The 144,179-nt window shown below is 34.9% G+C and overlaps 4 protein-coding genes across 4 annotated transcripts; all 4 read right to left on the minus strand.

The window, feature by feature from the left end:
* Positions 1-44,838: 44,838 nt before the first annotated feature.
* Positions 44,839-47,392, minus strand: LOC133802444 (small ribosomal subunit protein uS11x). The gene is made up of 6 exons (XM_062240752.1): positions 47,237-47,392; positions 46,318-46,440; positions 46,191-46,236; positions 45,576-45,661; positions 45,320-45,449; positions 44,839-45,197 (listed from the first exon to the last, which is right to left on the minus strand). The coding sequence occupies exons 1-6, from the start codon at positions 47,237-47,239 to the stop codon at positions 45,130-45,132; spliced, it is 456 nt and encodes a 151-aa protein (XP_062096736.1). The 5' UTR covers positions 47,240-47,392; the 3' UTR covers positions 44,839-45,129.
* A 21,703-nt stretch (positions 47,393-69,095) lies between these two features.
* Positions 69,096-73,018, minus strand: LOC133800462 (phospho-N-acetylmuramoyl-pentapeptide-transferase homolog). Its single transcript, XM_062238427.1, has 8 exons — positions 72,728-73,018; positions 72,397-72,471; positions 72,022-72,239; positions 71,096-71,552; positions 70,931-70,995; positions 70,367-70,560; positions 69,613-69,821; positions 69,096-69,494 (listed from the first exon to the last, which is right to left on the minus strand). The coding sequence occupies exons 1-8, from the start codon at positions 72,887-72,889 to the stop codon at positions 69,312-69,314; spliced, it is 1,563 nt and encodes a 520-aa protein (XP_062094411.1). The 5' UTR covers positions 72,890-73,018; the 3' UTR covers positions 69,096-69,311.
* Positions 73,019-74,354: 1,336 nt separating this feature from the next.
* Positions 74,355-79,299, minus strand: LOC133802087 (la-related protein 6A). The gene is made up of 11 exons (XM_062240334.1): positions 78,880-79,299; positions 78,328-78,409; positions 76,491-76,585; positions 76,329-76,400; positions 76,169-76,248; positions 75,986-76,070; positions 75,410-75,457; positions 75,245-75,310; positions 75,022-75,165; positions 74,861-74,954; positions 74,355-74,757 (listed from the first exon to the last, which is right to left on the minus strand). Exons 1-11 carry the CDS (start codon positions 79,138-79,140, stop codon positions 74,627-74,629), a joined length of 1,158 nt encoding a protein of 385 aa, XP_062096318.1. The 5' UTR covers positions 79,141-79,299; the 3' UTR covers positions 74,355-74,626.
* A 29,453-nt stretch (positions 79,300-108,752) lies between these two features.
* On the minus strand, positions 108,753-110,492 carry LOC133799402 (uncharacterized). Its single transcript, XM_062237422.1, has 3 exons — positions 109,751-110,492; positions 109,167-109,549; positions 108,753-109,070 (listed from the first exon to the last, which is right to left on the minus strand). The coding sequence occupies exons 1-3, from the start codon at positions 110,490-110,492 to the stop codon at positions 108,753-108,755; spliced, it is 1,443 nt and encodes a 480-aa protein (XP_062093406.1).
* Positions 110,493-144,179: the final 33,687 nt, after the last annotated feature.

Here is a 144,179-nt window from a genome sequence, read left to right on the forward strand (position 1 = left end):
TCTAGCAAGCCCAACCTTCCCAAACAGGCCCAGCGGCCCAATGCAACCCAGCAGACCCAACCTCCCAATCAGGCCCTTCTCCCACTACAACAATTTTCACTTTTAATGACTCTCTATAATGACTTACACCAATAGTGTAAGTCATTAAAAATATTCAGGAATATTTAAAGTCTTATGGTGTAAGTCATTAAAAGTTCTTGTTGATGACTACCAAGATAAGTCATTAAAAGTGGTGGGAGACGTTAATTTAAAAATATAAATATAAAATTATTTATTTATAAAATATCATACATATAAAAGCATCTGACATCTCCCTTGGGAAGACGTGCCATACATCTAACGTCTCCCCTGGGGAGACGTTAGATGTTTGACACGTCTTTCTAGGGGAGACGTTAAATGTTTGGCCTAATATATATATTCAGCATTTCTTTCTTCTTCCCCGAGCGCACGAACCAGAGGCGGAGAAGGGCAATTTTCTAGGCGATTTCAGGGCCATTTTTTGACGATTTTGGCCGATTTTAGGCTATAAAATCTCATTTAAGGTAAGTTTTTATTATTTATAAGTGTTGTATAATAGTTAGGATAATTTTCATGTTTATTGTCTCTAGTAATTAAGGAATTGATATTGAGATTTTAGAGTTTATGAGTTGCAGTTTTTGGTGATTTTTGGCTCAACAAAGTGGATTTAAAGCATAATTGAGGTAGGATTTCAAGATTAAACAATGTATTATAGTTAGAATGGTAGACAAAATTATTTTTGTGCATTTTTTTTATATGATTTGTGGGTTTTATTAGAAATATTAATTTAAAGTATGAAAATAATTTTTATGTATATTTGAGATACTATATTGTTTAATTTTAAGATGATACCACATTATTTACTATTTTAAAATTTTTATTACTATTTAATCCAAAAATTATACATTTTTAATTAATTTTTAATATTTGTTAAGTATATATATGTAAATATGTTTTGCTAAAATGTATTTAATAATTGTCTAAAATAAGAAAAATAATTTAATTTTAATTTTACATAAAAAATAGTAATTCGAGTTTATAATGTTTATAATTTTTTTAAATTTATATTATTATTTAATTAGAAAATTATATATATATTTGTAATTTTTATTAAAATTTAAGTAGGTTATTTATATATAGTTATGTTATTTTATTGATTTAGTAATCTTTTATTAATTAATTAATTTAAATTTTTAAGTTGTTGATGGACCCAAAACGGGTATGTTTTAAATATTTATACTCGCAAGCGCACGAATCGTATTTATAGAATAGTTTTCGTGTAAGCACAAGGTCGAACCCAAATGAGTTGTCTAAAATAAAAAAGAAAACTATTTTAAATCAAAAGTAATAAATTCTAACCTAGCTCCAAAGATTGATGAGTTTTAATATTATGAACATAAAATAAAAGATTGAAAAATAAAACTATTTAAGAGAATAAAAATAAAGCAATGATTATTTGAAAATAAGTGTTAAAAGAAAAGATTATTAAGATACTAGAATCCACAAAATGTAAGTTTAATAATATTTATTAGTATATTGATTCCCAAGTTTTAATGATAGTTAAAATAATTTAAACTATCATTTTCCAAATAGATTTATAATTTTAAGCACAAATTACTTCTAAAAAGATAGGATTTTTCTTCACTTTTCAAAGTTATAATTTCAAAGCATTTAGTGTAAATCAATCTAATGAAATAACAAATAAATCAATGAACATTATTTATAAGGCAAAACATAATATTTTTGTTCTAAGCATGGATGTGTACAATTTAATGACACATCTTACACAAAGAATATTATGTATTTGCACTAATGAAGAACAAAGTTTAAATATGTGCTAACAATCTAAAATACATGATATTTAAGATGAAAGAAGATATTTGAAGAAGATAATTCCATAAACTTTGTTGCACAAAATGGGAAATCAACATATAAAATAAATACTATCTAGTTACATATTGTTTCATCATCACCTTAATAATCTTACAAAGATTAGAAACACATAACTAGAATAGCAAATACAAACTAAAAATTACAAACATAAATAGGAAAATTTGGAGGATGAACCCCCAAATTATTCCTCTAAAAACACATAGAAAAATAACAAAAAAGAAGAAGAAGATGAAGAGAATAGAGATGTTTGAAAGTGTAGGAACTTTGCTATGGTATCCTCTCTAAAAAATGGACACCCCAAATCCCTTATTTATAGCTAAAAATGATAATTAAAATAATCAATTTAAATTAATTAAATTGATTAAATTAATTTAATTAATTATAATATGGTAAATATGGGTAAAATATAGGGTGTAATAATGATGTTTTGGGATAAAATGTATAAAAAGTGGGGTAAAAAATGGTATTTTTAAATAAAGAGACAAGAGTACAAAAGCAAGCTTTTGTTGGGCTCAAGACAAATAAAGGGGCTGGTTGGGCTACTTTGGACCGAATGGATGGGCTGCTGAAGGAGTGTGATGATGGCCGGGGATATTTGATAGCCGAATGGTGAAGAGCTGAGTGGCAGCTGGCATTGGCGCATAGGAGGATTGCTAAACATGGCTGGGCAGCTTCGGGAAGTGGATGCTCATGGTCACGTGGAAAGGAGTTGGGGGAGTCTCATATGTATTTGCTGAAGGAGTTGGAGCATCAGGGAGGAGGTGTGTTGAACGTGAGGTTGCTTGCTGGGAAGGAGAAATTGGGCTTGGGTCCATGGCTTGATCATGACATTTTTAAAAATGCCATTTTCCTTCTTTCTTTTCCTTAAAAATGTCAATTTTCCTTTATTTTTCTTGCTTTTTCAAGAGCAAAAATTGCAACAAATTCTCTACAAAAATCAACATAAATTAAATTAAAACTAAATATTTTCAATAATAAAATATACAATAAAAGTTCCATGAAAATATTAATTAAAATTTAATTTACTTAAACACTTAAGCTCAAAATTGCATCTTTTTACTCATAATTTAACAATATTAATTTTAAATAATTAATTACAACATTTTACAACAAAATAACTATAAAAACACACAAAAATATATAAAATCAAAATAAGACTAATAAATTCAAAATTACTTAAAAACTTAATAAATCAATTAAAAACTCAAGAATTAAGCAACAATTAGCACATAAAAAGTTGTAAAATAACTCTATTTTATAGAGTTATCAGTTGTGGTTTTAACTGAGATTTTTGCCTCAAATTTTCGATTTCAAGCACACATTTGAGGTTTTTAAGTTTCTAAAATTTCAATAATAAATTATTGTTAATCTAATTATTTAATGAAGTTTGTTTATTAATATTTTATTTATTAATTAATTTAGTTTTGTAGGTTGTGAATTTAATAGCAAAGTGCGCTCTTTGCAAAGTGAAGTAAATTTGTTAGCAAGGACTATTAATTGCAAGTGGTTCATACATTATCTTCTTTCTTGTTTTAGTATTATTAAACTTTTGTTAGAGGGGTTTAAATATTCATCCATAGTGAAGTAGGTTCTGAGATTAAAATTGTGTGTTTCGGTGATAACAGAAGGTTGAGAACTGTGTGTTTTAGTGAAGTAGGTCCTGGAAAATTTGTTTGTGTGCTGCAGAGCTTTAAGGAAGAAACTTATTGTGTGTTACTTGAATTTTTTAACTTGTTGTTCACAGATGGTTAGATCACTATTATAGGGGAAATGCTGCTCGATTTTGTCTAGAATTATGTATTTTATTATTCTATTATTCTATTTCTATTGTGTTGTGCTTATTCGATTGGATTTGATTAGATTGACAGATGGTTAGGTTACTAATATAGGGGAAATGCTGCCCAATTTTTCGTATGCTTATTTAGTATTTTTTTTTTAGTTTAATTTTTCATAGACATAGGAGATGAAATGGATAGAAAATGGATGTTAACGAATAGGTTATCCGTGGAATATAAAAACGGGGTCAATCTTTTTCTGACCAGTCTACCAAAACATCTCGAGATTCCAAATAGTATATAAATTGTGCAACCTAAAGTAACTAACTACAATTTCAATTATTTTGACAATCTATAGTTGAATTTTACTAATATTCTTTATATTAAGTATTTTTATTTAAATATTAGTGTCCACACAAACCAGACAAGTGACATTTGGATATTATGTGATGAGGATGTTGAAGGATTACATTGAACATTCACGACCTGGATATTACTTAAAGAAAGAGGTATGTATATATAAATTTATGCAAAGTTAACAATTTATTTATTATTAAAGTATATACAATTAAATAATAATTAACTAATATAATTTACCTTGTATTTTTTTGTAGCTAAACACTACGCCGTATACACCAGCACATATTAATGAACTGCGACAACACTGGGCGAACTATATGCTACCGATAATTCAAAGTCATCGTCCCATATATTAGGTTTTTTTTTACATTTTATTTCTTACCATATGTCTAGCTAGCTAGAGTAATATTTGTTAATTTTGTATGTTTAACAACAAATATTACAATTTTGTATATTTAGCTAGCAAAAACATATTATATACACATTTCGGTTTTATTAATGAAAATTCACAATTTAAATTTGCATATAATTTAGATTTTTTAATTAATATATTTAATTCTATTTCAAAAAAAAAATTAATATATTTAATTCTATTAATTAATATACTGAAAATAATTATTTAATCATTTAAAAAAAAATTACAAAAACCAATGACGTCTCCCAGGGAGAGACGTTGGAAGTCTACAAAGTCTCCCCATGGGAGACGTTGTAGGTACCAATGACGTCTCCCATGGGGAGACTTTGTAGACTTCCACCGTCGGTTGTACACGTACACCCTATGACGTCTCCCAGGGGGAGACGTTGGAAGTCTACAAAGTCTCCCCATGGGAGACGTCATAGGGCCACTTTAGATGATTCCTGCAATAACGTCTCCCCTAGGGGGAGACATTAAATGTCTACAATGTCTCCCCCATATAGCCATTAAATGCCTATTTTGTTGTAGTGTCATATCTCAGCTAGCGCCTACGTGGCGCCTCCCCATTGGCTGGGAATGGATCAAAACTCACTTCTGCCACCAGCCACATTCAACCCATATTTTGTGGGTATTGGGCCTTGCAAATTGCTATTTTGAGCTTTAAAGCTCATACTTTGTGGTATTTTAGAAAAAGAGCATATTGACCATACACCAAAATAATTAAGTTAATATTTATAATAAGATTTGATTTTTCAAAATCATATTTTATTATTAATACTTCAGATTTATTTTGTAAACCCCATTTTGTTGTTTAATTTATTTTTAGTCATTTTCTCTCTATATAAATAGGAAATCTCATTTCACATTTTCTATGTAATTTTTTTAGGTAGCAAAACTCTACCAAATTTTAGTCTCATTTCTCATATTTTCTCTCTAGAATTTCATGAGAATGTCTAGCATAATAGGCTAACATTCTTAGGAAGGTTAGGATGATCCTATTTTTGATTCACCATGTGCTTAAAATATATATATAATTGAGTGATTTATTTTATTTCATCTCTACTTCTTCATCTTATTATCTATATTTATGTTTACTAATAGTAAATAGATTTTGTCAAGCACTTTCTATGTATTATCAAATTAGTGAAAATAATATAGATTATATCTTTATCATTTTCTCCATCTCATTCATATATATTTACTTTTGCTAAAATCTATATAGAATTAGTGATGTTCTTTCTATGTATTTTATAAATAGTAAAAGTAATATTTGTGTTAGGTTTTATGTCCAATCTTTTATTGCATTATTGCCGATGGTATAATGTCATTTTTAGATTTCTCATAAGATTGATCTCATCTTTCCATGGTAAAGAATAATAATCACTTGAATACATTTTTGTAAAACATATTTGTGCTTCAATGTTAAATCTTCCAAATGAATAGTTGGGATGTGAACTTCTCATTTGTATAATTTTTGTGAATCAAAGATCCAAATAAATAAGTATGCATATTGGTGACTCTTGATCCTTCCTACTTATTACTTATTGTTACATCACACTTTACTCTATCTTTATTTCTAATCTATAAATCTCAGAAACAATAAAAATATCACTTGTTCTATTTTCCTCATATTATTTATCTCTTAACTTTATTTCTTTGTCTCCTTGTGGAATCGACCGCCTGATCTATACTACAACCACCGCTTAGTGGATGCACGTTTTGGGCGTTAAACAAAACTACCGTTAAATATAAAAAAATTCCGTTGAAGTTAACATTAAAAAAATAAAAAACCATTAAAACTAAGAATTTCCATTATCTACACACTTATCATATAGAAAAGATATATATGTATGTGGATTATGTTGATTGATATCATTCTTATTAAACCTAGATGTTTATTATTTCTTTCCAAAATAGAGAATATGATAGATGGAGAGAGAATTGGTTCTCAATAATGTTATTTGGTTTAAGGATCATAAATGGCCCTAAGTTGTATGAGACACAATACAAAATATGCTATTTTAAAAAATTTCATATATAAAATGATAATTTTTTAATTTTTAGGATTTTTTTTGTAGGTAGAAAAATTACATTTTTCTTAAATTTTGGGCCCTTTTGTATAAAGGTCCTAGGCACAGGCCTAATAAAAAGTGAAATTGATATTAGGAAAAGTTGAGAACTACCCACTTTTAGGAGTAGTTAACTAAAATTAGACACTAAATATATTTAGTTGAACTTTACCCATTATTATCATGAGACTTTCCAAATTACCCTTATTTGAGTACATGGTTCTAAGTATTGTTGTAATGTGTATTATATGTGTCATATTATAGTTAAATTGAAAATGCATTTTAATTGTAGCGTGTTTAAGGAGAAAAAAAAACATGTGATTGAATGGGTATATTAATTGAAAATTTGGGTACTAAAATAAAAGTTAAAAATAATGGGTAAAAATTAAAGTTGATCATTTAAAATGGATATCAAATCTAATTTTCACATTGATATTTGATATATTATAATTTTTTTTTTCTAGAATTTTTCAAACAAGTTTGACAAGAAGAGGAGAGGAGAGAAGAAGATAGAATTTCACAAGATCATCTCCTCTCTTTCTCTCTCTCACCCAACCCAACCCAACCCAACCCAACATATCGACAACGATGGTGGGTGTGGCGCAATGGGAGGCTTTGCGTGACGGTGGTATGGCGCGACAATGGGTGGAGTGAAAGGGCATGGCAGTCGATTCTCCTTCAAGAATATGTTAATTTTTGGCCTTTTCTTTTTACTCAAACTATTTTTCCTTTAATTTTCTGTATTTAGTGATGAGATTTGATTCTATAGAAAAGATAGAGAAGAAATATAGCAACGAAAAGTGTAATCAAATACAACTAGGTAAAATAATGTGGTGCAAATTTAGGGTAGGAAAAGAAGATAGAAAGCTTCATTCATCTATACATGGCAAGATTTTTGCTTTCTACTTGACATTTGTTAGTGAACATATATGTACTTATTTACACAATAATTAATTATGTAATAAGAAAACTTTTTCTCCAGTTAATATACTTTTCATTATAATTTATATGAGGTCTTGTTTAGTGATACATTGAAATCGTGTTTTCTTTTAAGATTAAATAAGCCCAGGCCCAACTCTGGATATTGGCAGGCTAGGTTTGTTTTAAGGATTTCCACTTAAAAAGCTTGAACTTTAATGAAAATGTCTATTTTTTTCCTAGAGGAAATTACATTTTATATGGAATTTTTAATAGAGTGTGCAAAAATATAGAATTTTTTTTCAAAAAAAAGAAAGTTAATCTATGACTTTTTTTTTTTTTAAGAATTTTCACTTTTATGAATTTATTTTCCCATATTTTTGTATAGAAGTTGGTTTATGTCGTAGTTTTACTCATAATCTAGTTTTATTAATTTGGAAGGGTATGTTTGTAATTTTATTATAATTTTTTTAGCTTATTTTTTATATTATTTTTATAGAACTAATTTTATATTAAATTTTTCTTTGGTTATTTTGCAATTTTTTTTTTTTGTAATATGAATTGTGTTTATTATTATTTTTTATTTATTATAAACATTTTCCCTTTTTTTAGATTGTACGTTTCTTTTTACAAATTTTGGGTAAAGTAACCAGTTACTAGATTTATCTTGGACAGTTATGTAAAAATATATATATATATCTTGGAGCTAGGTTAAATAACATGTACCAGGAGGGGTAACCAGTTACCCTGAGAGGAGTAACATTCTGTCATAAGAGGGGTAACCAGTTACCATAAGAGGGATGACAAGTTGCTCATATTAAATATGAAAAGAAACATCAAATTTGAAGGAAAAAGAGGAAGAAAACTTCATTAAAAAATGAAGAAGAATTAACTATGATTTTAGTAACATAGGTAACCAGTTACCATAAAAAACCCATAAATATACACACACATCAGAACGTGAAGGTAACCAGTTACCCCCAGAAATGTATACACAAAGAACAAGATGGTAACTAGTTACCACATACCTGAAGATAGAAAGAAAAAAATAGATCCACCCCCTTTCTCTCTCTCCCATCTTCTTCTCTTCCCTCCACAAGAACCCTAGCCGCTGCTTGCCTCTCATTGTCGATCCTCCACTTCGACCACCTCCTTACATCACATCGAAAATAGAAAAAATATTCAGATATGAAAATAGCCGACAATCGAGGCTGAGACTCGCCTGGGTGCGACGAGGCTAGGGTGGAGCTTTTGGGTTCTTGGTTCTTGGCTTGGAGTGTTGGGTTCGGGGTCGGGTTGTAGAAGGGTGGCGATGAATCTCGGGATCGACGGCGAAGATGGAGATGGAGATGATGAGGGTGATTTGCGTCTAGGTGAAGGTTGCCATGGGGATGGGTCCGAAGTTACACCGCGGAGGATGTGCAAATTCGCACCTGGGTTCGGATGGTGGGGCTCGGCCGGAGCTGGGGTCTCGAATAATTGGGGCTCTCGAACGGAGGGTCGCCGGTGCTGGATGGGGTCACATGTAATATCCAAGTAGCTCAATTACTTAATTGTTTGCTATTTAGTTATGACATGTTCATTAATAGTGTTAATTTAAAATAATACTTTCAGTTGTGGTATTATTTTAATTAATTTTAGAAAAGTGAAATGATTGCATAGATTACCATAGAACTAGGTTATCTGAAAAATTGGTATTTGTCTGAAGTTTAGAAAATACTCTATTTAATTATTTAAGTTCCTTGAGTTTAAAGATAGTTGTTAATATCTATTATAGATAAATTAAGGATAATTAACTTAAAATCTAGTTAATGGACTATAACATATATGTCGACTAAAATGGGAATAAGTTGATTGTTTTTCTTATGTTATTGGAATATCTACAATATTCAAAGAAGTTGATAGTATTTAAATATTTCTTGAACATTACTGATATTACTTAATTAGTTAGTTATAATTAATAGTGGAATATATATATATATTTATATGTATATTTTCTTTGATATTCAGAATTCAATTTGAATTGAGTTATTTGGAACTAATCTAAATAGTTAGATGGTTGAGAGATTCAAGGTAGATTTTTTAAGATATTTAGAATTTTGAAATATGAATCAATGGTTTATATTATTTTGGTGAGAATATGTTATAGGGAATCACGTGCATGTTAGTAATAATAATAATAAGATAATTGTAAAAGAAGTTGTTAGCATAGATAATTATTGGTATCGAAAAAATATATATTATTTTACTATTATGAAAAGGAGATTTCGGTTGAGCTTTATTGAAGTAAAACAAAACAGTTAATAGATATTCTTGTGGTTTCAAAATTGAATAAAAGTGGTTAGTGTTTAGGTCTATATATAGGCTTTATTATAAGCGAGTCAAATATTAAGAAAGAGAAGCTGGAATATTAAATAAGGAGAAGATAAAAGGGGGATAGTTAGTCGTAGACCTTTCCAATTTTTCTTTAGAATCTCAAAGTTAAGGTAAGGTTGTGTTATATTTTGATTGGTCGTTTAAATAATTTTCTTAGGAAGGTATTGGTGAGATTTATTTTTTTAGGGCCCTAGCTTTGCGATCTCTCACGTACATTCGTAATCTTTGAGGTAAGGAAAATATGATAGTTTTAATTGCTTATATCTTATGTTGATATGTTATGATAAGTTATGATATAGTATGTTATGTTATGTTTTTTTATGTGTCATGGTTATGATTTACCCTACCTCAGATATTAGACAGGGGACGTAGATGAGTTATCATAAACCTACTGTGACGCCGTAAAGTAGGGTACGCCCGCCACATACTCGTAATTCTAAGGTTTACGAGTATGTTAGGCACTTGACCAAATTAATTAAATAAAAAGATACTAAGAAATACAGAAAAATTTAAAACTTTTTATATAAACTTATTAATAGAAATTATTACACGTATGAATATTATAAATTTAATGTATCCATATGAAAAACTCTAAACCACTATTGCATTGCTACTGAGTCCGTGCTCCACAAGTTGCTCAACATCTAAAGCCACACCTGGAAAAATGTTGGAAAATAACATAATGAGCTAACGCTCAGTAAGCAAATCTCATGCATACACATACACATGAATGTCGTGAGTTTGTAGTGCACATATACTAATATGCTGACTTATATACTTATGCATTTCATTTATTGCTCATGCACTTTTAAACTTTACTTTTATGCTCTTTCTTTTACTTTCACATTTTTATGGGCCCGATTTCACTTATGCACACTGTTTGATTCGGCAAATGCCTGCAGGGCTTATGACACATATCATATAGAATCTCATGGGTTCTCCTCCGGCTAGCCATCATCGCAGCTAGGCTCATCGTAACACTCATTTCATCGTTGCCATAGCTGCCATACTTATTACACATATGGAGGAGAAAGACGGAAACATGGCAAGAAAATCTGAATGGTCAACTCTGACCTAGCCCACACTAGTGGGCAGCCACTATAAGTCTTATAGACTTCCGTCTTCTTCATTGCACTTACTTAATTGCTTCATCGAAACAATGGCACTCTTTTTAAACATCTTATTATCACTTTGCTTAAGCCTTGTGTCATTAAAATGTTTAATCTTTACATAAGACTTTTCAAGGCATTTCATAACTTTCTCATATTCTTATGCATGGTCTTATTGTTGGGGTTTTATGCCCTAATTAAAACCCAAATTCTTTGTAATCTCATTTTATTGTCAATAAAAGAATAGAAATCATTTTTTGACTTGGTCAATCACTTTGCTCACATGTTTTATTTTCATGATTATTTGTTTAATATAAACTTCTATTAAATCCCGAGCATATAGCTAATCTTATTTATAGTGACGTAATCACAGTGGAATATAAATATGATTATATGTTCAAAAATAAGTTAGTCCTAAGATTAGTCAGTGCATCGGATTTACACTGACTTGCCAATCTACGATATGATCTACTTACACATTACAGTGTTATGTTCTTTCCAGAACATTGGCAAAGTAGATAAGATCGGATGTATTTGTTACATCGGACATGACCGATATTGACAGTTGATAAGATAAGTAAACATACCGTTATTATCTATTCTAGTCATATCATATAGTTGACCATAGGTCAATTCAATCTCAATTCTGAGTGGTTAGTATTCTAACTAATTGTATTATTTGAGTTCTTTGACTTGTTCGTTACCAGCTTACCCTACGGACTAGCCCATACTTACATCTTGGGAACTCGGTAGTATAATTGAGTGGGAGTGTTAATCATAGATATGAACATCTATAGCTTCTGATGAAGAAGTGAAACGATGGTTTCCTTTTAGTTTGGTTCAAGGTAATAAATGATAGAGATCTCATTTCAGTAATTAAATTAGTTTACTGAAATATCATTTACAAGGAACTAAGTGTTTTAAGGATAAAATACAATGAGGGGTAAAACGATATTTTAGTCCTATCTCATTGTAGACCGTCTATAGAGGATTGAGTGACAATTATGGTTGTAACAATGGATAATTAATAGCGTATCTATATTTGTTATAGAGCGTTCTATGAACTCAAGAGTGCAATTCCGAGTCTATAGTGGAGTCACGAGGAATTAATAAGTTAGTAAATTTATTTGTTAGATTTATGATAACTTATTGGAGCTTGATTTCATAGGCCCATGGTCCCCATTGTACCTTGGATAAAATCATCTAGATAGTCTCAATTAATTGATTTAATCATCAATTAGAATTATCAAAGTTGACCAGGTCAATTTTGGATAGTTTCACAGAGTTGTGTAATTTTGAGAAGAAAAGAGAAATTATGGCTGATTTATTAATTAAGATAAATTAGTATCTAAATTAATAAATAAATTTAAATCAAGATTCAAATTATAAATAATTAATTTGATAAAAGATTTAAATAATTATTTAATTAATTAAATCAATAGAAAATAATACATGCCTTGATTTTAAGTCCAATGGGCTTATAATCAAATGGGAAATTTCACGGGCCTATAGCCCATGATAATTTCGACCTAGGGCTTCAAAATGGCTGTTATTTTATTGATTTTTTAATTAAATTAAATGGCCTAATTGAGTCTATAAAATGAGTGCTTAGAGAGAAGATTTTAGAGACGACAGATAAGTCACAAGTCAGATTTTCTGATAGTTTTAGATTCTCTCTAAACACAAGTCCTTTTCTAAGCCACTTTGTTATTTTCTTTTCTTCTCTCTATATCTATCTCATGTGTTGAGAATTGCCCACACTAGTCTAGGTGGTTCTAAGGATACATTGGAAGATTGTGAAGAAAATAGAAGATCGGTTCATTTTCTTAATAATACTCTGTGACAGAGAGGATATAAGAGTTAGAGAAACTGAAGGAAGGACTCTTAATTCCGCTGCGTATACTGTAAGTATTCTATTCTTTGTTTCTCTTGAATTCAATTTTAGAAACATGTTTTAGGCTATCTCGTATTAATTTGTTTAATATTAGATATACATGAAAATAAATAAAGATCCTGTATAAGCCTAATCTAACACTTATATCACATAATAATGTATCACATAACTGTATATGCCATGCATACATGTAGATGCTGAAATGCCAATGTACATGTTCATGATTCATGTTCGATGGTATTCAATCAAGGCATTGTATCACATCTCATATAACTCAAAACATCTTTAGTTATAATACATGAAGCTTTGGGTTGGTGGCGTTGTTATACCTTAACGTAGAGCTATAGCTCAGGTCTAAGGTTTCCAGCCTAAAAACTTAAACGCTTCATATATCATAATATATAACAAAATCATGAACATAAAAGTAATCCACATATTCATCAACATAAGAACACATACTTGCACATAATTCATATCAATCTTAACCAAGTAGGACAGCTTTCACATATCACAAAATTCCTCAATTACATATCACACAACACCATTATGATATTCATACAATCATTCTTCACATACTTATCATATGCATTGTCATCAGTCCATACTTAACTCATCAGATATACACAATCAATGCAGTCATGTATCTTACACTTAAGCACAAAAATGTGAGATTTACTTACCTTAGGTCCTTAGCTTATTTTAAAACTGCTCACCAAGAGTCAATCAATCAAATCCATACAAATCCTATTCAAGGTACATCATTTATTAAATTCTATCAAAATCGTAAATATACACTATTGATAGTGTATATTAACAATACCAGAAACCATATAAATGATAATAATAATTATTATCATCATAATGCAAATAACTCTTCATATAAAACCATGTTTTAAACCTTGCTCATAAGATAATATACTCTTATGATAACAACAACAACAACAACAACAACAACAACAACAACAACAACAACAACAACAACAACAACAACAACAATAATAATAATAATAATAATAATCACAACAACAATAATAATTATCGTCTATAAATAAACTTATTTCAATATTAATAACAAAATACTTCAATAGCAATACGTATATGAATGTATATATTCAAATAGTCATTTTATAAAAGAAATTATATTTTTAACATAAAATTGTAATAATCGATATTGTGATAATAATATAATTATAAATATTTATATTATTATTAATTAGTCATAATATCAATTCCAGTGATATAATAAATATACATTCTCCAAAATTTACTGGTCTTACAAATATCAATAACTGTAAGAAACTAATATTTGATATTATTTTAAAATTCAAATATTAACAAAATTATTAATATATAATAATAATTTTTAAATAATAGATTTACTATAAATCACACATTTCATATATATATATATATATATGAAACTATATTTTGATTTACTTAACAAAATAATTAAAATTAATTAATCATAATAATTTCCATATTAATGGAAAATCAATTAAATATGTATTTTTATAATTTATTTAATATTTAATATTTTCTAGAAAATTGGACAGCACAACGGCTATAAAATGGACAATCCGAAAATCAAAACCTGTATCAGAAATACATATAATCCCAAACAGCCAGTATAATTACAGAAAAATATTCAATATATCAAGAATATATAATTATATACTATAAATACACATAATAACAATTACTTTAATCAATCACAAGTAAATCACAATATATAGGTCAAAGAAATTATACCACAATGATCGGGTTCCACAACAAGTCAAGCGATGATTTTCTGAGACTCAAAACGTACTTCGGAACCTCGAACACTAAGTTTCGACCGTCGGTCTACGGTGGATCGCGGTGGCTCGTGATGGGCCCACCACCCAACTATGGTGGATGTAGGAACAAGTTATTGAGTTTTGAAGCCCACAACACGAGGAACACGATGGTGGTGACGGATCGGCAAACGGATGCCCGAGGTGGCCGAATCGCAACTTTGAAGTCGCGGGGTGGCCGAACTTAAATCGACCAGTTGAGGTGTTTAATCGGCGAGTGAGCTCTAGATTCCCGCGTGGTTGATAGTTCGGAGACCTCTGAATCCAACGGTCCGGCGCGTGGCTAAAAGTGGTGACCACCGGTGGATGTTCGGTGGTCGGGCAGACGCACGCACGCGAGAGAGAGAGAGAAGAAATTTTTTTTTTTCTGAGGAGAGAGAGAGAGAGGCTCGGTTAAAAGGTTGCAGCCTTTTCTTTTCTTTTTTATTTATTATTATTTTTTAATTACACTTGGACCCAAAATACAAAAAATTCTTTTCAAATAAGCCCTTTAGCAAAACTTTCTTAATTTTATAAAAATCCCCAATTAAAATTATATGACATTTGGGTCCAATACTTGACTACTCAAGTTTCTCTCTCTTTAATCTCATTAAAAACATAAAATGATATTTTAAACACTATTTTTCCATCACTATTTCTTAAATTTGTAAACTTGTACATTTTATGTATTGAAACTCTGATTTATAATAAAAATGTATTATGAAAATGTTGGATATTACACCTACCATGTGATCTAACCTACCTCAGATATTAGAAATGAGACGTAGATGGTTTATCACATGTTTTAATGGCCATTAATAGTATAGTCTTATATGATATACGTCTTTATAGATATATGTTATATGTTTATAACTTATAGTTATGTGTATGATTATGTTTCATGCTTGTAGTATATTTTCCTTGTTGGGTATTAGGATCATTCCTTTATGTTTTATATGTGCAGGAAAATAGTTATGGCGGCGGAAAGATTCTTGGCAGCTTGGGGATGTGTATTGAGGCAATATGGAATCGATGGATTGAGCGTTCGATTAGAGGATGGAGTTTTTTTTTAGTCTTTTAGTTATGATTTCTATGTATTATTTTTCCGCACTTAATTTTGTAACCAATTTATTTAAGTTATGTTTTGTTTTATTTTCAAAACAATGGGATCCCATATCTTAAATGAATTTTTATGTATTTAACATTTACTTTACAGTTTTTAATTAAAATTATGGCTATTTCATATGTACGTTTTCTTAAGATTAATATAGTAGTTATTAATGGTCCAAAGTCTAGAATAGTTGGGTCGTTACATCACAGTTGGGGTCGCCGGAGCTGGAGGGGATGGTGCTGATGGGTTTTGGAAAGAGAATGAGTTTGTGTGGCTGGGTTTGAAGAGAAAAAGAGTTTGTGTGGTTGAGGTTTGAGAGAGAGAATAGTGGAATGCTAATTTTACAATAATACTCCTGTTTGGTTGATGTGTCTTGGTTTTAAATTTAGCTTCCATATTTAGTTAGCTAATAATTGTGTTTCCCATATTTTATTTTTTTTCTTAAAATAAAATTTTCCATACTGTTTAACAACCATATTTTTGCACAGTAATGATATAAAAACTATATTTTTTCTAATACAAAAGAATTAAAAAATTTAAAAACACCATTTTAATGTATGTTTTTCTTTTCTATAAAAATATCATATTCAACCCTCCAGGTTACAATGGTTCACTGAATAAAATAATAAACCAAGTTTTGTCTAATTGAATAGTATATTATTTACAAAAAAATATAACTTGTCAACCCCTAGCTGAGAATTAATTAATTACCATATTATTAATTTTTAAGTCATTGAACTTCAGTGGCAAACCATATTTCATTTAATTTGCTAAAAACTATTATTATTTAACTCATACTTTTATATATCTATTAAGTTTACACGTAACTCTATTATATACTATTGGCTGCCTAATATCGTAACAGTAACAACCACTTGTAATAGATACAAATAACATGCAATACACATACATGTTGTTTAGTTTTATTTATAAAATTTATTAATTATATTTATTAAATTTATATAATTTTCATATAAATTTTAAATAAATAAACAATATTATATATAAAAGAATGACACAAACATATTAAATGAAAAATTAAACCAAAATATTGTTTATGATTTTTTTTTATATATATAATAAGATAAATTTTTAATTTTTTTAATAAAAATGAAAATTATGTATTATATATTATTATAATATTATTTTATAATATTTAAATTTATATTAATATAAATATTAAAAATAGTCTTGTATACTAATAACATTTTATAATATTTGAATTCATATTAATATAATTATTAAAAAAATTAGGATTATATATTACTATCATAATAATATTTTATAACATTTAAATTTATATTAATATTAATATAAATATTAAATATCTAGCCTTGTATTATATATTATTATACTAATAATATTTTATAATATTTAAATTCATATTAATATAATTAGTAAAAAATTAGGATAATATATTATTATTGTAATAATATTTTATAATATTTAAATTTATATTAATATAATTATTAAATATGTATTATATATTATTATAATAATAATATATTTTATAACATTTGAATTTGAAATTATATTAATATAATTATTATGTATACAGTCTTATATTAAATATTAATATTATAATGATATTTATAATATTTGAATTTATATTAATATAATTAACAAATATCTATTTTTAGTTAGCTTTAAAAGCATCTCGCGTTAAATATTTAAAATATTCTAGTTAAAGTTAACAAAACAAAACTGTTGAAACTAAGAATTTATTTTATCTACAAAATTTTTATATAGAAGAGATTTTCGCTATGTATCAGTAACAATACTATTTGCTATATATTACATATATTTATTCTTATCAACATTATGGAAGGAAAATGTGGATAAAGTTGGAGTTCTTTCAAGAGGTGTTTTCATCATTCGATTCCATAATTTGGACTTCCGTGATAGAGTTATTCATGGTGGATATTTTTTCTTGGCAAGAAGCCACTGGTTATGAAACCATAGAACTAGGCTGATGATTTTACAAAGGAGGATATTACTGTAGTTCTTACTTGGATTCAACTGGGAGGATTGAATATTAAGTATTGGGGTGAGAAATCTTTTTTCAAGATTGTGGGGCAAATAGGGCGGCCAATACAAGTAGATAATATCACCAAACACATGGATAGACTCTATTATCCTCGAATTCTTATTGAGATTCGTTTGGATTAGGAATTTCCATCAACAATTGGGTTCTTGAATGAATTTGATCAGGAAATTGAATTGCAAGTAGGGTATGAATGGATTCTAATTGTCTGTCAATACTGTTCTAGGATTGGGCATGAGACTCAGGTATGTCGGAGGAAAAATCAAGGTAAGCAAGTATGGGTTCCCAAACAATTGAAGTCTGGTCCGAATTTGGTGCAACCAGTAGTAGATGAGGATGGTTTTCAACGAGCACATAAGGGAGCAAAGGTGCCAACTATTTCTGCACAAGCAACGGTAGTGACGAACCAGTATGCTATACTGACAGAGGAGCAAGAGGAAGAAGGATTCAACAAGTCGAATACTGGAGAGGGGGGGAGATCCCTCTGCAGGACATGGATAAGATTTTGTGTTGGAATGTAAGAGGGATTAACAACCAACTTAAGCATCGAGAGATTAAGCACTTAATCATTTCAAAGAAAGTTGGGTTAGTTAGTCTTCTCGAAACAAAGGTTAAGAATAAAAATATGGGTACTCTGTATTATAGTTTATTTTCTAGTTGGTGTTTTACTACTAACAATCCTTGGCTAGATAAAGGGAGAATAATTGTAGCTTGGAGCCCAACTATGTACATTTTTGATATTAGAGTTTGAACTAGTCAGCTTATTCATTGTTTTGCTCGAGCCACACACACAGCGGGAAGTTTTTTTTATCACATTTCTATATGGTTTTAATGATGTGAAACTGAGGGATCAACTGTGGCTGGATATTCAAGGGTTGGCATCGACTATTAATGAGGCTTGGATGATTTTGGGGGACTTCAATGAGATCTTACATCAGAATGAAAGAGTTGGTAGGAAGACTACTATGAAACCTTCTTTGAGCCTTTGAAATTGCATAGTTAATTGCCAAATGGAAGATCTGAAGTTTTTAGGGTGTTTCTATACATGGACGAACAAACAACAGGTTGAGGATCAAATTTATTCTAAAATAGATAGGGCTATGGTTAACTTGAAATGGACAAATCAATACTTGAACTCTGAGGCAGTGTTTCTACCTCAAGGCATGTTTGATCATAGTCCCATATTTGTTTCTTTTTATTTAGCTGTGAATCTTGGTAAACAACCTTTCAGATACTTCAGAATGTGGAAGGAAGCTTCATCATATGCAGATAAAGTTAGCACTAGTTGGAATATCTTAGTTTCGGGTTCTGAGATGTTCAAATTAGTCACGAAATTAAAGAGACTCAAACAGATTTTCAGGGACATCAATAGGGAAGGATATCATGATATTCTAAAGGCAGAAGCTAAGAATTTCTTGATGGAGATTCAAGAAAGATTGCATCAAGATCCTCTCAATGAGTCTCTCATGCGACAGGAACAATTGATTAGAGCAGAATTCATTCGATTAAATAGAGCATATATTTTGTTTCTAGCACAGAAAGCAAAAGCCAACTGGGTTATGAATGGAGATGGAAATACTTCTATTTTTCATGCATCATTGAAAGCTAGAAGGATCCAGAATCAAATTTTATCTATACAAACTAAAGATGGTACCTGGGTGGATACAGAGGAAGGAGTTCAAAGAGCTTTTTTAGAGTATTATCAAAACTTATTGGGGACACAAATGCAAAGCAGGAGGAAGGTTTCACAGGCTATTGTCAATTTAGGTTCGGTCATCTCTGTGGCACATTCTAGGCTGCTTTTAAAAAAATTTACATCTCAGGAAGTTAAAGATGCTCTCTTCTCCATTCCATGTCTGAAGGCCCCTGGCCCAGATGGTTATAGTAGTTTTTTCCACCAGGATAATTGGACTTTGGTAGGTTCTGAGGTCAGTTCTGCTGTCTTAGATTTCCTAACCACAAGGAAGCTTCTTAAATAAATTAACACTACAACCATCACCCTCATTCCAAAGACTAAATGCCTGGCTAAAGTAAGTGATTTCCGTCCCATTTCCTGTTGTAATGTTCTATATAAAATCGCATCCAAAATGATATGTGTACGACTGAGAAGAGTTCTTCCTGATTTGATTGCGGAGATTCAGGGGGAATTTGTACATGGGAGGTATATTGCACACAACATCATGATTTGTGAAGACTTAGTTCATCATTACGGAAGGAAACGATGCAAGTCGAGTTGTATGATTAAGGTGGATCTACAGAAAGCATATAACTTGTGTTAGATCACCATGATTCTCCTTGCTGCTTAATGGATCTATGCATGGATTCTTTGCAGCTAAAAGGGGTCTAAGATATGGGGATCCACTGTCTCCACTACTGTTTGTGTTAGGTTTGGAATACATGTCAAGAATTATGGTTAAAGTGGGCTCCTTATCTGATTACAAGTATCATGATAAATGTATTTCACTGAGACTAAACCACTTGTGATTTGCAGATGATTTATTGCTATTTTGTCATGGAGACTTTATATCCATTATATGGATGCTTAGGGGACTTAAGCTGTTTTCGAGGACATCTGGTTTATTACCAAATCAGAACAAATCTGCTCTATTCTGTAGTGGTATGGTGGAGGCTGAGGTAAATAGAGTGCTAGAAGCTTCAGGATTTACTAGAAGCTATTTACCTTTTCGATATCTTGGTATTCCAATATGTTCAAAGAAAATTTCTTTGGTGGAATGTGGGATTATTTTAGAGAAAATGGTGCACAAAATTAGACAATGGAGCTCCCGGAACTTATCTTATATGGGAAGAGTTACATTAATTAATGCAGTATTGCTTTCCATTCATTCTTATTGGGCACAAATCATGATATTGCCGAAGAAACTACTGAAGGAAATTGATGCCATATGTAGAGCCTTTCTTTGGAAAGGAATGAGTGATTACTCAGGAGCTGGTCTTGTTGCTTGGCATATTATTTGTATTTCTAAGGCAGCTGGAGGATTGGGTTTCAAGAGGGTTATGGATTGGAATGTTGCAGCTTTAGGGAAGTATGTATGGGCTTTTGCTTAAAAAAAAGATAATTTGTGGGTTAAAGGGATTCACAGTATATATTTGAGGCAACTGGATTGGTGGGAATACAAAGCTCCTTCGGATTGCAGCTGGTACTGGAGGAAAGTGGTGACTGTTAAGGATCTCTTTAAAGCTGGTTTGCATCTTTTTCAGCACTGAACTTTAGTATTAGAACATGTCGTGAATTGTTGTTTGCTTCTCCTACCAAAGTGCATTGGGCAAATTTTGTTTGGGAGAGATTTACTATACCAAAACACTGGTTTATATTATGGTTAGTTATGCTTCAGCAACTGCAAACCAAGGTATACATCGACAATTACAACTCATCTATGGATCAATCATGTCTACTATGTGGAAATCATAATGAAGACATTCATCATCTCTTTTTTCAGTGTACATATAGTAAGACTTGTCTCTTGCAAGTGAAGAAGTGACTGGGTTGGAGAGTACAAACAGAGGAGTATGATAAGTTGCTTCAGTGGATTTTCAAAACAAGGAGATGGAGTAGATTTCGAAAAAGCATTTTGACAGCTGCTGTTGCTTCCTTGGTTTATCATATTTGGAGAGTGAGGAATGATATGCTTTGGTCCCAAAAGGCTTGGTCGACAACTCATACGGTCCAAGCAATCCAAAGAGATGTTAGCCTGAGGATCTACACTATAATGCCAAACAAAACAAGCAATATAGATAGAAATTGGTTTCATTCTATTTGTAAATATATCTAAATTGATGTATAGAGGATAGGTGTTATGGGAATTACAGAGTTAGAGTCATATATTGTAAATTGTACATGAATTGGTTTTGAGCAATACAATGATCTTATTCACCAAAAAAACAACTTTACCTGTATACCTAAAATCTTATATAGGGAATCGGTAGTGTAAGTTTATGATTCGATGATTATTATTATTAGAAATTAGGTTATATTTGATTGAGGAATTTTAAAAATAAAAATTATCTACATTTTTTATTCTCTTGTTAAGTTAATTAATTGACATTGCCATTGTTATATAAGACATTTTATGAGTGGCTATTTTCTCGAGAATAAAAGAAAAGATTATTTCATTTATTTGAGAGATAATGCAATTTTTAGTTATATTATATATATATTTTTAAAAGTGTAACATTTTGAAGACATTGAGTACATTTACCGAAAAAAAATTAAGTATAAAAGTGAAATATTTTAAAAATATTAAGTATAATATATATATATTTATACAAATATATATATTTCTAAAAAGATCACATTTTGTATTCTACCTACAAATTCAAGGCCTGTCCTTCACCCAACTACTTAATCATCATGAACAAAAAGACTAATTAACCTAAGAGCATTCACATTGGATGCTTTATATCTATTTTTTTCTCTAAAATGAAGATGCTGAAAGCAAAATAACCCCAACTAATCAAATATGCTATTCATTCTCTAAACAATGTATTAATAATAATGATGTTAAGAAAAAGAATAAATAAGTTAATGTATGATATAATGTAAAAGTTAGAGATAAAATAGAAAAATAAGTATTCTGGAGTAGAGCACTCATTGAGAGTGCAAATCATTACACATATTGTGTGTATAATCATATTAAGGGAATTTCATTCAATTCTTTATATGGATCTATTTCATTATCTTTCCTATGCACATTCTCATACTGATTTTAAGAGTTTCTTTTATTAATTTTAACGAAATATACATTTAAAACAAATTAAAATAGATGTTTATCGATTATATTAATATAAATTTAAATATTATAAAATATCATTATTATAATAATATTTAATATAAGACTACATATTTAATAATTATATTAATATAAATTTAAATGTTATAAAATATTATTATTATAATATAATACAAAACTAGATATTTAATAATTATATTAATATAAATTTAAATGTTATAAAATATTATTATGATTATAATATATATAATCTTAATTTTTTACTAATTATATTTGTACGCCCTGATTTTCCTACGGGCTATTAGCGAGCTTAGATACGGCCTAAATTATAGTCAGCCACGTGGATTCTCCATGACCAGAGCTGTTGTCGTCAGATCCTACCTCGTTAGCTCGGGGTATCCAAAGGTTCGCCAAGATTACTTAATGACTGAGTCTGGACTCTGAAGGTCGCAGGTCGAGGGAAGCGTCCAGCTCGTGGTACGAGCTAAAGTTGGAGGCTGTGACATTTTATAAAGTTAACCACGCAAGGTAAACGTGCATATATCAGACATCACGTGTCTGATATATCCCTGACTTTTCGGACACGCCGCATGAACGTGCGTATTCAGACACCCACGACTGGGTTGGGCCGTGCGGCCCATTATCCCCCTTACCTATTGATTAGACCACACTTCATGTGTTAGGTTTTAGGAATTAATCATGAATGTCACGGAGTTGACATGATAGGTAAGAAGGTCATGAGATGACCTTCTTACCAACTCCCAGATGCCCTCTCCTATAAATATGGAGACCCTGGAAGTTGCAAGGGGTTGGATTCTATTGTGTAAGAAAATACCCTGTAAAAGAATACCAAACATATAGCAATAATATTGATTGGTGGAGTAGAATGATTTTAATATTTGAACCACCTTAAAAACCTGATTGTGTCACCAGTCCATTTACAAAGATCATTCATCTATTTCGGTTCAATATAAGCACTAATCCCTTCCTCTTATCTTCTTAATTACCTGTTGGCGAAGAACCGCGTAAACAATATTAATATGAATTCAAATATTATTATTATAATAATATTTAATACAAGACTAAATATTTAATACATATATTAATATAAATTTAAACATTATAACAATAATATATAATACATAATCTTATTTTTTATTAAAAAAATTAATATTTATATTTAAAAAGATTATTGTATTATATATATATGAAAAATTATAAATTATGTTTTGATTTAATTTTTCTTTTAATATATTTATATTATTTTTATATAATTAATAAATTATATAAATAAAATTATGCAAACGTGTACTTTGTATACTAGATACAAACAACGTACACAAAATGCATAAATAATTTTATCAAATACTTATATTGTGTACATATATGTATAATATATAGACAATACGAGTATAAATCAAATATCATAAATACTTTATCGAATTAATATACTATAAGCCTTGACCAAACACATTAATGCCAACTCACGATCATGTAACGTTTCTTAATAAGTGGTCCCAATCCTCAATCATGGACTCATATGCATTCTCAATCATAGGGCCCTTTGGACCACACCATGGGTTATTTTAGTCCCACGTGATATGAGTTTTTTTAACTAGTATTTTTTAATATATATATTATATTTTATTTAAAAATAATAAATGATAATATTTTTAATTTTACAAATAATAAATTTTGTCTACCATTAAATTTTATTGAAATATTTTTTTTTCTTTATCTAATTGTTTTTTTTATAATATTTAAATTTCGATAAGTAAATAATATATATCATTAACTTTTTCTCTTAAATATTATTTAATTTTGAATTATTATTTTTATTAAAAATTATTCAATTTATTTATTTTAAAATGTTTATTTTTATTAAATATTTTATACTATCTCTTTTAATAAAATCATAAATTTATTAAAAAAAATTATTTTATATTTCATTTAGTCATCTATTGCGAGTATATTACTAAGATATTTTAGTCCACTCCAGCACAATCGAGTCCTAACTAAAAGTACAATCCAGTACATTCCAGTCCTGCATTCCAAACAAGCCGTTAAGGTTGGTCTTAGGGCCACCATACTACTTCTAGGTAAGAGTAATTTAAAGTCACTAAATGCCCTCTTAGAATTCAAATTGATAGATCTTTCTCCACCTCCACGGAAACCTACATTGTTAAGAGAAAATATAATAGGAGAATAATACAACACAAGATAATATTACAACTCAATGCTCAAAATACAATAGGACAATAGTGTTATAAAAGATGATAGAAAGCTACAACTCTCTTAACAAAAAGATACAAGTAAACAGTTGAAAAAGATGAAGAAGAGAATATGCATAAACTACAAGTGAAATACAATAGAAATATGAAATGAAAGAAGAAAGAAACTTTAACTCACACAGCCAAAAAGTGAAGAGTAGATGAGGATCACTAGACTTGAACAAGTTTCAAGAACTCTATCCAAAAAAATTATTTCTCTTTTTCTCAAGTACTATGTATGGAAACTCTCTCTGATTTATGAAATAACTCTCGGAATTTATCAAGCCATTAGATTCTCACTCCAGTGCTATAGGATAAGAATGCATTGCTCCTAAACCTCTATTTGTAGAGTTCTCACTCTCATTAGAATTTGAATTTGAATGAGTACAACCAACTCCCTTGAGTGTTACCAATCATCAATTGGGCATTTATGAACTTAAAAGAGATATTTGAGAGTTACTTGAGCTATTAGAATCGATTAAAATAATTCAAAACAACTCAAATTTTTGAGTTGTTATGTCTCGTGTGATATGTTGCCTGGTACATTTTACTATGCCACAATCATAAAGCTCGAATTTCTTATTTCTAAGACTAAAAGTGTTAAAATGCCTCAATAACTCCCATACTTAATTTGTATCATTTATGCACTTCATAACTAATAAATATCAAGTCTCTACTACCAATTTATTTAATTGCCCATGAAATTCAAAATCAAATTAGATGGTAAACTCCTATTACCATTTAAGGGTGAATATTGTGAGATTTCCAAATCTTGTATCAATCAGTTGCCAGATTTTGTAACCTCCACTTATATATGCTACATCACTTTTTGTAAAATATATTTTATTTAATCAATAATATTATGCATCACCATAGTTAAATGGGGAATAATGTTTAAATCCATCCTTCTTTACTCAACATTAATTCTTGTTCCATCACAAGTTTTCTTTTCTTTTATACCATCAAAGTTAGTTATTATATTTGTGGTGGTATCATTAGTTTTAGGTCAGTTGATAGTATTTCAAAAAGGAGACTAAATTTATAAATCACAACTAATTCATTCAAGGAACAATAATACTAAAATTCTAATAAAAAAACCATGTGCCCAAATGGCAGGTACAAGTCTAAATTTCTTTGTACAAGAATAATTATTATTAATATTTAAAATAAATTTGAAATTTTATAAAATTTATAAAAAAAAATTAAAAAACCATATTTAAAATTTATCATCATCATCATCTTCTTCTTTATAAGAATTTTTATAAAATATATTATTAGTTAATTGGTTAGTAATCCCACATTGATTGAGAAAGAAAATTTAGACGGTTAAGGTGTTATATAAGGAAACTAACTCTATTCTTTAATGTATAATTACACAGAAATAAAATTATAAAAGTAGTAAGGATATTCTAAGTTATTAATAATTGTTAGAGCTCAATAATTCTTTCCACTACTTACATATCTTAGAATGAAAATCACATCATTAAAAAAATCCTTATTCATCATACATATAACAATTTAAATTTAATCAGTAGTCAAAACGTGAAAGCAAGTAATTTATTATTATTCATCATACATATAACAATTTAAATTGTACCTTTCCCGGTAGGCGGATTCCAGATTTTCATCGGCCAGATCATCATCACAATCGCCATAGCTATGAAGTTCGGAGTGAGTGAGAATCCAGAGGTTCTTCCCAACTGGTACGCGTACGGATTGGTGTCCTTAATCTGTGTTTACATAGCAGAGCTTGCATGGTCTTGGGGGCTGTTGGGGTTGTTGGTGTTGAGCGTGATCTTCTCTCTCAATGTTCGGTTGGCAACTCAGAGTGTTAATGTCTTAAATAATTAAATAAATGGTAACTCGTCAGTTTTTATTTTAAATAAAATAAAGATTAATTAAATTAGTTAATTATTTTTATAAACCTGAAAGAAACGATACTTTCTGTAAACAGTAAAGGAGAAGACAAGACAAGACAAGAATGCTCTAATAGATCAATAGACCCGAGCCTCTGTAGCTTTATTTATATGCCAATTAGTGAATACAAGAAGGGGCTTGAGTAACTAAAACCAAGGTTACAGCTAATCTAACAATACAGTTAAGATAACAGAACAAGAAATTAACAACCTAAATAACTAACATAACAAAGTTAAGTAGGTTCTCTAACAGCCCCCCTCAAAGTGAGCGGTATTGGGAGAACGGACAGTTTGCTACACATAGAAGAGAAGGAGGCTATCAACAGATGCTTTTTGAAAATGTCTGCTACTTGATCTGTGGAGGAAATGTATTGAACTGTGAGTTGTTTTCGGGTGTCCATATCTCTAATAAAGTGAAAGTCGATCTCAATGCGTTTGGTGTGAGCATGAAATATCGGATTGGAGGCCAAATGTATAGCAGAAATGTTGTCACACCATAGCACTAGTGTGGAGGGAATATGCAACTGTAAGTCAGAGAAGAGATATTTGAACCAAACTAATTCAGCAGTTGCATTAGCTAAGGCACGGTATTTGGACTCAGTGCTGCTGCAAGAGACTACCTTTTGCTTGGAGGATGACCAGGAAACAATGTTATCACCAAGGAACACACAGTATCCACTCGTGCTTCTGCGATCATCAGGATTAGATGCCCAGTCGGAATCAGTGAACGCAGCAAGATGTAGAGAATGAGCAGCAATGAGAGTGATGCCATGAGATCTTGTGCCATTGAGGTACCTAAGAATGCACTTAACAGCCAAAAAATGAGAGTCAGTGGGATGTTCCATGAACTGACAAGCCCTATTTACAGCGAAGGAGATGTATGGACAAGTCATTGTAACATATTGAAGAGATCCCACAATGCGACGATATTCAGTAGGATCCTCTAACAACTTGCCATCATTTTTGGACAGTGGTTTGCCTACGATGCCAGGTGTGGGGGCAGGTTTGGAATCTAACATCTCAGACATAGAAAGAATATCATGGATATATTTCTATTGGCACAAGTGAAGTTGTCCTGGAGAGTGAGTTACCTCGATACCAAGGAAATAGTGCAATGTACCAAGATCGCGGACAGCAAACTTATGATGCAGCAGCTGAATAATTTGAGTAACATGTTGAGTAGAGCTACCTGTTATGATAATATCGTCTACATAGACAATGAGAAACACTTGGATAGCTTGTTGATGAAGTATAAACAGAGATGAATCAAACTTGGAGCAGATGAATCCCCATGAAAATAGAGTTGTACTGAGCTTGGAGAACCATGCGCGAGGTGCTTGTTTAAGGCCATAGAGAGCTTTGGACAACTTACAAACATGAGAAGGATGAGTTTCATTGATAAAGCTCGGTGGTTGAGTCATATAAACATCTTCAGTCAAGTCCCCATTTAGAAAGGCATTATGAATGTCCAATTTCCTTAATGACCAACCCTTTCATAAAGCAATAGTAAGTAAGACCCGAATGGTGGCTGGTTTGACAAGAAGGTGTCAAAATAGTCTACCCCTTGTGTTTGAGTGAACCCACGAGCTACTAGCTTGGCCTTGTGCCTATCAATTGTGCCATCGAGCTTGTATTTGAGCTTGAAGAGCCATTTACAGTCAATCACATTGGCAGATTGTGGTTTTAGAACTAAAACCCATGTAGAATTTTGACTTAGGGCAGAATGTTCTTGTTCCATTGCAGGAGGTGATTGAAAAGCTTGCTTGGAAGTTTTCGGTGGAAAAGTAGATGAAGGAGTACTGGTGACAATGAGAGCTTTAGGCTTGTGAATGCCACTTTTGGCTCTTGTTATCATAAGGTGAGTATTAGCACTCGGTGGTACCTGCACAACACTATCAAAAATGACATTAGACTGCTCAATTGGAGGAGGTGGAGGGGTGAGGGCATGTAGAGATGATGTGGGAGAAAGTGAAGAGTTTGTGGCTGTAGGGAAATGAGAGTTTGAAAGATGAGTAGAGGAGGAGGATGGAGGGGTATAGATGGGTGGAATGGACAGTGATAAAGTGGTAATTGGAATGGGAAGAATGGTGGAGTATGAGAATGCGGGGTGGGTTAGGAGGGAGTAGTAATGGGTGATAAATGAGAGGAAAAATCATTTCCATCAAAGACAACATGCCTAGTGGTGTAAATGCGATGAGATTGAGGTTCCAAGCACAAATAGCTTTTATGACTAGTGCTATACCCAAGGAAAATGCAAGCTACAGAACGATATTGCATTTTGTGAGCATTATAAGGACGCAAACAAGGGAAACAGAGGCAACCAAAAGACCTCATAAGAGAGTAATTTGGGGATTTTCGATATAAAGTTTGAAATGATGATTTATATTGTAAGATTTTAGTGGGTACCCGATTTATAATATATATGGCAGCTTTAAAAGCATAGAGCCAATACTGTAAAGGAAGAGAGGCATGAGCTAATAGGGCTAGGTCTGTCTCAACAACATGTCGGTGTTTCCTCTCGACACAACAAACAGTAAAGACAAGACAAGAATACCATGTAAACAGTAAACAACAAAGGAGAAGAGAAGACAAGAATGCTCTAATAGATCAATAGACCCAAGCCTCTGTAGCTTTATTTATATGCCAGCAAGTGAATACAAGAAAGGGCTTGAGTAACTAAAACTAAGGTTACAGCTAATCTAACAATACAGTTAAGATAATAGAACAAGAAATTAAAAATCTAAATAACTAACATAACAAAGTTAAGTTGGTTCTCTAACACTTGCAAAAGACGTTTAATAAGTTGTTTTTTACTATCAGACTCTGAAAGAAACGATAAATTCATAAACCTGAAATTCTAGAAATTTCTATAGTCGCTCTCTTCTCAATCCTCTCTAGATCTCATGTGTTGAGTACATCTAGAGAGTCTAAATCTTCATTTGAATCCTACATGCCCACACACGTTCTTGTGTGTTTGAGGATTGACTTAGAAGGCTAAGGATGAGCTTTCAGAAAAATAGGATGATCGTTGATTTATAAGAAAAGAATCAATGATACTCAATAAGCTACGAGAGGTAATATCTATTTTTCTTTATGTGTTATTTAATTTTTATATATGTATGATTCTAGCCTATATTAAATATTTTTAAAAAAAATCACATTCCGCACCATATATGGAGGATCTTTGATTGGAAATTGATATCTCATATATTTTAGTCCTATAATTTGTAAGTTCTTATTTTATATGGTATGTGCATTAGTCTAGGCTGTAGTTAGGGTAAAAGGTGATAAATGTTAGGTACGCTTTCATGTTATGATTACTTATTAAATCTAACTATAAAATTGTTATATTTATGTTGAATAATAATAGATTGCTTTTTATTTGTTAGGCTTATAGAAATTAGGATCTTTGTTCATTTGATTTTCTTCTATTATGTGATTTTCATTGTAAGATATTGTTTTATATATTATAAATTTATATATGTAAGTAGTGGAAAGAATTATTGAGCTCCAACAATTACTAATAACTTAGAACATCGTTACTATTTTTATAATTTTATTTGTGTAATTATATATTAAAGAATAGAGTTAGTTTTCCTTATATAACACCTTCACCATCTAAATTTTCTTTCATAATCAATGTCGGATTACTAACCAATTACATAATAATATATATTATAAAAATTCTTATGACGAGGAAATAAGAAAAAGACAAATACGATAATGATTATACATGTATAAAGAAACTTAAATTTTAAAATATGGTTTTTTTAATTTTTTTTTTATAAATTTTATAAAATTTCAAATTTATTTTTAATATTAATAATAATTATTCTTGAACAAGAAAATTTAGACTTGTATCTGCCATTTGGGCACATGGTTTTTTTAATTAGAATTTTAGTATTATTGTTCCTTGAATGAATAAGTTGTGATTCGTCAATTTAGTCTTCTTTTTGAAATACTATCAACTGACCCAAAACCAATGATAATTACTCTTTAATGACAAGCAAGCTCCAAATGACTTAACTAGCTTCCGTGAAGACTTAATTACTTTTTAATACATGTCATGTGTCACTTAGTGAAAACACGAACAACATCTCCAAATTGACAAACAATTATCATCGCTACATTATACTATTCAAAACAAGTCCAACAAAAGGTAACATGATACTCTCTAAAATCTATCAAAATTTTCACCTCATCCAAACATGGTAGTGGTCTTTAGCAGCTGATGGTGGTGGTTCGACAACTGCAACGAATCTAGGTCTTCTTTATGCCAACATATTCACCTGAACAAGTAGATCATGTATATGTATCACCCTTAAGTCCAAATGACATTTTGTGTCTCCACAGTGTGCTTGGAAAGTATCGAGGTCGAATGACATGCTAAGCAGACAAGCTAAAGCCACCAAATAAAGGTAGAATGCAACAATGTCAAACACTTGTTGTGAAAAATATAATAATACACAATTGTACGTAGTTAACAAGTAATATAATGATAAAAATGAGTATCGTTTAGTAGCCGCTAGCCATTTCCTTCTGACATTAAGCAATTCGATTCAACTATCAACTTTGTGCATCCCAACCTACGCACCACTTTCATGTGCCAAACAACAAAGTTTTCAATTCTACAGTCTTAGGCTCGAATGTCGCTGCCATAGGACAATAGAGGAGGCAATGACTATTCCTCTATTGTCTCGTAGAACCATTCCAAGCCCCACATGTCCATTGCTTCTATCAGTTGTTGCATCAGTATTTAGTTTTATATAATCATTCAATTTGCAAGCTAGCCCAACCCTGCTTTCCTAGAAGCAAGCTAATATCCACTCTTCATTGTGTCGCAACCGAAACTATTATGATGCCATACCAATCTATCTGTCGAAGCACGGTCAAATAGAGGTGTGGATAAAATAGCGTCGGCTTCTTCATAGGAGAAGGATTGACGAATTAGAGCAACATTTTGATTACTATTGGCAGAGCAAAGAGAACCAACAAAAGAGTGGAGAGGTAGAACTCTAGTAGAAGAAGCAAGCAAACCATCCCCACGCGGGATCCATTTATCACAATAAACCAAAATTGATTCTTCGTTTCCTATTTTCCATCGAGCACCCTCAAGCATAAGTTCTCTTCCCCATAACAAACTATGTTATAAGAAGGATTGTTAAGTACTGGTCAAATGCTCAAGGTCAACTCGGCTATTATTGGACATCATAACTGAATTTGAAATTCAGTTATGACAGGTGGTACTCGGGTCTTAGAGGTTAAGTCTGTTGCTTACCTCTCAAGTGTACATATAAGGCTCCTAATCTATCACTTTTATTCATTCTATTCTTTTATGTACTGAGATATACAGAGTAAGAAATAAGTGAGCTTTGAGAGAACTTGTATCACTGTAAAGAGAGATTATTGGAGCAAGACTCCATTGAGGTACAGAATTGAGAACTCAAGTTAATAAAGAGATTACATAGCCCTTGTGGCTGGTTTGGCCGTGGATTAGATTGGTGTCTAGCCAACATTCACTTGAACCATGTATGTGCATTGTGTTCTTTATGTTTTCATTCTGTTTTTGGTATTAATTCCTTGATTAAAACCAGTTTGTGTTTTATGCTTGATAATTGATATTTGATCAATTGTTTTCTGGTTTTGTTTTGTGTTTTTGTTCTTGTTTTGAGGTTGTGGTTACAACAAGGATGGAAGAGAATTTACCTTGGCCTGTAGAAAGGATGACCCCGCAAAGTAAATACCACCAAGGACACTAGTCACCAACGATTTAGGGTTACTATAAATTAACCATGCTTGTTTTGCCAACGTTGACTGCTTAAACAAGGACAAATTTTTTAACCCCAGTCTACCATCTTTTTTGTGCCATAAGAGTTTCTTCCATGAGCATCAATGAATCTTCTTTTTTTCCATCATCCCCTCCCCACCATAACCAAGCACATAGCTTATGAATCTAAGAAATTAAAGCAACACTTCCCTGCCTCCCATGGAGAAAAATTATCTTCCAGCTAAACGGTTTTTTCTACACACAATCCCATATTCTTTGAAATAGAATCTTACGATCCCTTCCTGCAAAATTGGGTAAACCCAAGTATTTCTCACGACAAGGCACTATACTCACCCAATGAAGAAGCCATACTCTTCTTCATAGAAGCACCAATATTTGGGCTAAAGCAAACAACAACTTTCGAAAAATTCACTTTCTGTTCTGAAGTCTTTTCATACTAATTCAAGACCTCCATGAAGCAATTAACAGCCACATGTGTAGCATCCAAGAAGAATGTGGAGTTAGTTTCTCCAACTCCTAACTAACATCTGTTATCTGTTATGACAGATTAATCCAACTTAGCAACCAATGTCTATTCATCTTAAGTTCTATAAATAGTCAGACTTGGTTCTCACTTGAAACACAAAAAAGAAGCTCAAGAAATCTGAGAGTGTTGGGTGTACAACCAAAGTCCCACATTGGCTAGAAATTGGAAGGATCTTGGGTATATAAGGATGGACATTATCTCCATTGGTTTGAGGCCTTTTGGGAAGGTGCCCAAAAACAAATCTGTGAGGGCTTAGGCCCAAAGCGGACAATATCATACCAATGGGGAAATAGATGGTGTTCGACGGTCTTTTCAAATGGTATCAGAGCCAAGTTGGGTTCTTGGGCTTGGGATCAAGGCAGGCAGCGTGTAACAACGTGAAGAATAACCTGGGAGAAGGATGGGGAATGCTAAGTTCGACTTGGAGAAGTTTACAGGCAAGAATGACTTTGGGCTTTGGAAGATAAAGATGAGAGCTTTGCTGGTTCAACAAGGTATTCAGGATGCTTTGCTTGATAAGGATAATATCAAGGACAAGACCGAAAAGGAGAAAACTGAGATGATTGATGTAATGCCCCAAATTTCCTGATAAGGTTTAGGACCTTGATTAGGAGGCCGGGAGGGCCATAATTGATTTATTATAGTATTTAATGATTATATGCATGTTTACGTGAATTATATTATTATATGATGGTGAATGCATGCATATGGGCTCATATGTTAATTATGAGGGTATTTAGATAATTTGGGCCACTGTGGGCGTAATTGTATATTTTGGGTGCATGATTGTGATGAATTAATATAGCCACATTATAAGGTGGATTGGTTCGAGCTAGTCGACATGGGACGATCATGAGATGCGAGTGTTCGGTCTAGTCATAACGGGTTTAAGTTCGGGGCTCGGGGTGAGTCTCGGGGTGAATTTAATGATTAGAGCATTACCAGGAATTAAAGGGTAATGGGATATGGATTATTGGTGTTTGAGGTTATTGAGAATAGCGGGAATTGGAGGGTGTTAATTGTGATTAATGAAATAGGTGCGAAAGGACGGTTTTGCCCTTGGTGGCTGTTAAGGTTTTATTTTAGACCTAAGGGTATTTAGGTCTTTTTACCCTAAGAGATATATATCAGCCATTGAGGCTGTAGAAGAGTAACAAAAACAGAGCCTCTCCTCCTTCTCTCCCGATAGATTTTCTTCCTCTTTTCTCTTTGGAATTTCGAGCTCAATTTGAGGAATCGAGCCAAGGAACCAAGCTTAGCCAAGCCAGGGTTGTGCTCCACCATTGAAGAGGGTGTGTTGCTGAGATTAAGGTGAGTTTTTAGCCACTAGAACTCTTGGGTTTGCTCATTTTTCTAAGTTAAGTTTCAGCTAGTTTTTGGGTTGGAAACTTGGGAATTGGTTGGAGTTTTGGCTAGGGTTCATGGGGTTGTGGTCCCTAGGACATGTGGAGATGGTATTTGGGTTCATTTGGGAGTTAATTTGATGTTTGGAAGCTTTTGGATTGGGTTAGAAATGGTAGAGTCAAAAGAAGGAAAATCTGGGAATTGGCTGGCTGAAGGTAGCGCTACAGCGCCCAGTGTAGGGCGCTACAGCGCTACCTGTAGGGAGGCTGGGCGGTTTGTGGTTCTTCCTTGAGCGCTGGGGCGCTAGAAGGGCAGCGCTGTAGCGCTACCCTGTTCCTTCAGAACCCTGTTTTGGGTGTTTTTAAGGGCTTTTGGCTTGGGGTTTCAATCCTTAGGGCCCGGGATCGAATCTACTCACTATGTGGGCATGTTTCGAGGTCCCGAGAGTGGGGTTTAAGTTAAGACCCTATCTTTGGTAATTTTTATTAATTGTAGATTATTTTGGTTATGACTAGGTGACCATTAAAGGATTAAGGATCGATCGTTCTCAGGGGTCGTTCTTGTTCTAACTCTCACTCGAACCGGAGGTAAGAAAACTGCACCCTGTGTATATGTGACATGCATGGTTATTATTGATGCATGTCGATTGATTATCATGTATGACATGCATGGTTATTATGATGTATGCTGGTTGATTAATGAGTATGACATGCGTGGTTATTATTGATGCATGTCGGTTGATTATTATGTATGACATGCATGACTATTCTTGATGCATGTTGGTTGACTATTAAACGTGACGTGCATGGCTGTTATTGGTGCGTGTTAGATTGTTGGATTATCGCATATGATACATGAGAAACATGTGATTGGGATATGCTTTATATACTGAGTATGATGTTGATCAGAGCTTGAGCCTCTGTGGTTGTGCATGATCCTAATTGTACTGGTATCTGTTTAGTAAGCATGCTAAATACCTTGTTTATGGATATTGAACATGTGGTATACGATTGGTGGCATGTCTTGCTTGTGGTTGACACTGACTAGTCAGGGACCGACTCTAAAGTCGAGAATCATGCATTGAATGGCTCCATGGCATTAATGTTGGACCGACTCTAAAGTCGAGAATCGTGCATTGAGTGGCTCTAAGGCACTAATGCCAGTCCGACCCTAAGGTCGATGATCACGCATTGAATAGCTTCATGGCATTAATGTGGGACCGACCCTAAGATCGAAGAACTTATAAGCGCTTGCCTGGTCTACGACCAGATGACTATAGCCAAGGTATATGACCCCGGTGACCGTTTGTCGCATGGCTAAGGGACGTTGTCCATAGTTTCGACTCCAGAGTCGTGGGGAAGGTTATGTTAGTGACTAATCACCTTGCACCTGTCCTAATCAAACTTATGAAAGTATCACTTATCAGTTAAGCCCTGGTGACCCTATCGTCACATGGCTAGAGGGAGCGATACTCATTATTGTGACTTTTGGCTATTGTCACCTATTTGTTTGGACTGATAGTCCTGAATGGTTATTATGATCGTTGTTGATGTTATATCATACTTTATTGTGTTTTCTTGCTGGGCTTTGGCTCACGGGTGCTACGTGGTGCAGGTAAAGGAAAGAGGGAGCTGGACCATCCTTGAGTTGGAGAGCTTAGGTGATGACGTGTACATATGCAGCTGCTCGTCCGCCACGGCCGAGGTTTAAAGTGGAACTAGGGTTGAACCCTGTTTTGCCGCTTAGAACGGCCTGTTGTAAATATTTTCTGTAATAAACTCTGAAACTTTATTTTCGGGATCCCAATGTATATATTAAACGTTCTAGTGAAACGTTACATCCTAACCAAAGTTTTTAATCCCTAAATCGCTAATCATACCTAGATCACGATTTCGGCCAAATGACTCGATTAGTGAGTTTAGCACTGTTTATAAGGCACACCATAACGGTCTCTGGAGGTTGGGGCGTTACAATTGAGAAGGCACACAGTGCAATAATTCTGAGTCTCGGGGACAAGGTTTTGAGGGAAGTATCGAAAGAAAATACTGTTGCTGGATTATGGAAGAAGCTGGAAACTCTCTACATGACAAAGTCATTGGCTAACCGGTTGTTCTTGAAGCAAAAGTTGTATTCGTTCAAGATGGCACCAGGGAAAAGTGTTGAAGATCATCTGGATGATTTCAACAAGATCATTCTTGATCTTGAAAATATTGAAATCAAGATTGGAGATGAAGATCAGGCAATAATAGTTTTAAACTCTCTTCCCTCGGATAAGTATGAACATTTTGTTGATACTATGATGTACGGGAAGGATTCTTTGACATTAGAAGAGGTTCAAAGTGCTTTAATGTCCAAAGAATTGAAGAAGAAATCCGAGCAGCATGAAGACAATTCAGGAGAAGGCCTACTGGTTCGAGGAAGAAATGACAAGAAGGATAACATAAGCTATGGTAATCAGAACAGAGGAAAATCAAATTCAAGAATCAAACGAAAATGCTTCATATGCCATAAAACGTCACACCTCAAGAGAGATTGTCCAGAATTGAAAAGAAATGGAGACAATAAGAGGTATGGAAATGTAGACATGGTTTCTAAAAACAATGAGAGTGACAGTGATGGCTATGAGAGTGCAGATGTGATGGTTGTGACAAATGGTTATGCTGGACTAGATTGGGTCATTGACTCAGGATGCTCTTTCCATTTATGCCCGGATAAAACTCAGTTTTATGAGTACAAGAAGATAGATGGAGGTACAGTAAGACTGGGAGATAATCGAGCATGTTCTATCATTGGCATTGGATCAATCAAAATCCAACTCAATGATGGATCTATCAATAATTTGCATCAGGTGCGACATGTTCCAGAAATCAAAAGGAATCTTATCTCAGTAGCAATGCTAGATAAGGATGGTTATTCTGTCAAAGTTGAAAGTGGAGCTCTTAAGGTAATGAAGGGATCCATGGTGCTTATGAAAGGTTCAATGATGAATGGGGTCTATGTTTTACAAGGCAACACAGTCAAGAACATTGCAGCAGTAGCTTCAAAAGATGTAGGAAATTCCTCAACTTTGTGGCATAGAAGATTGGGGCATGTGAGTCTCAAAGGTATTGAAATCCTAAACAAGAAAGGGCTGCTAGGGAAAGATGTAATTCAAGACTTGAAATTCTGTGAGCAGTGCATCCTAGGAAAGTCAACAAGAGTAAAGTTTGGTGTTGGAACCCATGTAGCCAGAGGCATTCTTGATTATGTGCACTCTGACTTGTGGGGACCTTCAAGGACTATATCTCGAGGTGGAGCTCGATATTTTCTGACACTCATTGATGACCATACCAGATTTTTTTGGGTACACATTCTGAAGCACAAAGATGAGGTGTTTGGGAAATTTAAAGAATGGAAGACACTACTAGAGACACAAACTAGTAGAAAGCTGAAGAAGCTAAGAACTGATAATGGCTTGGAGTATTGCTCTGATTTATTTAACTCATTTTGCAAGAGAAATGGAATTCCTAGGCATCTTACAGTTCCAAGGACACCCCAACAAAATGGACTTGCAGAGCGAATGAACAGAACCATAATGGAGAGGGTCAGGTGTATGTTGATACATTCAGGATTACCTAAAAGCTTTTGGGCCGAGGCTGTGGTCACTGCATGTTATTTAATAAATAGATGTCCTTCATCAGCTATAGAGTTTAAAACTCCAATCGAGAAATGGACAGGACAACCAGCCAAGTATGAAATGTTAAGAACTTTTGGGTGTGTGGCATATGCTCACATCAAGCAAGATAAGCTTGAACCAAGGGCCAGGAAGTGCATCTTTATAGGCTATCCAGAAGGGGTCAAGGGCTACAAGATGTGGAGCATTGAACCAGGGAATCACCAAAAGTACTTCATAAGCAGGGATGTCATTTTTGAAGAAGACAAAGTGTACAAAGAAACTCTGAATCCAAAGCTCAGAGATGATAACAATAGTAGTGTTCAGTTCGAGGTGGATACAGGAAACAAAGCTGAAACCAACAACCAACTCAATGCAGATGAAAGAATTTTTACTGAAGATGATGATCAACAAGAAGAAATGAATGAAGTTGAAGAACTGGGAACTGAGATTCAGGATTATCAATTGACTAGAGATCATCGTGAAAAAAAGGCAACCAAAGCTCCTGACAGGTTCGGTTTTGCTGATATTGTTCATTTTGCTTTAAATATTGAGCAACTTAATAATGAACCCAGGAACTATGATGAAGCAATAAGGTCAGTTGATAAGAAGGAATGGGAGGCTGCCATGAGGGAAGAAATAATGTCCCTAAACAAAAACAATACCTGGATACTAGTAGAAAGACCAGCTGGAAAGAAAGTTGTGAGTTGTAAGTGGATTTTCAAGCTCAAAGAAGCAATTCCAGGGGTTGAAAAGGCTCGGTACAAGGCTAGATTGGTAGCAAGAGGGTTCACACAGAGAGAAGGAATTGACTACACTGAAATCTTCTCACCTGTGGTCAAGCATACCTTTATTAGAATGCTACTGGCTTTGCCAGCAATTTTTGATCTAGAGCTTGAACAAATGGATGTTAAAACAGCCTTTTTACATGGAGAATTGGATGAGCAGATTTTGATGAAGCAACCAGAGGGTTTTATAGTTAAAGGAAAGGAGAATCATGTTTGCTTGCTTAAAAGGTCACTCTATGGTCTTAAACAATCACCAAGGCAGCGGTACAAAAGGTTTGATGATTTTGTCACCAATTCTGGTTTTAAGAAGAATGCCTATGACAGCTGTGTTTATGTTAAGTCCTCAAACACTAAATCAGCTGTATACTTACTTCTCTATGTCGATGACATGTGTTGATCCCAAAAGAGGGTGTTTTAATATTTAAGCTCGCAAGTGCACGAATCGTTTCGGAATATAATGTTCATGTAAGTACGAGGTCGAACCCATGGGAGTTGACTAACATCAAAAGAAACTATTTCAAACAAAGCAAGAATATTCTAACCTAGTTCCAAATATTTGATGAGATTTTGTTTTAGAAAAATAAAACACAAGTAATAAAAAAGATTTAAGATTAAATAGAAAAATTGTTTTCAAATGAGATATATAAAATAAGATTATTAAGATTTTAGAATCCACAAAATGCAAGTTCAATAGTATTTATAAGTATATTGATTCCCAAGTTTTAATATAGTTGAAATAAATCACACTATATATTTTTTCAAAATATATTTTCTATTCAAGCACAAGTTACTCTTTCAAAAAGGTAGGATTTTTCTTCACTTTTATAAGATATAATTTCTAAGCATTAGTTGTGTTACAACCTAATGAAACTACAAAAAATCAAAGAGATTATGTTTAGGCAAAATATGATACTTATGCTCTAAGAATTAGATGTGAACAATTTAATGAAAAACATTTAATCAAAGAATATCATATTTTTGCATAATGAAGAACTAAGTGTAATATGCTTTAACACTCAATAATAGATGAAAAATGCATATCATTGATAGAAAAAATCCATAAACAATGTTACACAAGTGGGAAATCAACATACAATAAAAAATACTATCTAGTTACATTTTGCTTCATCATCATCTTAATAACCTTTGAAAAAGATTAGAAGCTCATAACTAGATAAAAATTACAAAATAACATACTTGACATGCTCTTCAAAAGATGAAAATGGTAGAGAGAAACTAGTGAAAAGAAGAGAGAAAAAAGTGTAGAAGATGTTGAAAAATATGAAGAAGAAGAGCCCCCCAAATGGTCTTACAAGACTCTATTTATAGGCAAAATATGGAGATTAAATTAATCAAATTAAAATAAATAAATTGATTAATTTAATTATGTTGGGAAGTGGTAGGATAAATAGAGTAAGTGTAAGAGTATTGGAAAGATGAAATGTTTGGTTGGGTAAAATGTTAGTGAAAAGCTAGGGTAAAAAAAATGTATTAGGAATGTTTATTTAGGTAAAAAAAATAAGGAAGAGTGAATTGATATTTGAGTGAAAGATATTGGGAATGAAAATGTGATTTTTTTTTTTTGGGTCTTTTTGGTGGTTGTTTGGTGTGTTGATGGCATGAGCTTGGGTGACTTTTGGGCCCAAATGAGGTGAAGGGCTGGCTGGTGATTGCTTTGGAAAGCAATAGGCGTGGGCCATTTGATGGCTGAAACAAGCATTGTTGCTTAGCAGGCGAGCTGGGAGATTGAAGGCTGCTGCTGGGTTGGGCTCTGGAGGCTGGCGGGCCGGGCCTGGTGCAGAGGCAGAAGGTGCATATGTGATGGCTTGGAGTGTAAGTGCTGCCAGGTGTTGGAATCGGGCCCAGGCTTGGGCCTGGGAGAGAAGTTGGCCGTGGGCTGATGATCCATGCAGCTGGAGGACATTGATATATGCTGAGGGAGGCTTCGGTGTGGTGCTGGCGTGAAGGCTGGAGGAACCGTACGGCTGGGAAGCTGATTTATGAAGAGCCAGGCGGGCTGGAGGAGTGACACGGGCCAGGTGGGCAGGCGGACTGGGCTCGGGCCGTGGGCCTGGCAGGTGGCCAGCCGAATTGGGCCTTGGGCAGAGTTGACAAATGCCACTTTTCATGCTATTTTCTTTCAAACTTGCCACTCTCTTTTTCCCTTCTTTTCTTTTCAAAGCCAAAAAAAATACAACTTACTCCCTACAAAATAAGTAAATAATAAATTAGAATCAAATATTTTCAATTATAAAATAACTCAAATTAAGTCCATGAAAATACTAATTGAAATTTAATTTACTTTAGGAATTAAGTTCAATAAAATCACATTTTTTTCAACTTATAATCTATCAACACAAATTTCAAATAATTAAACTACAACATATTATAATAAAATATCTATAAAACATATAAAAATCTAGAAAACAACAATAAGACTAATAAATTAAAAATTACATAAAAACTTAATAAGTTAATTAAAAACTCAAGAATTAAGCAACAATTAACACATTTTAGTGGTAAAATAACTCTATTTTGTAGAGTTATCAACATGTTAATAGCAAGCAAACAAGCAAGTGAAATTAATCAAGTGAAGAAGATGTTGAATGCTGAGTTTGAAATGAAGGATCTCGGGCAAGTAAGGAAGATACTTGGGATTGAGATCCAGAGAGATAGAAAGTCAAGAAAACTGAGTCTATCTTAAGGAAGTTATATATCAAAGGTGCTGAAACAGTTTGGTTTTTCTGATGCAAAACCAGTCATCACTCCTTTAGCCCAACACTTCAAACTTTCTCACTTACAAGCTCCAGCTACTGATGAAGATAAGAGGTACATGGAAAAGGTACTTTACACTAATCTGGTAGGCAGTATCATGTACATAATGGTTTGTACACGGCCAGATTTATGCCAAGCCATAAGTGTAGTCAGCAGGTACATGGGGAACCCAGGTATTGAACATTGGAAGGCTGATAAATGGATGATGAGGTACTTAAAAGGAACATCAAATGTTGGTCTGGAATATGGTTCTAGTTCTCAAGAAACTGAAGTTATGGGGTTTGTGGATTCAGATTATGCAGGAGATGCTGATACTAAAAGGCCTCAAACCAATGGAGATAGTGTCCATCCTTATATACCCAAGATCCTTTCCATTTCTAGCCAATGTGGGACTTTGGTTGTACACCCAACAATCCTCCCCTCAAACAAAGGACCACCTTGCCTCCCCTCAGACGATTACAGATCTAAACCTGAATCCCTCAGGTCCAACACTCAAGATCCCCTTGAGCAAGCTAGATGAATCCCTTCACCAGCTAGATTCGAAATCCCTTCGAATCAAATCTGAACCTTTGATGGCTCTAGCAGCAAGCTTCACCTCCTTTGTTTGGCAATCCGAGGATACATGCTCTCCAAGAACTAGAATAACTCTCTGTAATCTTTATTGAATGAATATATGAAAACGTTACATTTGAATGAGTAAAGGAACTCTTATATATGAGTTCTGAGTACAGAGTTACAACTGAAAAATTAACTAACTATTTAACAGTCTAAAAAGTAATATAAGACTAACAGAATTAACGGCCACAACTAACAAAGAGTCAGAGAAAGAAAGGAAGAGAGTACGAGAGAGAGGAAAGCTGGGGTTCTGGGATATCGTATCTGAGTTTTTCACCACTGTTTTGAACGTGAAAACTCAGGGGAGTGTGAGAGAGAAATACACTCGTTTGTGAGAGATATCTCATCAAGATTCAGCTTTGTGGATGTACTCTATTGTTTCAGATTTGATCTAATAAAGGAGAGAGAGAAGTGTTCCTAAAACTGGATTAGGAACAAGATCATTACTGACCTTGTTCTGAACCAGTATAACTCACTGTGTTGTTTCTTCTTTATTTAGTTTTCTGTTCTTGCATTAGTTTGATTTGTTTCTGTAATTACCACTCTGTTCTTATGTTTAGTTCATGTTCTAACAAGAGTTGTGCTTGTTAAGTTTCAGTTCAATAAATTGGACTAACTTGCTGTTATGTTATTGGGATCTTGAAGTTGAACTTATACAGACTTTCTACAAAGAACAAATTATCAACTGCAAAAAATAGATGAGATATAACCCAGCCAAAACACCCACAAGCAAGACCCTTTAAAAGTCCTCCGAAACTTTCTAAGTTACTAATTAATAACCAGACAATATTTTACCGAAGAAATACAACTGTTACATTTCAAACTCAATCATCATGAAAGCCTAACTCCATCATAATTCGAAACAAAAAGGACCACTCCAACCATCATATGCTTTGCCAATGTCAAGTTTATTGAAAAACTATATTCATACTCTATTATATTTTTATTATATTATATATAAAAAAAAAAAGAATAATTATTCATTTGTTGCCCTGCGTTTTGGCCGAGTACAACTTTAGTAACCTCTATTACGAATAAGAATGATTGAGTACTCTGTAATTGTAAAATTAGTCAAAAATGGTACCCTCTATTTGAATTTGGACATCAATTTTTTCAGAATATCTTAACTACCATTAACTATAAATCCTTAACTAATTAAAATATAGGGAATATGTGCACTTGCTACCCTATATTTTTACTGAGTACAACTTTGATACCTTCTATTACGAATAAATATCTAGTAACATGTAATTGTAAAATCAGTAAAAAATAGTATTTTAGACACAAATTTAGTCAACATTGTTTTTATAATATCCAAATTACTCTCAATTATAAATAATTAAATCCTTAAAATAGTTTTAAAATATTTTAATAAAAATAAAAACATAACTTGATAATTAAATAAAAATAAAACAACTTAAAACTTAATTAAATGATTGGATTCATAATTAAAACAACAATCATTCTATTTCAATCCATTGTTCTTCAAAGCCTCAAACCAAGAAAAAATGAGCAAATTTTTTTGTGAAATCTTATCAAAAGTTTGAATTTGTTATTCCTCTTTCTGGCTTTTCTTCACAGTCCAAACCAAATGAAAAAATTTCAAACTAATAAAGAAAAATAAATCAAAATCTACATCAAAATTAGATCACGTTCTCTTCCGTGTTTCCTTCTCTCCTTGAATTTCTTTAAGTTGAACAAGTATAAATATTTTTCTTGTTCATATTCTCAAACAATGAATGAAAATTATATACAGAATTCAAATCAACAAATCAAAATGCATAATATCCATATTCAAATTTTAAATACAAAATCGTAGTTAACTCGAAATATCAAACCTGAAAGTATCTGAAATATTCATGGATAAACTTGTATCGAGCTTGACATTGTGGACTCGTGAGTTTTAAAAAGTGTTCTTGATTTTTCGTATCGCTTGAAGCAATATTTCTTATTTTGACCATTTTCTATTCTATTTTTTTTAACTGGTTTTGCAATTATAAGGTATCAAAAAATAATTATTCATTTTGTCAAAAAAAAAAAATAATAATAAGATACTAAAGTTGTACCAGGTCAAAACATATGGTACCAAATACTCATATTCCATTTTAAAAAAATAAATTAATTCAAGAGTTAAGCTAAGGCAAATTTGTCGTTTAAAAAAAATTACTGTCCAAATTTGGGTTCGTAATAGAGGATAATTATTCATAATAAAATGTACCAAAATTATACTCAACAATTATTCATAATAAAATATACCAAAGCTGTACTCCGCCAGAAAAACAGAGAGTAACAAATGCACGTATTCCCAAAAAAAATTGCTTATTAAAATATTTATTACTGAAATGAGTGAAAAGCATTTGGTGAGACTAGTGATTATAATGCATTATTATTTCTGAAAGTAGATCACTTATCTTTGTTTCATTCGTATTGAAAAGTCGTGCAAGTTTATTTGGTTGAAAGACAGTCTCAGAAATTTCAATGAACACACAAGGAGGGACCAACCAACACCGCAATGTCGGAAAGAGAAACTGGCCTAATACCTTCTTTTTCTATAGTTGAAATTGGTTTAGAATTGGGCATGTAAAACAAATCCAAAAAAAGAAACATGACTAAGAAGCCCGAGTGACAACAAGTACCTTCAAAACTCATAGTGCAAGTACCATAAACACCTGAATTCGACTTAACAAGTAGAAGAAGAATCTGAATATTTCATGATATCACACTCTCTTTCTACAAACTTGAAATTAAAATGTTTGCGAAGTCTCAACTGAGAAAACTACATATTGGCTCAAAACTGGAAAAGTCCAATCAACCTTACTTAACTCAAGGCCTCTCTCTCCCTCCTTAGTCCCATTGGAGAATCACAACAATTGCCATTTCGTAAATGGGACTTGCACCACCAAATATAGAAAGCTTACAGCCTTCTACCTCTTCTACCACCCTTTCTACGGGTGCTGTCAGTTGGAATGGGAGTGACATCCTCTGAAACACAAACACACCACCATGTTAATAACTTTTATAATGAATTTGAAACCAATTCAGTCACCAAGAAAAAATTGACTTCTTATGTTTAAGGGAAGAATTGCCCAAAAGAAGATCCTTACCGATACGACCAATTCTCATTCCAGAACGAGCAAGAGCACGAAGAGCAGACTGGGCACCTGGACCAGGTGTCTTGGTTTTGTTTCCACCAGTAGCACGAAGCTTAATATGAAGGGCAGTAACACCCAACTCCTACATTATTAAGACCATAAATTAGTAACTAAGAAAGTAAGACTCAATTTAATTGCGATGAACTATGTCAACAAAACGACACAAAAGACGTGTATTTTGATATCACTATGATGAATGAATCCAAACCTTGCATCTCTGTGCAACATCCTGAGCAGCAAGCATAGCAGCATAAGGAGAAGATTCATCTCTGTCAGCTTTCACCTTCATTCCACCTGTAATGCACATTATAAATATTTTAGTATGGAAACATTACCAAACTCAAACAGTAATTGCAAACGAAGGTACAACTATAAAAAATACTTTGAAATCCAAAAGCCAAGGTTTGAACAATAGGTTTCATATATAATGTGAATCACATTGAAAGCTACAAACATGTCATAACTGAATGGAGGTCAAATATAACCAAACATTTTAATACAAAAGCATATATATATAACAAATTGTATAGATCTTTCATCATTCCCTGAATAAAGAAAACAAATTCAAATCATAGCAAATGACGATATAGGACATCCTAAGCAGTGATAACATACTTCCTATTATCTATTATCAAACTTAATTTGAAATCACAAGGCCACAAGGTTTAAATAAAAAAAATTGTGTAGAGATATACCACATCAAAACAGCAAACGAACACAACCACATGCCTCGTGAAGAGAAAATTAAACATGGGCTAACACATACACGATAAACATATTAACAGGTACAAAATACAAGTCTCTACAAGAAAAAATTTCCTACCAGTGATACGAACAAGGGTTTCTCTCCCAGAAAGATCAGTCACATGCTGCAAACGAACAAGAAATGAGAATTACTACCAAATATCATTAACAACAATTACATCCAAAGAAGAATAAGCTAGACTTACAATGAATGTGTCGTTGAATGAAGCAAAAATGTGGGCCACACCAAAAACATGCTCTCCTTCTCTGACAGCTGGGCCAAGGGTGACATTTTCCTCCTTTGGCTCCCTGTTCTTCCTCTTAGATGCCTGTAAAAAACATATCACACCAACAAAATTAACAAACAAAAACCACAAGCTAAAATATTAAAAAAAAACTTAATCTATGGGAAAGTCATTTATACCTGTGAACACAATCAATAAATATGGACCGATTGCAAGATTTTTTTTATATCAGTTAAAAAAAAATAGCATGCACTCGATAACCCTCACAATGATACAGCAAGATTTTCATTTTTAAACAGTTTCTTAAGACAATAAAGAATAGTTATCATTTACCAATGCTACTCTAGAGAAAGAAAAAAAAAGAAAGATAATTTTGCTTTGAGATATGCATTATGTTAATTTGAGTCATTCCCAAATATTTGTAAAAGAAAATCAATCCAGAACATATTACTTCATTAAAATAACCAGATTATCATGCTTTAAAACGAACCACATTAATGGGGAATTCTTTCTCATCTTAAATGAAAATGTTTCTGTACCCCAATACAAATTTATTTACAAAGGGTATAATACTATTCAACAAATTAACCCATTACTCAAAACCCTCAAATCTAGATCAACATTTACAGACACTATCAACATACACAGATAAAAAAAATTATCCGTAGTATAAATTCAAACACCTAAAATTCCAAATCAAAAACATATTTTTCAGAACGCTATTGTTCTGGATCTGCAATAAAACTAAACTAAAATTGGTACAAACACAAACATCAATTTCGAGCTGAACATGGATGAGTATGAAAGATCCGCGTGTGAGAGCAACAAGTAAAAACGAATGAAAATACATGAAGAGAACATCGGATTCGTATGCGCTTACCATGTTTTCGAAGCTAGAAGACAGATACTGAGAGAGAGCGCTAGGGTTTCAAGGGACTCTTTTGAAGCTCTAGTAGCGGTCGCCTGAAGAAAACCCTACACAAGAAGAAGAGGATGTTGACATGTATGACTTAAAAACTAGGGTTTTGTGAAGATATCATTTTTACGAATTTAAGAATATGACCCTAATTTTGTGCTATATTATGATTATTCACCTAACTTTTTATATTATTTTATTTTTACCCCATAAGCCCTCCAAAATATAATTTACACATCTTTGTTTTAACAAATGCCTACAAGACAACAAGCAATAGATAGACATTTTACCACATGATTTGTGGTGTAGTGGTAGGGATGTCTTAACTCTGGCATCCTTACTTGCTTTAGTCAAGGGTTTGAATCCCGTCACATTCCATCTTGAGAGGAATATGTATCTAGCTCCTTGAAGCCAAACTACGTTGTGGCAGTGTCATCCTTAATGGGAATGGATTGTTAAGGCATGCTTGTCGATGACTCAATCAAGGGAGGATGAGTTATGAGTCCCCTATAATTGGTATATGGTCATCGAGATTGCTAAAAGTCGAACGAATTGAGACCTTGGGCTAAGGCCCAATGGCCCCCTTAGCCAAAGGGCCTATTTTTAAAAAATTTCTTTTGAAAAGTACTATGGTTTTTAAGAAACTTTCTACAAAAGGGCACCAATATCTATTTGTTCCTAAGACCCAATATCATTTAAGGCCGACCCTGGATCTCCACCAAAGTGATCCCTTTTTATTCTTAGCAAAAAAAATAGATAAAGATTTTACTCGATAGAACAAAAAAGATAGACATTTTAAAACATCTTATATTAATATATTTTTTTAAAAAAACTAATGCTCTCATCAAACTCGACATGGGTAAATATCAATTAATTTTTTTTTTAGAATATTGGCAGTATAAATACATAAATTTATGCAATTACTACACTTAAATGTTTAATTTTTAGTTTTGGACATACACATCTTCCGTCCACTTTTAGTTGCACCTACATACATGTTGTTGTCATTAGATGATATATGGCTGTGTGGGATTGATCCAAATTTAAATTTAAATTAAAAAATCATTTAAAATAAGGATATTTGTAGTAAAAATACTCAACAAAATGTTATACTTAAGTGCCTAAATTATTTTTTTAATAGTAAAAGTACTCAAGTTCAACATTTACTTGTATTGTTGGTGTTATCCAAAAAATTACCATTGATGACGTGGCAAGTGATCCCTGGACATGTGGCTGACACCTGGAAGAGCTCTGCTAGGGTATCGACCAAAGGATGCACTAGAAGCAGTAAGCCGCCCGGTCTTACCTGCGACCAGCCTGGTCGATGGTTCCACATACAAAGTAACATTACTGTGAAGATCTTTGTAAATCCCGAATTTAACTCACACAATCTCCGGAATATCCGATTATTCAGGGGAGAGTATATGTAACAATCTTTTGTAATCCCCCTTGAGCCTATAAATAGCAAAAGATAGCTCAAGGAAGGGACCTTTGGCTTTTGAATTATTTGAGATTAGAGTAATTCTCCTTGGAATATTGTATTGTTCTTCAGAGGTTAGTGAAACTCATTGAGCCATTGTTCTTTTATCACTCCTTTGATTCCTATATCAATAACAGTCTAAGTGGACGTAGGTTATTACCAGATCCTGGGGCCGAACCACTATAAAAATATCGTGTTCTTATTACTTTTTCGTCATTACGTTCTTATCAACACATTCATTCGTATCAAGCATATTCTGACTCCGTGTCAGTTGACCAAATTCTGGGTCAACATTCTGGTGCTTTCATTGAGAGCTTGATTTATCATTGCTGAGAAAACTAATGGCGAAAACTGGAAGGAAAGCTGGACAGGCGGCCGCTGCTGCGCCATCAAATCCACCTCCTCCTCCCCCTGCAAGCGTGGCGGAGGATGAGCCACATCTAGACTTTGAGGAGGAAGAAATGGATGATGCAACGCTGAAGAGTACCCTGGGGGCGTTGCAGGAGGAGCTGGCTAGTCTGAAAGCCAGTCAAGAGACTGCTGCCGAAGTTGTGGCGCGGCAGCAGCAAGAGCTTGAACGGCAGCGCGCGGAATTACGTGAAAGGCAGGCGGAGATGGACCGCCGCTAGAGCGAAGCCATGGCAGCCCTCGAGGCGGCCTTGCAGCTGGCAAGGAATCAGGCCGCACCTGTTTCACAGCCTAACCAACCTGTCAATGGGCCACCCCAGAGGGGTCCTAATCCAAGCCCACCGATCCAGCCTTCGAGTCCACAAAGGCCCGAGCAGCCTCAAGCGCCCCATGACGATGTCCCGCTGGACCCTGAGGCGCATCCACCATCCCAAGCTGGTCGCGGCAATCCCCCGCAACAGAGGCAGAATAGGGCCGAGCATCAGCCTCGTAGTCCTAGACGCCGTAGGGGCGATGAGCCAAACCTATCGAACAGAGGTCAGTACCCCCTGGTAACAGGAGGGACTCAGAGTTAGGCTCTGCGGTCCGGGGTCCCCCGCGGCATGATAATGCACGAGGACACCACGACTAGCGCAGGCCACCCTCTAACGTTCGGAACGTTTCAGCCAGGGACGGAAATCGGGGGAACAGTCAGTCCCACCATAGCCAATCAAGGTTTAGAGATGGTCATGGGTATAATCAGACCGACTCAGGTAAGGCAAACGCTGGCCGAAGGACTGAAGAAAGAGGTAAAGGCAGGAGCCAGGTACCTCAAGATGACTAACTCGATAGACGGGATGCTGGGGGGCAGCCCAGGAAAAATAATGTCTTCAACCGGCTCGGGGGTAGCGAGCAGCGGAGAAGAGACGAAGATTTGCGTGACGTACTCAACGATCGCCGCGAGCGGCATGGCGAGAACGTCCCCCCAACAACAGAGGCCACAACGATTCATGCCGCTGTACAGGCCTAGATAGACGCCCTCAACCAAGTAGTGCAACAGCTGGTCGGGGGAAGGACATCTTATATCGACCACGATAGGAGGAAAGGCACTCCTTTCGTACAGAGGATAGCTAATGCCGAAACTCCAAGCAAGTTCAAAATGCCTACGCTTCCAAACTTTGACGGGTATGGAGACTGTAATGGCCCGGATTCCCTAATGTGGTTTAATGGCTGGATTAGCAGGCCGGGAGGGCCATAATTGTTTAATTATGCCATTAAATGTGTTTATGCATGTTTATGAGAATTATATTATAATATAATGTTAATTGTATGCATGTCGATGATATGTGTTGAGACCACATTATGATGTGGGTTTGTTCGAGCTAGTCGACATGAGACGATCGTAGAATATTGATTAGCGGTTTAGTCACAACAGGTTTAAGTGTCGGGACTTGGGTTGAGTCTCGAGGTGATTTTGATGATTAGAGCGTTACCGGGAGATAAAGGGTAATGGGATGTGAATTATTGGTATTTGAGAACATTGAGAATAGCGGGAATTGGAGAGCGTTAATTATGATTAACGAGGTAGGAGGGAAGTACCAAATATGCCCTTGGGAGCCTTTAGAAAGTATTAATTGACCTAGGGGTAAAATGGACATTTCACCCCTAGGATGGATATAACCTTTGACAGCTGAAGAAGAGAGTGGAAAAACAGAGTATGCAAAAGAGTTCTCCCGTACCTTCTTCTCTTCACCTTTCTTTGTGGTTTTTGAACCAATTTTGAGGATTCAAGCTTGGGAAGCAAGACTTGGGAGTTTGGGAGTGTGTTCCACCATTGAAGACCATCATAAGCCGAGCTTTGGGTAAGTTTCTAACCATGGTTTTCTCTGGTTTGCCCTGTTCTGGTTTTAATTTGCAGCTGAGATTTCTAGGGGGAATTCATGGTTTTGTGGGGATTTTTGGCTAGGGTTCCCATGCTTGTGATGTTTGGGGTGTGTTAGAATGGTTTTTCGGTTCATTTGGCATCAAGAATAGAATTTGGAAGCTTGGGAATCGAGTTAGAATCGAAGGAGTTGAAGAAGGTCGGTTCAGGGGAGATTGGGTCTGAAGGTAGCGCTATAGCGCCCACCTTAGGGCGCTACAGCGCTCCTCAGGAGGCTTTCTGGCACTTGGGTGGTTCTGAGTGTAGCGCTGGGGCGCTAGGGGTTGAGCGCTGTAGCGCTACCCTGTTCCTTCTAAGTCCCGTTTTGAGTGTTTTTAAGGGTTTTTGACTTGGGGTTTCAATCCTTAAGGCCCGGGATCGAATCTACTCACCGTGTGGGCATGTTTCGAGGTCCCGAGAGTGGTGCTTAGGTTAAGACCCTATTTACGTGGATTCTCATTAATGGAGGTTATAATTGGTTGTGATTAGGTAATCGCTAAGGAACTAAAAGATCGATCGTTCTCAGGAGTCGTCTTTATCGTACTTCTCGCTTGAACCTGAGATAAGAAAACAGTGTATGAATACAGTGGCACCCTGTATAGGTATATGACATGCATGGCTTGATATTGAAGCGTGTTGATTGATATATGTGGACATGGATTGCACATTAAATGCTAATGAACACTGATTACCTGTTTATGACACTGACTAGTCAGGGACCGACTCTAAAGTCGGTGATCACGCATTGAATGGCTCTATGGCATTAATGCGGGACCGACCCTAAGGTTGAAGAACTTATAAGCGCTTGCCTGGTCTACGACCAGATGACTATAGCCAAGGTATATGACCCCGGCGACCGCTTGTCACATGGCTAGGGGACGTTGTCCATAGTTTCGACTCTAGAGTCGTGAGGAAGGTTATGTTGGTGACCAATCACCAAGCACCTGTCCTGAACAAACTTATGAAGGAATCACTTATTAGTTAAGCCCTGGTGACCCTATCATCACATGGCCAGAGGGAGCAATGCTCATTATTGTGACTTTTGGCTATTGTTACCAATTTGTTTGGACTAATAGTCCTGAATGGCTATTATGACCGTTGTTGATATTATATCATGCTTTATTGTGTTTTCTTGCTGGGCCTTGGCTCATGGGTGCTGTCTAGTGCAGGTAAAGGGAAGGAAAAGCTTAACCAACCCTGAGTGGAGAGCTTGGGCGATGTTGTGTACATACATGGCCGCTTGACCGCCACGGTCAAGGAGTTCTCAGAGGGACTAGGGGTTTACCCTATTTTTGCCGCTTAGGCCGGCGGAGATTGTAAATTTGGAACTGTAGCGACTCTTTTGTATTAAGGACATCTTGTAAACATTTTAAAAAGGCTCATGAGCAATTTATTTACGTAATGAAATGTACCCTTTCCTTTTTATTGGTTTTCGCCTTAACCTGATAATAGCACTTAGATCACGTTTTTAACCAAAGGACTCGGGTAGCGAGTCAAATTTCCGGTTCACTGTTCACCATAACTATTCTGGGGTAACCAGGGCGTTACAGAGACCCAATGTCTCATGTCAATAAGTTTGAAATACAAATGGACATTCAGAAAGTGTCCGAAGACGCTCGGTGCAGGATCTTCCCTGCAACACTTTCTGAAGCCGCACAGGAATGGTTTTTTAAGTTCCCTCCCGCAAGCATAGTTTCCTGGGAAATGTTCGTAAGGGAGTTTTATGGACAGTTCTATGCAGGCCGTGTGCATCCGACCGAAGCAAACCAGCTGGTTGAAATTCGCTAGCAAGATGGAGAATCAGTGAAGGACTACATCCAGCGCTTTATGCGAGCGGCAGCTGGAGCGAAAACGGTGGGGGACGAGGGCAAAATGATGGGCATAACCGCAGGGGGTTAAACATCGTTCTCCCCTCTGGAAAAGTCTCCGAAATGAAGGAGTGAGAACTACCCAAGAATTTTGGATCGGGCTGATCGCTACATCAAGCTCGAAGAAGCCATTGCTGACGATGGAAAGCCCTCAAGCAAGGATAAGAAGGCTTCCGAACCCGCCAAAGCCGCCAATGGTTCCAAACCTAATGGCAACGGCAAAGGCAACGGCAACGGCAATGGCAAGAATGGTGGAAAACGGCCGTATAACGAGCCTTCCACCTCCGACAATAAACGAGCCAAGGGTAATCGTTATGAACCTCGGTTTACTAACTACACTGCCCTCGTTGAGTCTCGGGGAGAGGTTTATCAGGCCACAAGTTCCAGTGTGCCTTATAAAAAACCTGGCCCCATTCGAAAGGATATTTCGAAAAGAGACACTACCAAGTTCTGTCGTTATCATAACGACTACGGACATGACACCAATGAATGCAACCAGTTAAAAGACGAAATCGAGTTCCTTATTAGATAAGGACACTTGAGAAGATACGTACGGGCCTCGGGAAATTCCCAACGAGAAGCTCCGGGTAGCAACGAGCAGGTGCCCGCGCGCCAATGCTCGCCACCCTTACAGCCTGCCCCCGTGACTAGCACACTCTTGACCATCTGTGGAGGCCCGCACCTCGCGGGAAATAGCGGAAAGGCCAGGGAACGATACGCTCGGACTCTGCGCCACGACCAGGACATCGAGATGATGACTGTGGAGGACCGTGCACCGAAAAAGGCTCGGTCAGAGGAAGGTGAGATAACCTTCTCTGATGGCGATGCCCAACACGTCCGGTTCCCACATTCCGATCCACTGGTCGTGGACATCCAGATGGCCAACATGATGGTGAAGAGAGTACTGGTCGATACAGGAAGTTCAGTAAATATCCTGTATAAATCAACACTGGAACGCATGAAATTGTCCGTTAAGGACTTGGAGCCCTGCAACCAGACGATATACGGCTTCTCTGGAGAAGGACTCGCCCCCGCCGGATTGATCAAACTGCCAGTAACGACGGGTACAGCACCTGCAACAAGGACATTACTCGCCACTTTTGTAGTGGTCGATTGTCCCTCGGCGTACAATGCCGTTATTGGAAGGCCAATATTGGTTGATCTACGTGTCGTCATCTCTATGTGGCACTTGGCCATGAAGTTCCCAACAGACGCGGGGGTAGGACGCGTGTTGGGAAACCAGAGGGAAGCCAGGGAGTGCTACAACGCCTCAATCACAAAGGCGAAGAATGGAACGTCAAAGAGCACTACCTCAGATAGGTTGCAAATGGCAGGTGATACACAAGCCCAATCCGGTGATGAAGTCACCAAATAGGGTGTTGCCCAAAGTGAGGATAGAGACTTAGATCCTCGCTTTGGGGATTTTAAAGAAAACGTTGGACCCGTCGAGGACCTGGAGGAGGTCCAACTCGACAAAGAAGACCTGACCAGAGTCGTAAAGGTTGGGGAAAACTTAGAGCCTACCACGAAGCACGCACTGGTGGAATCTTTGCGAAAGAACCAGAAGGTTTTCGCCTAGTCGCATAAAGACATGGCTGGGATAGATCCCGCAGTTATCAACCATATCTTGAATATAGACAAGACCTTTCCACCCGTGCAACAAAAGAGAAGGCTGCTCGATAAAGATAGATCGAGAGCCTTAAAAGAAGAAGTTGAAAGACTAAAGGAGAATGGGTTCATCAGGGTGGCATTTTATCCATCGTGGGTCTCAAATCCAGTGCTAGTTCCCAAGCCTAACGGCAAGTGGCGGACCTGCGTGGATTTTACAAACCTCAATAAAGCCTGCCCAAAAGACTGTTTCCCGCTCCCAAGAATCGACCAGCTGGTCGATGCAACTGCAGGGCACGAGATCCTCTCGTTCATGGATGCATATTCGGGCTACAACCAGATTAGCATGCATCCCCCCGACGAGGATCACACCAGCTTTCGGACCGATACGGGCTTATACTGTTACAAAGTAATGCCCTTCGGACTGAAAAACGCAGGTGCGACTTACCCACGACTAGTCAACCACATGTTTAAGGAGCTGATCGGAGTAAACATGGAGGTATACGTAGACGACATGCTGGTAAAGTCTAAGAAGGCAGAAGGACATGTGAGGGATTTACAAAAGTTCTTTGATGTATTGAACAAATACCAAATGAAGTTAAATCCCCTCAAATGTTCCTTCGGAGTTGGATCAGGGAAGTTTTTGGGGTTTATTGTAAATTCAAGAGGAATCGAGGCCAACCCCGACAAGATAAAAGCCCTGATCGACATGAATTCTCCAGAAAGGATCAAATATGTACAAAGTTTAACCGGGAGAATCGCAGCCCTAAGTAGATTTATTTCGAAATCAACAGACAAGTGTGTCCCTTTTTTCAATCTACTTAGGGGAAATAAGAAGTTTGAATGGACAGTAGACTGTGAACAAGTGTTCCAAGCCTTAAAATCCCATATGGCACAACCTCCCATCTTATCAAAGCCAATCGAAGGAGAAACTTTGTTTATTTACCTGGCGATTACTGAAGTTGCTGCTAGCGCGGTACTAGTGCGAGAGGAAGAAGGCGTACAAAAAGCAGTCTACTATGTTAGCAAGAGACTGATCAGGGCAGAATTGAGATATCCACCAATCGAGAGGTTAGCATATTGCTTAATCCTGGCCTCTAGGAAGCTACGCCCCTACTTTCAAGCCCATCCTATTACAGTTCTAACTAACCAGCCCCTTCGGCAAGTCCTCCAAAAGCCAGAGGCGGCTGGGCGATTATTAAAATGGGCAGTCGAATTAGGGCAGTTCGACATAACTTATTCACCACGAGCAGCAGTCAAGGGACAAGTCTTGGCCGACCTTATTGCAGAGTTCACCGAACTCCCAGACAGCGAACAGTGCGAACAGCCTAAAGCGCCTGAGCCTCAAGACAAAGCTCCTTCGTGGAAGTTATTCACGGATGGGTCATCCAACGAATCCCACGCTGGAGCGGGAGTGATATTGATAACGCCGGAAGGGCATCGATTTCACTGCGCCATCAGGTTTGACTTCACCACGTCAAATAATGAAGCGGAATACGAAGCATTACTCGCTGGGTTGAGAATGGCGAAAGATATGAGCATAAAGACGCTTGATATCTACAGTGATTCACAGCTGGTGGTGAATCAAGTTCTAGGAGAATATCAAGCACGAGGCTTAAAAATGGTGGCCTACTTAAATAAAACAAAAGACTTGCTAGCCCAATTTATGGAGTACACCCTTCAGCAAATTCTGCGGGATCAGAATTCAAACACAGATGCCTTAGCCAAACTTGCGAGCGCAAAGGATGGTGACACTTTGAACATTGTGCCAGTAGAAAGACTGAGTAAGCCAAGCATACAAGCGGTCAAATCCAGTATGGAGATTCGAATGGAGGATACATGGATGGCACCTTATTTGGAGTATCTGATAAACGGTACGCTACCAGCGGATAGAAACAAAGCCAGAACCCTACAAAGGCGAGCTGCTAGGTACATACTGGTCGGTGGAGTTATGTACCGAAGAGGATATTCCTTGCCGCTACTCAGATGCGTTACACCAGAAAAAGCTAAGGAACTCATGAAAGAGGTGCATGAAGGCTTCTGTGGGGATCATGCTGGGGGGCAGAGTTTGGCAAAGAAGATTCTAAGGCAAGGCTACTTCTGGCCAACTATGAACGAGGATTCGATGGAGTTTGTACGGAGATGCGATAAATGTCAAAGATTCTCCAAGATTCCACAAGCAGCTCCAAACGAATTAAAACAGATGCAAAGTCCGTGGCCTTTTGCAGTATGGGGGATAGATTTGATTGGATCCCTACCTACAGGGAAGGGTGGAGTAAAGTATGCAGTCGATTACTTCACCAAATGGGCCGAAGCTAAACCGCTCGCTACCATCACGACCAAGAAAGTTCTTGACTTTGTTATCAAGAACATTGTCTGTCGATATGGCTTGCCTAGAAAGATAGTTTCAGACAACGGAACCCAATTTGACAGCGATTTATTCACCGATTTCTGCGAAAGACATGGAGTCATTAAAAGCTTTTCTTCAGTTGCACACCCCCAGGCGAATGGGCAGGTCGAAGCCGTGAATAAAACTCTTAAAGACACCCTGAAGAAGAGGCTTGAAGAAGCTAAGGAAGCGTGGCCAGAGCAACTGCCTGAAGTCCTCTGGTCGTATAGAACGTCTCACCGAACAGCGACAGGACATACCCCATTTTCCTTAGCCTATGGATATGAGGCAATGTTGCCTGTCGAATTAGATCCCCCCTCACATCGACGCCTAACATACGACCAGGACCAGAACAGTCAACTGATGATGGAATCCCTAGACTCGATTGACGAGATACGGGAGAAGGCCCAACTCCGAGTTGCTGCATACCAACAAAAAGTCGCCCGGTACTTTAACTCCAAAGTTAAAGAAAGAAAATTCAACGTCGGAGACTTGGTGCTACGACGAGTTTTCTTAAATACCTGCGACCCTACTGCTGGAGTGCTCGGACCTAATTGGGAAGGACCTTACCAGATTGAAGAAGTCCTTCATCCGGGCACCTACAAACTTGCACGCTTAAACGGAGATCTTGTTCCACGTTATTGGAATGGAGAACACCTGCGCAAGTATTATCACTGAACAGTCCTTTTTAAAGGACTGGCTTGTATTAATTTTTCTTTTTACAAGTTTAGCAAAAAGGGTTAGCCACGCTGTATGGCTAATCGCTCGTATATGTAAAATTCTATTTCAGAATCGCTCGTAAAGACATGTTTAGTCCATTTTTAATACGAGATTATAAGGGACTGTGCGCAGCCAGTCATTCTTGCCAACCTTTGTGAACTTATATTTACAAGTATTTGTTCATTACGTGTGTTGTTTTGCTGTATTACTTTTTCACCCGAGCAGAAATGTTCGAACAGGTCATGGTCAAGGCAAGTGACCAAGGACCTAAAGCTCCTCGATCACTTGGGGGGCATATAAGGCACATCGATAGCAAAGCGTACCATGAGGTATGTAAACACATGAACAAAATGAGTGAAAGCATGCTAAGGTACTTAGAGTATTTTTCAAATTTTATATTTTGTTAAATCATGCCAAAGTACTATGCTAAGTTCGGTCATACGGACAAATGTTATAATAAATGAAAATGTTATAGCATCATGCAATCTTTTACACCGCAAGCATCACTGCTTGGATGTAACTGTCCAAGTAAAAGAAAAGGTTTACTGCCCGTGCAGCAAAGTTTAAAATAAAAATATTGTCTTTACATCACGACCCGTGGGTCGTGTAATCAAAAGATAGAGAAAATAATAATAATAAAAAAAAGCTCAAGAGGCACTGGGAGTAGGAGGGTCTTTATCAGCATTCTGATTGGTCGCGTCCTCAACAACCCCTTCTTCTTCAGCACCAACCAAGCTTGGGGAAGCAGGGATCCTCGCTCTTGCCTCCTCTTCAACCAGTTGAGCAGTGCAGCGAGCCAGCTCAGCAGTCCGGACATCCTCTGAAAGATAGCTGAAGTCGGCACCCTGATTGTGTTTCCAGAAGTTGTAAAAACACCGGAGCGTCGTCTTCTTATACCTGTCCAGATTTTTGGAGTTGTCGAGCTTCAGCTGCTCCACCTGACCCTCAAGAGTGGAGATGGCCTCGTCCTTGGACTTAAGCACCTCTTCCAACCTCTTGACTTCGCGAAGATGGGTTCGGCTGGCATCTTGATAATCCTGCCTCTGCTTTATTATAGCTGCCTTTGTAGCTTCGGCCTCTGATAGCTTTGTCACCGCAACATCCCTCTGCTGAGCCATCGCCTCCAACTCCTTTGCGTGCCTGGCCTCTGCAGCCGAAAGTTCCTCACCTGCCTTCACCTGGTGCCTCTCGATAGCCTTTGCCCTAGCCTGTTCGATGGTGGCTTGGGTGCAGGTGCGAGCAGTGGTGGCAGACAGCAAAGCCTGAGGACAGAGGATAAAAGTTAGAACCTGCGGCAAAGACTAAAAGACTGAAGTCAAAAAGATAAAGAAGTACTTACGCTGGTTATTTCGTTCAGGGTCTTGTTCAGAATCAAGTCGACCGTCATACTCTCTGCCATTGCATCCTTGACGCGGTCATTTTTCCCAATGTGCACAATACAGTCTTTGGCTGCTCGTACGGCACGGCTCGAGAGTTTGGCCCCAAGAGTTTCTTCCCGCTTGTCTTGTTCCCTTCTGGGCACAGCCGGAGGAGGGTTCATTGGAGCAGGGGGAGTCTCCTTCTCAGCAGGGGCGGGAGGATGAGCAGAAGTTTGCCCAGTAGGCACGCCCCTTGGAGGGTCTTCTGTTCGACTCTTTTTTACAGGTCCCTGGCTCGTCTCGCCAGTATGTCTCCGTGACGATTTTCTCCGAAGTTGAGGAACTTCCTCTTCCTCCTCAGCCTGGTATAAGTCGAAGACGTTGGGAGTGGCCATATCTGCACATAAGTAAAAACATGCAAAGGGTAAAGATAAATGCAGATGAAGACTCTTTATCAAAACGAAAAAGAAGGTCACAAAGTTAGTACCCGAGCTACAACTACTGGTCGCTATACTATTGACCCTATTAGTCACACACTCACTATCTGGCATGAAGAAGTCTGGCCCTAGATTTGGAGTGTATGTAAAGTTGCCCTCCCCGTCAAACAAATGACAGGGAATTGGCAAACTATTTAAAAGCAAAATAATTTTACCGTTCTCATCAGAGGATTCCCCCAGATCCACAATTGGCTCTTTGGCCTTTTGTTTCCCCTTGCCTTGGGGAGCAGAAGGCCTTTCTGCGGAAGGATTGCCCGTGGGCTCCCTGATTGTAACCCCCGTTGGCCTCCTTCGAGGAGGAGACACGGGAGGTTGCTGCTTGGGAACCCCCTCGGCAGTGGCATCGTCTACCACAGACCCTCTTGTTTCATGGCGAGGAGCCAGGAGGCCAGACAGCCTCAAGTTTTCATCGGTAACCAGGGACTTGACGCTTTTTGCTGCGTCTGTCATCCTGGTCAATGTGTTGGACCTCAACACCATGTCTGGTGTTGGGGTCGGGCGTAACCATGGGCCTAAAAGACAAAGTACAGTTTGAGAAAAATGAAAGGAGACTCTTTGATTAAAAGTATCGACCAGTCAAAGACGGCACTTACCTCCTCGAGCAAAGGCCAAGTTGTTGCTGGTTATGTCCGGTATAAGGAAATACTCCTTACTGTACTGCCCCACGTTCGATATGTGCGTAGTGTCACTCAAGAATGTCCGGTTTGTCTCCTGGTGACAGAAGTGGAAGAAACCCGTTCCATATTGTTGCGGGTTGGATTTAAGGTCGAAAAGATAATTGACCTCGTGGGGAGTAGGTTTTGGCCATTTTTTAAGTTTGTACAAGATATAGAGTGCGGCCAGCATTCTATATCCGTTTGGAGTAATTTGGAAGGGGGCGACGTCGAAATAATTCGCCACCCTCTGATAAAAAGGATGTAGAGGGAGGAAAGCCCCCGCCTCTATGTGATACCGAGACCAGGCGCTGTATATACCTTCGGGGAGGTTAGCCCTTTGGTCTGCGGCAGGAATTTTGATAGTAACCCTTATGAGGGGATACTTCCTGAAATAGTTAGCAACCATCCGAAGGGTCACTACGCTGGTCGGGGAGGTATACCACTCGACATCAAGCAGATTCTGATGGCGAGGGCGGGCTCTAATTTGGATGTTAGGGTCAGGAACACGATCGTCTCGACCACTGGTCGAGGGAGCCCTAGCCTGCGAATCAGGCTGGGCAGGAAGGTTTGGGCTATTATCAGATTCAGGTCTTTTCTTGCCTACAGATTTGGAACGAGCCATTTGAGGAGGAGAAGGACGAGGTCTGAAGGAGGATCGTGAGAAGGGAATCTTGTGGACTCGGTCGGCCGGTTGTTCTTCGCCTTCGAGCAGTTGGGCGAGAAGATCGTCGTCAATGGGCCATTCACCTCCCCACAAATCTGGCATCAATGTCTACAAACAGAAAAATGGGGAGGTGAGGATGAAGAATTTTTAAAGGCTTTTTAGAATAACGATGGTCGAGTATAAAAGCCAAGCTTTTATACATCAGCATTCTAACAAAAAGCTAAATTTTCCGCACGAACAGTTTGAAAGACGGATCAAAGGGTGCAAGTAAAAAGTTTTTCAAGAAAGCTTTTTCAACTCCCCTTAGGGCGGGAAAAAACCTATTTTCCAACTAGCCTAAAGATCGAATTTTTACTTCGACTTTACGTCCTAAAAGTATGATCCCGACTATTAAACTAACTCGTAACCCTTTTTTGCCTACAAAATATTCTACTCACAAGCGTCTCAAACCAGAAACAGATGAACTCAAACAGTCAACATACAGAAGCATGCATCATGAAAATTTGAAGCATAAGAATTCGAGAACTTACCAAGAAAATGATCGTGGAGATGGAAAAAAGGTCTTCGGAGGTCAGGGAACTCTCGGACTGAATCTTGAAAATGCAGAAGAACGGTCTCTGGAGAAGGTTAAAACTCTGGTTTTTAGGGTTTCTTGTGAAGACAATGGCGTGCGTAAAAATAAAATGAAGATTTCGAAGGTATTATATAAGTTTGTCTGTGGCATTAAAAAGGTGTAATCATCAGTTTCCCTTTTTCGAAGTATGGGGAAGCGAAATGGCCATTGAATTATTACTAGGGAACCGAAAAGTCATGATTAGACAGAAGTAGGTTACTTTTTCCAAGAACACACGAAGGGTTCTGTCACGTATGGTGGGGTTACCGAAGAGTCGTTCGCTCAAAAGTTTATTTATTGCTCGAGATAAATAAACTTGGGGGGCAAATGTTATCCAAAAAATTAGCATTGATGACGTGGCAAGTGATCCCTGGACACATGGCTGACTCCTGGAAGAGCTCTGCTAGGGTATCGACCAGAGGATGCACTAGAAGCAGTAAGCCGCCCGGTCTTACCTGCAACCAGCCTGGTTGATGGTTCCGCATACAAAGTAACATTACTGTGAAGATCTTTGTAAATCCCGAATTTAACTCACACAATCTCCGGAATATCCGATTATTCAGGGGAGAGTATCTGTAACAATCTTTTGTAATCCCCCTTGAGCCTATAAATAACAAAAGATAGCTCAAGGAAGGGACCTTTGACTTTTGAATTATTTGAGATTAGAGTATTTCTCCTTGGAATATTGTATTGTTCTTCAGAGGTTAGTGAAACTCATTGAGCCATTGTTCTTTGATCACTCCTTTGATTCCTATATCAATAACAGTCTAAGTGGACGTAGGTTATTACCAGATCCTGGGGCCGAACCACTATAAAAATATCGTGTTCTTATTACTTTTTCGTCATTACGTTCTTATCAACACATTCATTCGTATCAAGCATATTCTGACTCCGTGTCAGTTGACCAAATTCTGGGTCAACTGTTGGTACCTGTCGTCACCATCTAAGTGCAACTAAAATTTGATTTTGGATATTTTTGTTGTAAAAAATCTTAGGTATTTAAGTGCAAATTCAGACAACTTGAATACTTTTACTAAAAATAGTTTTTTTTTAACTTTTATTATAAGTTTATAAATTCATAATACTATTCAAATCAAAATACAGATGTCCAAAACCTTTTTTTTTTTAATTTTAAAATAAATGATCATAATGAATTTTTATTTTGCATTAAATCAATTTTTTAGGATAAAAACCAATACATCAAAATTTTAATTTTGGATTCATTTTTATCAATTTTACTTTTTAGAATAAATAAAATTAAAAATTTTAACTTTGTTTGAAAAAATTGATTCATTTTAAAAACAAAATTAAAACTTTGAATTCATATTGAGTTGTTGGACACCTTAATTTTGTTTATCCTAATATTAATTTAATACAATCAAAATAAAAATTTATTTTCATCATATCTCTTAAAATAAAAAATAAAATAAAAAATTTGGACATGTTTCTTTTGATTTCAATGGTTTGTTATTCAATTTGAAATTGTGAATTTATAAACTTAAAATAAAAGTTAATAAAAAAATAGTTGTGGCGAAAGTACCAAAGTTGTCTGAATTTGTACTTACTTACCCAAGTTTTTTTTTACGGCAAAAGTACTCAAGATTTACTTTTAGGTGCATCGTTAAAATCTATCATTAACTTTGTCGTTAGATGGTGATGACAAGTCCAATAGTGTAAGTAAAAGTTGAATTTGAGTACTTTCACCGCAAATATCTCTTTAATATATATACAAAAAATATCATTTAAAATTCAACTAAATAACAAAAAATCTATTTAGAGGGAAAATAAACTTAAACATAATTAAAAAAATAAATTTAAGCAAAAATAAATTTTAAAACTTATTAAGACTTAAGTAAACTTAGGTATACCTATTTTTGGTTTTGATGACGTGGATGCCAGCGTGGACAATATATGTAGAATAAGTGGGCTAGTTTCCCTAAGGTTACTAATTGGCATTTGGCAGATCACCAATTACGGCATCACCATATTCAGAATCAGCGAAGCTGGTCTTACGTGACAACGAAGTTACCGGACTTTATTAACTTTGCATTATTAATTGTTCAAGCTCTATACTCGGATTGCATGTCCCGAGAGTATTACCCAATTTAGTGGCAATAATATCATAGACATCCCCAATCTTTGGGGGATTTAGCCATTTTAGGGTAATCCATCCCAAATAAAAGGTACAATTAATATAACTGACTAGGTGAATGTAGGTCGTTAGTGGCCTTATTGCATTAGTGTTTTAGTTGATGCACAAAAATTCTCACATCTCATTAATATTTAATTGTCTAAAAATTGAGTCAACAAATACACAATTTAATATCTAAAATATTAAATTAAAAAAAGTGTCCATATTCATATGAAGAACAACAAAATAAAACTTTTTTTTTTCAAAACATTTTAATTTCTTCCATAAAATTAACAAGAATGACTTTGTAAAACAATGAACCCAATCAATTCATAAACAACAATTAACAAACTCAAAACAAAAATACATAAACAAAAACTAATCAAAATCAAAAGATCCAAAATATGAACCTAAAACAAAATTCATATCATAAAACTTATTACAGAAACTATTTGTAGAAAAATATAACAAACAACAGATTTGGCGTGCTTCCCCCAACCTTCCCCAAATCAAGCCATTCTCGACTCGTTGATGCTTCACTTCCTCAACCACCCCTAGACCCAACCATCCTCAACCTCGACCTTGCCTTCCCTGACCCAGTTGTCGTCAACCCTACCGTCTAAGATCCAACCATCTCCAACTCCTCCCTCCTTGACCTAGCCAAGTTGATGAGCCTATGCTTCCCTAGTCCAAGATGTCAGTAATTGTGCCCAACCACCCCTAAATTCCCCTATAGACGCCAATCACCGCTTGAGAAGAAGAAGAGAAGAGGAGGAATAAAGATGATGAAATTTTTATTTTTGTTTATTTGACAAAAAATAAAACTTTTGTTTAGTTTAAGTTTACTATTTAATTTTTAATTTGTATTTTAAATTAGTTTTTGTTTGTATTTTTTTATACTTAATTATATTTATCTGGTATAATGATTTCATTTATTTGATTTAGTTTTAATTTATTTGTATTTTTATTTAAGTTTTAAAATTTGTTTAAATCTTATGTTTGTTTTAAGTTTTTTTTTAATTTAGAGTTTATTTTAAAATTTTAAATTAATCAAAATAAGTTTTTTTTAATTAAAATTTAGATTAAATTAATTTTTTCAACCAATTATATGCTAATACGTAAATATATACATTCCAAAATGAAAATTAGATATTAAAGTGTAATAATTACATATTTGTATTTGTAGTATTTTTTCTTGTAAGCACTCAATGGTTACGTAAAGTATATACACATCGATAATTACATTAATTATAGTCATTGGATCATAATTGAAGGATTTTGATTAATTCAGTAATTAACTAAAAATATTTAATGCGTGACTTATAACCTGATACTATATTATTTATTCAAAATATTTTGTTTCCTTATAAATCAATAATTAAGATTTATTTTATTTTAAAAATAAATTTAATTATAATTTATAATTAGTTACAATATTAAATATTTTAATCAAAATATTAAATATGGTTCTTTTAGCAATTAAAATTTGCAATTATTTTTATTCTTTTTTACTTAAGTCCCTAATATAAATTTTTGGGTTTTAGCAAGGTAGTCCCTTGAATTATATGTGGGTAAGTAAACTAGTCCTTAAACTTTAAAAATGAGGAATTAAGTCCTTGATTTTTCAAATCAGTAGCAATTTGCCCCTTATCACTAACTTCCGATCTTTTTAATGATGGAATGGCTTAAATGGCATAAAATAATATTTTTTTCTAATTTAACTTGATAAAATCAAATAAAAGCAAAAACTTTTACTAAAAACAAAAGAACTAAAACTTTTTTTTTTACATTTGTTTTTTCTTCTTTTACGTTTGTCCTTTTGTTTTTTTTTTTAATTTGATTTAATTAAAAAAAACTGTGTTAGGTCTTTTGTTTTTAATTAAAAATATTTTGTTTTTATTTGATTTTATTAATTTAAATTAGAAAAAATTATTATTTTATGTTTCGTCATTAAAAAGAACACAAGTTAGTAATAAAGAATAAATTGCTACTGATTTGAAAAGTCAAGAACTTAATTACTTATTTTTAAAGTTTAAGGACTAGCTTGCACCCAAATACAATTCAAGGGGCAACCTTCCTAAAAACCCTAAATTTTTTAGTACTTAAATTAGTGATCAAAAGTTAAAAAAAAAATAGATTTAACTCTTTTAAAAAAAATATTAACTTGACCACATGGCCAAGAATATAATTTTTTTTGGTAAAATTAGTATATAAGAGTTAATTATTTAAATTTAAATATTATAATTTTAATTAAGAATAAAATATAAAATAATTAAAGACTCCTACTTGTAAAAATATAATTAAAAAAACTAATTAATTATTAATTACATAATTAGTATATTCATAACTAATAATTTTAATTTTTAAAATATAAACTTTTTTAATGTTAATCTGTTAAAACTTGTTATAGCATATCACTAAAAATATAACCATGGTTACGTAATTATTGAAAATTTCTTATTTTTTTAATCTTTGTTATTTAACGAACAAAATTAATCTATAAATTTATTTATACATCAATTCTTGAATACTATTAGTGAAACAAATTGAGTACTATTCGTAAGAAATTGTGGATTTGTAACTAGGCTAGTTTTAAGTAACAAAATTGTGTATTTTGTGAATTTATAGATAGGTTATGTAAATACTAGTTATTACATTTTTATTTTGAATAACGTTAATTACTACTAATATAGAATGTATATAAGAATTGAACCGTAAATAAACGTTGTGGGACTAATTTTAGGTTTTTATAAAATACAAATTATGATTAATTATGAAAATATTGATGCTAAAAGAAATTCATCATCTTTCACTAACATTGTACTTGTTTATAAATAAAATAAAAGTTTATTTCATTTTATTTTAGAAAAGATTGTATTAAATCGAAACTATAAATTAATACTGTTATAGCTTTGAGAGATTTCTCCCATCCAAAAAAGTTAATCATTTATTTAGCAAGCCACAACGTTAAAATTGCAACTAATATGAAATAGAAAAACTCTATAAAATTAGACGAACTTTTATATTAGAAAAAAAAGCTCCTAATTCATTTTAGCACCTATTAGTACTCTCTAAAGTCAAGACCAAGTACAGTGAATTAAAGAAAAATGTTTTAACTAGAAGACTAATAGCTCAGGCCCAAATTAGTCTTACCAAAATATAGAGAAGATACTCGTATCACAAAAACACAAATAAATACATTATTTAAGTAATTGTCAAAATAAGGAGCACTCACACTAGCTCCTTCAAAATGAGTTATTTCTCTAAAATAGAGAAGGACATCTCCAATCCATAACATCATATATGGTGTTGCACTAATATCAAAACTAAGAAATCTTAGCACTATATTTTTTTTCCATTCCAACCACAATACCAAAAATTACACAAAAAAATATATTCTTTATTATTATATTATTTTTTAATAAAATAGAATATTCTTTTTATTATTATATTATTTTATCATTTATTTATTTATTTAATCCATTAAGTAAAAATGTGATTATTATAGTGTAGAGTAAGAATTTTCATACACAAATTAAAATAAATTATATAAAAACATTAACTATGACATATTCGAAGTTTTATTTAGAAAATTAAATTACATGTGTATTTATAATTTAAAAAACCCAACATAAAATATAGACTCAAATAATACCCATATGTTTATATATATTTAAGATATAAATATATTTATCTTTTAAAAAAATATGATATAAATATTAAAAAAAGGACTTTTGCCGTGTGAACTGTGCACAACATACATACTGTGGCACTGTTGACACACAGCTAAATGGAATAATATATAACGTTCGGTTGGAGGCATTTATGCACAACAATGACATATATATGGGGTATTACCGTTGGATTAGTGATGACCTTAAAATTAACCATACATCAACACTATTCATTGCTCTAAATTTATTTTATTAGTTTTTTTAGCTTTTAATTGTTTTTTATATGCGTGTATGTGTATGCATATTAATATTATATTTTAAGATGTAAAAATATTTAAATAATGTAGAGAGATATTTTGAAGAATAGAAAAGAGATGTTGATGTGAGAGCTCTTATTGATCTAATAATATCTAACCACTTCCCCTTTGGTTAGACACTAAGAGGGTGTTTGACACCTTAATTAGAAAACATTTTTTTTGTTTTTAAAAGTTAAAAACTATTTTTTGAAAACAAGCATAGGTGTTTGACATTGTTTTCAGAAAACAATTTTTAAAAACAAAGTTACAAAAAATAGAAAATTTTGAGAACAACAAAAAATTGTTTTATGTTGTTCTCAAATTTTCTTTCATTACTTTCTCACTTCTTATTTTTCATCATTTTTTCTTTCAAATTATTTTATCTCATTATTTATTACAAAATTTTAAAATATTTTTTTTTGTAAATATATTTGTTAATTTTTTATTTAAGATGTAAAAAAAAAAAAAAACTAAAAAATTGTTTTTAGAAAACATTAACCAAACACTTCTTGTTTTTTGAAAATTACCAAAATAGTTTTTTGTTTTCATTTTTTAGAACACAATTTTGAAAACAAAAATCAGAAAACAATACCAAACAGACCCTAAGTAAATTAGTTAAAATTGTTAAAAATATGTCTTGGCATACTCACTAAGCCTTGCTTAGTGAAAACAAGATCTAGGTAATGATGATGGCAAAATAAATATAATTTTTTTTTTATGTATTTTGTAGCGGTTTAGAAAGAGTTGTCATTATTTGTTTGAAAACTCCAATACCAACTATATCAGTAGAGGTTGAAATTACTGCAGCCACAAAAAGTGTTTGAGATCATGAATCTCTATTCTCTTTGATTAAAAGGTCTCCATCTTGAAGATGGTTTATTAGTTGGAATTTGTACACTAACTAACAAGTATAACATCACAATAAGAAGTTAACTAACCTATGACTTGTTGCAGTGTCTTACCTTATTTACCATGAGTTTTCTTATCTCTCCAAACCAAACAATCCAAGCCACAAGTAGCATATTCTGGAAAGAGTCTTTTTCTAAGATTTCATAGGCATATAATAACACAACTTTGAAAAATACATCTTCTTAGGTTCATTTCCATTGTTGATGTCTCATACTCATTGTTAAATGATAATGTTTCATTTTGATTGTTGATCTCTCTCTCTCGCTCTCGCCGTTATGTAATAAAGTAGAATCATTCAATGACAAATTTCAAGTTGAATCCCAGTTAGAATATTGCCGTTGTGGTACCAATACACAATTAAGTAAGAGAAAAAAATTACTAAGCACAGCAAAGTTGCATCCAAAAAAATTTAGGTGGAAAAAAATAAAACATAGTCAAGCTGAATAACACTTCGCCCAACTTAAGAAATTTTATGTATCATTCAAAATTAAAAACTATGATAATACTTGTCACAAGATATTATGTGAGCTTTGTATCTTGTTCTAGCTATGTATGACTTTGATGTAACATTCAGAAACCTGAGTACATAACATGAAAGCCAGAAAATGTCATATAATTATGCAATGCAAGAGAAAATGACGGGCTCAGCTCATGTTTCAATCACTTATTTTCTACTCAAAATTGGCATATAACACAGGTTCTAGTTATAACACTGGATTGCTCACCTTAGAAACTAAGGTAAAAAATAAAATAAAAAAAACGCTAAAATTAAAGTAAGGAAAAGAGAACGTATTCCTAACTATAACCTTTTTGTTTCATTCTTTGTGGCTCAAACTAATTACAAGGTGTGGTAGGCACAGATCTAAATCTACGCAGAAATAAGGCCCAAATACCCGGCAAACAAAGCCAAGAAGGATGATATAACATACGCACCGGCGACAATCAACGGTTCTTTGATCCCACATAGTTCGAGATGATGATGGATAGGGGCCATTCGGAAAAGACGGCGACCAGAACCTGAAAAGTATTTCGTTGTTTTGAAGTATAAAACCTGAAACACAAGGACAGGGTCAGGACTCCTTTTGAACTACCAAAACTGCAGTTTTGAACTGTGCACACACAGAAAGCAGAAAAATAACAAGTTGAATTGGGTGGCTAATTAACTAAACCTGCATGATAACCGATGATGCCTCCAAAACAAAGATAGCAGATGAAATGAACAGCGGAAAGAACATTCCCGTGCAAGCAGCCATTGCTGCTAAAGCGCCACCTAGTGCCAAGGATCCAGTATCGCCCATGAAAATAGATGCTTTGTATCGATTGTGCAGAAGAAAGCCAACACAGGCTCCTGCCATCGATGCCCCAAATATTGAAACATCTGTTTTAAATGCAACAATAAGTGATTGAGAACTTTTACACCGCAAAACAGAAGACAATACTGGAATCTGCATCTATCAAATCTCAGTGAGCAATAAACGAATATCAGATAAATTTCCTAACCTGCCATACTAGAGATTTTATCTTCCAATGTAGCATTCAGTGATGAAAGTAAACTATGTTAGTAAGCAATCTGTGGATCTCTCTATTTGGTAGTATTATATGAAACTTCAATTATATGCCTAGCAAGATGATTAAAAGTCCGCACTAAGTTTTGCACGACAAACATAGCTAAATTATCACATCATTATGAATACATTGCAAACTGGCTAGTTTCCAAGTGTTAGCAACTGTTCTTGAACATAGCTTTTTAACATATGGATACTTATTCAAACCCTCTGGCCTAATGATTGAGATCACATCTATACAAAATAAAAAATACTAATTATATGCTCAAACCAAGAAACAAGTAAAATAGAAAATTATCCAACTGTTAATACTTAATATTCAGACATCATGTTCTAATTCAAGAAGATTCATACTAACCAGGACATATTGGAAGCACTGCAATTGACATTCCAATAAATGCCAAGGCAGCAGTCCCCCCAGCCAGCCCGTCAAGACCATCTGTTAAATTAACTCCGTTTCCCATAGAAACAAGACAAAATGAGGTCAACAATAGATACCATTTTCCCAGCTGAACAAGACCCAAGGGCGCAGGAAGGGGAACCAACATTTTCCTGCATCAGAAAACATAACATAAATCAGATAACAGATAACATTCAAAATTTCTAGAGGGAGAAAAAAAGTCACTAATAACGATCCCTATATGCTATATTCCCAAAAAAAGACATATTCTTCCAATAACTAATCAAACATAATTGTGACTCACCAAAGAAATCCATTACTTCATTTGTATATTCTCAATTCATTTAACTGAACCTTTAAAACTCTATTCTCCTTACTATATGCCTACGTGTTTATCCTAGTCTTGAATGATTGAATTTTAATGGAAATCTTTTTTTTATTTTATAAGTTTGTCTTCCCAAGAACAGATATGTGAGTTACCATCAGAAAAATGTTGACCAGATTAGTTACAAGAAAGTATACATGCCGTAGGGTGACGAGACACTTCTCGTATTCAGCCAAAATGAAAAGCAGACCCCAACTGCTACCTGGAAAGCATTGCCACTTAACGTTGTGAGCAATCAACTCTTTATTCATCAATCATTAGCATTTAAAACACAGAAAGAGTAACAAGTTCAAAAGTTCAACCTCCAAAAGCAATTTCATGCGAGCAGATAAACCATTATTATGATTCTTGATTAGGCTTAAGACATCATCAAGTAGCCCAATTGCACCAAAGGCTAGAGTAGCCGCAGCAGCTCCAGAAACTTCGGCAGAAGAGAAACCAGCAATAAATCTTGCCACAATCACGCCTACTGGAACAAAAAACAATCCACCCATTGTTGGAGTTCTCTTTTTCACGGAGTGCCTATGCCTTGCAGGCCCTTCTTTTCTCAAAATTTGGTACATTTTCAAACCATGGAGTAAAGGTACGCAAACATAGCCCGCACAGGAGGCTAGTATGGCTGATAGGACAAAGGGCCGAGTCAAATGAAATGGTTCTAAAGGAAGTCTAACAATTCTCCATGCACACCAATCTACGTACATTAGAAGCACTGTCAAAAAGATTATTAGCCCTATGTTGAGAAACACACCATATCTAATCCTGCAAAGTATAGTGAGCAATGGAATCTGGTCAGAATAAATAATAACACAAATATAAAGATATATATGTACACACACATATATATTGATATCCTATATATTTTATACAGAATTATTGACATTTCAAGGTCAATACTCAAATAACACAAGAGCAAAGGTCATTGAAAAGGCTAAAGGATAAGCATTGGAACTGCCATATAGAACATCCCAATTGGTCTACACTAAATTAACAAACAATTAGAAATATCAATGTCAATGTCAAAAACATATATGGCCAAAGATCAACTTAGAAACTCATAAACAAACATTAGAATAAAAAAAAATCAAATATCAGGATCAAAATTTTAGTAAAATCAGCCATAAAGACTTTTTAAAGATTGCGCACTACACAGAGATTAGGTGGCTAACATTAATGACTAAATCATGATTATAAGCAAGCAATTGGGATATTTTAAGGAGTTCAAACTTGCCTATGTCTCTTGTGCCCTCTCCCAACCATTCCAAAACGATGAGCAGCGAGGGATACAGCATCATTATTTGATACAGAGGTAGTAGGCAAATCCATATCGCTAACTGGAGTCACCATGAATTCAGAATCACTAGTTTCACCATCACTGGAAGACATTATGTACGCATTTGTAACTGCACTGTCACCCCAATCATCAAGGATAGGTATATCAACCGAATCCTAAGAAGGAAACAAACAAAACTCTCAATAATAATAATAATTAATAAGCACACCTTAAAATAAGACAACATGAACGATAAATACGTAAGCTTCTGCATTCAACTCCTAAGATATCTAAAAAAATTTCTTCCAATCATCAAAAACCGTGAAAGCTCACCTCATTAAAAACCCTGAACCGCACATTTCTGCGGCGCAAACGTCCACCACGTCGTCGAATGCTTGATTCATGAAACTACAAAAAGAGACGTTGGTGGTGAATTGATTAAACAAATTAACGCAATTTAGGATCATTACAATCTCATATTTTATACATAAATCCATAATTCACCATAACAAAGATTCAAACTTAGTGATTTTTTTGTTCTTTTAAACAAATTTTGAAGCAAAAAACAAGAAATATGTTCGTGTGTTATCAGAGAAAGAAAAAAAAATTATATTACTTTCTCGAAAACCAAACAGTTTGTTGCCGATGAAAAGGAAAACCAAACCTTCAGAGGCGAAGATGAATGAAAGACTTGAAATCCAGGGAGAGTAGAAATGTAGCGCAATTTTGAGAAACGAGAACGGGTTAAACGAGGTGAAGAAGAAGAGGAGAATTGAGAAAGATCACGCGATGGAGTATGAAGATGAGAATGAGTCGCCATAACCATAACTTAGAAGAAGAATCAGATCTTGAAGAAGTTGGTTAGAGAAGAAGGAGGCCATTAAAGAGGGAGAAGAGGCGTGTTGGTGGTGTGAGCCACTTTGGTTTCTTTGGGATATTCGACTCTCTATAATACAACAACAACACACACATACATTTCCACAAGGCTTTTTTTTTATTTTTTTTATTTAAGATTTTTAGCAACTCAGCCCTTTAAATTATAAAATTTAACAATTAGATCCCTAATTTTATTAGGCATTAGTAATTAAGTCTTTCTATATTATATACTTTTTCAACTAATTATTGAGTCACTTCTGTCTAGTATAATATATATTTTTTGCCATTTATTTTTATATTATAACATTTTAAAAAAAAACTAGTCGTTCTTTTATTAAAAAAAAAAAACCTTACAGGTTCGGGTCTGATAGGTGGGTCTGACCCGACCCGCATCAAAATCATTAATGAGACAGGTCAGGTTGGAGCAGGAGTTTGGCGGGTCGGGTGGATCTTTAACGGGGCGGGGTCGATCCACCCTATTTACATCCCCATTATTGACAAAAAAAAACATGACGAACCCAATATCGCAATATGAAGAACTTAAAATCCTCTAAAAAAAGAGTTTGGGTATGATTATAAAAAACGAAAAAATAAAGTACAAATTGTGATATATTTTTGTAGAATAATTTAAATAGAAAGAGATTGAGTTTGGGTAATGAATTTTATATTTTAAGGACTTAAGTGTTATATTTTGTAATTCAGAAACTAATTTACAAAATTACGTATCATTCAGGATGAAGGCTGGCAATTCGTGTAAACGTGTTTAATTCACGTCGACACGATTATGACACGACACGATTAAGGTAAACACGAACACGACACGATTATTAAACGTGTCAAAAATACGAACACGAACACGATTATTAAACGGATCAACACGACACGAACACGATAATGACACGGTTAATCATAACTATATGAAAAAAATCATAAAACATATGAAAATCATAAAACATATGAAAATTACTCGTGTTATCGTGTCTGACACGACACGATTAAGGTAAACATAAACACGATACGATTATTAAACGTGTCAAAAACTCAAATACGAACATGACACTATTATTAAATATGTCACCAAACCCATTTATTTCTTCTCGTGGCCCAAATTAACACCTAGTCATCATGCTACACGCCTTTTATTTTAAAAATAAAAAGTCCACAGTAGCTTCGCTCCTTGTAATTCCGGGCGGAATCGGTTGCTGACGTGGCACTTGCAATGTTATTCACATATATTTTGTCCATTTACATACATTTATGGAAAATAAATGTACACAATTTATTGATAATGATACCAACATTCAAAATTATTCAGTCATTTTAAAATCCATATTAAATATCACATTATTGGTGTACAATACTGCTTTTTAAACTCAATCCACAGATTTCAAATAAATATATATATAGTACAGATGTTGTCTGAATTAATAAATACCATTAAAGCGGAATATCATACAGTGATAAGATTACAAGCCAGGAAAGGAACGCCATGCCAAACACAAATATCACACAGCTCTGTTTGAAAACAAAGCTCCAAATTCTATCATATCCATTAATCACCACAACAACAATACAACGGAAAATGGATATAGTAGGATCGTCACAAGAACATTTATAGTTTATAGACAGAGAGAGTGAGAGAGGGTGTGTGTGTGTTCTGCATTTGTTCGGTTGTTGTTGTTGTTAGTCAACTTTGTTCGGAAGTTGGAGGGCGACCACGCCCGATCGTGAATCCCCGGGTTCCGTCAGGCATTCTTGGCCCAGGTGGCGGCTTTGGGGGTTCATGTGGATGACTAGCCGACCAAGTATTTCCATGACCTGAGAAGGGATATGCAGAATATGTCAGATTATTTGATCTTTTAAAGTAAAGGAGTCGAAAACTAGGGAGGAGCAACATTGTAGAAGAAAGTCCATGTAGTACCCATCCCATTAGCACCCCGGTGTTTTTGTCTTCCTGGCCTCCCTCTGTTTCGACCTCTGTGCTCGTTTTTCTGTTTGTAAGAGTGCGCCGCATCCTAAAAATCATGGAGGGATTAACATGAAGCCATTTGATGACATTTGAAGAGTATAAAAAAAAATTACCTCTTCATCCGGTGTATCATCGTGCTGCTCGCTGGTGTTATGATTCCCCTCGTCTTTGGCCCGATCAGGCAGTTGGAGTTGGCTACCATGGCTCTTCTCAGAATCAGTAGCCCTCCAAATTTGTTTTCGCTGCCCATGCTTTGCCTGAGGCATATATATAACTCAAGGTTCGGTTCCGCTTATTGCTGGGATTGAAGGAGAGGAAAAGGTTGAGGAACTATACCGTGTGCTTCAGAAGCTTGACCCGCATGCCACTTCTCCAATTCTGTTCATTGTTCAGAGTTGCCGCCTGATCCAATTTCCGGCAGAAAGTGAGTCCTCCATTTCAATCACTCAATTTTAAGCAACAAAAATCAAATGCAAATTTATAAGACAGCTAGGGACTCACAGCTTTCTCAGCAGCCTCCAGAGTCTCATACTCCACAAGGGCATGAAGCTACAATGGAATAAACACAGTAAAACATTTAAACTTCAGTCTCAACTTTTCTCAGCAGCCTCAATATTCTCACACACATTATACAGCAGAACAATTGAGAACACTTGGAACCCTAATCCTATAATAAGCTTCCATGCTCATATCCCATTACAACCATTATTAAATACAATGCATCAGTTATAACAAAGGAACATTTATATTCCTCGAATACAACATTCAATGTATAGTTTTTCATATGTCACAGAGGTCTGACCGTAGGATATTTAGAACAAAGTGAGCTTAATGAAATCAAGGAAGCATAAGGCCAATAAATTTAGAGCGCACACTTGTTAGCAGGAATTATATAATTATCCAAGCAGTGATTCCGTCTTATCTCTCAGATAACTCAGTGCACTTAGATAACAGATAAGAAATTCAAATGAAAAGAACCAAAGCATTTAAAAGAAACAGACAGAAAGGTTCCGGTATACAAGATTAAAAGAAAAGAAAGAGACAGCACTTATAAGTTCAGTCAGTTTGGCTTCGTACCTTGCTACTGATAAACTTCTCGGCTCTGTCTCCTTTAGATGGTGCTTCTGTTGCATGTGGATCACGTAAACATATATTCTTTATCCTGAAAATTAAAATTAAAAAGCAGCATACAATCATAATCCATGATTAGCAGAAAGCACCAGTAGAGCAACAATGAAGAGAAGTAAATAGGGGGCATACTTTCCTGCCTCTCCAAATATATGCTGAATATTCTCCACTGAATGATCCTCTGGTAGATTCTCTACCAAAACAGTATATAACTAGGGTGCACAAATTAGATGACGACAAACTTCAGAAGAGTTTATACAAACACAATTTATATCAAGTACCCACAAGTTACCTTTGCATCCCTGGTTTCAGCAAGTAGAAAAGGATGAAGTCGCTTCACCTTCTTTCCATCTGAACTGACAACCTACATGAACAAGGTATGAACTTAGAACCTGAAGCATACCTAAGGCTTCATAAGCACTAAACACTTGGAAGAGAAAATAAGAAGATTTACAAGAAAGTTTGACTCCTTCAATGCAGTCGCTATTAATGCATAGTTTCTGATAAGCCTTTTCATTTTCCTAAAGGAAGCAATAATTGCTATAGGAACTGCAGAAAAGTTTATGCCAAAAGTTTATAAATAGGACATCATATAACTTAATAGTACTCAAAGCAGTCTTCTTGAAAGACATGAATCTAATGTACATCCCACTTCACAATACAATACACGATGGATGTCAATAATTAATTTGCAATTTTACATATGAAGACAATCTCTTTTGAGCTTATGGCTGACATGGGTTAGATAGAAATCTAGAACAATAAAGCCTTAGCTGGCACTGTCTCTGGTCCCAACTTTCTATGATATACTAACACTTCTTTTTATCCTGTCAATTGGTACCCTAACATAAACAAAAATACAAACCAAAAAAAGGTGGGGAAAATAATAATAATAAAGGCACAAATAACTTCTCTCTTATTATACCGTTTATTTGGAATTGTCGGAAAATGTAAAAAAAAAAAAACTCGTAGTGTATGCAAGTAGTTTTCTAAATCATGCATCAAAATTGCACAATAAAAAATTCAAACTGAAATCATTAGAAGCAAAGAAATGTATGGTACAGCAAGAGAAATTCAAATATGCTTTAGACTTTAAACTTCTTAGCCAAGACCTAAGAAGCTAAGATAATTATTAAGCACAAATGAGTTGCAAATGACATATTGAACGAACTAACAGGAGAAATTCTTGGTTTAGCTTTAACTTTCTTGGCTGAAACTTAAGATAATTATTTAGCATCGATTAATCACAAATGACATATTGAACCTACAGCTCAGACTCAGGTTGAAATTGTTAAAAGGCACAACATTATCATTGTTAGTTCACTGTGAACTTGACCAACATCTGATAACAAGATAAGATTAGCAACTTGGGGCCCAAAAACCATGGTATTGCACACAGCAGTTCTATGCAGTATGCACAAACAAAAACCGTAAATTTAAGGCTAATGTCTGCGAATCTAAAACATCCTAATCTCTCATACGGATTCATATGAATAGAGAAGGAATCAGTCAGCAGTAAGAATATAGTCATTCAGCACAGTCTCAGATGCTCGGCACAGCCAAATATGGTAGCACCAGGAAAACATCCGGACAATGAGACCTGTCAGAAGTACCTGCTTTCACTCATCACCTTCAGCATCTCTATTCTTGTGTTGTTAGAAAGTTACCAATGTGATGGATATCTCGAAGTCTCAAGTGATTATAAATATTAGAAAGTACGTTAAATTATTATACAAAGACACTGCATAAATCAAAGTCCTAAACAACAGCAGCAGCAGCAGCAGCAAAACATCCCTACTCACACAAATACTTTCAGCCAGCAAAACTTTGCATCGAAGCCATTCTCTAGCCAGAGTATGCATACAGTCAAAAATCAAACAACAAATATTTACAACAGACCTGACCCAGGCCCTTCGATGGGGAACTACCAATATGGTAAATTCACCATCCTATTAATATTCAACCTCATGTTCACTTGACAAGAAAATAACCACCACGTGATAACAAGATCATCCAGTTAAACTTACGACAAATATAATCTGCTTATATCTTTCTAATTGCCATCAGTCATATTCTGATAAACAATCTCATAGGAACAAAGATCAAGAGAAACTGCCTCAAACTTCTTTCACTAATAACTAACAAGGATAACAGATATGCTAATGCTAGTTTACTCATGTCAACAACCATTGAGCTATCGCTTATCTCAAACACTGCAATTTAAAATAATTGATCTTTGATGATGGACAAATAGAATAGACATGATCCACCAAATATGGTAACTTACTTACCAAACCCTTCTTTGTTCTTCCTAATCAAATTTATCATATGTTTGTCATTAGCCAAATTCCCATCACTAAAATAATATTCCACCTGCAAAACAGTACAAGAAAAATTAGACATTCTAGAGTGATTTTAAACGCACAATACTAAGATCATAATAAATTTTAAACAAACAACAGAAAACACTGATTTCAAGACCCCTATATATTTTACATTAATCCACCATAACTCATGAAGCTATTGAAAAGAAAAAACAATCCTTTCTATTTTCAAATTAATCTATACCAAGCACGTAACCTGAGAAACCAGCAATAATCAAACTATTATTGAAAATATAGGGCTTAACTCAAAAATACAAGTCAGATTCAGCATAGAAAATAATAAAAACATGCCTCTATGAGCACATCAGCTTCAATAACGCATAAAATTAGGTCATGTGAACCTTCGCAAAAAGCGTACTTTTTTTCTATCTTTTTCTTAAAGACTCGTATTATTTCACATTTCCTTGGGTACAAACCCAAGATAAAACCAATAAAAAGAAGAAAGAAACGAGGGCTTGCCTGCTTAATGATCCTACGTTTGAGATCATCAGTGAGAACACCGGTGGTTTCGACCGCCAGCTCAGGCTCAGGCTCAGGGTCGTCACCATGGACGCGATCATGATCGATGCCATGATCTAGTTCGTCTTCAGAAAGAACCTCGTGAACGTCATCAGCCACATGAAGGAGAGATCCGACGGGCGAGACATCGAGACATTCCGGCGGCGACGGAGGAGGAGAGGGCGAAGACGATGCGGTGGGGATGGCGGCGGTGGTTTCCATCCTGGGAATGGACGGGAGGTGGGAGGTGGGAGGTGGGAGGAGAGGAGGAAGTCGAGGAGGAGATAGGGTGAGCTGTGCTCGTCGGAATGTTCAGAAATTGAAAAACGGCTCCTCCTCCTCGCTCATTCTTTCTTTCTTCCCCTAACTCTCTCTCTCTCTCTGCCCCTTTTGCTTCGACCTTTATAGAACAAAGGTTTCAAAAGGTTTCAATATTTTTCACAAACGAAGGTCACGTTCCATTAGAGGGTATTTTGGTCATTTAGTCTCTTCTTGTTCCGACATGTTTTTATTCTAAAGTCAAATATTGAGAATATACCTTATACTGAACTATAACTTGGTAACGTAGATCACATCAATAAAAAAAAAAAAACCGAACCTTTAAAAATTCTCCGGAACTATAAACTATATATGTTACTGAATACAAAATTCAAATAGTTATTTTTTAAGGATAAAAAAAAAACCAGGTGTGCAGATGATTGAAAAATATTTTCAGTATAATAAATTATTCAAAATTTATTAAAATTCTATAAAAAAATATGTTATAAATATAATAAAGACCATCATGACAAAAAATTACGATAAAAATACTCCTACACACCTATTTAAGAGGTGTGTTGTACCCGTAGAGAAAAAAGTATTACCTTATCGTAGTATTTCTCTATATTTTATTATTGACAATTAAATATAATAATAAAATATTAAGGTAAAATGTTTAGCATTTAATATTAATAAATAAATATAATACTAAAAAAATAAAATATACATATTGTGTCCCACATATATCTGTGAATCAATCTTAACATATTTAAAATATTTATTTATGCCAAAAAAATGAGAGTAATTTTTAAAATAAAAACTGTTTTTCTCTTATTAATGAAAATTTGACCATACATTTACTTTCATCTTATTTGGATATTGTAGTGGCCAAAATTCCATCTGCTCCCAACTAGAGCTGTAAATGTGGGTCGGCCCGGCACGGTCCACATTTTTCGTGTTGGATCCGTATTGAAATCCGTGTCGGATCAGGCTGACTCATATTTGAAAGAGTAAGTCCAGCATGACCCATGTCGTGTTGGCCTACTTTTATATTGTAGTATAGAGAATTGAACATCTCACCTCCTCTTTAATAATCAATGGACTCATCATCAATCTAAATACATTTCTCTATTTCAATTATAGTTTGAGATATTTTTATATACTTTTCAACAATACTTTACACAAAATTACATCAAAGATAATTATTAGAATTTGAATGCATACTAGTAAATGCTAAAAAAAATTAACTCACAAATCTTAAAATAAATTAATATAATTATAAAAATATAAACATTGAGAAAAATAATAGACTTTTATTATCATTTTGATTTATAAATAATTGACAAATAAAAATTTATTATCATTATTAATGTCAAAATATTATGCTTTTTATCGTGTCGTGCTTTCGGGCTAGTTTGTTCGTACTTTCATGTTGTGCCTTCGGGCTTGTCGTGTCATGTCGTGCTCTGGCCCATGTCGTGTCATGCTGTGCCAATTTTCAATTCGTGTCGTGTTCGTGCCGGTTTCGTGTCGTGCTAGAAAGTCCAACCCATATTTATAGCTCTACTCCTAACTCTTAGCCAAGCCAAAACAACAACATTTTATGCTTGATAAATATATATTGGAAAAGATTGTGGTATGTCCCCTCAAAAAGATTTACCATAGACTTTTGTTTTGTTTCTAGTACATAGATAAGTTATAACCTAATTACAATATACATCGTATGAAAAAATTAGGTTACAACTTATTCATGTACCGAAAATAGAAGAATGACCTGCAAATAAATTTTTTTAGGGACCTACCATAGTCTTCCCCAATATATATTAACATAAGAAGAGTGAGAAGTGGAATGTATTCTCTCCAAATTCACTAATTAAAATTTTAAAATACCCTATCTCACACACTAAATTGAAACTCTTAATATAAAAAATAACTATTTCATTTAATCCTCACTTCTTCAACCAACTGCTGTTCAAAACCTATCCGTAATTCGAAACCTATTTCTTTTCTTGTTTGTTCAAATTTTTATTTTTATTTGATTGAAAAATTTACTCATAATTGAATTTAGCATTTTATTTATTTATTTATAATATTTTTTTTCACCTCTGTTTAATAGTTTATTGCTTTTCTTGTTTTAAATCTGATAACTTTCTCTAAGATTTTTTTTTTTCTTCATGTGTTATGAAGTAGTATGTTTAACACAACCCTTTTCGTTCATGTTGGGGTGTTGTACCAATTACTAATCACAAGCTCTCTCGGCCAAGTAAGCTTTTCTTTGGCTATCAAACATAAAATGTCAATTATTGTCCATTTTAGTAGCAAAAATCACTACTATTATTCATTGGGAAATTTCAGTTTCTATGCATCATGTGAGGGCCTAATTTGAAAAGGGAAATTTGCGTTTTTATGCTTAACGAGGGATTCTAAGTCAAAAAAATGCTAGGCATTTAAATCAATTGAAAAAAATGACAATACCCAAAATACCCCTCTCATAATTTTTCTCATCCACTTCCTTTTCTATCTTCCCTCCCTCTCCCTCAACTCATTCCTCTCAACTCCCTCTCTAGAAAAAAAATCCATGGGTAAGGTAAAAATATAATAGAAATCAATGTAACGGCAAGTATTCCCACTTAGGACACTAAAATACTACATTTCGAACAGATCTGGGCATGATTTTTGGATTTTTTTTGCGATTTTTTTTTCAGATCTGAAACTTTGAAATCTACAGAAAATCAACGTGGTTCGATGGTGCTCGATGGGGCCTTCAAAATTAAGATTTTCATGAAAAAATCGATGTTGCTCGATGGTGGTTCGATGGAGGTTCGATGGTGGTTCGATGGTGTTTGATGCGATTCTTGCAAGATACGTAATTTTTCATTCGGGTGTTCGTTTTGGGTGATTTTTTTTATTTTGGGTATTTTTTCAAGATCTACACATTTGAGATGTGTATATACACATTTGGGAAATGTAAATCTTGAAAAAAATGACAAATGCGAAACATACCTCCTGTTCAAGATATGTTTTGGTATGTTTTCAAGTTCTAAACTTTAAAAATGTGTATGTGAGAATCTAAAATGTGTAGATCTCAAAAAAATACCCAAAATAAAAAAAAAATCATCTCAAACGGACTCCCGAGTGAAAAATTATGTCTCTTACAAGAATTGCATCGAACCACCATCGAGCAACCATCGAACCACCATCAAGTAATGTCGATTTTTTCATGAAAATCTTGATTTTGAAGGCCCCATCGAGGTAGCATCGAACACCATCGAATTGGGCATGATTTTTTAGTTATTTTTCATATCTGAAACTCTGAAATATGTAGAAAATTGATTTTGCTCGATAGTGCTCGATACCAGCTTGATGGGGCCTTCAAAATCAAGATTTTCATGAAAAAATCGACGTTGCTCGATGGTGGTTCAATGGTTGCTCGATGGTGGTTCAATGATGGTTCGATGCAATTCTTGTAAGAGACATAATTTTTCACTAGGGTGTCCTTTTGGGGTGATTTTTTTTTATTTTTTATTTTGGGTATTTTTTTGAGATCTACTCGTTTAAGATATTCACATACACATTTTCAAAGTTTAGAACTTGAAAACATACCAAAACATATCTTGAACATGAGATATGTTTTGTATTTGTCATTTTTTTCAAGATTTACATTTCCCAAATGTGTATATACACATCTCAAATGCGTAGATCTTGAAAAAATACCCAAAATAAAAAAAATCACCCCAAACGGACACCCAAGTGAAAAATTACGTATTTTACAATAATCGCATCGAACACCATCGAACCACCATCGAGCAACATCGATTTTTTCATGAAAATCTTGATTTTGAAGGTCTCATCGAGTACCATCGAACCACGTCGATTTTTTGCAGATTTCAAAATTTCAGATCTGAAAAGAATCGCAAAAAAAAACCCAAAAGTCATGCCCAGATATGTTCGAAATGCAGTATTTTAGTGTCCTAATTAAGGAATACTTGCTATTACATTGAGTTCTTTTATATTTTACCTTACTCATGGATTTTTTTCTAGAGAGAGAGTTTAGAGGAATGGGTTGAGGGAGAGAGAGGCAAGAGAGAAGAGGAAGTGGATGGGAAAATTATGGCAGGGGTATTTTTGGTATTGTCAAAAAGTGTTATCCCCAAAAATGGAGATTGATGACGTGGCAATAGAGGTGACAAATGGCAGTACATGGTCCGTAAAAGACACATTAATAGTCAATAAATACATTGACTCCTCAGAGTTGTGATAAAGTGACCCGGTAGACTGATGAAGAGTTTTGACTGCTTGAGAGGTGTCATGTCCAAGCAAGTGCACAAGTGCACCCCGAGGAGACCCCAAGGGTGTGGTCCGAGGAGAGCCCAAGAATTTGGTCCGAGGAGAGTCCAAAAGGTCTGGTCCTTATGCATATGTCCAGCAAGTGCATGGTTGTCCAAAGAGAGAAATGGCATGCTAGAGGAGAGTGCCATGTTAGAGGAGAGACATGGCATGCTAGAGGAGAGTGCCATGTTAGAGGAGAGACATGGCATGCTAGAGGAGAGTGCCATGTTAGATGAGAGAAGTGCATGTCCTACCACCATGCACATATCCGACCAGCAAATGCATGTCCTACCAGCAAGTGCATGTCCTACCAGCACTTGCATGAATGGTCAGTAGGAGATATGGGTCGACCAGATAGAGGAGGACTAAGTCAAGATTCCCAGAAACGGCTTCAACAAGAACCAGTCTTGGCACACGCGAGAATCTCTTATTCTTCCCACAAATTGGGGGTTTTGTTGCATTTTGAATGTTTTTTGTAATTTAAATATAATAAATATAATGAAATATCCCGATTCTAGGGGATATCAGATGTACGATCCTAAGCCTATAAATATATGGCTTGTGGGATCAGAAAGGGGCTTCTTCTTCTTCTTGAGAGACTTTTGGGAAATTTTGGGTCTGAGTTTTCTAGAGAGAGAAAGTGCTGGTATCATAAAGAATTCTTGTATTTTTGCAATCTGTACTGAAGAAACTCAGTTGGCTCAGTCCATCTGATCTTGAGTACAGATCTATAATCACAACTCTAAGTGGATTAGGCTATTACCAACATATTGGGGCTGAACCACTATAAAAATCTTGTGTGTTCTTTATTTTCTTTATTAAACCGTCTATGTCGTTTAAATTCTCTTGAAGGTTTGTTGTTTTTGACGTTCTCACGTCGTTGGCCAAAAACGCGGTCAACAAAAAGATTTGGCATTTTTTTTTTAATGATTAGAAGGCCTAGCATTTTTTTTATTTAAGACACCTCATTAAGCATAAAAACTCAAATTTCCCTTTGAAAAAGTCACTCATACTATACACATAAAAAAAAATATACAAATGATTCATCATTTTCCCAAAATACCCCTTTCATAACTCTATGTCGACCTTTCTCTCCCTCCTCCCTCTTCCACGTCGACAACCACCCCTTTGTTCTCCTCCACTTATTCCTCTCTCTTTCTCTCTTAGTTCTGATCCTTTAAACCCAGAACCTCGAAGCTCCATTGACACCGACACCACGAAGCACCACCATGTAAGGTTAATGTTCTTGATATTTTTTAATTTTGTTGTCATTAAATTGGATTTTTTTTTTAAGTTTTAATTTTTCAAAGCTTAAACTAAGGAAAAGTTTTAGTAAAAACATTAATCTATACATTTCGAACATATTTGGACTTGATTTTTTTTTTTTCAGATTTGAAATTCTAAAATCTACAGAAATTCTATGGTGCTCGATACCAGCTCGATGGGCTTTAAAAATCAAGATTTTTATAAAAAAAATGTTTTTGCTCGATGGTGCTCGATGCAATTCTTGCAAGAGGCGTAGTTTTTCATTCGAGTGTCTGTTTGAGGCAATTTTTTTTATGAATTTTGGCATTTTTTCGAGATCTACACATTTGAGAAATATATATACACATTTGGCAAGTGTAAATCAAACCAAACGTCAAAATAATACCCTATTTTTTGTCATAGTTTCTAGATATACACTTCTCGAATCTGTATATATGCATCTTAAACGTGTAGATCTCGAAAAAAAATACAAAAAAAAGCCTCAAATGAACATCGAGTGAAAAATTGCACATCTTACAATAATTATATTGAGCACCATCGAGCTAGGTATGAAAACATGATCTTTGATGGAAAAAATTTTTTTGCTCGAAGGTATTTGGTGTCGGCTCGATACTATTCTATAGGGTTTAATGCAGTTCTTGATAAATGCGTAATTTTTTACTAGGATGCCATTTGAGGTGATTTTTTTTTTTTTTTTGTATTTTTTCAAGATCTACATGTTTAAGATATGTATAAACACATTTAAGAAATGTATATCTAGAAACCATGACAAAAAATGGGGTATTTTTTTTAAGCTTGGTATGTTTTCAAGCTTTACACTTTCCAAATGTGTATATATATTCCTCAAACATGTAGATCTCGAAAAAATACTCAAATATTTTAACTTATATAATAAATACTCATTGGAATCTTTTACGTACTTTATTATAATTTTCATATAATAAATTAGATGATTTGATTAAATTAGCAACCATTATCTACAATTTTTTTGTTTTGCTAATACGGATTGTGAATAATATTATGGACTATGTATCTTTTGGATTTGAATAACACATGTTATCTTTTGTCATGCAACAATGTTAACACGAATGATTAAGTTAATCCTCTAAAACTATGTTTGGCAAGAAGGATTTTTGCGTGGATGGTGTAATATCCAACATTTTCATAATACATTTCTTTATTATAAATCAGAGTTTCAATACATAAAATGTACAAGTTTACAAATTTAAGAAATAGTAATGGAAAAATAGTGTTTAAAATATGATTTTATACATTTAATGAGATTAAAGAGAGAGAAACTTGAGTAGTCAAGTATTGGATCCAAATGTCATATAATTTTAAGAGGGGATTTTTATAAAATTAAGAAAGTTTTGCTAAATGGCTTATTTGAAAAGAATTTTAGTATTTTGGGTCCAAGTGTAATTAAAAAAAAAAAGAAAAAAGAAGGCTTCAGCCTTTTAACCGAGCCTCTCTCTCTCTCCTCAGAATTTTTTTCTTCTCTCTCGCTCTTTCTCTCTGTCTCTCACGTGCGTGCGTCTGCCTGACAACCGAACATCCACTGGCGATCACCACTTATAGCCACGCGTCGGACCGTTGGATTCAGAGGCCTCCGAACTATCGACCACGCGGGAATCTAGAGCTCACTTGCCGATTAAACACCTCAACTGGTCGATTTAAGTTCGGCCACCCCGCGACTTCAAAGTTGCGATTCAGCCACCTCGGGTATCTGTTTGCCAATCCGTCACCACCATCGTGTTCCTCGTGTTGTGGGCTTCAAAACCTAATAACTTGTCCCTACATCTACCATAGTTGGGTGGTGGGCCCACCGCGATCCACCGTAGACCAACGGTCGAAACTTAGTGTTCGAGGTTTCGAAGTACGTTTTGAGTCTCAGAAAATCATCGTTTGACTTGTTGTGGAACCCGATCTTTGTGGTATAAATTCTTTGACCTATATTGTTATTGATTAGAGTAATTGTTATTATGTGTATTTATAGTATATAATTATATATTCTTGATATATTGAATATTTTTCTGTAATTATACTGGCTGTCTGGGATTATATGTATTTTTTATACAAGTTTTGATTTTGGGATTGTCCACTTTATAGCCGTTGTGCTGTCCAATTTTTTAGAAAATATTAAATATTAAATAAATTATAAAAATACATATTTAATTGATTTTCCATTAATATGGAAATTATTATGATTAATTAATTTTAATTATTATTGTTATTGTTTTGTTAAGTAAATCAAGAATACATTTTCATGTATATATATATATGAAAAGTGTGATTTATAGTAAACTTATTATTTAACCATTATTATTGTATATTAATATTTTTGTTAATATTTGAATATTAAAATAATATCAAATATTAGTTTCTTACAGTTATTGATATTTGTAAGACCAGTGAATTTTGGAGAAAGTATATTTATTATATCACTAGAATTGATATTATGACTAATTAATAATAATATGAATATTTATATTTATATTATTATCATTATATTGATTATTACAATTTTATGTTAAAAATATGATTTCTTTTATAAAATGACTATTTGAATATATACATTCATATATGTATTGTTATTGAAGTATTTTGTTATTAATATTGAAATAAGTTTATTTATAGACGATAATTATTATTGTTGTTGGGATTATTATTATTATTATCATAAGAGTACATTATCTTATGAGCAAGGTTTAAAGCATGGTTTTATATGAAGAGTTATTTGCATTACGTTGATAATAATTATTATTATCATTTATATAGTTTCTGGTATTGTTAATATACACTATCAATAGTGTATATTTACGATTTTGATAGAATTTAATATATGATGTGCCTTGAATAAGATTTGTATGGATTTGATTAATTGACTCTTGGTGAGCAGTTTTAAAATAAGCTAAGGACCTAAGGTAAGTAAATCTCACCTTTTGTGCTTAAATGTAATATGCATGACTACATTGATTGTGTACATCTGATGAGTTAAGTATGGTATGCTGATGATGCATATGATAAGTATGTGAAGAATGGTTATATGAATATCATAAATGTGTTGTGTGATATGTAAGTGATGAATTTCGTGATATGTGAAATATGTCTTACTTGGTTAAGATTGATATGAATTATGTGTAAGTATGTGTTCTTATGTTGATGAATATGTGGATTACTTCTATGTTCATGATTTTTGTTATGTGTTATGATATATGAAGCATTTAAGTTTTTAGGCTGGAAACCTTAGACCTAAGCCATAGCTCTACGTTAAGGTATAACAACGCCACTAACCCAAAGCTTCATGTATTATGACTAAAGATGTTTTGAGTTATATGAGATGTGAGACAATGCCTTGATTGAATACCATCAAACATGAATCATGAACATTGGCATTTCAGCATCTACATGTATGCATGGCATGTATAGTTATGTGATACATTATTATTTGATATAAGACCATGCATATGAATATGAGAAAAGTTATGAAATGCCTTGAAAAAGTCTTATGTAAAGTTGAACATTTTAATGACACAAGACTTAAGCAAAGTGATAATAAGATGTTAAAAAGGGTGCCACTGTTTCGATGAAGCAATTAAGTAAGTTCAGTAAAGAAGACGGAGGTCTATAAGGCTTATAGTGGCTGCCCACTGGTATGGGCTAGGTCAGAGTTGACCATTCAGATATGTTTGCCATGTTTCTGTCTTTCTCCTCCATATGTGTAATAAGTATGGCAGCTATGGCAACGATGAAATAAGTGTTATGATGAGCCTAGCTGCGATGATGGCTAGCCAGAGGAGAACCCATGGGAATCTATATGATATGTGTAACAAGCCCTGCAGACATTGGCCGAATCAAACAGTGTGCACAAGTGATATTGGGCCCATAAGAATGTGAAACTAAAAGAAATAGCATAAAAGTAAAGTTTGAAAGTGCATGAGCAATAAATGAAATGCATAAGTATATAAGTTAGCATATTAGTATATGTGCACTACAAACTCACGACATTCATGTGTATGTGTATGCATGAGATTTTCTTACTGAGCGTTAGCTCATTATGTTATTTTCCAACATTTTTCCAGGTGTGGCTTTAGCTGTTGAGCAACTTGTGGAGCACGGACTCAGTAGCAATGCAATAATGGTTTAGAGTTTTCATATGACTACATTAAATTTAAAGTATTCATGCGTGTAATAATTTCTATTAATAAGTTTATATAAAAGTTTTAAATTTTCTGTATTTCTTCGTATCATTTTATTTAATTCTTTTGGTCAAGTGCCTAACATACTCGTAAACCCTAGAATTACGAGTATGTGGCGGACGTACCCTACCTTAGGGACGTTACAGATGGTATCAGAGCTTTGAGTTTGTAGATGTCGTATACTCGTTATGTTATTAAATTTTGAGATCTGAAATGCTACTGAGTTCCGCCACAAGACAAGCCACACAGGAATGGTTAGTATAATTTATCCATATTTTAGTTAATGTATGTTAATGATGTTGTATAATTGTTTAGAAACTCATTGTGTGTTTGAGTTTCCATATGATATAAGTATGAGTTTGGATTAAACGATTATTCCCATACTTGATAGAGAAACTTAAATTTGTTATTTATCTGAATGCATGTCTTTATTATTAATGTGATAAATAATTGATGACTTATCGATGTCGATGTTGGGTTGTTATTTGATATCCTCAAGCTTTGAAAGTGACCTATCAGTTCTGTTAGTATGTTAAAGGGTTAATATGTCAGGTTAGTGTTTTGGAGAGCAGAGTTTTAAGTTGTCGCTGAGAGCACACAATAAGAAACTTTAGTGAAACAGTAGTAAATATATAGATATATAAAAAAAGTACATAATACATTAAGGATTGGGGTTTTGGACACGTTCTACCTCGTTGATAAACTTATGTTGTTCAACTATAAGGTTCTCCCCAGTAGTTTGCAGTGTCTGACATTTTCCTTCATATCGACTGAGTAGTTAGCTAGAAGTTTAGTTAAAGTCCCATTCTCCTTAACCAACTTCTCCTTCTCTCGAGTCAATCCCTTGTTAGCATTTCTAATGGTTAGCATCTCTTGTGTTTGTTGGAAAAAGCTTATACATGATCTTTATTTATTTTCATGTATATCTAATATTAAACAAATTAATACGAGATAGCCTAAAACATGTTTCTAAAATTGAATTCAAAGAGAAACAAATAATATAATACTTACAGTATACGCAGCGGAATTAAGAGTCCTTCCTTCAGTTTCTCTAACTCTTGTATCCTTTCTGTCGCAGAGTATTATCAAGAAACTGAACCGATCTTCTATTTTCTTCACGATCTTCCAATGAATCCTTAGAACCACCTAGACTAGTGTGGGAAATTCTCAACACATGAGATAGATATAGAGAGAAGAAGAGAAAATAACAAAGTGGCTTAGAAAATGACTTGTGTTTAGAGAGAATATAAAACTATCAGAAAATCTGACTTGTGACTTATCTGTCGTCTCTGAAATCTTCTCTCTAAGCACTCCTTTTATAGACTCAATTAGGCCATTTAATTTAATTAAAAAATCAATACAATAACAACAATTTTGAAGCCCTAGGTCGAAATTATCATGGGCTATAGGCCCGTGAAATTTCCCATTTGATTATAAGCCCATTGGACTTAAAATCAAGGTCTGTATTATTTTCTATTGATTTAATTAATTAAATAATTATTTAAATCCTTTATCAAATTAATTATTTATAATTTGAACCTTGATTTAAATTTATTTATTAATTTAGATACCAATTTATCTTAATTAATAAATCTGCCATAATTTTTCTTTTCTTTTCAAAATTACACAACTCTGTGAAACTATCCAAAATTGACCTAGTCAACTTTGATAATTCTAATTGATAATTAAATCAATTAATTGAGACTATTTAGACGATTTTATCCAAGGTACAATGGGGACCATGGGCCTATGAAATCAAGCTCCAATAAGTTATCATAAATCTAACAAATAAATTTACTAACTTATTAATTCCTCGTGACTCCACTATAGACTTGGAATTGCACTCTTGAATTCATAGAACGCTCTATAAAAAATATAGATACGCTATTAATTATCCATTGTTACAACCATAATTGTCACTCAATCCTCTATAGACGGTCTACAATGAGATGGGACTAAAATACCGTTTTACCCCTCATTGTATTTTATCCTTAAAACACTTAGTTCCTTGTAAATGATATTTTAGTAAACTAATTTAATTACTGAAATGAAATCTCTATCATTTAACACCTTGAACCAAACTAAAAGGAAACCATCGTTTCACTTCTTCATCAGAAGCTATAGATGTTCATATCTATGATTAACACTCCCACTCAATTATACTACCGAGTTCCCAAGATGTAAGTATGGGCTAGTCCGTAGGGTAAGCTGGTAACGAACAAGTCAAAGAACTCAAATAATACAATCAGTTAGAATACTAACCACTCAGAATTGAGAATGAATTGACCTATGGTCAACTATATGATATGACTAGAATAGATAATAACGGTATGTTTACTTCTCTTATCAACTGTCAATATCGGTCCTGTCCGATGTAACAAATACATCCGATCTTATCTACTTTGCTAATGTTCTGGAAAGAACATAACACTGTAATGTGTAAGTAGATCATATCGTAGATTGGCAAGTCAGTGTAAATCCGGTGCACTGACTAATCTTAGGACTAACTTATTTTGAACATATAATCATATTTATATTCCACTGTGATTACGTCACTATAAATAAGATTAGCTATATGCTCGGGATTTAATAGAAGTTTATATTAAACAAATAATCATGAAAATAAAACATGTGAGCAAAGTGATTGACCAAGTCAAAAAATGATTTCTATTCTTTTATTGATAATAAAATGAGATTACAAAGAATTTGGGTTTTAATTAGGGCATAAAACCCCAACAGTTTTTGTGTTTCTATATACCTTTTCAAGTGGTCAACCTCTTGTTCTCTTGCAAGAACCCGTTGGCCTAGGTTTGAGACCGATGCTACCGCCTGAATGGTAAGAACTAAGGAATCTTTTACAACTTGTAGGTCTGACCTATGAGATAAAATTGTTTGGTCTTTAGGGGTGAGTATGCTTTGACCTATACTAATGTCCACCTTTTTATCGAGCATAGCTGAATCCTCCACCGTGACAAGGCCAGTATCAGAGTAAAATTTGGGAAGCCAAACTCTTGGAAATTGAGTATTTCGTTCTGGGATGTGTATCGTAGGATACACCATTAGCTGTGGTAGGGGTGCAGAAATTTTTGGTGAAGGTTCGATAGTGGGTAGATTTGGCTCAGGTAAAGCTAAAGTTAGGTCTAAGTTCATCTGAGATGATGAGGATGCCATGTGTTGCTTAGCTTGAGTAATGGACGGAAGTAATAATGATTTGATTTTCAAAAGCTTGAGATTGATTGTGTTTTAGTGTGTATGTGATGAATTTTATTTATAGAAAAATGTGTTGAACTGTTGGGTCATTGGATCCTTGAATTTGGTTGTTTTCAAGATAGATATCACAGATTTTAACTTGTTTAATATGTGTTACACTATCCTATCTGATGATGAAAGTCAAACTTATTAAATGTTGTCGACAAAGAAATCACTTCTATTGATTTTGCGATCCTGATTTGAACATGGAAACAATTTGTAAATTGTTGAATGAATCGAGGTGATAAATGTTATTTACTGAATTACTCTATAGTGTGAATTACTTTCGGCGGTTAAATTATAGTATATCTGTAGCACCCACATTATTTTGATATATATAGCCAATAATCACATGATTGCATTGCATTACATATCATACAATATGTATAATTTGAGCATATGCATATTCTTATAAGTGTTTTCATGTATAAGTATAAAAGTTGTGTATGTGATGTCTATATGTATGCTCAATATTATTAACCTTGTGGCATTTGAGTTGTCTTTTATGGGTGTTTGATGTGCTCAAGATATAAGAAAGTATGAAAAATATGGACAAGGCATGGAATTAAGTGTTGAAAGTGAGATATAGAAGGCAAAATAGGTTAAGTAGTGGAAAATAGTACAATGTCGATTACTAGTATTTCGGTGTAAAATTGAGTATTTATGGATTTACCAAATGTAATCGAGGTAGGATTAAGGTCTCATTGATGATGTAAAAATGGTTTTAGAACCATTAGATCAATTCTTGATGGGAGGTATACATAATCAGTGGTATGGATGCAAAGTCAAAACGAGCTTAGCATAAGTGCGCTACGCTCGATCGGGTAAGCATAACTATTGGGTATGAAGTCATATGGACCTAAGGTTTGGTGTGAGTGTTTTACACATAAGGATAATAGGCCTAGCAGATGATTAAGTCGAAATTATTGAAGTGATAAGGTTTTCATAAGTCAAAAGGTGAAATGATGAGATGAAAGGTGTCAACTTTTGACAATAAGGCTAAATCATTGAAAATAAGGAATTTTCATCAAACCTTATCACTTTGCACGACCATTATTCTGAAAAACAGAGAGAAAAGAAAACCAAAAACCATTTCTTGGCTGGTTTGAAGAAATTCTAAGGAGATCCAAGTGAAAGCAAAGCCAAAGAAGTAGATTAAGCTTAGTTCTAGCCTTTTTATGGTAAGTTCTTGTACTTGGAAGTTAAACTATGTTTTTGAATTTTTCTGAGAACTTATATATGGTGTTTTATCCTTTTTAAGATATTTCTTGGGGTTTCCAAGTGGTTTGAGGTTTAGAAAAGCTTGAAGAGATTGTTTTCGCCGAAAAGTTGCTCGGTAAGTGAAATTTTGTGTTTTATGAGGTTTTTGGGGTTCTTGGAGTACAAGAAGATTTTTGGTTATTTGATTGAGTTTATAAGAGAGTATATATGTTTATAAATGTTTGAATATATGTGGAGACTCATTTAATTTGGGTGATGATCTAGGAGATAAGAATTTTATCAAAATCGGTATATGATAACATTATGATGAATCATGTTGGTATTTGGGATATATGGTTATGGCAGGTTAATTGATGTTGATTATTGGTGTATTTTGATATTTGAGGATAGCTAAAATTAAGGGGAAACTCTGTCAAAATTTCCCCAAATGTCTAAGATAAATCTAATGCTCGATCTAGGTGGTTTAAGGCATTTTAGGCATGTTTTGGGTATGAAATTTGATATGAAGTCTTATGGGTATTTTTTTAAATGAGAGTTCAATGTATTACTGCCATCATTATGATGAGAAATCCATGCTATTGTCAGGATAAGCACATCAATACCTAAGACATCACTTGTTACACGGTGAAATATATTGTGGACAAAAGGTAAGTAAAGTACTCAACTGCAACACAAGAATTATGTGTTATGTGAAAGTATGCATTATATGAATATTTTGTGAGTAAGTGGTATTAACATACAGTGACACTTCATCATAGATTTGTATGCATGGCATAATAGTGATATGGTAAATTATTATATGATATAAGACCATGCATGATATTATGATGATTAATTATATAATGCCTTTGCAAGTTTTGTGCAACATAAAAGAAAGTTGTAATAAGAAGTTTAAGTTCAGTGCCACTGATTTGAAAAGGCAAATGAAAGTGTTAATAAGTGTAAACGGATGCCTATAGTAGGCTTATAGTGGCTGCCCAATAATTTGGGCTAGGTTTATTGAACCAATTATATTGTTTGCCATATTTCCGTTTTTATTCTCCTCCATATGAGTTATTGTTATATGTATTGACACCACAGTGTGTGGCCGCCTTAACTCTTGAGCCTGACGGGGCAACGATGGAATAAGGTTTTTAATGTGCCCTACTGTGGTGAAGGCTAGCCGGAGGAGAACCCATGGGATTTTGTATTATATGTGTAACAAGCCCTGCAGGCATTGACCAATTCAAACAGTGTGCACAATATTAAGGGGCCCAAAATTTAAAAAGAAGTTGTATATGTCCATTGATATTGGGTAATCATTAGCATTGCATGCATTACTTTGCTTACTGAGCTTTAGGCTCACAGTTGTCTTGTGTTGCAGGTAGAGAAAGAAATATGTGAATGATATGAGGAGAACTGAAGCATGGTCCTGACCCTGATTTGTACATATGAACACATCGACCTTTTTGTGGGTTATTTCAGTTATCAGTGAGATGTTTGTAATAAAGTGTGAAGTTATGTTTTGAAAATAAATTGGGTTATTTAATACTTATGTATAATATGTTTGAGACACACTTTATGTTTAATGTAAATAAGGTGAAATAAGTTTTCAAGTTTTTTTTAAAAAAAAAAAAAAATATGTCCAGACTTCCGCAGAAATAAATTATGATATAGTTTTAAAACGTAACACCTCAAATATGGTTTTTAACTAAAATAAGTGAGGGTGTTACAATATCAGCTGCTTTATCCCGAAAGTAAGTTAATGTATTACTTGTGTGAAGTGATGACTGAGTATTATTAGTATAGGTGTTGAAATGAGACATGTCTATCTTATTAGGCATGTGGGAATTATTTGTTCTAGTAGATGAAGTGGTGGATTGGTCAGTCAAGACTTATCCCATGTTTTATTCAATGAGGGGATACTAAGCTAAGTGTGTGAATTTCCTAGTGGCCACGGTTATTTGCACTCTAGCATAGTATCAATAGGCCCTTTATTATTTTTATACATTTGGAAACAATTTTGATTTTTAAATGTTTTCATAGAGAAAGAATGAGAGTCAGGCTTTTCTAAACTGGTACCTAATGAATGACCTATCTCACTATTTCTCATTCAGGGCAAGAAGTCGGTTTTGACAACGAAAGGGTTTCACAGAGACTTGGTTTTAAAGAATAATCTTCATCGGCTATATAATTGTTTTCTAGTTATCTAATTTTTTTTTATGCCGATAAACTTTTTATTGAACAAACTTGTTGCTCAATTTAGCATCTATCATCAATGTATAACTAGTCAATTGCATCTGCTAAAAAAAAAAAATTGACTGTAAAAGATGAATATCAAGGATGTTTTCTTGATGATGGTCGTTTTCTTTTCTTACGTTATGTGGTTTGTGTTCAGAAGTATAGATGATGAGGATTCGTTTGTATTTTCGTATACATTCATTGTAATTTATACTCTTGTTATAGCTCATTTCCTTTCTTTCCATATTGTATTCCTCATGTGAGGTGTTTACACATCCTCGTCTTTTTATATATGATAAGGATTGCAAGTCAAGAATAAGTTTCGTTTTTCGAGGTGAAAGTAAGTGTTGTGTATAAAATCTTATGCTGTGTAATGTTGTTTTGTTTATTTGTAATGGTAATTCTTGTCTCCGATTATCTAATTTATTTTGAAATTTCGAGGACGAAATTATTTTAACGGGGGAAGGATTGTAATATCCAACATTTTCATAATACATTTCTTTATTATAAATCAGAGTTTCAATACATAAAATGTACAAGTTTACAAATTTAAGAAATAGTAATGGAAAAATAGCGTTTAAAATATGATTTTATGTTTTTAATGAGATTAAAGAGAGAGAAACTTGAGTAGTCAAGTATTGGATCCAAATGTCATATAATTTTAATAGGGGATTTTTTATAAAATTAAGAAAGTTTTGCTAAAGGGCTTATTTGAAAAGAATTTTAGTATTTTGGGTCCAAGTGTAATTTAAAAAAAAAAAGAGAAGGCTTCAGCCTTTTAACTGAGCCTCTCTCTCTCTCTCCTCAGAATTTTTTTCCTCTCTCTCTCTCTCTCTCGCGTGCGTGCATCTGCCCGACCATCGAACATCCACCGGCGATCACCACTTATAGCCACGCGCCGGACCGTTGGATTCAGAGGCCTCCGAACTATCGACCACGCGGGAATCTAGAGCTCACTCGCCGATTAAACACCTCAACTGGTCGATTTAAGTTCGGCCACCCCGCGACTTCAAAGTTGCGATTCGGCCACCTCGGGCATCTGTTTGCCGATCCGTCACCACCATCGTGTTCCTCGTGTTTTGGGCTTCAAAACCCAATAACTTGTCCCTACATCTACCATAGTTGGGTGGTGGGCCCACCGCGATCCACCGTAGACCAACGGTCGAAACTTAGTGTTCGAGGTTTCGAAATACGTTTTGAGTCTCAGAAAATCATCGTTTGACTTGTTGTGGAACCCGATCTTTGTGGTATAAATTCTTTGACCTATATTGTTATTGATTAGAGTAATTGTTATTATGTGTATTTATAGTATATAATTATATATTCTTGATATATTGAATATTTTTCTGTAATTATACTGGCTGTCTGGGATTATATGTATTTTTTATACAAGTTTTGATTTTGGGATTGTCCACTTTATAGCCGTTGTGCTGTCCAATTTTTTAGAAAATATTAAATATTAAATAAATTATAAAAATACATATTTAATTGATTTTCCATTAATATGGAAATTATTATGATTAATTAATTTTAATTATTATTGTTATTGTTTTGTTAAGTAAATCAAGAATACATTTTCATGTATATATATGAAAAGTGTGATTTATAGTAAACTTATTATTTAACCATTATTATTTTATATTAATATTTTTGTTAATATTTGAATATTAAAATAATATCAAATATTAGTTTCTTACAGTTATTGATATTTGTAAGACCAGTGAATTTTGGAGAAAGTATATTTATTATATTACTGGAATTGATATTATGACTAATTAATAATGATATAAATATTTATATTTATATTATTATCATTATCATTATATTGATTATTACAATTTTATGTTAAAAATATGATTTCTTTTATAAAATGACTATTTGAATATATACATTCATATACGTATTGTTATTGAAGTATTTTGTTATTAATATTGAAATAAGTTTATTTATAGACGATAATTATTATTGTTGTTGGGATTATTATTATTATTATCATAAGAGTACATTATCTTATGAGCAAGGTTTAAAACATGGTTTTATATGAAGAGTTATTTGCATTACGTTGATAATAATTATTATTATCATTTATATAGTTTCTGGTATTGTTAATATACACTATCAATAGTATATATTTACGATTTTGATAGAATTTAATATATGATGTGCCTTGAATAGGATTTGTATCGATTTGATTGATTGACTCTTGGTGAGCAGTTTTAAAATAAGCTAAGGACCTAAGGTAAGTAAATCTCACATTTTGTGCTTAAATGTAAGATGCATGACTACATTGATGGTGTACATCTGATGAGTTAAGTATGGTATGATGATGATGCATATGATAAGTATGTGAAGAATGGTTATATGAATATCATAAAGGTGTTGTGTGATATGTAATAGATGAATTTCGTGATATATGAAATATGTCTTACTTGGTTAAGATTGATATGAATTATGTGCAAGTATGTGTTCTTATGTTGATGATTATGTGGATTACTTTTATGTTCATGATTTTTGTTATGTGTTATGATATATGAAGCATTTAAGTTTTTAGGCTGGAAACCTTAGACCTGAGCCATAGCTCTACGTTAAGGTATAACAACGCCACCAACCCAAAGCTTCATGTATTATGACTAAAGATGTTTTGAGTTATATGAGATGTGAGACAATGCCTTGATTGAATACCATCAAACATGAATCATGAACATGAACATTGGCATTTCAGCATCTACATGTATGCATGGCATGTATAGTTATGTGATACATTATTATTTGATATAAGACCATGCATATGAATATGAGAAAAGTTATGAAATGCCTTGAAAAAGTCTTATGTAAAGTTGAACATTTTAATGACACAAGTCTTAAGCAAAGTGATAATAAGATGTTAAAAAGGGTGTCACTGTTTCGATGAAGCAATTAAGTAAGTTCAGTAAAGAAGATGAAGGTCTATAAGGCTTATAGTGGCTGCCCACTGGTATGGGCTAGGTCAGAGTTGACCATTCAGATATGTTTGCCATGTTTCCGTCTTTCTCCTCCATATGTGTAATAAGTATGGCAGCTATGGCAACGATGAAATGAGTGTTATGATGAGCCTAGCTGCGATGATGGCTAGCCGGAGGAGAACCCATGGGAATCTATATGATATGTGTAACAAGCCTTGCAGGCATTGGCCGAATCAAACAGTGTGCACAAGTGATATTGGGCCCATAAAAATGTGAAACTAAAAGAAATAGCATAAAAGTAAAGTTTGAAAGTGCATGAGCAATAAATGAAATGCACAAGTATATAAGTCAGCATATTAGTATATGTGCACTACAAACTCACGACATTCATGTGTATGTGTATGCATGAGATTTGCTTACTAAGCGTTAGCTCATTATGTTATTTTCCAACATTTTTCCAGGTGTGGCTTTAGCTGTTGAGCAACTTGTGGAGCACGGACTCAGTAGCAATGCAATAATGGTTTGAGTTTTCATATGGCTACATTAAATTTAAAGTATTCATGCGTGTAATAATTTCTACTAATAAGTTTATATAAAAGTTTAAAATTTTTCTGTATTTCTTCGTATCATTTTATTTAATTCTTTTAGTCAAGTGCCTAACATACTCGTAAACCCTAGAATTACCAGTATGTGGCGAACGTGCCCTACCTTAGGGACGTTACAGATGGAAACGAATGGGAGGAAAGGATTGGAAGAAGAATACAAATCCATTGTTTGGTAAGAATGAGAGAATGAGGGGGAGGAAAGATGGAGGGAGTCTTTCTCCCTCTAAATTTCTGAAAATCAATTAGAATTAATCACACTTATTCTAGTAATATCAGCAGTTAAGATTCCATATTTATTGGCTATTTGGGCATTAATGCACTTGATTCACACATTTTCAACTCTCCATGAAGCCTTTAAGAGGAGGTTTCTCCTCTCATTCTAGGACACACAGATACAGAGTATCACACACAATAGTCTTGGTCTCTTTCTCTCTTCAGTTTTTGTAGTATTTTCTGGTGATAGATGGAATATTTATTTCGAGTTCGCCTAAGTAGACGTAGTGGTGTTTGTCCTGCTTGATAGTTATTGTATCCTGGGAAGTGGTTGCTCACGATTCCTCTAGCACCATTCAGGTAAGGGAAAATCTGCTTTAAGGAAAACGTGTTTCGCGTGCCTCGGCTTTGGTTTATTCTTTGTATTGTATTTTCACATTTATGTTCATCAATTAAATATATTTGTTTATATATTTCGTTCTTCTCTACTATATTATTTCTAACAATCTTAAAACAGATTTTGACTCCTTCAAAGAGGATGAACATATTGAAAGGCGGAAACCATTTCTGAATTTTGTTTGTATTGCTATTTAATTGGTGTTGATAATATTTTATTATCTCTCTATGCTCGTAATTTTGTTTAGTATATATATATATATCTTGATTACTAAATAGTTGCACCGATTCTCTGCCAAGATTCTTTATCTTATATATGTATTGATATGAAAGTTTTGTGTATATGTTATATGCATTTTTTTCGGTACTTTTATATTCTGTTGTATCTATATGGAATATATCATTTGTTTTATATGCATGAAACATATATATGACATATATGCTTAAGGTAATTTTGAACACATATCATATATGTTTGCTTTTGTCATATTGTCTAGTTTAAATACATACATGCATATTAATGAAATGTTCCACATATTCTCGCAATAAATGAGAAAATGTATATGCATATTCACTTACCTTAATTAGTATTGCCATTATGAATATTTAGCTATATATATGTCAAGATTGCTCCTCATTTTAAACATTCCATGTCACTCATTTCTCATTGGTTACATCTCTCTAGCTTCAGTCTTCGGTCAAGTTGACTAGGCCTATTTTTATTTTTGTTGTAAACATTGTACATATATATATATAGTCTTGTTTTTCCCTTTGCTGATTGTAACGTAACAGAGTTTGCTTTTCAGATTGTATTGTGAGAGAGTCTTAGCACAAGGTTGGAGAGAGTTTCCCTGTAAGTGAGTTGAGAGAACTCTGAGTATATGTTTTGTGTACTCTGTTTTGGGAAGGGTCTGGTTAAGGGTTTGTAACAAAGAAGCTAGTGTGGTGTGACTCTCTAGCAAGGGTTCTACAGGATTGTAAAGATCAGATTTCTATACTGCAGAGAACTACCTCAAGGGGAGTTCAAAGAGGATTAGGCTTTCATTTTGAAAACTGGACCTCTATATAATTTCTTGGTGTTTTTTGTTATTTTCTTTTCTTTTGCATTATTGTTCTGGGTTCCTTTTGCTGTTTTGTTTTCTTTCTTTATTGCAGGAAGAAGTTGGTGTGGGGATTTCAAATCCTTACAATATATATATATATATGGAAGTATATTATCAGTATGATAATTATGAACATATATGTATGTTTTATGCATATTAATATATATTTATATGAATATAGTTGTATATGAATTTTATATACATATATGCACATATTTTATATAATTTAAGTTTAAGTTACATTCACTTGAAATTTTATATATTACATGCAACATGAACATTTTATATAGTAATATATATATGCGCGTGGAAAATTTGATAGTGTCATGATGACAAGTGGCTCACTACAAGAAAAAACAATATTCATAACACTTAAAAACTGCTAACCGGAAGTATTCATAACATTTCTCAAAACGCTAACATAGCCCCTATTATTAAGCGTCCCGTCTTTTCTATAACAGTTTTCGAATGTTATGTTTAATGTTATCTTAAAATATTCAATAACACATTTTTAGTTGCTATCATATTAAAATAATAGCGTATAGTTAGAGTAATTGGCTATAAATTTGAAGTTTAATCTTAAATTTTTTGCATAACACTTTTCAACTATTATAATTGATTATTTTGATAGCGTTTTTAGTTTGTTATATTATATAAATCATAACGTTTTGTTACACTTATAATGTATCCAAAACAGCCATAAATACCATATTAAAGGTCCAATAATAAAATTTTGTTATTTTAGTCTAGATAATAGATTTTTAATTGTGTTGTGTAAGGATAATTATAAGTTTTTTTTTTTAAATTAAAAGGTTTTTATTATAGTATTTGGATAAAAAATATATATCAAAATTAATCACAAAATGTAATATTAAATAGATTGATAAACCATAAGTATTACATTAAACAAGAACCAATTCAAAGCATGACTGTGGCTACTTTATGAGATCTTAGTTCTAACTTAAGTTTGAAAGCATACATAATAAAGTTCTATAATCTTGAATATCTTTTACTTCAAAAATGAAAAAAAAAAAAAACATAGCAAGATACACAAAAAGTAAACCATGAAACTTGCTCCATCGTTCAATGCATCATCTATTGTGCACTTGTCTTTGTTGTGGGTCAATTTGCTTAGCTACATAAGAATTTAAATAATTAATGCTTAAACTTAAAGTTAATAGTAAACTAAAAGAGTACATAAAAAAAAAAAAGTTAACTACCTAATTATGACTTTATCAGCTGGCCATGCAATTATACTACCTAAAGGCTATAACATCTTCTATAGTAAACATAAATCCTGAAGGCCTCCATAGAAATGCATCATTCTTTCTCACAAGATCTATCCCCACTTTCATAGCACTAGGCCCAAGAGGAACATAGTGAACCTTATCCTTTGGATCACTTGAAACAAAATAGCCTTCTGCAATAATTTCACCAGATCCAATCCAATCTAATATTTTGCATTTGGAGCCAAATGTGTGATTCTTGACACTAACAATATATCAATAAAAAAAATTCACCATCAGTAAGAAGTAAGTGATTTTATCTTGAATAATATAAGTTTTAAATTTTATCATTTTCATGTAATTAGTATCATAATCACCGTAGAAAAAGGAACATGAGAATTTGATTGAACATTGGCATTTGATTGCTCCTCACTCTGAGCAGATATATTCTATTTACAAGTAAGATGACAAAACATGAATTCAACATCAAAATTAAAAGAAGAAAATACAAAAGTAAAGACAAACCTAAAAATTAAATATGAATCTTAGTTATTATTATATGAAGAGAATAAACAATACTTTCAATCACTGATGTAACAAAAATATCCCAAAAAAATTAAACAGGTAAGCAGCCACAAATATTAAAAATAATATTTAGAGATAAAGATACTATAAAAAATTAGATCAATGAGTTTACACTAAGAGATAAGCTTCAAAGAGGATAAAATGAAGAAAAAGATGAAGAAGAAGGTGAGACCATCAAGAAATAAGTTATGGGTTTTGATGATATTAGAACAGTTACGAAGAAAGAGATGCCAAAATATAATATTCTTTAATTTTTAAACTTAAAAATAATGAAACATTCAAAATTTTAAAAATAGACTCCAAAGAGAAGACAACAGAAATCACAAAATACAACATTGAAAGTCACTAAGGATGGACAAGTTACTATCATGGCAACCAAATAATAATTTCACTACACTTAATTCATAGTAGTTACTCTTGAAAAGTTCCAGGCACCTACCTTTATATAATTTGCAATGTCTTAATTGGAATTTATATTTGTAAAGACAACCAATGAACATGGACATAAACTTTTTGATGCATAATTAAGTTGTCTAGATATATTTTCAACCATTTACAAGAATTTTTTTTTTGTATATACAAGTCATCAAAATTTAACTTTTTAAGAAAAGTGATAAATATTATTTTTTAAAACAAAATGCCTTGTATTAATTTATAAAAAAATGCAAGGATGTGGAAAAACCACAAATAACAACAGCAGAAATTACATAAATAAATATTCTCATTTTTTAACTCTCATGCAAACTATAAAAAAAAGAGCCAAGCCTATACATGAAAAAAAAGGGTTCAAACAAAAAACCAAAAACAAGAGTTACATAATACCCTTCCAATTTTGAAAGAGATCTAAGAAGAAGATGATAAATATGAAAGTTGATTTACATGATTAAGGAATTTACAACAAGGCAATCAATTTGAGGAATGAAAAAAATAAAACTAGGAATTTCGAAATCTTAGCTACATGGTACTTTTCATGTAAAGTTAAAATGACTAGTATACAGTAAGAATCATCAAATTAGTCCATCAATATAAATGAAAATGAATTACTCAAACTCCAAACAATTTCAAATAAAGTTTCTTTCCAATTTGAAATTTAATTGAGCCACTAAAATGAAAGTAGAATTACATTCATAATTTTCTTATGTGTCTATGAAAAATCAAAATAAATAAACATACAAGTGTATGCTTTTAACAATCTAATTAATCTATCAATAACCAAACACAAGCTAATTATAAGATAATAATAGATAATTCTACATAAAATCATAAAACATTCCTCCCATATTATTAACCAACCATCTACCATTATCAATTCAAAATATTCAAACAACACACAAATTTTCTTCCTTATCTCGCCGCAGCACACAAATTTCTCAGATCCTACTTCACTAAGACATACAAGTTCTCAACCTTCCGTTATCACCGCAACACACAATAATAATCTCAGGACGTACTTCACTATGGATGAATATCCAAGATATTCAAACTCTTCTATAAATTTGCATAATATTATAACAAAAACAAAACTAAGAGAACATGCCTTTTGCAAACTGTTGCAAATAAAGTTTACTTCATTTAAAATCCAATGAAGCCACATATGTGTGTATATAAAAAGTAGTGGGTATGTACGTATATATAACCAAAGTGGTGGTAATTGGTGGTGGGGCTGCGAGGTTCTAAACTGCAGTTGAAGAAAAACACTGATAATTAATCACCAAATGCAATAGTTACTCTTTAACTATTTATTACTGAAAATAATAATAATAATAATAACAACAACAACAATAATAATAATTGAAAGGTCAAACTGATCAATAGCAGATTCAATATAGAGTCAAAATTATACATAATTAGCTATATTCTCAATTCACATTTCAATACACATTATAGGATTGCCAAGTCTATTTGTTTCTTCTATCATGAATATGGTTGTGAAGCTGATAAATTACAAATAAAAATATTAATAACAAAAAAGAAAAAGAGAAAGAATAAGGTAGCAAAATTCAAAGAGTGGAAAGACTAAGAAGATCACTTCACTTTTCACTTATCCCGCTCCTCATATCCACTTGGTCATATTCTATAAAATTTAATTGAATATACACATAAATGTCAAAGCAACAATCATGGTTCACCACTTGTTTAATTACCTTGTATGGTTGAAACTTCAAGAGTTCACATGGCCAAGCCTTTAAACTTCTAGTTGTGGACTAATCTTTTCAAAAAAGCTAGCTACATGAAAATATGGAATACATACTTGGTAGTGGAAAGAAAAATTAAGTCAAGCAACATACGTGTCAATAAAGTAGCGGCATGCTAGTAGACCACTTAGCAAGAGCTAGCTGTCAAGTTGTTGAATATTGGCTTAGTCCAATGATAACATACATGCAGAACAATTAGTCTTAGGGTTAATATTTATAGAGAGGTAAACTCTATAAATAAATTGGATAATAATTCTTACATAATGTTTTCATGCTCTCTCTTACACAAAATAGAAAACCTCTGTAAAAAAATAAACTTAATAGTCTGAATCCAAATCATAAATCTACCATGTTCATACTAGAAAAAGACATTTTAATTTAACCATAGATAAGCAAACATCATGGGAAATTAAACTATTAAATAGTGCTATTGGAAAAACACATTTTGATGTAACCATATATACACAAAACATTCTTAAGTGTCTCCTTGTACTGTGATTAAAAATTTGTTATTTTTCTTGATGTTCCGTTTCTGTCCATGCAACAACAGATTTTTCTTATTTATAATAATCGACACCAATATCGTTTACTAATTTGTAATGGAACTTACAACAAATTTTTCTGATTTACTAATTGGAAGCATAAGCACATCGGTTCATTTAAGATGTATATTTTACATGATAAATCAGGAATGTAGATAATACTAATCAAAGGAATACATACATACCCAATGTGTAACATTCTCAAGAGAATCCACCATGCAGGGAGCATAATCATAACTTGGATAGACCATCAATTATATTTAAAAAACAATTTTTTTTAGCTTCAAGAAATAAAAAATTGTCAAATGATGTTTCTCTTTTTTCCTCTGTAGTAGTATAAGATATTAAAAAAATAAAGTGCTTTCACCTTAGATAGCATCCTCCACCTCTCTCTTGAGAGATTCCAAAGCCTATAAACATTGCCTTAATAACAATACCAAATATAACTATTTCAAGTATATATTTAGAAAAATAAAAATAACCAATTTCAAGACATAAGCTTAAAGCTAACATAAAAAATTCAAACAAAATAAATAAAAAAACTTATAATCTTGATTTTAGTATAGAAAAAAGCAAAAAAAAAAACTAAATTCAAGGAAATAAAATATTAATCTAAAATATATACAGACTTACACACCTTGGCATGACCTATATAATAGCTGTTAACTGAGGTTTTCGGTAACTATATTAATAAGTATTATTTAAGGGTAATAGTAATGAATCTAGAAGATTAACACGGGGTTTTTACGTGGTTGGGGCATTAACTAGCCTTAGTCCACGAGTCTGTAGTATTAGAGCTTGAAAAACCTTTTACAATGGAGTTTCTCTCTGGGTTTTGACAGAGTAACTGTATCTTAGTTGACGAGAGACCCTTTTTTCCAGTGTTCTATAGCCTGTATTTATAGGCTTATGGGAACACTGGGTCTGGGCCGGGTATGACCCGGGCCCATCAGAGATACGGACATTCTTGGCCTTTCTAGTGGAAGCCCAATATGAAAGATACAACATACATGAATTCCAGACCAACTGAGGCCCAATGAGTTGACTCAAGAGATACATCTCGCCCAACAAAACAGTGCTTTTGGTCTGGACACTTCGAGTTACGAGGCAGATTCAGGAGACAAGACCAGTCAGAGTACTTGGCAGCGCAGACCTGAAACAACGGCGTGCAATCCCGAGGTGGCCTTTTCCGCAGGAGAAAAGTGGGGACAACCCCCACGCGGAGTGGGGCGGCTTCAGGGTCCTGGACGCTTGGCCCCTCCAACCGGGGACGATATGATCCGGGTTCGTTTACCTTTGTCCCTCTTCATTCACCACAGGCCCGGACCGTACCAGGGTCCGGGACCAGGATGCGTATGTCGTGGGGGGTTCGAACGGTCTGCACGTCTCCCGGATGACTGTCCCGGATGACGGGTCCTGGAAGACCATACCGGACCCCCCTAATGGGCCCAGAATCGCACCCTGGGCCCGCACCCCTCTCGGACACTCCCGTACCAAGAGGCCTTGGGCCGGGCCCGCATGCTGAACAGCCCTTGACCAAGGGCCCGGACGAATGTCCCGGGTCCATGCAGGAAACGGGGATAACAATAGCCATTTGGTTCAGCAAAGGGAGTTAGAAATTTCCCACCGGTCTCTTTCAAGTGTTTTTTTAAGCAACTTCATTGGTATTGCTACATCTTAGAATGGAGCCATCACTCAAATGAGCCCGATCAAACACAGGGGAACTCAAACATTGTTAAAAAAATTAAACCAAATAACAAACTCACTATAGAGTCCTTAGAAACTACAACTCACAAAAGTTAAATAACAGCTAAAGTTTAAAACACAAAGGCCAGAAGTTGGGAAAGTAGCTAGCAAACTAAAAAAAAAAAAATAGTAAAGACCAACAACAACACTGAAATTCCGTTTTTTATGATTACCAACTTAATTATTCAAATTAAATAATTAATTGTTGAACTGTTACAGAAATGTTTAAACAGACCCAAAGACTGTTTGAACAGAAACCAGATATGTTTAAACAGTTTGTGACCAGAAGATAAAAACGAACATAAAGTAAAGAACACACGAATTTTTACGTGGTATCAGCAATCTTTACAGATTGCTACTAGTCCACGAGGCCACGCCCAGAGAATGAAATTTATTAGAAGAATATCTAAACGATTACAAAACCAAATTGACTTATACAAATAAAGACTCCCTCTTGAATTTGTCGCAACTGTTGTAATCTAAACTCCTAATCAAATTTCTGAAGTGCTAAGATCTTGAACTCCCTTCAAATCATAGCACTTGCACTTTTCCTCCCAAAAAGTGACTCACGAACAAGACTTCTCCCGAAGCTTGATGACCAATGTCCAAGTGTGTTCAACCTGCACAATTAACACAGAGAAAACAATACAGAAGTGCACTGTAATAAACCACTAAGAACTTGCTGGACTCAAGTTCTTCACATAATAAAAAGTCTCTCTAAAACTTGAAAAATATTTGGAAAATAATACACCAAGAGAGATAATAAAAAACCAACGACCTAAGGATGATTATATACCCTTTAGAATCCCTTTAGGTCGTGGAAACCAAATCAGAAACCAATCAGCCAATAAATGGAAAATCTTCCAAAACAGGAAATTCAGAATCTGTTCAAACAGACTGACAATCCGTTCAAACAGATTCATTGAATCTGGACAGTTTTTTAAACCCAGTTTCCTTAAATAAATAAGGAAACAATATATATATATATGATCTCTGCAAGTTGTACACGATTTCTGGACAAAATAAATCAGATCAAAAAATAAAATAAATACCAATAATTTCCATTTCAAGAAAAGATATTCTTTTATAGGAAAGTATATATTTATTTTATTAACATATATATAATAATCTGATTATAGAAAGACATATCACAACAAACCAGGAAACTACCCATTTTGAAAATACTCCTTTAATTAATTTTGTCAATATTGTCAAATATGCCAATAAAGGTTTTACAATCTCCCCCTTTGGCAATTTGATAGACAAAATTAATTCAAAAACCTGCAACACAAATGTTAGTGATAAGTAAAGAGAAAGAACTCCCCCTGAAAATATGCATTAACTTATAACAAACATGTAAAGAAACTAGACTTAACTCCCCCTCAAAATAAGAAGGTCCAGAGTTAAACAAAACAACAAACAAACATGTTTTTGGAAGTATCTACTCTCCCCCTTTGTGTCTTTCAAAGAAGCCAAAGAACCATAGACCATAAAACAAAAGAGAGTATCAATGTTTAATAGACAAAAACTAAAATAAAACTAAACAACTGGATCTTTGGACAGAGATTGAACAACCTCCAACACAGAACGTTGCAGTCCTTCAATGGACATCACTCGAGCAGCCAAAGAGTCAACAGAGGCTCTAACAGCAGCTATTTCTGTTGCAACAAGTCCTGAATCTGTGGCAACAGAGGAGGACGCATGAGGAATGTCATCCGAGGAAAACTTCAGAGATTGGGGCTTGACTTTCTTGGTTGATGGAACATCAGTGGCTTTAGAAGGAGGAGCAGAGGCCTTGTAGGAAGCAGCAGTAGTGGGAGCCACCAAGTCTTCTTGATCACGCTGGAGATCTTTTTTCTACATACTCAACACTTTATAAATAACTTTAGGAAAAGGAAGATTCAAGTTTTTCCTATTACCTTTGTGAAACCCAATGATTTGATCATGAATAACCAAAGCCAAATTTATACCAAGACCGGTCCCCACCTTGTACAAAAATGAAGCCATATCAAAAGAGATAGTGGCAGTGTGAGAAGTGGGCTTCCAATTCGTTGTGGCAAACTTATGGAGGACAACATAAGTGTAGGTGAGATTAGAGACCGAGATGACTGTATTAGATGGCCATACCATTTTTTGCCCTACCAATTCAGTGATAACCGTATCCTTGTCAAGAGAGGCAACATCATCATCATCCTCGACATCAAGGGGAAGATGCAAAGCAAGGGCAATGTCTTGAGGAGAAAAAGAGAACCAATGGCCCCTAACAAACACTTTATTATACAGAGAAGATTTAGGTTCTATAATTTCATTAGTAAGATTGGCATAGAATTCCTTGACTATTCTATCCACAAAACCAGTAAATTTAACCAAAGAACCTGTCCATTTTCGATCTTGAAGCATTGTTAGCACACCATAAGGCCGATGATCACTCAAGACATAATTTCTCTCAATGATAAATTTCCTTTGAGCATAGAGAACCATATCACGAGCATTATCATTATAACAAAAAGTTGAAGAATAAGGTTTGAAATTTACACCTGAACGTTTAGGAGAAGGTGAATGATCAGAAGTTGGCCTCTTTCCTTTAGCCTTGGATGACAAAGGAGTTGCAATTGGTTCTGAGTCAGATTCGACTTCTTGTTCAGAGGGGACAATGTCTTCTTTTTCTGGCTCATCAAACTCAGCCTCTGATTCTGCATTGTCAGGAACCATTTCATCAGACAATGTGGTATCACGGGTTGCTTCAGATTCCGACTTTTCTTCCTCAGGGTCAGATTCGGAGGAAGACAGAGATGGGGGATGAGCCTTCAATCTTTTCTTGGCAGCAGTCAAGGGGGAAGAAGACGTGTCCAACCCCAATTTCCTTTTGGGAGTCACAGAATTTTTCTTGGACTGGCTCGACTTCAAGGGCAATTTGACCAACGCAGCAGCAACAGCTTTGGAAGAAGATGAAACAGATTTTGATTTTGCCCTAGCCGGCAGAGAAGAATCAATCGGAAGAGGAGATGGGTCTTTGGCTCGAGAGGGCACCACCACTTCAGATGGTGGTGCAACATCGACAATGTCAGCTGAGATATCTGGAAACACCATGGGGTGTTCATGAGAGAGAGAGAACACCTTCTTGCGTGCCTTGGATTTGTAAGTCTTTCCAACAGATGGGGCAGGTGCTGGAACAGATGGAGCCACCGTTGAGACAGATGGAGGTGGCGATGGAGAGGGCACCTTTCGGGATTGAGAAGTAGGGATCTTCTTAGAGGAAGCACCATGAGTTCTCACCATTGTTTCTTCTCTGAAAAACAGAAAGCACTTACAACAAAATGAGAGAAAAAATTAGAAGAAGAAGAAGTGACTTAGTGAGATCGTGGGTGAGAAGAAATAGGGTAATGGCAATGTAACGCCCCGATTTCCCGAGACGTTACTTAGGGAGTCCATTTAAAAATAATAAACAATAAATACTTTAAGACACTAAGAGAACATATTTATTTAAAATTTAAGCAGACAATGAGATCTCATTATTTAAAAATAAAAATGTTGGACGCTAGGTTTAATAACAAAACATAAAGAAAATAACCATTCAAGTCTGAAAATTTAAAAACATAACATTTATTTCTAAAAACATAAAATAACTGGAGCCCAGCCTCTAACATGTTTCGTCCATGCCTCGAGCCCGCACCACTCACTGCTTTGCTTTGCCTTTACCTGCACACAGAGTACCCGTGTGCTAACGCCTAGTAAGAAGAGCTATGTAGGACATAACTCCCCAAACCAAGAAACATAAACTTTCAACTAAACATAAATAAACATCATAAGCACAATAATCATCGTGTGATATATAAACACCATATCACACTAACATAATGTGAGTTACACTCACACACATAAATACTAACAAGTCATGTTGATCGGACATGAAATGTAATCTGCCTTGCCTACGCTGTACTCACACTCGGCATTCCCACGGTGGCTACTCGTCTAGCCTGCGCTGTACTCACACTCGGCCGTTCCCTTGAGACATCGTTGCCCTGCCTGCGCTGTACTCACACTCGGCAGTTCCGTGGTGGCATCCTATTATCCTGAGTTATACACACCCAAGATAATTCCTGCAAGTGCTATACTCACACATGCAGCTAAAATCTAGTAGCACGCCTACTCTATCCTCTTAGCATGTCTACTAACTAAAATCTCTAGCACTATCCTCATGCTAGTCAACCTAATGCAACAATTAAAGTCACAAAATAATTATATAATTAAACAAATAAGAAAACAAGGTCGCACGCATAACGTACACCCTGTGCGCAGATGTCCACTCTTCTTACCTTAAACAGTGCGTTTTCCGCTAACGTGTCTCGAACCACTCGCTGCGTCACCTCGATGACCGCTAGCTCCTAGACGTCCAATTACACAGCGAAAATTTAGGAAAAATAAAATAGGCGTTAAGGTTTTATTTCGAAACCTTAATTATCGAAATAATTTAACTATGTCATTTTAACATGCATGACACGTAAATTAAAACAATTTCCACAAAATGTTCAAACCATCATGTCACATACACAAACAATGATGTTTCTAACATATCGCATGAATTCATATAAATACTTTTTATGTGAAAATTACCAAAATACCCTTTAATATCATAATTACATTAAAGACTCAATAATTTTATAAAAATGATCATATGACAACAAAATTTAATAAATAACTTTTCCAAAACCCTAAATAATCAGCAAATTCTTATATAAGACCAGAAAATTAATTTTTAACATTTATAAATTATTTTTCCTCAATTTCTCAAATGAAACCCAAATAATAGAAATAAATACACAACCAGCCCAAAATTCAAACTAACATACAGAACTGTTTAAAAATCCAAAATAAACTTATAAAAATTATTTTAGAATTTTCTGGGCAAAATAACTATTTTTCTTAATTAATTTTATAGAAAAACTAATTAATTAAAGAAAAATTTATAACTGATTACAAATATAATCTAACTATACAGATCAGTTTCTACACCCTACAGTAACACACAAAAAATTACCTAGGGTTCAGAACAGTAGCATTAATATTTTTTTATATTTAAAATATAACATAAGCCAAATAAATCATGAAAATTACATAAATGATACAAATTCGAAATAAAATTACAGAGAGCCTTAGAATCTCATTCTAAACATATAAAAAATTTCTCAGAATTTTTAGAATACTTTAAATAATTTTTCACATTTATTTTCTTAAATCACATATTTAAAAGCAAATAATTGAAGAAAATTATAAAATACGATCAAAAATTAAATCTAAACATACAAAGCCATTCTAAATAATACAGATATCATTGAAACATAAAATCATATTTTTCTGAATAATAAAAATATTTTTCATAATTAATCTTTATTTAAACTTCAATAAATCATAATAATTCAAAGAAAAATCAGAAAAATATGAAACCAGTTGGAAAATGCTCTAAAATTAATGTACTAATTTTTAAGATTGAAAAACAAAAAAAAACACCTCAGTAAACACCCAGATCGGGTTTATCGGAAATATTGCCGGTTTTGTCTTCTTCTCCGGCGACGGCGACTCTATGGCTGAGTTTTGCTGCTTTCCAACCCTTCTCTTGCTTGGAAAATGATCTCCTTATGTCCAGAACTTCAAAACAATAGACCCCAGCCCAAAAAGATGTCCGTAACCCCTTGTTCTGAAGTCTTCTTCTCCAAGTCCGGTGTACCGCCAAAAATGGAGCTCAAAATTAGTTTTTCTTGCTCTAGACCATTTCAGCCTCTTTCTTCACGTCAAAACTGATTATTGGAGTCCCCTAAGCTTGTTTATCACCAACCACGCACACCATACACTCTTGAACACACTTAAATCCAAAATTATCCAAGAATATGCATTTTCTTGGATAAAAATGGTGAATCACAATCCGAGGCTTTATAAATGTATTTCTCACACTCAAAATGTTTATTTCCTCCCCTAGAATGATTCTACAATGTTCATTACTGCCCAGATTTTTCCCAAGTGCAAGAACTCAAAAATTTCTTCTCTTTTAAAAAAAAAAACGATAATAACACTCTCTCTTCAATCCTTTGATTCCCTCAATATTCCCACAATTTCTCCATCAGATTATCATGGTAACACGTTTTAGAATAGGTTTAAAAAAATAAGTTAGTGTTTGAAGTGGTAAAATCCTCTTTTCAAGGAATTTTTTTTTTCTTTAAAAGAATAAAATAAATTGACTAAGTTCCACAACTGATATTATCAGTTAAATTTCAAAAATTTAACCAATTTTATGAATATTTAATCATGTTAAAACAGAAGAAATAAAGTCTCTAAAATGCCCCTTAAACCAATCCCAAACTTGAGGGTATTATGGTCTTTTCGCAAATTCTAATATTTAATATTATGGCAAACCAAAAATTACACATAATAAGATAAAATAATTTCAAGCATATTATTATTACTATTATGCTCATAATAATAATAATAATTACTATTATAATTTTTAAATAAATAAATAACTTAACCCGAGCCATTATTTATTCACTTGACATTATTCTCATGTTGTGATTCCACAAAAACTCAAACATGAGAAACCATGAATTTTATTTCCATTGGAAGTCATACATATCCAATAATCCATCAAAGGAAAAGAAAAAAAAATGACAAGGATACACACAATGGGAAAATTACGAAATTGGCCTTGCGGGAAAACGGATATTACAGGCAAGCTTTTTAAATACAATACTTACCCAATTTGGACACCCACGACAAAAAAGGTTTCCTTTTTAAAAAAAAATATTAATTAAACAATAAAAGGAAACATCCTTTAATACACATGATCTTCATACAACTTACCCTTTTTTTTAAAATTTTATTTTATAAAAATATAATATTTATAAAATCCCAATCCAAAAAAAAAGTAACCAGAAAAAATTAACCCCACACGATCTGCCTATTGACATTTTCCCCCTTTTTAAAAAAAAAAAAACAATTCTAAAGAAGGTACAAAACAATAAAGATACAAATCATGGTATCCCAAATTAAGAAAAATGACAAAATAAATTCCTTGGAGACAAAGAATATAGTAAATCACACAAATTAAAGGCATAATTTCACATAATTACCACAATGATTCGGTCCACCATGAATTTCCTTGTCAAAATTTTTTTTATTATTTTTTTATTTTCATTTTATATATATGCACAAAAATAAAACTCAACCAAAAAATTCTGCTTTGATCAATGTGAGTTATCCTGATAAGAAAAAAATCAAGCAAATGAAAATAAGTGTTAGTGTATACCATGGATAAGAACACTTGTGAAAATAAAAAATTAGAAAGAACATTCGAGAGAAATAAGCCACAATTCAGTCACAAGCACATATTCTTAAGTGAATCAATCAATATGTATGAGTCTTACACACATTTTTTATTTTTTATTAACTGTGTACAATTTTTCTTGCATTGTTTCAAGCATAAGTGTGTGACAGTGTATGCAAGGGAACATTGCCCAATGACAAATAAGTCTTTTTCGAAATTAAAATAATTGTAACCCATGAAGACGCTGTCACACTACACCAGTGGTAGCCCTTTTCTATGGTAGCGTATCCTCTTCATAACTCTGAATTACAAAGTTCCAACTTACTCAAAAGATGGCTTTCACAAACTGATGTAGGTAGCTCTATTCTTTCACAGGAGCTTGAAACAATGCTACACAAAAGGAAGCTCAAACATTAAACATTGATTAATTTACTCGAATATGCCTAGGAGGAATTGATTAAATTTCTCTCAAGAATATACAACCAAAAGCTCATAAACACAAGTCAGATTATCCAGCTTGACACACAACAAAATTTTCAAATTGATTGACAATTTTCTTAACTTTAAATAACACACATTTGATCAAGCGGACAACACCATAACAAGAAAATTTAAAGAGAACAAACCCCCAAAGATTTTCGGAGGAAATCAAAGCGAACCGAATCAAGAGCTTTAGTGAAAATATCAGCAATTTGTTTATGTGTTTCAATATATTCCAAGACAAGAACTTTATTTTCAACTAATTCTCTTATGAAATGATGACGAATATCAATATGTTTAGTACGGGAATGATGCACATGATTTTTTGAAATATTAATTGCACTTGTATTATCACAAAAAATAGTTAAAGTGTCAAGATCAAACCCATAATCCATCATCATTTGCTTCATCCACAAAAGTTGTCCACAACAACTTCCTGCTGCAATGTATTCGGCCTCAGCTATTGAGAGAGAAATAGAATTATGTTTCTTGCTGTGCCAAGAGACTAGATTATTTCCCAAGAAGAACATCCTCCACTAGTGCTTTTTCTGTCATCAGTGTTACCTGCCCAATCAGCATCACTAAAGCACACTAGATTAGGGTTAGTTTCTTTTGAATACCAAATACCATAATCAACAGTCCCATGAACATATCGAATGATTCTTTTGACAGTTGTAACATGAGACTCCATGGGATTTCCTTGGTACCTGGCACACACACCAACACTATAACTTAAATCAGGTCGACTAGCAGTGAGATAAAGAAGACTACCAATCATGCTCTTATACAATGTAGGATCAACTTTGACACCATTTTCATCTTTGGATAGCTTCACAGTCGTTCCCATTGGTGTTTTGGCAATCTTTGAACTTTCAAGTCCAAACTTTTTGACCAGATTCTTAGCATATTTGCTTTGAGAAACAAACGTGCCTTCATCTAACTGCTTGACTTGCAAACCTAAGAAATAATTCAATTCTCCCACCATGCTCATTTCAAATTCCTCTTTCATTTGTTTCACAAATACCTGCACCTCATTGTCAGAAGTGGATCCAAACACAATATCATCAACATAAATCTAAGCAATGATTGTGTTAGATTTAATATTTTTGATAAACAAAGTTTTATCTACTCCACCTCTTTTGTATCCATGAGAAATAAGAAATTGAGTGAGTCTCTCATACCAAGCCCGAGGGGCTTGCTTCAAACCATATAGAGCTTTCTCCAATTTGTAAACATGATCAGGTGCATGGGGATCTTCAAACCCTTTGGGTTGTTCAACATATACCTCTTCATTCAAGATCCCATTGAGAAATGCGATTTGACATCCATTTGGAACAACCTGAAACCAATCAAGCAAGCAATAGACAATAATAATCTAATTGATTCAAGTCTTGCAACAGGTGCAAATGTTTCATCAAAGTCTATTCCTTCCACTTGTGTGTACCCTTGTGCCACTAATCTTGCTTTATTTCGCACAATTGTACCAAATTCATCAGATTTATTCTTGAAAATCCATTTTGTGCCAATAATATTGGTATGCAACGGACTTGGCACAAGGATCCACACTTTGTTTCTAAAAAATTGTTCCAATTCCTCCTGCATAGCTTTAATCTAATTTTCATTAGTTAAAGCTTCTTTCACATTTTTAGGCTCAATTAGAGATAAGAAACAAACAAATTGAACAACATTACTAAACCTTCTTCGTGTTACCATACTGTCTTTTGGATTTCCAAGTATTAAATCTGTTGGATGATTTAACTTAACTCTGGTTGATGGTTCCTTTTGGACTTCATCCAAAATAATATCTGGAAATTTCTTTTCTATCTATCCAAAATCTGTTTTATCGGATTTGCGATCTGTTGGAGCAGATGGACCAGACGTTGCAACAGTAGTATCACTGACACAAGCTTCTTCGTGTTTTTCAGTAGGTTCATCAATAAACCTTTCAATTTCTTCCTCATTAGAAAACTCAGAAAAATCCCTGGAATCATCAATAACAACGTTAGCCGACTCCATTACAGTTTGGGTTCACATGTTATACGCACGATAAGCCCTACTGTTAGTGGAGTATCCTATAAAAACACCTTCATCACTCTTAGCATCAAATTTACCAAGATTTTCTCTATCTCTCAAAATGTAACAAACACATCCAAAAACATGAAAGTAAGCCACACTTGGTTTCTTACCTTTCCAAATTTCATAAGATGTTTTAGATGTACCTAGACGAAGAAAAACACGATTTATGATATAGCAAGCAGTGTTAATTGCTTCTGCCCATAACCGTTTGGTCAATTTTTTGTTGTTTAGCATCACTCTAGCCATCTCTTGAAGAGTGCGGTTTTTCCTTTCTACAACTCCATTCTGTTGAGGAGTTTTGGGAGCTGAAAACTCATGAGAGATACCTGCAGACTTACAAAAATCATCATAGACAGGATTCTCAAATTCTTTACCATGATCACTTCTTATACGAACAATTTTTCCAATGTTGCAATCTTTTTCAACTTTTAATTTCAAGCAAAGAGTTTTAAAGGCATCAAAAGTGTCAGATTTTTCTTTCAAGAAATCCACCCAAGTATATCTAGAAAAATCATCCACACAAACAAAAATATACCTTTTCCCATTTAAAATTTCAATTTGAATTGGACCCATAAGATCCATGTGAAGCAATTCTAAAACTTTCGAAGTGTTTATGTCAGAAACACTTTTATGTGTAATTTTTAATTACTTACCAAGTTGACAACTCTTGCACTTACCATCAGATTCTTTACCTAGCTTAGGTAAACCACGAACACTCCTTGCATGTGACAATTTTTTCAAGGTTTTGAAATTTATGTGAGCAAGTTTAGCATGCCACATATCAGTGTTATTACTCACAACAGATTGACACATAATAGATGGCAGAAGAGTGTATCAATTGTCATTAGATCTATAACCTTCAAGAACATTCTCACCATTCTTGTTTAAAACAAAACAATTCTCTTTATCAAAGTTAACAGTATAACCTTGATCACAAATTTGACTTATGCTTCGAAGATTAGCTTTAAGACCTTCCACAAGTAACACTCTTTTGATTCTAGGCAACCCTTCAAAGTTAAGAGTACCCATACCAAGAACATTACCTTCAATTCCATTGCCAAAAGTAACAGACCCACAATGCATAGGTTTTATGTCTGTAAGAATAAACTTGTCACTTGTCATATGTCTTGAACAACCACTGTCAAAAATATGAAGAAGCAGATCTATCATATTCACCAGTAAAACCAGCAAAACAATTATTCTTTTTGATCCATATTTTCTTTGATTGAACATTTTCCTTTTTTACTCTTTTGAAATTATCAAAATAATTGAATTTTTTAAAATATTCATTTTTGGCAAAATTCATAAGAGTAAAACACTTAGGACGAATATGACCCTTCCTACCACAAAAATGACAGATTGGAATGAATTTTTCGAACTTACCATTGGATTTACCTGTTGACTGTGTCCTTTCTGTTGGAACAATCCGAGTACCGGATACAACAGATTTCAGTGAGGATGACACAGGAACATCAGACGATAGCATCCCAGCCGAGATAAAGACAGTTTTCTTTGATTTTTGAGAACTTGAAGCACCAAGTCCCACATGACTTCTTTGACCTGAATTCTGTATATTCTCAAAAACAGTTGAACCGGGGTTAAGCATTCTAACATTTTTCTCAAGAGTATCCAAATCTTTAGACAACTTATTAATTTCAACATTTTTTGAAATTATTTCTTTGTCAAATTTTTCATTTAAATCAGTAAGTTGTTTAATTTCAAAGGATAAATATTTATTTTTGCTTACCAATGACCGATTTTCATAACACACTTTCACCCATGAACCATACATATTTTTGTAAGATTCACTCAAGAACTCATCATTCAATTCAGATTCATCACTATTAGAATTTTCTTCATCTTTTGAAATATTATTCAAGCAAACAATTTTTTCATTTTCAGATTTAGAAACAGGTAAAATAGAAGTGAGAGCGACATTACCTTCCTCATCTTCACTACTTTCAAAGTCATTATCACTCCAAGTAGCAATCATACTTTTTTTGTTCTTTTTCAAAGTGCTTGCACACTCAGACTAGATGTGACCAAATCCCTCACATTCCCTGCACTGAATACCCTTTTTATTAGTTTGAAAAGGTTTAAGAGAAGAAGGATTACCTTTTGACATCTTGCCATTGAATTTCTTGTTTCCTATCTTATTCATATATTTTCGAAAATTATTTACAAGCATTGCCATTTCATTATCACCATCTTCATCATCTGAGACTTCCTTTTCAGTGCTCTTGAAAGCTATGGTTTTCTCCTTTTCTTTGGAAGCACTTGGCTTGTCTTTTTTACGAATCTTTTGATTTAACTCAAAGGTACGAAGTGACCCCATCAATTCTTCTACCTTCATAGTACTGAAGTTTTTTGCCTCTTCCATAGCAGTGAGCTTAACATTGAACCTGTCAGGAAGAACTCGAACAATTTTTCTAACAAGAACAGAATCATCAAGTTTCTCACCAAGTGCAAAATACTCATTAGAAATATCAGATAATCTCTCATAAAATTCAGATAGTGTTTCAGAATCAGACATTCTAAGGTCATCAAACCTAGTTTGTATCATAATAAATCTAGACCTTTTAACATCTACAGTTCCTTCAAACTGAGTTTGAAGAATTGTCCAAGCATCTTTAGCCGAGACACATGTGGAAACAAGTTTTATAAAACTTTCTCCAACACCATTCAATATGGCGTGAAGAGCTTTATTATTATAGCTGGATAATTTTTCTTCTTCTGTATCCCAAATAAGTTCAGATTTTACAATTGTGCTTCCATCTTCACCTTTTTCAGTAGGAGGTGACCATCCAGACAAAATTTCTCTCCATGCTTTTTCATCTTGAGCTTTTATGAAAGCTCTCATCCTAACTTTCCAATATAGATAGTTTGAGTCATTTAGCAATGGAGGTCGAGACACCGAACTACCTTCTGCAAAGAAAGACATTTCACACAAAACAAATCAAACGGAAAATAACCACAAGATCTCACTAAGAGTTTAGTGAACCGCTTTGATACCAATTGAAATTCCATTTTTTATGATTACCAACTTAATTATTCAAATTAAATAATTAATTGTTGAACTGTTACAGAAATGTTTAAATAGACCCAAAGACTGTTTGAACAGAAACCAGATATGTTTAAACAGTTTGTGACCAGAAGATAAAAACGAACATAAAGTAAAGAACACACGAATTTTTACGTGGTATCAGCAATCTTTGCAGATTGCTACTAGTCCACGAGGCCACGCCTAGAGAATGAAATTTATTAGAAGAATATCTAAACGATTACAAAACCAAATTGACTTATACAAATAAAGACTCCCTATTGAATTTGTCGCAACTGTTGTAATCTAAAATCCTAATCAAATTTCTGAAGTGCTAAGATCTTGAACTCCCTTCAAATCATAACACTTGCACTTTTCCTCCCGAAAAGTGACTCACGAACAAGACTTCTCCCGAAGCTTGATGACCAATGTCCAAGTGTGTTCAACCTGCACAATTAACACAGAGAAAATAATACAGAAGTACACTGTAATAAACCACTAAGAACTTGCTGGACTTAAGTTCTTCACATAATAAAAAGTCTCTTTAAAACTTGAAAAATATTTGGAAAATAATACACCAAGAGAGATAATCAAAAACCAACGACCTAATAATGATTATATACCCTTTAGAATCCCTTTAGGTCGTGGAAACCAAATCAGAAACCAATCAGCCAATAAATGGAAAATCTTCCAAAACAGGAAAGTCAGAATCTGTTCAAACAGACTGGCAATCTGTTCAAACAGATTCATTGAACCTGGACAGTTTTTTAAACCCAGTTTCCTTAAATAAATAAGGAAACAATATATATATATATATGATCTCTGCAAGCTGTACACGATTTCTGGACAAAATAAATCAGATCAAAAAATAAAATAAATACCAATAATTTCCATTTCAAGAAAAGATATTCTTTTATAGGAAAGTATATATTTATTTTATTAACATATATATAATAATCTGATTATAGAAAGACATATCACAACAAAACAGGAAACTACCCATTTTGAAAATACTCCTTTAATTAATTTTGTCAAATATGCCAATAAAGGTTTTTACAAACACAACAAATGTATCAAAAGTAGTTTCCAGATGTATCAAAAGTCCAAATGGAATATTGAAAGCACGAGGTCTAGGAGAACATGTACAGATAATATTATATTTATAATATATGCCTATTGTGTCAAGAAAAGAAAAGTAAAAATAATATATAAATGAATAAGAGAAAGGAGGCATTTGCTTGCAAACAGTAGTCACCGCCACCTTCCTTCTTCTATTGATTTTGCCAAAAAAAAAAAAAAGTAGATCTACTAGAACTCATAAACCAACCCAGAAAGTTATTAAAGTCTAAACCATTCTGTTCAATTTAGTTTTTTAGCGTACAAAACAGTTGGAGAAAAATCGCACACCAGTACAAATATTAACAAGAATAAACCTGAACTAAAGGGGAAAGGGCTTACCTTCATCAGCTGCAGCAAAAGAAATTATTAAAAACAAAAGCAATAGCACAAACCAAAGAAATAATCTTTAAGCAAAACCAAGAAATTAAAGCCCACTTAAAGGATCTTGAAGAACAATACGATTTGAGTGGGCACACAAAAACGTAGAACCATAGAGTCTACTTCAAACCTAGAACCCCAAATCTGTTTTTTTTTTTTTTTTAATTTTTCCTTCAAATGCAAACCCCAAAATTGAAAAAATAAGAACCAATGATTTTCATCTTCATTGTTCAATTCATGAGTTTCACCATAGCCAAGAACCTCTCTGTGGCAATGGAAACAATTTGAGCATAACCCAAAAATCATTAAGCTGATCTACATTAGCTAGGCTTTTATTATTTGTAGTTGAAATTGCCACAACCATAAAGAATTGAATGAGTTGTTGAGAAATGTAATGAATTTGTCCCAAGATTGATCACCACAGCCTTCATTGCCTCAATTCAAACTATTATATTTCACCCTTTAGTCTGCCATTTTTGGCTTATTATTCTTTCCAAATCCTCATGAACTCATCATCATCATCATCAATCAAGTCTTCCAAGTACACTACTCATCCATACACAGACATGTATCGATCGAGATAAGGAAGTAAGGTTGTACTTGACAAGTCTCTTAATTTTCAAACTCATATATATCCAAACGTTTCTTTACTACTTCTTTGAATCCTTTTCCATTTTCTTGAGAGATTTCTTAGGCGCCATTGATAAAAAAAATGTTTCAAAGTGTCAGAGGAGTTTGAGTAGTTAATGTGCATCCATCTAATATTATTATTATTATAGGGTATTAATTAACAATTGCAATAAGAGAGAGACTTAAGAAAGTTAGGTCATTATTCAAGAAAATTAATTAGAAATATCATGACATATATAGATCAGTGCATAACCCAACTTTAGACACAACAAGACATGAAAGACACAAAAAAAATAAGGCTATTCATTATATATATACTAGATACAAGCAACGTGTAGTATGCACGTTTGCTTAGTTTTATTTATAGAATTTATTAATTATTTTTATTAAATTTATATTAATGTCATATAAATTTTAAATAAATATTGAAATTCCGTTTTTTATGATTACCAACTTAATTATTCAAATTAAATAATTAATTGTTAAACTGTTACAGAAATGTTTAAACAGATACAAAGACTGTTTGAACAGAAACCAGATATGTTTAAACAGTTTGTGACCAGAAGATAAAAACGAACATAAAGTAAAGAACACACGAATTTTTACGTGGTATCAGCAATCTTTGCAGATTGCTACTAGTCCACGAGGCCACGCCCAGAGAATGAAATTTATTAGAAGAATATCTAAACGATTACAAAACCAAATTGACTTATACAAATAAAGACTCCCTCTTGAATTTGTCGCAACTGTTGTAATCTAAACTCCTAATCAAATTTCTGAAGTGCTAAGATCTTGAACTCCCTTCAAATCATAACACTTGCACTTTTCCTCCCGAAAAGTGACTCACGAACAAGACTTCTCCCGAAGCTTGATGACCAATGTCCAAGTGTGTTCAACCTGCACAATTAACACAGAGAAAACAATACAGAAGTGCACTGTAATAAACCACTAAGAACTTGCTGGACTCAAGTTCTTCACATAATAAAAAGTGTCTCTAAAACTTGAAAAATATTTGGAAAATAATACACCAAGAGAGATTAATTAAAAACCAACGACCTAAGGATGATTATATACATTTTAGAATCCCTTTAGGTCGTGGAAAACAAATCAGGAATCAAACAGCCAATAAATGGAAAATCTTCCAAAACAGGAAAGTCAGAATCTGTTCAAACAAACTGGCAATCCGTTCAAACAGATTCATTGAACCTGGACAGATTTTCAACCCAGTTTCCTTAAATAAATAAGGAAACAATATATCCTTTATTATTGCAAGCTGTAAACGATTTATGGGTAACCAATTCAGATAAATAAAAATAAATAATAATTTTCCAATTCAAGAAAAAGATATTCTTTTATAGGAAAATATATATTTATTTTATTAACACATAAATAAAAATCTGAATATTACAAAACAAGTAACTACCCATTTTCGAAATTCACCACAAAATATTACAAAAGAGGAAACTACTAATTTCGAAAATATCCTTTTAATTAATTTTGTCATAATTATCAAAAATGCCAATAAAGGATTTTACAAATATCATATTTTAATTAAATAGTTTATTTAATCAAATCATACGCCAAATAATGATTTGGAACATGTCCGAAGAATTGTGACCTCGAAAGCTGGATTCGTAATGAATGGACTCGTAATGTCTGGAACATGTCCGAAGTCTAGGCACCGAGCCTGCGATGCAGAGACGACTTCGAAGATGGTAGCCTCGAGATCCTCACAAGCTCGAAAGACAGACCCCGAAGTACGTCTATCTCGGGATGACCTCGGATCAGGGCTCCGAGCCTGACACACGTATGAGCTCGAAGTCATGTGATCTCGGGAAGATGCTATAGCTCGAAAGTCAATAAGATACCTGGGTGAATAGGGCCTTGGCGATATAAGATAATAACTTTGAATATTAGTGAGTCATCAATGAGAGACGCGGTCTACATTGATTGCTATATATCCCCTATAATCAAGGGATATTAATTGTACAGTTATACGCCCCCTGATCTTCAGGGGACGTTTCCTTATATATAGGATTACAGGCTTTGAATGCCATTAAATTTATTTGCATATACAGAATAACTTCCCGAAATATGTGGGATAGTATTATGAAATCTTCTCTATAAATAGAGAGGTCATGCACCATTGTAAATGACCGAATTTTTGTGATCTTGAGAGAAACTCTGGAGAATTCATCCTTGAAGAATTTCAGAGATCATCTTAAGTTTAATAACAAAGACTCGTGGACTAGGCAGATTTAACTGCTGAACCATGTAAAAAATCTCGTTTGTGTTATCATATTTTTATTGGCCATAACTGATTATTGTTTTCGTGCTCTTATTTCACTGTTGACAAAAAACGGCGTCAACAGTTTGGTGCTTTCATTGAGAGCCTTAAGCATCCAGTCCCTGAACAAGTTATGGCCGATAATAATCAAAATGTTCCTGAAGAAAATTATCCAAGACGTCCTGGGAAACAGCCGATGGAAAACCCAGATGTCGAAGAGAGAAGCGGATCCTCCGACTCTCGGGGACCACCCGCTCCACCAAGAGGTGAGGATATGTATTACAATCCTGAACGATATGTTCCCATCGTGGAACTTGAGAACCGGCAGTTGAAACAGCAGTTGGCAGAAGCCAACAAGCGAAATGAGGAGTTAGCGAGGATAGCCACAGAGGCGCAGGTGGCTCAGCCCCCGCCTCCACGTGAAAACCAAGCTCCTCCTCCTAGGGACGTGCATGTCCCTCCACGCAGGCCCCGTGGGCTTCCATGAAAGAATGCTGCCACAAGAAGGCCGGCACAACCTTTGGCACCAGCAGAGCCATCCGCTCCCCCTAGGCCCCAGAGAAGTACCCGGGCTAGGGCCCCGGTTAATCAACCTGTGGAAGTACCTGCGGGAACTGAGAACAACCGAGCCCCTGCAGAGGCTTGGACTCAAATCCCTGGGAACGCACCAAGTGCAACCAACCCATCTCGGGCAAACTCCGGACTGTCTAGGCCGCGAAATGGGTGGCAGCCATCGTCACCCATACGGTTCCCTCCATCACCTATAAGATATTCTTCACCTCCTCGCAGGAATGCTCAACCAGTTCGAGATCCGGACGAAAGGCGTGCGGAGAGGAGACAAGGAAACAGGGAAACTTTTCAGGAGCGGAGAGGTGCCCTATCTGAAAGGAGTCAAACATCCCGGTCTCGCATGGTGGAAACGAGGCGGCATGGAAAAGACCCATCTCGAAATAACCATGCGACAAGTTTTACTAGTGACGACTCTGGAGATACCAGATCGGTCAGCATGCATGATCAAGGTCAAAAGAATACTGGGGGCCGCAGGAATAGCTCCGACCTACGAGAACATTTGAATCAAAGTTGGGGTAATGTTAACCCGATAAACCCGGACCTGAGGGATCACTTGAATAGGCGTAAATATCCCCTACGGAGGCGCAAGCCTGGAATAGTGATCGACGATAACCGATTCCAGACAATACCCCTCGTGGACCCAGTCCAGGAAAGAATTGATCAGTTGGAAAAGGCCTTTAGGCTTTTGAAAAATGAGCAAGGTCAGGATCGATATGAAGATTCTGATGAGGAGCTTGAACCGTTTGCTCCCCATATTTCCAACACTCCATTTCCCCAAGGGTTTCGGATCCCTCACGTCCCAACGTTTGAGGGAAAGACCGACCCGTACAACCATCTGAGTACGTTCAACACCATAATGAGAGCCAGTAACGTGGGTTACGAGCTCAGATGCATGTTATTTCCAGCATCATTGATAGGACCAGCTAAAAGCTGGTTCAAAAAATATAAGAGACACTCAATAACTTCTTGGGAGCAGCTGTCTAAAGACTTCAAGAAGCAGTTCAGAGCCATGATGGGGGTTAGACCTGAGGCGTCAACCCTAACTAACGTTCGGCAACAGCCAGGTGAGACATTAAAAAGTTACCTTACAAGGTTCAATTTGGAAGTTGCCCGAGCTCGGAACGTGGATGACAGCGGTCACCTAATGGCTGTCCAAGCCAGAGTTATGCCAGGGAGTGCTCTCTGGGACGACATGCAGAGGAAACCTGTGAGGTCCCTAACCGAGTTTAATAGACGAGCGCAGAGGTTTGTCAATGTAGAGGAAGTGAGGTCGACACTTAATGTGACTTCTCAACTCGCAACTACAACGATAAACGTAAACTCTGCCTCAACCTCGGCGGACCCACCAACTTCAAAGCCTGCTGCGGAAAACCCTTCCAAGAGAAAAAAGAACGAAGGGAGTAACCCCGAGGCCGAAGGAGGAAAGAAGAAGAAAGGGGAGAGATATTTCTCCGTGTACAGAGTGTACACCGAGCTCAACGAGTCTCGGGAGAACATATACCTGGCTAATGAAAACCAGGTCCCCTTTAGGCGTCCGGACCCAATGAGAAATCAGAAGTCCAAGAGGGACTCCAGCAAGTATTGCCGATTTCACAGAGACACCGGGCATACTACCGATGAATGTCGACAGCTGAAAGACGAGATCGAAGGATTGATCTCGAGGGGTTACTTCAGACAATATGTCAAGAACCAGAGTACTAATCAGGCGACCGCGAGCCAAAAAGCAGCCGCGTCGCAGCCCACACAAAACAATAATTCCCGAGCTCGTGAAGAAGATAGGCCCCCACCGATAGATGGAGAAGACGTGATAACCATCTCGGGAGGGCCTCATCCTGCAGGCATAGGCAGAAATGCCCAAAAGAGATACGTTAACGAGCTGAAGACTGGGGACAGGTCTCCCTATGAACCCGAACCTAGAGCTCCGAAAAGTCAGAGAATTGAATCCCAACCAATAACCTTCACTGAGGAAGACGCATCCCATGTTCAGTTTCCTCACCATGATCCGCTGGTCATTACTCTCCAGCTGGCTAATAAAAGGGTCCACCGAGTTCTCATAGACAATGGGAGCTCAGTTAACATTCTCTATAGAGCAACCCTCGAAAAGATGGGACTCTCCCTTCGCGACCTGAAAGCATGTGTGACTACTTTATACGGCTTTTCAGGAGAAGGGATCGCCTGCATGGGATCCATCGAGCTCCCCGTAACCTTGGGAGACTTCCCGGTCTCGGCAACCAAGATGATGGAGTTCGTGGTAGTGGATCTACCTTCAGCCTACAATGTGATGCTCGGGAGACCCGCCCTGGTCGGGCTGGGGGCAGTCTCATCAGTAAGGCATCTGACCATTAAGTTCCCGACCCCAAGCGGTGTCGGGACATTGAAGGGAGATCAGTTAGCTGGGAGGGAATGCTACAGCATTTCCTTAAGAGGAAAGAAACAGACGAGCGCACAAGCACTCGTCATTATTCAAAGTAAAGACGGGACGGTCTTAGAGATTGATGAAGAGATCAATCCAAGGATTGAGGAGAAAGCTGACCTCGAACCCTTAGAAGAGCTCGAAGAAATTCAGCTCGAGGAAACCGATCCCTCGAAAAAGGTAAAGGTTGGAAAACACCTCCAGGAAGAGACAAAATAGCAACTAATTTGCTTTTTAAAGAAAAACCAGGATGTCTTCGCATGGCCGCATTCGGACATGGTAGGGATAAGTCCGAATATAGCAAGCCACGCGCTAAATATAGACAAAAGCTTCCCTCCGAAGCAACAAAAGCGAAGACAGCTGGATGACGACAGAAAGAAGGCGCTGAAGGAGGAGGTCGACAGGTTAAAAGCAAACCGATTCATTAGGGATGCCTTTTACCCTGACTGGGTAGCCAATCCGGTGTTGGTCCCAAAACCTAATGGGACGTGGCAGACCTGTATTGACTATTCGGACCTCAACAAAGCTTGCCCGAAAGACTGTTTTCCATTACCAAGGATTGACCAGCTCGTGGATGCCACGGCGGGGCATGGACTGATGTCGTTCATGGATGCCTATTCTGGATATAACCAGATTCCCATGCATGCCCCCGACCAGGAACATACGAGCTTCATAACGGATAAGGGGCTATACTGCTACAATGTCATGCCATTCGGGCTCAAAAATGCTAGGGCCACATACTAGCGGCTCGTGAACATGTGTTTTCAGAACAGATAGGGAACAACATGGAAGTTTATGTTGACGACATGCTTGTCAAGTCTCAACTTAACAATAACCATGTTGATGACCTCGAAGAGTGCTTTGGCGTGCTCCAAAAGTATAACATGAAAATAAATCCCCAGAAGTGTACTTTCGGAGTATCTTCAGGAAAATTCCTGGGCTTTATCGTGAACGCTCGTGGAATAGAAGCCAACCCCGACAAGATCCAGGCTCTGATTGACATGCCCTCACCTCGAAGACACAAGGATGTCCAAAGTTTGACCAGCAGGATGGCGGCCCTAAGTAGGTTCATTTCAAAATCTACGGACCGTTGTCTTCCGTTTTTCAACCTTTTGAGGGGAGGTAAGAAATTTGAATGGACGGAAGAGTGCAAGCTGGCTTTCCAGGAGCTTAAAAAGCACCTCGGAGAACCCCTCATCTTGTCAAAACCTGTTACGGGAGAAGTACTGTAACGCCCTGGATAGCCAAGACCGTTACACTGTGTGTTTATAAAGTGCCGGACTTGCTAACCAAGTCATTTAAATAAAATCGTGTTATTGAAACTATTAAGGAACTAGGGTTGAAAGCGTTTTGGTTTCAAAAGCCACATTTTCATTACAAACAAACATTGTTTATTTACACGGGATCCCAAAAATATCAGTTTAAAGGCCGTTTACAAAAGTTACAAGGTTCAAGTACATTAACCAGCCATACTAAGGCAAAACGAGCAGTTAGGTAGATCCCTGTCCTGACTCACTCCTCGACCATGGTGATCGAACAGCTGGCTATGTACATTTCACCTCGGAGCTCTCCACCTCAGGCTTGGTCCAGCTTGCCCTTGCCTTTACCTACACCACGTAGCACCCGTGAGCCAAGGCCCAGCAAGAAAACACAACAACAGAGCATGAACAATTAACAGACAAGTCAACATCTCACATTGCATCACATATACTCAGATATATCATCAGTCAGTATAATCAAGTATTCCACATACTAGGCATTTTAGTTCACAATATTCATAATTCACAAACGATAACCAGGGCTAGCGCCCTCAGGCCGCTCCCTCCGTTATCCCGTTGTTCTTGGCTCCCAGTGGCCAATTCGCGCCCTGTGCGCTAAAATCATGTACGGCACTCTTAGACCGCTTTTACATGTCCCATGGCGTAATACCAACGTTGACACGATATATCTTTCGGGAACACTTAGTCCCATCACAATCATACAACCGGGTGCAGTTTTCTTACCTTTCAATTCACTAGTTCCCGATGCCTCGAAGCCGCGAGCACGGTCCTCTACCCCGAGCCTCTCCAAAGACCTAATCACAACACAAATGAAACTTCCTTTGTCACTAATCAATCCAAAACTATTTCCCGGAACCAATCCCACACTCTCGGAACCCCCAAATCCCTAAAACAATGCACCGAAGGCATCCCCCGAACCCCCGGAGCAAAGGCTCAAAATTGCAAATTCCCATGTCCTGAAATTGGCCTAGCGCCGCGGCGCTGGCCTATAGGGCCGCGGTGCCCAACAAGTCAGAGAGCTTGCTCTGCCCAGAAATAGCCTCGCGTCGAGGCGCCCAATAACAGGGCCGCGGCACTCCTTCGCGAACCCAGATTTCTGGGTTTTTCCTTACGTTTTTCCCGAACCCAAATCATTCCAAACCATCCCAAATTCATACCTAAGCCCCAAAACCAACTCAAAACCCCCAATAGACCACACAACAACCTAGAAACGTCATCCCCTAGCTCAATTACACAATCATTCTGTAACGCCCTAATTTCTCATAGATTACCGAGAATACAGCATTGGGTCATAATCGTAAATATTGCTCTTTTATTTAATAAAAACCTTAAAAATAAATACATGGATCCATGGTTTTATAAAAATAAAATACTTGTCTTTAACATAAAAATGAGCAACATTTAAATAAAACAAACTTTAAAAATAATAATAATAATTTGGCCCGCTTGATCTTGCTCGACTATATGGTCCCCAACGAATACATCACGAAGCTCTTAGGTCCCACTCGCCACCGGCCTTTCTATCCTTAATTTCCTGAAATAACAACATCATAAGGAGTGAGCTTCTAAGCCCAGTAAGGAAAATACAAACCAGGGTTAGTCATATAATCAAACATAACATATATTCACCAAAGTCATACAAACACAAACATCTAGAACATATCAAATCTTAAGACATAATTCTAAATCATAATCTATAAATTATAGGTCATACTCTAAGTCATAAGTCATGGGTCATAGATCATACATTATAGGTCATAACTCATAATCATAACTAGGGGTGCACACGGAACGGATTTTCGGGTTTCGGGTTCATCGGGTTCGGGTTTTGCGGGTTTCGGGTTAAGAAAAATGGTACCGAAACCGATCCGAAATTTTCGGGTTTTTTCGGGTTCGGGTTCATTCGGGTTTGGGTTCACTCGGGTTCGGGTTTGGGTTTCATTTCGGGTTGGCTGGGCCATTTGTGATTTTGGGCCGAAAAGCCCAAATTTGCAAAAATGCCATTTTTTTTTAAAAATACCATCTTTTTCCAAAAATATGGTTGTTTATTTGCTAAAAAGATACATTGTGAGTTATATATTAATAGTCCATACTTTTATACATGATTAAAATTATTTAAGTTTATATTTTTCTTAACAATAGGAAAATGGCTGCCTAATCTGAATTTCAATTCTGAAATAGTTGTCTTTGCCAAAAGGACTGTCAAAGACCTGAAGCTCCCTCCTGCATTCGTTACCCATATTGCCCTCCATTCAGGTAACCCAACCAAGCTTTCTTTTTCTCTTTCTCTCTTATGGGATTTTTTTTTAAAATATTTATTATTATTATGCCACTACTCAGATTTCCCTTGTTTACTTTCCATTATCAATCCCAGTTAGCTGACTTTAGGTCCTTTGAAGGCCAAGACATGTATGCTGGCAAAAGGATTGTTCCTATTAAGGTATTCTTTTTAATTCAATTTTCAGTCTCCTCCAATCTAATCTAGTTATATTCTCATAACATCTAAGTCTAACCACTTGATATGATCATCATCAGCTTGATTTTCATGTAAATAAAGGAACAATTTTTGTTTTGTGGGTGAGTTGTTCTTTCAAGTGGAACTAACCAAAAATCACAATGGCCCTTGGCCGATTGCAACACAATGGCCTCAAGCCAAGTTTCAATCCCAAACTTAACAAAATACAAAACATATATACTAACAGAGTTACAGAAAGAAAACATATATATATACATATATATACTAAATGTAAATACAAAATCAGCTCATCAATATATATATATATACTACCGAACCGCTGGCTGGCGAAGCGAGGCGAGGCGTGCCGCTGGTGGTGGCCGTGCGATCTGTTCTGGTGGTGTCGCCGCCGTGTGAGTGCTGAGGGTGAGGGAGGCTCTCGTCTCGATGGGTCGGCAGTGGCACTCGGTGGCCGTGCTTGAGGAGAGGTGAGGAGGAGGCTGCTGTGCTGAAGCTTGCAATTCAGGGAGGCTTTTTTTTCAGGTGAGGAGGAGACGGCCGTGCTTGAGGAGAGCTGAGGAGGAGCCTTTTTGATTGAAATGAAAGAGAAGAAAAAAAAAAGGGTCGGGTAAGTAAGGCCCTTACTGTAAGGGTTCCCTTTTTTCTAAGTTTTTTTTTTTTTAAATTTTTGGTCGGGTTTCGGGTTACACCCAAACCCGACGTGGCTTGATTCTTAAACCCGAACCCGACCCGATATATTTCGGGTTCGGATCGGGTTACACCCGAATTTAACGGGTTTTTCGAAAAAGCGGGTTTTCCGGGTTCGGATCGGGCGGATTTTGCGGGTTTTCGGGTTTTGTGGGTCTCGTGTGCACCCCTAATCATAACTACAAGTCATATATAATAATCATAGCTAAAAATAACAAATCAGATATAATAAAAAGATAAGTGCTTATACAGAGGTGGCAATTAAGCCCCGGACAAAAGTCCGCCATACACCAAACATAGGTCCGTCATAGAGTTTTGGCAACCGAGCCTACCGGACATAGTCCGTCATACATCATTGGACACCTTAGGTCCAGACACACTTACCCCTTTTTGTACCTGAAATGTTAGGTCATACAAAAATAAACTATATCATACACTGGATCATAATACTAAACTATCTAATTTTCCTTACCTTAAAGATTATCAAACAACGAGCGTGAGAGATTGCAAAACGAAGAACCCCAAGAATACGATCGAAACAACAAAGACCACCTTCTTAGCCGCTAATTATTTGAACCTTAATATCATCAAAAACCCCATCAATGATTTTCTAAAAAAATTATTTAAATCACTAAAAATAAATAACTCAACCATACCTTGAATACTCTACCAGCCAAAATCTCAAGCACCCAAAAGCCACTTATTTTCTCTTAATTTCACTATCTATTGACTACTCTTATTTATAGGCTTTAAAAAAAATATCACATTTCCATTTTAAATTTTCAATATTCAAAACTATTCAAATTTGAAAGTCCTAAAATATCTATTTCCCACATAACTATCTTTGACCCTAACTAATACTAGCCTATCCGAAATTTCTCTCAATCTTTACTAAGAGCACTCCCATCCGGTGCTCTACTTCAACCTTTAAAATACCTCTAAAAAACACACATTTTTCTATTTTACCTCTAAGTTTTACATTTTACCATACATCAGATTCTCTATTTTTTTCTCTATATCATTTAAATATTATATTTTCAAACATTTTTTATTCATTTCAAATATTTTTTATAACTATCAATAATATCCTAATATATTTTAATATTATAATATTAGGTTAAAGGATGAATAGTGTACATTAAATATAGCTTGGTACTGTAGCTTTATCTAAAAATATTTGTAAAATACATCATCCAATGTATACCCATTTTTGTTAGTTTTAGCTATTTTTTACATATTTTGGTAATATAACTCACCCAATGTGAGTGCTCTAAGTAATTATATATATTTTTTATATAAAATCATTCCTTAACAAATTCTACTCACCGAACTCTCTCTCTATAATAACAACAAATATGTTTTTTTTTTTTAATCTATCAATATACTAACCTCAAACAAAAGCCTTCACATACGTAAATTTTTAACTACTTATATCTAAATTACTTATTATCATTATTATTTTAGTTGCCACATTTGACTAAGTCAAATCCTTAAATATCTTAATAACCATATCATACTATCATCTATTCAAAATATAGTACTCTTTTTCAACTTCAAAATGTATATAAATGTGAAACTAACGTGACTAACAACTAACAACTAAATAAACCTTAAAATCTATTCTCCATAATTTATTCAGCCATTTTTTTTTTTAAACTATACATAACTTGATACCAATTTATCTAACAAGCTAGAATTCTATGCAATCATCTCACTTTTTTAAAATTAAATTAAAATAATACCACAACTAAAAGTATTATTTTAAATTAACAATATTAATGAACATGTCATAACTAAATAGCAAACAATTAAATAACTGAGCTACTTGGATATTACACATTCCCAAAATTCACTCTTGAGTTCCATGCCTTAGTAACTCAAACCAGAAAGTTGAAAGCTTAAACCTAAACCCAACCACACTTCAAATTCCCTAATTCATAATAGAAATAAGCTTTACAATTACAAAGAATCCTTACCTTGAATGGAGAATCCAACCTCTAGCTTCAAACCACCTTCTCTTTTGATTATTCCAACTCTGAATTTATGCAAAACCAGCCACCAACTTGTTTCAATTCATGCTTATCTTCTAAAAACCAGACTTGAAACTTAAACAAATCATAGCTAAGTCCTTACCTCTGAGTATTCTTGGCCTAGGCTTGATTGATAACTTCAAATCCCCTTGATTCTCCTTCCAAGAGCCAAATTCAGCTTCCCTCTTCTATCTTTCTTTTGCTCTATTTCTAGGTCTCCAAAATTCAGCATAAACCAATTTCCCAAAGTGTTATACGTATTGTATTTCCCTTCAGCTGAAATTCACCTATTCACTGGCAAAAGACCACTCTATCCCTCCATAAATATCCATTTCTAACTAAACCTCAAGGGCACACTTGTCTTTTACTTACTTTACAGTTCTACCACTTTTCCAACAAAACCTGTTACTCTCTATGGTTACTAACAGTTACACAAGTTACCAAATCACCAGTTACCCTTATCTAGCTTTCTAGGACCGTCTCGGCACGTGCATCACATTGACATCACCACACCCACGTGGTACAAATCACATAGCATAATTATCACATAACATAATACACATAGTCATATAACATGCTTAAAATCATAATCATGCATCTTAATCATTAAAACCACACATAACTCCCCATTATGCCCTCCAGGCACACTAATCAAGGCCCTTAAGCCTTATTAGTAAATTTGGGTCGTTACAAGTACTGTACCTATACCTTTCCACCACCGAACACGCGATAAGTGCAGTACTCGTGCGAGAAGAAGAGAAGGTACAGAGACCCATTTATTACATCAGTAAAAGGTTACTGGGGACAGAATCGAGATACCCCTTGATGGAAAAGCTGGCTCTCAGCTTAATTCATTCATCTCGTAAACTTCGACCCTACTTTCAGGCACATCCCATCCATGTGTTGACTGATCAACCACTTAGGCAAGTCTTGTCTAAACCAGAGGCTTCTGGTTGACTTCTTAAATGGGCGGTTGAACTCGGACAGTTCGAAATCACCTACCACCCGAGGATGACCATTAGGGCACAGGCTTTGGCTGACTTTATAGTGGAATGTACTGGTATGGCCAACGACGAGGTTATAACCCCGGCCCACGAGCTGTGGAAACTTTACATCGATGGCTCATCTAATGAAAATGGATCGGGGGCAGGGATCATTTTGGTTACCCCCGCAGGGAGCAGATTTCATTCTGCCTTAAGATTTGACTTCAAGGCGTCGAATAATGAGGCCGAATACAAGGCTTTACTGGCGGGACTTCGTATAGCCAAAGAGCTCAAAGCCAAAGCAACACATTGCTACAGCGACTCTCATCTTGTGGTTAATCAAATCTTGGGAGAATACCAGGCTCGGAGCACGAGAATGGCAGCTTATTTAGAGAAGGCAAAGTCCGCATTGGAACATTTCGAATTTTATGCGATCGAACAGGTTCCCCGAGAACGGAACTCAAATGCAGATGCCTTAGCTCTGCTCGCCACCTCCGCTGAGAATGATGAACTAAACGTTGTGCCCATAGAACACCTCTCGGCCCCTAGCATTAACGAGCCAGGGAGGATGACGTGTGTATGATTGAGTCCGAGCCTACCTGGATGACCCCGATAGTTGAATATCTCAAGACTGGCGTCCTTCCAAAAGACCGAAACCAAGCTCGAAAGTTAATGTATCAGCTTCCCCGTTACACCATGTTGGACGGAAAGCTATATAGAAGGGGGTATTCCATGCCATTACTACGGTGTGTAACTCCACCCAAAGCCAAGAAGATCATCGAAGAAATTCATGAAGGGTTCTGTGGAGACCATACCGGGGGGCATAGCCTGTCCAAGAAAATCATACGCCAAGGATATTTCTGGCCCACCATTAAATCGGATTCTTTCGAGTACGTAAAGAAATGTGACAAATGCCAGAGATTCGCCACGATTCCTCGAGCTCCACCATCCAAGCTGACCATGTTGACATCCCCATGGCCATTCGCGGTATGGGGAATCGATCTCATAGGCTCTCTCCCAACTGGAAAGGGCGGTGTAAAATATGCTGTAGTCGCTGTGGATTACTTCACAAAGTGAACGGAGGCTGAACCGTTGGCAACAATAACTTCCAAGAAGGTCCTTGACTTCGTGGTAAAAAACATCGTATGCCGATATGGGATGCCGAGGAAGATTGTATCCGACAACGGAACCCAGTTCGATAGCGACTTGTTTACCAACTTTTGTGAAAAGAATGGGATAATAAAGAGTTTTTCGTTAGTAGCTCATCCTCAGGCGAATGGCCAGGTCGAGGCTGTAAACAAAACTCTCAAGAGTTCACTAAAGAAAAAGTTGGAGGAAGCAAAGGGACGATGGCCCGAAGAATTTCCCCAAGTCCTATGGGGATATAGGACCACAGCTCGAACATCAACGGGGCATACCCCGTTCTCTCTAGCATACGGTTGCGAGGCAATGTTGCCTATCGAGGTCGAAATCCCTACAATCCGAACTCACATTTACGACCAAAACTCGAACCATACTCAGCTCGAAGAAACCTTAGACTTGATTGAAGAAAAGAGAAACGAAGCTCAGCTGAGGAACGATGCCTACCAGCAACGAGCTACTAGGTATTTCAACAAGAAGGTTCGAGGTCGAAAATTCGGTGTGGGAGATCTGGTGTTGAGACGCGTATTTTTGGCAACACGAGATCCAGCAGCTGGTGTGCTCGGGCCAAATTGGGAAGGACCATACCAGATAGAGTCAGTCATCCGGCCCGGTGTTTATAAGCTAGCAAGATTGGATGGGAGCTTGGTTCCACGAGCATGGAATGGCGAACACCTAAGACCTTACTACCAATAGTATAGGAAGAGTGTTGCCTGTAACCATGATTATTTATCTATACTACTTTGTCTACTTTTGAATTCCATCAAATAAAGATCTATTTCGATCAACATGTTATATTTCTCTTTATTTTTGCAATCTCTCTTAATTTAATAACCTATGGTCACACTCATAGGATATTAAGGGGGCATCATTGGTATATATACCATCAGCTTGAAAAATAAAATAACATGCACGAAATACATACAAGTGTTTGGATGTAACCAGATGCGCGAGCTTAGATATTTTGGACGTAACCAAATTATCAAAAGATAAAAATGTTTGGATACAACCAAATATACGAACCAGGTTAAAAATATAAGTGTATGGATTACAAACCAAACACAACCTTAATAGGTTTGGAGCAAACCAGCTAAAATTAATCGATGATAAGTTGGAACCTGAACCTTCTTCGAGATAAGTCGAGATCGAGGCTGGAATATCTTACGGAAAAATAGTTTCGAACTCATAACCTCGGAGAAATAACCGAGGACGAGAAAAAGTAACTAAGCAATAGGATGTAACTAAGCAATAGGATATAATTAAACCGTTTGTATTACACACCATACAAGTACTTTCGGGTTCATGGTTAAAGTAATATCCGACCTTGATAAATAACGAGATCGGAAGCGGATAATTCGAGCAAACGATGCATGAATGCGTTGAGTCTCGAACCTAAATCCAAACTATGTTTGTATGAATAAATAAACATAAACGATTCTTTAATATAAAATGTGCAAAATATTTCAAACCAAGAAATGTGAAGCATAAGTATTAAAATAAAATAAAAAATTGTATCAGCCCTACGGGCATAATTAAAGTAATTACAAAAATAAGGGGACGCAGCCCCAAGATGAGATTTCCCCCGAAATCAGATTCAAGAAGAAGCACCCTCCTTGGCCTTCTCAGCATCAGCAGCATCGGACCCCTCAGGACGAATAACATGACCATCCTTCTGAGCACCCTCGAAGGCGGCTTCCCGAGCAGCCTCTTCCGCCTCAAGCTGAGCATTCCACTTATCTAGAAGCTTCGCCTCATGAGGACCTAGGAAGCTGGTATCGAGATCTTCGTTGTTGGCCCACAGTCTGTACATGGCCAAATCAACCGCCTGGTCCTTCTTCTCTTTATACTCAGCAAGGAGGCGAGCCTTTTCACCCTCAATTATATTAAAAGTAGCCGCCTGGTCCTCTTCGAGCTTTTTGTTCGCCTCTTGGAGCCGAGCGTTCTCCTTCTCAAGCTTCCCGAGCTTGGCATTCTCTTTCTCGAGCTCCGAGAGCCTAGCATTCAGCTTCTCAAGCTCGAATTCCTTGGCCTTAAGCTCCTCGGCTCCTGCCTCAAGCTTTGCATTTGCTGCCTTCAGGTCATCACTTGCTTTGAGTTGAAGATCCTTCGCCTCCTGAGCATAAGACTTGCTCGAATGGATCTCGTTATTCAACCTATGGTTGAGTTAGGCAGTAACAGCAAGAGTCTGACAAAAGAAAGAATCGTCATTAAAACCAGGACTATATAAATATAACTAAGAAGTAGAAGAAAAGTTACCGCGGCAGCAAGCTCGATACTCTTCTTGTAGAGGACGGTGCAGTCTCGGGCGTTGTTCAAAAATTGCCATTGAGGAGCGTCGAAACTGCTAAAGCTCTGGCCAATTCGGGACATAACGTCCGAGCCCAGCATAGACCCATGGGATCCGGCCGCATTGTCAATTACATACTCCTCAACGTGAGTAGAAACTGACAGCTTGTGAGTTCGAGAAGCAGAAGGCTTTCCGGGAGGTGGACCAAGTGTCGGTTGGACCACTACAGGAAGTTGGGGCTCGGCCATAATGGAGGTACCGACCTACAAAGTCGACGCCACGGTGGAGGCACCGACCTGCGAAGTCGGGGCCACGATGGAGCTCGTAACAGGCGGAGTCGGGGGAGGAGGTGTTTTCTCGGTCCTCTTGGGGACTTTGGCAGGCCGGTCAACCTTTCGCGACCCCGCCCTGGGACGCTTGCTCCTCTTGGCACCACCACTCTCGAGGATGTTGTCAAGGTCAGAATCCATCTTGCCTACACAATCACGCCACAATGTGAATCATAACAAAAAGGAAAAAGTATATAAAGTGATTCAGCATCGCGTAGATATACAAAATAATGATAGAAGGAACCTAACTGGAACTCTCCTCCGAGCTCGAACTCGGAGACCATGAAATTCCCCCATCTTCAGAAGAGGCGGGGGGAGTACCTTCCCTATAGGTGGACGTCAACCTCGAAAGTTCCCTATAGTCATTGGTCCCATATTGGACGGCTATCCCGTCCCACACCTCATTCAAACTGTACATAATGTCATACTTCCCGAGCTAACTATCAAACCTATGAACTCGGTCATCTACCCAAGTCCATATATAGAAGTGGTTCCTATCATCCGGGCATAAAACTAACCTATCGGGTTTGTGTTTTAATAGGTGGGGGACCACATTTTCGAGCTAAGGATGACTTTACCTTGATCATCCGAGTCCGAGCTCGAGGCTTCATCATTAGCCTCGTTCCTCGATGGCGGGCTTCTTCGGCGAGCTGGAGGCGGGGTCCTCACCTCTCTCCTTGGAGGGAGGATGCATGTAGGCAAAGGCACGAGCTCCCAGTGGTCGTACTTTTTGTTGGACCAATCCGAGGTGGACTGGCCATCTCCCAAAAGCCCGCAAGCTCGGAGCTTACTCTCATGCAAAAGGTATGAGAGAGACCTCCTGCCATAAGGGAGTTTGAGCAGAGTCTCTCTATGCTCCTTCATCGTGTCGTCGGGAGTAGGACGGTGAAAATTGGCTGGAAAATAAGACACATTTCAACTAAGTACAAACCTACAAACAAAAGCCCGAGCACAGAGATAAAGAAGGTTGGAGTACTTACGAATCTGTTTGAATTAGTAGCATCAAGACGGGGACAAGCCATCTGTCCAGAAGAAGGCTTTCTTATAGTCAGGTGGATGGTTAGGGAGGTCCTCAAACACCTTTTTCTCTTTGGGGTAGCTCGAGAGATAGTAGAAGCCGTCTCCTCCCCGAGCTCGGGAGGGGTTGCTTTTCAGACAAAAGAGATACAAAATCTCTTGGGGTGAAGGTCCTTTCCACTTCAGCTCATGGTATAACGACCTCAGGGCAGACAGATTCCTATAAGAATTAGTGTTGAGCTGGAACGGGGCCAACCCAACAAAGTCCGTGAAGTCCTTGAAGGAAGACTTCAGAGGCAGTAGCGCTCCTGCCTTCATGTGCTCCTGGCTCCATGCCGCATACCTCAGCTTGTTGTCAGGGTTTCCATTCCCTGGAGCATAGCAGCTTCATTCACTAGAGGTTGGAGCTCGACACCTTAAGGAGCTCGAAAACCTGAGACCATGGAAGACCAGGATATCAGTTACCTGGTTTATCGAGGTAACCGAGCTCCAGTAGTGCTCGGCCTCGAAGAATTCTCTCCTCAGTTGCGAGGTAGAAGGCTCACCCATCAACGAGAATTGGAGCTCTCCCGGACTATACGCGATGGTGACTTTTAATTTAGGGTCGAGAGGGATTGGCCTGGGTCCTGAGTCAGATTCTGGATAAAGAGCCTTCCGAAGAGTTCTCCTCTTCTTTTCTATGACCTCAACGATTTGGCGACGATAGTGAGCTCGTGTCTCCTCCTGTTCGCGCGCGAGATTGTATTCGCGAACCAGACGTTGATTCCGAGCAAACAACGACTCTGGGCTCAGGGTTTTTGGCGAGTAAGGAATTGCCAGCAACGACCCCCACCGTCTTTCCAGATTCTGTGACATTTAGCGAGAAAGAAAAAATGGTGAGGGCCATGCATGCAAGGGTTCAAGAATAGCGAGCTTGACAGGACAAGCTCGGAGAATGCTTGGGAACGAAACGATCTCGATACTTAAAACCCGCTTAAAGAGTTGGAACGTGTATTCTACGAGTAAAAGGAGGAGAGTGGATAAATTTTTTTGAAAATCCCGAAATATCAGGGAAAAAGGGTGACGATTATTCAGAAATGGTAATCTTGGGTATCGTGCGTTCTTTAAAACCAAGATTTTGTACCCGATATCTTGGAATGCAAGATATGTCTTTTAAATTTTGAAACCCAGAAAAAAGAGACCTTGTTCTACACCAAAAACTGGATTTGGAACCAGTGATTTAAACCTAGCATGGAGACTTAAGCGTGAAAGCCTATCGGTCAAAATTTTCCTAGCGTACCATGCTAAGAAAATAAACTAGTGCATTCACAGAAATAACAAGAACAGCACAGACAGAAAATGGCATAAAGGAAAACAAAAAGATCATCGGATACTTACACACTGACGACGATTGCAGAGAAATCGTTGATTGAAGGAGAGGCTGCAGGTATGAGCTCACGGTCTCGAACAAACTGGCGGTCCTTTGTTTCTTCGGCTGAGAGAACATGCGTAAGCAAAAAGTTCTCAGGGATAGTTTCTGGTTTTGCCTCTTTTCTTTTATCTCTGATGCATGTAAAATAAAAGGAAGACGACGACTGGGGTCTTATATATAGATGGTAAAAGAGGATCAATCTGAGCCATCGAACATAATCCTTATAAAATCCAACGGATAGGGATTGATGACATGATGGTAGCAGAAAGGTGGCAGACAAATGATCGTGGGCGGATTTCCAAGGTACTCGAGTACCTTGAATGAGCAATACCCAACTGACACGTGTCCCTTTTTAAGTATGTGACGGTGCGGTTCCCGAAGAAAGTAGTTCAAAAGTTTCCTTCTCATAGGATTCGAACAAATACTTTTGAGGGGGCAAAATGTTACACCCAGATTTCGAGCCATAAGAATTGTGACCTCGAAAGCTGGATTCGTAATGAACGGACTCGTAATGTCTGGAACATGTCCAAAGTCTAGGCACTGAGCCTGCGAAGCAGAGACGACTTCGAAGATGGTAGCCTCGAGATCCTCATAAGCTCGAAAGACAGACCCCGAAGTACGTCTATCTCGTGATGACCTCGGATCAGGGCTCCGAGCTTGACACACGTATGAGCTCGAAGTCATGTGATCTCGGGAAGATGCTATAGCTCGAAAGTCAATAAGATACCTGGGTGAATAGGGCCTTGGCGATATAAGATAATAACTTTGAATATTAGTGAGCCATCAACGAGAGACGCGGTCTACATTGATTGCTATATGTCCCCTATAATCAAGGGATATTAATTGTACAGTTATACGCCCCCTGATCTTCAGGGGACGTTTCCTTATATATAGGATTACAGGCTTTGAATGCCATTAAATTTATTTGCATATACAGAATAACTTCCCGAAATATGTGGGATAGTATTCTGAAATCTTCTCTATAAATAGAGAGGTCATGCACCATTGTAAATGACCGAATTTTTGTGATCTTGAGAGAAACTCTAGAGAATTCATCATTGAAGAATTTTCAGAGATCATCTTAAGTTTAATAACAAAGACTCGTGGACTAGGCAGATTTAACTGCTGAACCACGTAAAAAATCTCGTTTGTGTTATCATATTTTTATTGGCCATAACTGATTATTGTTTTCGTGCTCTTATTTCACTGTTGATGAAAAACGGCGTCAACAATTTTTGTTTAAGTTTATGTTTGTTCTAGTTTTTTTAATTTGAGAGTGACAACAAGAGATTATATATTATATGTTTAATATAATATTAAACATTATACGTAGATTTTAAATTTAAGTTTCTTGCTAGTTTTTAAAAAAAACAATTTGTTGCTAATTAACAGTACATTATATTATATGTTTAATATGATATTATTTTAATAAGTGAGTTTAAGTTTAAATAAATTTTATTTAAATTATAAAATGTATGATTTTATTATATTTAAATAATTATCATTGTAAAATATCTCAAAAATATCTTATTTTAATTATTTGAAAAATATCCTATTTTAATTTGTTTAATTATTTATTATTTTGAAATAATTATCATTGTAAAATATCTCAAAAATATCCTATTTTAATTTTTTTAATTATTAATTTTATTTTATTTAAGTTTAAGATCAAACTACTGTTAAATATGTAAGAATATTATGTTAAATATAAGAATATTTCGTTAAAGTTAACATTAAAAAAATAAAAAACCGTTAAAACTAAGAATTTTCGTTATCTACACACTTATTATATAGAAGATATATATATATATATACTAGATATAAGCAACGTGCAATATGCACATTTGCTTAGTTTTATTTATAGAATTTATTAATTATTTTTATTAAATTTATATTAATGTCATATAAATTTAAATAAATATCTTATTTTAATTAAATAATTTATTTATTTTTGTTCAGGTTTATGTTTGCTCTAGTTTTTGAATTTGGGAGTGACAACAAAAGATTATATATTATATATTTAATGTAATATTAAATATTATACGTAAATTTTAAATTTAAGTTTCTTGCTAGTTTTTTTAAAAAAAAAATTTGTTGCTAATTGACAGTAGACTATAATATATGTTTAATATGATACTATTCTAATAAGTAAGTTTAAGTTTAATTAAATTTTATTTGAATTATAAAACATATGGTTTTATTATTTTTAAATAATTATCACTGTAAAATATCTAAACAATATCTTATTTTAATTTATTTAATTATTTATTATTTTTAAATAATTATCATTGTAAAATATCTCAAAAATTTCCTATTTTAATTGTTTAATTATTTATTATTTTTAAATAATTATCATTGTAAAATATCTCAAAAATATCCTATTTTAATTTTTTTAATTATTTATTTTATTTTATTTAAGTTTAAATGTTTACAAAATACCGTTAAATATAAAAATATTCTGTTAAATATAAAAATATTCCATTAAAGTTAACATTAAAAAATAAGAAACCGTTAAAACCAAAAAATTTGGTTAACAACACACTTATTATATAGAAGATATATATATATATATATTCGGGAGGACTAGGATTTCTCACACATAATCATATATTCTTCAAGTACATATATTCCTTCAGATCACAGTTAATAAGTGCACTTGCATAATATAATACGCCTATTTCTTTCTTTTTTATATATGGCCCTGTAGATTGACATTTTTCTTTATAAGAAACAATTCTTAATTACCTATTATTTATTTTTTACATTTCTAATATAAAAAATTAACCAATTATATTTGTTATTCTTTTCATTTCTTTCAAACAAGTCTGAAGAATGATACTAATTGAGTTGTTCGTTAGGAGAGCTTGTCACATAACATAGATATTTTAAAGAAAATTTCTCATGCATCAGTGCAATAATTATTAATTTTTTGGATTATAGTGAAATTGAAGTCACAATATATAAATATTAATAAAAAGATGAGGTACTCATAAAAATATTTATATTTATATTTTCTCA

Source organism: Humulus lupulus, chromosome 9 (assembly GCF_963169125.1).
Source record: "Humulus lupulus chromosome 9, drHumLupu1.1, whole genome shotgun sequence".
Taxonomy (NCBI): Eukaryota; Viridiplantae; Streptophyta; class Magnoliopsida; order Rosales; family Cannabaceae; genus Humulus; species Humulus lupulus.

Coding starts and splice junctions, on each gene's coding strand:
- LOC133802444 (XM_062240752.1), bottom strand. Junction 46,237..46,317: donor CATTCAACGACACATTCATT/GTAAGTCTAGCT, acceptor GTTCGTTTGCAG/CATGTGACTGATCTTTCTGG. Junction 45,450..45,575: donor ATGTTGCACAGAGATGCAAG/GTTTGGATTCAT, acceptor TTAATAATGTAG/GAGTTGGGTGTTACTGCCCT.
- LOC133800462 (XM_062238427.1), bottom strand. CDS start 72,889: ATGGTTATGGCGACTCATTCTCATCTTCATACTCCATCGCGTGATCTT. Junction 70,996..71,095: donor GCATGAAATTGCTTTTGGAG/GTTGAACTTTTG, acceptor AATGCTTTCCAG/GTAGCAGTTGGGGTCTGCTT. Junction 70,561..70,930: donor GTCTCGTCACCCTACGGCAT/GTATACTTTCTT, acceptor TTTCTGATGCAG/GAAAATGTTGGTTCCCCTTC.
- LOC133802087 (XM_062240334.1), bottom strand. CDS start 79,140: ATGGAAACCACCGCCGCCATCCCCACCGCATCGTCTTCGCCCTCTCCT. Junction 76,071..76,168: donor ATATTTGGAGAGGCAGGAAA/GTATGCCCCCTA, acceptor TTTAATTTTCAG/GATAAAGAATATATGTTTAC. Junction 74,758..74,860: donor CCGGGGTGCTAATGGGATGG/GTACTACATGGA, acceptor ATCCCTTCTCAG/GTCATGGAAATACTTGGTCG.
- LOC133799402 (XM_062237422.1), bottom strand. CDS start 110,492: ATGGTGAGAACTCATGGTGCTTCCTCTAAGAAGATCCCTACTTCTCAA. Junction 109,550..109,750: donor ACCTTCTCCTAAACGTTCAG/GTGTAAATTTCA, acceptor TGGATAGAATAG/TCAAGGAATTCTATGCCAAT. Junction 109,071..109,166: donor TTGGTATAAATTTGGCTTTG/GTTATTCATGAT, acceptor TTGAGTATGTAG/AAAAAAGATCTCCAGCGTGA.